Here is a 119,085-nt window from a genome sequence, read left to right as displayed (position 1 = left end):
AGTGGAACAGTCTCTTAAATACAAGGCCAGACTCCTAAGCAGTCAGTTTTTCCACCTTTACTCACATCAATTTACATTGAAAAATGTTGTCTGTTCTCAAGGATTTTATCAACCAGAAGCCAAATTCACAACTCTTAATTCAAATTGCACTGTGTGGGGCATAAATGATGAGCTCACAAAAGTGAGCTTTTGTTATCTCACTCCTAAGTGAAGAAAGCTTCTGTGAGAAAGAATGTTTTCAGTAACTTAACTTCAATAATTTGTTTTGAAACCCAGTTCTCATCATTCTTATTGTGGGAGTAACATAACAGTATCATTATGATGTGTGCTTCTGAAGGAACCACCTATGCAGCACTGCGTTAACTTTGAAAGATTAAATTGAGGCGTGCCAGCCAGAAATGTCCTTGTTTCCAAATCAGCAAATTAGAAAAACTTGGTTAACTACTTCTTTTAGTGACCTTGATTATACAGAGTGGTGGAGTGCAAGATGGCTGAGAAACAGACCTAAGCTGAGCCCTCTAGATGGGAAAGTGGTGGGCATGGGATGGGGAGGCACCGCTATTGTCTCCAGCTAACTAGTAAACTATAAAGAAAACTGTGTCAGACTGATTTTGGCATCTTGCAGCAAGACAACGGTCAATGGTTCTTGTGACAAGAGGAATTCTCCACAGTGAGTTTAGTTTAAGACTGAAACAGGTTGCCTAGCCTTCCTAGACAAAGCCCTGTGCAACTCCCTGTAAGCGGAGTTGGGACTTTCAGATGCCCCTTCTAAACAACGAGTCCGAAATTCTAAATGGACCTGTTGCCACACAAGATTGTAAGACTGATAGCAGCAGGCATCTCATATCCTAATACACCTGCCAGTTTGTTGATAAAGACTGGGAGATGCTGCAGTCGAAGTTGAAGTTCCCTTTGGACATTGCTAATGATACTATTCCACTAATAACACAGCTCTTTAAGGGCACAGGTATGTGCCACTACCAAGTAGATAAAGGAATGACAGCATGAAACAAACTAAAGTAGAAATTTTAAAGAACATACTTGCTCTCATACACTTCTCTCTGTCTGACACCAGTGTCAGGCTATTGCTGCCTTCAGAAGTGCCTTCAGTAGGAAGGTATGAGTACATTGCCACAACACATGCAATGCATGTAGTTCTGGGGGCTTATCAAACAGAAACTGAAACTGTGAAACTGAAACTGTGAAACAGAAGTGAGCAAATGGCTTTTCTGTTTGGTTTCCACCTAGCCCTTCAGCAAAAGTCACTACTTAGCACTATTTCCAGACAGAGGCTGGAAAAAAATGCAGCTTCTATACCCTTACACCTACTAAGGAAGCAATATAAATCAACTTGCCTATCACATAAAGGACTAAAATCCAACTTGTGTCTAAATTTCATGTAACATTTTCTAATGAGGCTTCAAGGTGCCAGAAAAAAAAACCCAACAAAATATTACATTTCATAAAAGTTGTTTGGCCATCTATTTTTTCCTCCTTGAAATAGGTTCTTTTTGGTTCATAAAAGTATCTTTTTCATTAAGATGAATCTCTGTCCCTTTCCTCTATTAAAGATTTCCAACACAACTCAGCACTTACCACTTTAGTAATTCAGAACAGGTGCAATCACTCTTCTCAAAATTACATGTCTCCAAAGCCCAGTAGAACAAGACATTTTTTATCAGCAAAACTCCAACTGCTGTGTTTGGCATTACAATCCATCACATCTTTAACATACACTATTTCCAAGAATATAAGGGGTAGTTTTTTTACAACTGAAAGGAAAATTGTACTCAATTACTTGTCTACTTTTTACTCAAATTGATGCATACAAATTTAGTACCCAGTGACATACTGCAAGAATTAAGCAATGCTACCTTTAATACTAGTGATTGTATTTATACTTTCTGTACAAATACAGAAAGGTATTGCATTATTTGAATCACTTGACAAATACTGATTTTTATTATTAACTGAAAACAAACTGTACATTTCACAGAAGAGATACTGCAATCTGCATTGACCCTTGGTATCATTAAATGATTCATGGCTTTGCTATAGATTCCCTAAATAACTGCAGAAAAATGTAGACTCCATGTGAAAATCAATGTCATGTAATTTTTAAATTATATCTGTCTTCCCACAATACAGGTAGCCCTCCACTTTCACTCCTTATAACTGAGTTTTCAATTTTGAGTTTGCAGCATGGTTTGAGATAGAACCTTGTTAACATTCATGATTAATGATGAGTTATATCTCCACAGTGTTGTATCCCTGATGAGAGATTCACTGGGAAGGTTTCCTTGAAGGGCCTTCCTACAGTGATAAATGAGGGCAACATCCATGGGAACATTCACACTCTTCCCATAAGCACGTAGGACAGAATGGACTGAAGTCTGAATCACCTTTCGTGGATCAACTATCATTTTCCTGGGATTGATTACATCTTTCCTATCAGGCTCTCTGTATACATGCTGTAATATGTTAACACCTGGCACAGTATTCCAAGATGAAATGTTGAACATGCGAGAAGATACAGTTTCTGGGAAGATATGGTTCTCAAAGAGGAAAACACTAGTCCCTGGGTTTTGCTCCTGAAGACTGTTCATCATTGTTTTCCAGTCTGGGTGCTTAAGGGGAAGAATTATTTCATCAGCATCATTAAGGACCACAAACTTGCTCTTTTCCATGTTACGGTATATACAGTCATTTAGAGCCGTGATTTGTCCATAGTAGCCAATGTGTGTCCCGTCTTGCATGTAGCGCCAATCAGAAGAAACCCTGAGGTGTGAGTTTATTGGCCAGGGAATTACCTCAACAGTTCCTTCTTCTATATAAAACTTCAAGACTTTCTCCATCAGATGGCTGCAGTTGTTCTTATAGATCACCACTTTCTGTACTCCAAGAATCTTATACATTTCCATACTCTGTATAAACTGCAAGACATTGTTGTAGTTTCCAAACATGGCAGAAATGCACACGGTGAAGTCAACAGAAAAGGTCTCAGGCTTGCGATTTTTAATTTCAAACCTCGGCAGCTGGTCAATATTTCCATATGGAGACTGATGAATTGATACATGTGTTGGATCACAGTTTTTAGGTTCTAAACAAACTATATCTGTTGCACCGTAAGGGAATCCAAATCTGTCTGAGTGAACATCAATTTTTGCTTTTGATACATATATCTTTCCATTGGCCTGACAGCAGAACCAGCAGTACAGTTGTTTTACATCTTCATGGTGAACAATCCCAATCAGACGAGTGACTTTGCTTTCTCTGTCATCAAAGTATGGGGATATAATAAAAGTTTTGTTACCTTCTAATGCTGTTATTGTGCTAATGGCAATTTTCCCTCTACATCTTCTACCTTCTTGAATTACTTTTGGCTGATGAGAAAGTCTCTGTAACTTCAGATAAGAAACTGCAAGCATTGAAGTTACAGTCATAATGCACACAGCAGCAGCAAAGTAAGATTTTTTCCCAGCACACAACATTTTGAACGTGTCTAAATGTCGATGCAAATTTCGTTGTACTTTATGCTGCCTTATCTGCAGAAAAGAAAAGGCTGTATGAGATAATACTGACCCACAACCATTGCTCAAGAATTTCACAAACAAGATGGGGGTAAGTCTCTATCATAGTGCACTGACTTACTCAGAGAGCCAGCTACTGTGTTTTTATAAAAAACCAGTCAGACAACACGCATGCCTCTATTTGTCAGATGTGTGGAGCAGTTTCTCTACATGGAGGGTTCTGTAGAAGAATATAACAGAGGTCTACATACAGCAATACAATTAGTATTTTTTTTTCAAGAAACCAAATTTTAGAATATCCAATTTAATAACTAGGCAGTAATTCTTAAAGCAAAGCAAAACTTTTCGTTTTTTCCACCTACACAGTATGTATGTAAATTATGTTTAAAAAAAACAAACTCAACCAGACTTCTCACAGACAAGAATTAATCAAGTTCATAATAAATATGCTAATTGGGGATTACACATGATGATCCAGATATAATCACTAATTTATGAACTCCCTCACTTTCAGATCACCACAGATGAGACCATACACACAGAGGAAAGTCAATTCATACAATCCAGCAAAGGCAGGTGAACTCAATACAGGTATAAAACTCAAGTTTGCCACTCTACCCTACGTAACCCTGTACGAGGCAGGAGCTGCAGGAAAGGTCATCTCAATACTTACTAGAGATCTGGGCCTCTTCACACTGGATCAATGCTGTCTCAGCTCCTGGCATGATTTGGGGGTGAGGACTTAAACTCTTGCTGCTGCAGGCACAGGTAGGCAGTCCTGAGTGACTGGATAACTGAAGTCTTCAGCAGCATTTGTGCTAGCAAGTGCTAATGCCTCAGTGGGAGTTTATGGCACTCTCAAGCACTATTTCTGCAAGTGGACCCTAGATAAAAGTTCTCTACAAACTCATCTTTAGGTACTCAGATATGATCCATAAACAGAAAAGTGGCAGCAAGTCTCCTCAAAGGCCTGCTTGTACCACAGAGATTCTTGGGAAAAAAGGTGTCCCAGATTAATTAAATTCATGTCAGATCAGAAAACTGCATTGGTAGAAGAGAGTCTCCCCAAGTGCCAGCAGGAAGTGTGGAGTAAAATGCTGGGAAGGAATGAACTGATGCTATTGCATAAGACGACAAAAATGTTTCTAGCAGGCGAGAAAGAACTGCCTGTGCCCTCAAAATAATGTACCATATTTTCACAATTGCTATTTCATGAAAAAGTGAACTAGGAAGAACCACAGTCCTGAAAATGTCCCATACACCAAGGCTGAAGTGATTTGCAGCAGCCTTTGACAGCTACCAAGAAATTGCTTTTCGGAAGAGAATAGTCATAGGGGCACTGAAAATCTCACTACATCACACCAGGCACTAAGCAGAAAAGAAACAGCAGAAAGCACTGACACTTCTATCTCTGAAATGGAGACAGTATCCCCATAAAGCCTTAAAATTGACAGCAGAACAGCAAATACATACTAAGAATCTGCTATTGCCATACGACTTCCAGCTGGAGATTTGTGACTGAAAACAACTCAAACATTTTAAGTCTTTTTATGATACATTCTGAAGTACACGTATCCCCCAAGCATTCTTATTCCAAGGTTGTTATATATTTTAGTGTTTTTACAAAGAGAATGTCACATTTAACATTCTTCCCCTTGGTTTCATCTATTTATGACTTAAAATATTGATCTATCTTACAGAATAACTATTTTTTAATTAAAGAAATATCAAAACACGTCAACAGCAAATAACAAAATACATGTATTACCTGTTCTTCCTTCTCCTTTTTCTAGCAATAAATAACTAACAAGAAAAAAATATAACTTTTCAATTGCATTTTGAACAGCGAACACGGGAAAGGAAAAAGTACCTTTTACAGTAGATAGCAGAGTGGGGCTCTGTTTAGTCCTCCCTTCATTTTTTTTGCTAAGTTATTTTGCTAAAATAATCTACTAATTGTTTATTTTAAACAGATAAAAGCTTAAATACTTTTAAGGTAAATTGCAGTAATTGTTCAATACAGAACAATACTGTGAGGAGAAAAACTGATACAATACCTAAGATACTTCCTGGCACATTTTATTTCACATAGCTGTTGCTCTTTTAATGTCAGTAACAGCCACACCTACCAGAAAAACAAGTTTTCCTTCTCTTGAGCAAAGTACACACAGTTGTGTTGCAAGAACTTAATGCAAGTTACAAATGAGTATGGAGTTGTTGAAGAAAATCAAACATTTTTCATGGATTTTTTAAGGCTACTTAAGTTTTCCTCTGAAAATTAATCTCACATTTTGATATAAACCCAGTTCACACACATACTTTAAAAAAACTAGAAAAATAGACTATATATATATCTGCATTTCTTGGACAAATATTTTTTTCGTAACATGTTATAAGGCCTAGTTAGAACATGTAGATACAAATTCTGATTAGGAACTGTGACAGTGCTGAAACAACAATGAGTTCTAGAAGCCAAGAAAAAGAGCAAAATCAAGAGCTCAAAGACACATCAGAGCACTGACTCTTAAAGAAAAGAAATATGTAGTTATTTGATGAATGAAATTCATGGTTTCCTCAACACAACTCATTAATTTTGCTCTCCTGAAATAAACAGCACAAATATGCAGTCATAAAATACATGAAATCAGTGTAATTAAGAACATTACATTTATATTTCCTCACTCTAGAAAGGGTAAAATGGCAAGTTTTAACTTTAAAAGTATGCTTTCAGTATATTTAAATGCTCTTCGTTTATAGTAACAATTAATTTAGATTTTGCATTTTTTAATTCCAATTACTATACAAGTAAGCATGACAAATTATGCAGATTTGCTTTAATACTAAATTTACCTAATGGTATCAATGGCTTCTTTGCAGCATTCCACTTAACTGTAAACAGACTTTCTTCCGCCCCACCACCCTGCAGTAGTATTTATTACCTCCTCATCTTCATATTCATTACCTTTTCATTCAACAAAATTGTTGGCTTGGGTTGGACAGGACTTTAAAATATCTAGTCCCAATCCCTTTGCTGTAGGTGAAATCTTTCACTAGATTGAGCTGCCCAAATTCATCATGTTTCTCCTTATTTTGTTGGTCACAGTCCTGCTAAAATTTACTCTAAAACCTTGCATGGGATCAAGAACACACTTAAAAACTTTCATATATTTAAATCATCTTTATTTCCCCATCCTAAACCAAGCAATCACTCATGCTCTAGCCACACTGTACCACTATGCTCACAACACATTTATTAATCTCCCATTACAGGTTCTTCCAATAGCTTGTCTTTTTAGAATTTTGAAATTTTTTTTTTTTTGTATCGCCTTCAAATTGCATGTTGCCATTACCTTTGCTGTCCAACTTCTATTTTCAGACCTTCTTTTCCAACATCTTTCTAAAACCCTCACAACTAGCACTGTCCTTACTGAAAGCTGGTACCAATTGCTAATTTAGTTCAAAAATAATTTCTGAGAAATAATTAATCTCCCTCACATGCTCTATGCATTATGGCCTTCCTTTGTAATTTGTTTTGTTCACATGGCTGACAACTATTTATGCTGCTCATTTCAATATCTTGACAATGTCTACATTGCATTAAGTTTTTCATAACTCTCATCTTATTACTTTATCTTCCAATCTAGGGTAAGGATAGAGGGCAAGTGACAAGAGGTGACTGCAGAGTCTGAGTTGTTAATATGAAGTATTAGCTTTAGCAGTACAAGAACAATAAACAACAATCCGGGGTCCAATTAAAAATCCCCCACCAGAAAAACAGGCTTACAAAACTTACCATTTTTGAAAAAATGTTATTCGCTATCCTTTAGTTTATGATTTTTGTCAAAGGCAAAACCACAGATCACTGTGTTATTAACACAGTGTTAATATTAACAAATATGAACAATAATTTACCATCTTTATCTCAACTGCCTGTTGTTAATCTTTTGATAGCTTACTTTTTTAGAAAGGTTCTTTGACACACCAGGTGTCCTTCCTCTTTTATAAGATCCAAAGTCCGAAGCATATTGTTTGAAGGATTAAACTGAAGGCGGTATTTTTCCACTAATAAAATACTACTCTAAAAAATTAGTATCTATTTTTATTCTAAATACAAAGACACTAAACCAGAACAATATACAGTGTTGCCATGCAACTGTCAATATACAGTTGTTTTACTTATTTTCTGCCATTAGAACCGACAAACCCCACACTTCCTGTATACACTCAGGAACTTCTCCATTATAATCTGCTTACATCCGTAAGCCAAACTCCTCCTATTGTAAACATTTAAACTTTATGTCCTTTGAAAATCAAACAGATTGGGCAAAACAAAAACTGCATGACATTTAAAAGACTGTTATTTCAAATTTTTTCTTTCACACTCTACTTTTTTAGCTGGGGCAGAGTTAATTTTCTTCCTAGTTGCTAGCAGGGTGCTGTGTTTTGTGACCAAAGCAAGTGCCTCAAACACACTGATGTTTAGCTACCACTGAACAGTACTTACGCAGAGTCAAGGCCATCTCTGCTTCTCCTGTGGCTCCTGTCCCAGGAGTTGGATGGCACAAGAAGTTTGCATGGAACACAGCTGGGACTTCTGAACCAACCAACCAAAGGCCTATTCCACACCGTATGATGCCATGCTCCACCATCTAAGCTGGGGGTAGAAGGAGAAAGGGGGAAACACACGACATGACGGCACAGGGCTTCCCGAGTCACTGCTAAACCGGATGAAGTCCTGCTTTCCTGGAAATGGCTAGAAACGTGCCTGCTAAGAGGACACAATGGAGAGATTACACATTCTGTTTTACATGCTGCTTTGCTTTACCCTTTACCCTGTCTTTATCTCAGGGGAAACCCACAGGATTTCCCACGTCTGCCTTTCTGATTCTATCCCCATCCCACTGCAAGGGAAGGGTGAGCCTTGAGCTGCGTGCCCATATTAAGTCACAACACACACTGGAACTATGCTTTGGAGGAGTTTTGTATTCTTCAAATCTAAAGTTAACCTCCACCCTCAGTACGAATTCAGACAGAGACTCAGAAAACCTGGTTTGGACAATTAATAGGTACCTTTAACTTACCGTTAAGCGGTTAACTCCACTAGTGAAAAATAATGCTACAGCTGATCACCATCCTCCTATTTCTTGAGTGGAAATAAAATGCCGAATCTGTCGCGCCTCTCCCGCGAGCGCTGCCAGTCAAAGGGCGCCGAGCAGGCGCCGCTGCCGGACCTGCACCGGGGCGCCGGCAGGTTCACCGCGCTCGCACGGAGCCGGCAGCGCGCCCGCTTCCCGTCCGGCGGGACCGCCCTTCCCCGCGCGGGGCGTGGGCAGAGGCGCCGCGGAGCCCCGTCGCGACAGCCGTGCGGAGGTGGCTCGGCTCTGCCGGAGCCCTCGCGTCTCGTACCTGGCTCCCTCTGCGGTACCGACAGCAGCAACCGCAACACGCCTCTGCGGCCCGGGGCTGGTGGGAGCGCTCCGTCCCCTCACCTCTCGCTCCGGAAGGCGGCGGCGGCTGTGGCCGCGGAGACCCCTCGGCCCCCGCCCCGGCCGTACCTCAAGCAGAGCCCCCGCCCGGCGTGGTCCGGGTGGGGCAGTTCGCCCTTGGGGCGGCTGCTCGTCGCTTCGAACCGCGGTGGCGCCTCCGCGGCTTGCTGTGCACGGCGAGCGGCCCCGCCGGAGCGCGGCTCCAGGGGCCTCGGACGGAGGGACCCCCAGCGGGGCGGGGGCGGCCTTCCCCACCACGCCCCCGGCCTCTCCCGCCGCTCTCCCGGGTTCCCTGAGGCATTGGTGAAGGAGGCCCCATGTAAGACCGCGAACGGGGCAGCGCGGCGGCCCCTGGACGCTAACGCGCGCCAGCTGCGGGGCCGTCGGTCCGTGCCGGCGGCGCATTTTGGCGAGCAGAGCCTGCCCATCCCGGCCGCAGATCCGGACGCCAACGGCTCCGGAGCGCTGATTACTCAGGTCCGCGTGCTGTGCCCCGGGAGGAACGCTCCCACACACCACATCCTGGAAAGGAACGGCATAGACGGCACAAGTGCAAAAGAAGAACATCATCAGTTGGTGCACTCTTCTCGAGGAGGTCTCCGGATTCGACCCCGACGCCTGTCAAATGAACTTGTGTAAAATGGAGAAACACAAAGTAGCCATTATATTTTCAAAATGCACGTCAATTTTTTAAAAGTACAGGGAAATTGATAATTACACAATGATAAAAATCCAGTAGCTTACTGGAGTCCTGTCTGCTTTTAGAAATAGATGTACCAGCTGAATCATTTCTACAATAAAATACAAGGTTGGCATTCCTAGGAGTTCTGTGGTGGGATTTTCTTTTCTAGTGCCAAAGGCCATAAGGCCACAGACCTTTGTTCCAGTTATAGAGATCTCACACATAGAGTGTCTTTATTTCTGGGGAGAACACAGGAATAAAATGCTTATTACAATGAAATGCTTTAAATTTCATTATTACATTTAAAATTGTAGCATACCCAACACAGCTCTCTTTCAGAGCCAAAGCTGTGTATCTCCCAATGGATGTATCCTTGATGAGAGGTATGTCACACCAGTTTCCTGCAAAGACATGTAAATGGTGCTATTAGGCGCTTCCCAACCATCTGCAAATACCTGTAGAAAACAGCAGACTGAGGCCTCAACCACCCTATGTGGACCAAATAATTTTTTCCAATTTGAAAGAATAGCTTTCCTGGATACATTGATCCAGTTCACAACAGGTTCACATCTTTCCTACCAAGGGCTTGAGACCTGGATGAAGCATTCCACGTGGGGTCCCACAAGAGCTGAGTGGAGCGCGGGGCAGAATCACCTCTGTCACCTGCTGCCCACACTGCTTTTGATGCAGCCCAGGACACATGGCCAGGACATGGCCAGCACCCCCAAGTCCTTCTCACCAGAGTTTCTCTTGATCTTTTCATTAGAATTGTGTCAGCCCAAGCCACTCATCAAGCTTGTCCAGACCCCAGTCTTCAGGTGTGGCAACTGTATCACTCAGTTTGGTGTCATCTGCAAACCTGCTGTGTTAAATTTAAAGTGCAAAGAAATTTAAGTTTGTCTCTACTTCTTTGGACTTTCAAAATTCACTTGAAAAAGCTGAAAATTTGGAGGCTTTTTCAATTTTATCCTAGAAAGATTGATTCTGTTGTTTTATACTACTAAATGGCTAGACTCTGTGCTCCATAAAGTCTGTTCAATTATGTTACCATTCATTCACAAATAAAACATGCAATGCTGCCTTTGAGCTAAAACATTCCTTCTGTACCTCTACTATTCTTTTTCAGAGTATTTTATTGTCAACAGCATACATACCCTGCACATTTTTAAACTTACCACCAAATGCTATTACTGTTGTAGTAAACAAACTTTTTTTACATTAAAGTATTTAATTAGCAAAACAATCATTATTATCAATGTAACAAACTGAAAAATGCAGCAACTCGATACAAGACTGAGGTAACAAAATACTTTGCCAAAAACCTAGATTCCAACACCAGAGTTCTTACAGGTGAGACAGTTCACAAGAATTATAGAAAGAATCCTTTACACAAATGGCATGCAGTGGACTGCTGGAAAACACAGCCAAAAATAGTGCAACAGTTTCCACACAAAACAAACCAAAATTTTGAAACTGATTAACATTATAGTGTGACAAATCAGTCTCACTTTGAAAACTAGTTTCTTTGCCTCATTTTAGTGCTATTTGGAAAAACATGCATTTTGGCACTGAATTACATAAAAACTAATTAAATAAATAAATAAAAATAAATAATGGATAATTAAATAATAAAAATTAAAAATTAATTAGATTAATTAAATAACACATTAAATAAAACTAATAATATCACCTACAGTTATTATATCTTCACAATTCTAAAAATGGCAATTATGATATAATGTTTACTTTTACGTAACTATTGTAGTTGTTCTCTTTGATGGAGGAAAACTTGTATGGCTTGTGATTTTTTTTTTGTGGATATGCTGTAACAATCAGTAGTGACAGGCAACCTATTGTATTTCAATAGCAGCTTTCAATTAACCATAGAACTACCTGGTAATAGTAAATGGTACCAAATGGCATCATTACACCTGTAATCAGCAGCTACAACTGTTTAATACTTAAAGACCAATTTAAAATTGGTTTAAGATGTTTTACTAGTATTCTTTCACTGCCATCAATCTGAATTTCTCAATACTCTGCAGCAATTTCACAATTGTGCTATACAGAAAAGATGTTTAATCTCATTGATGACTAATCACAAAAATCCACAGGTGCAGAATAATGCAGACTATATCATAGCCTAACAGTCTGAAGTCATTCACTGCTGAGAGGATGTTACCACATTCAAAAGCTTCTACACCATCTCTAATGGCGTTCGATGCTCTGCCCTTGCAGATAACCATGTTTTTTCTAGTTCCAAGTTAAGTTAGCAAAGAAAGAGAAAAACGATACAAATATATATTTTAATTACCACTCTTTTCACACAGTTCCTCAGTTATCAAACAAATTTTATCAACTTTACATACACTTTCTCATGTCCCAGGATCTAAATGCAATTGTCGTCAGGAACTGTTTTTCTTGAAAACCTGGTATGTATTAGGCTTTCAGGATTGTAACATGAACTCTTAAAAGAACAATAAATTTACTTTTGACCTACATTTAACAATACAGTTGGTTTTTTCTCCTTAAGTTTCAAAATTAAAACATAAAAAATCATGGAAGTCCACAGAATACATACTGCTAATGCCAGGGAGCTTGTTCTAGTAGAGGTTCTGTTCACTTAAACTGACTTTCATGGTGTTCCTGGTTTGTAAGTTAGGGGCTGGCTTGCTAATTTCTCCTCTACGCAATCTTAGGAAAGTCAGAAGAGGTTCTCTGGTGATTGATGAAGTCTGAATAATGATGCTATATGGCAAGAGAGTTTCAAAAAGAAAAAGTGATGAATTTAACAAATGAACAGAAAATGATTCTGATTGCAGGAGTGCCAGGGTACAGCAGGAATACAGCACAGAGAGAGCTCCTTCAGAGAAGACCCAGTTACATTTCTTTTGTTTGTTCGTTTATTCTCTGGATATAGATGTGGAGACTTCTTTGTACTTGCTCCACTGTTAAGACAGTCTTTCCCTGCCACCACGATTTTATAATAGCAGTACCATCGACCAGTACTAATGTCCTGAAGTCACAACACATACTGGAATTAAGTGGAGCCAAGTCATCCACAGAAGGACAGAACAGAAACAATGATATGGAGTCATTCTGAGGAGCCAGGACCATGTGATATAAAACACATGATTACCTGCTTCCCTGTGCTAAGGGATTTGAAATGAACAACCAAACACCAAATTTATAAGCAACTATGCCACTGGTAAAAGAATGAAAGACAAACTTCAACACAACATAAATTTAAACATCCTTAAATCTATTACCAGTGTATTCCTGAGCAAAATAACTGAATGAAAAAGAAAACCAACTGTCCTATGCCAAAACACTTTTTTCCCAAATAGCTCAAATATGAACAGCATATTGTCCAGAGATTTGATAGAAAATTTGAGGCAGCCACATTGCTAAGCAACTCAGTGCACTTAGATTATAAAAATGTTGTTCCACAATTTTCTATTCTAATTGACACTTTGGAGCAAGTTAACACTGTCAATCATTCTGTGCATTAGAAAGAATTGAAACCCAACATGGGCCAAATATTCTTCAGTCACACAAAGCAGCTTAACAATAAAAAGAACCATTTGAAAAAGAACAGGCAGAAGATATAATGCTCGGTTTGCGGCCAAACACCATTTCATGCAGTCTCTGACCACAAATAGTTGAGGGCTCTAGAATCCTGCAGGAGTCAGGATTAATCTTCTGTCCATCTAACTTGTCTGCTTTCACTCAGTGCATGAGACTTTATCTGGTCCTAGGGATAACATTCACTTTCTGCTTTTAAAAGCTGTGTCAAAATCACTTTCAAGTTACATAGGAAAGTGCTGAAATATCTGTGGCTGGCTCATGTCAGGAAAACCATTCTCCTCTTCCTCCTTAGAGAACAATAACCTGTTTCTTCAGTTTGGCACTTGAAGTCACACCAGGTAGGAGAGGAAATTATTCGAATGACATTAGATTAGCAGGTACCTGGAAGAGATTGTAAATTACTCACAGAATCATTACATTAGGGAAAGATCTCTAAGATCATTGAGTCCATCCCAGTATGTTTGCTTTCATTTTCCATGCAACAGTCCCTTCTAAAGAAGAGATGAGGTTATCTTGCTTGAAGCAACTGAGAGTAGAGGTTATATGCTCTTAAGGTAACCAACCAAGCTAGACCTGCACAAAACCTGCTTTGATGGGAATTCTCTAATTTTAAATAATCTTTCTTTCTCCTATTGAAAAATTGGATCAGTGTACAGAATGAGGAATTATGTCTGTCCTGACAGAAATGCGTATGCACACAGATTGAAAGAGCTTTCCTAGTAAGGATTCTCTGGAATATTGGAAAAAGAAATAGGTAGAAATAGTTTTCATAACCTTACCTGAGGCTTGTTGCTTTTGCAGGCATCATCCAGATGTTTATGCCATAATATTGCATGAAACCTTGAACCAGTCTGAAACTTGTAAACATTGCCTACAAAAACAAGAAAATGAAAGACTTAGAATTTGCAGACAGACATGTAGCTTCAAAGGACTCTGATTTCTGTGCAGAAGCCAAAGTCCTGAAGTAAACTCTTACAGTAATTTGCACCTCAAATGCTCAAACGTGATGCTGCTAATATAACAGAGCCCACGTTATATACGTTATATACGTATAAGATGCTGCTAATATAACAGAGCCCACGTGAGGCATCTTCCCCAGCAGTTCTTGGGTGAAGCAAGTATGAGAACGTATGTGGCCTCACAGGCAGAAAGGCTGAATTACAGCCACAGAAAAGACCATGTAGGTCGGTGTGCGGCAAGAAAACAAAGAACACTTAGTAATAAGAGAACAAAGCCCGCTTGGTTAAGAAGAACCAGAACTACTCAGTCAAGGCAGGACAGATGTAACAAAGTTTCTAAAATGTAACAGACAGCAGAACCTCAGTAGTTGGCAGAAAAAAAACTGTTATATAAGCACTGGATTTAAAGAAAAAAGGCTGACGTGAATACTAGGAATGCAATCCCTCATATTATTGGTTAGCAGACGCATGAACAGTTACAGTATTGGCTGTGTGTGATATTCTAATCTGATACTGAAAATATTATAAAGCTATATACACTTTTAATAAATGTTTCTGGTTATACCACAACTGGGGACTGTGCATCATTCATACGCCGCAGGTCAGATCTAATTTAATCCTGGCTTTCTTCTCATCAAGGCTTCTGTAAACTTAGTTTTCTTCAATGTCCTACTGCAAATTGTTTCCTGCAATCAAATATTTTGTGCATTTTAGTTAACACCCAGATGATGCACTTCACAGAGTAGATGGGACTCCATATCCAGCACCAAAGCTGAAAACATGGAAACTGAAGAAAGCCTCAAGAACCTGTAAGCAGCCACTCAAACTGCAAAATAACTCCAGGAGTTTTCTTATCTTTTGAAGTTTTTGAAGTTTAATCAAGGGAAATGAGTTATGGCATTGCAAAATTAATTATTAAAAGGTGATAATTACTTAGCAGACTTATTTTGGTAAATGGTTTAATATTTTAATTGGCCTCAGTGTAAGTCAAGATTTGATACTGACTGATTTTAAGAAAGCTATTCAGAGACTTGGAGATCAGTGTATGGAGATACATGGATGTGCTGCAATCTCATATTAGCTGAGGAATTTCTGTAAAACTTACAGTAACTGTCAAAAGAAAGGAATCTCTGCAGGCAGCACAGAAGCACCACAGCATATTGTAGAAATACGTTCCATTTAATTTGTACCTTCCCTGGAAAATTTTGTATTGAAGAGCTCCCTCTTCAGTATTTATGAGTGCCACTGCAAGTTCTGTAATCTACAAGCTGATTAATAGATATTAATCTACTTCCTGTCACAGAAATGTAATGCAGACATTGTCCATCTTGCAATATCTACCTTTGTCAGGGTTATTTAGCTGGAAAATATCAGGATGCTCTGGGTCATCAGGCAGTGCCACCATCCAGCCTACAATGGAGACTTTTTTCCCAGGTGTAGATTTATACTGGAAAAGACAGACAAATCAGTCATAGCTGAGACTGTAGCAGAGATTAACTTTTGACTGTAGAAATTGTGCAGAAATATGGCTTAGCCTGGAACAGAAAGTACACTTTGGATGCCCTTCCAGATCTAGTTATGAGTACTCAATTTTTGGTTTTAGAATAAATTTAAAACTTACATGTTTTCTTTCAGTGCCTCTTAAAGCTTTTGCTCCGAAGTACAAAAGAGTTGATCCTGAAAGCATGACCCAGTATCTAGTCCACGAGGAGAGCTGAATGAAAAAGGAAAAGAATTAGGAAAAACTCTGCATACCTCTGACATTTCAAAAATTTATTCACAGGCAAGTCCAAGTGCTACCAAAGTTAATTTCAGAAACAAAGAATGGAGATAAAGAGTGTCTCCTGGTGTAAATCAGCCCAGCTACCTAAAGCTTGATGGCTGGCTGTGAATACAATCATTCTTTGTTGGGTATCTCATGGAAGTACCAGTACTGATTGTTTAGAGAAGAACAGTGTGCAGCCTTCTGCTGTACAGATCTTAGGCTTTTGATTTTTTAAAAAAACATTGAGTTGACAACTCTGCAATTCTTCAAATCTTTTAGCTCTGTACTAAATCTTTAGAACTGTACTGGGTTGCATGAGAAATACATCAATCAACTCTACAGAAAACAAATAAATTACCAAATGCATAGGACTAGAACCATGTGAAACCCTTGAATTCAAGTTAACTATGAATTGCCATGGCTTTGGTGCTGTGGGTGGCTGACCTGCAGCCTTTCCATTTTAATGTGATATCTTAAAAGCACCAAAATATATTGTAGAAATATGATCAATTGAATTTGTACCCTCCCATGAAAATTCTGTATTGAAGAACTCCCTCTTCAGTCTTTTATGATTGCCACTGCAAGTTCTGTAATCTACAAGCTGATTAATAGATATTAATCTACTTCCTGTCACAGAAATGTAATGCAGACATTGTCCACCTTGCAGTATCTGCCTTTGTCAGGGTTATTTAGCTGGAAAGTACCAGGATGCTCTGGGTCATCAGGCAGTGGTGAGATTTATTTCTGCCCTCACAACACTGCTTGCTGGTTACACAATTGCTTCACTCCTGCTCTGCTGTCACAGTTAGAAACTTGACTTGCAAACTGCTGTATATCAAATGACACACAAAGGTTGCAACCTTGTTACAGCCTGGTTATAACTTTGATCAGAAAATTACAATTGATAAAACCATTGTTTTGTGTGGTATCAAGCTGCAGGTTCAATATAATTTTGAAAATTAAACCAGCCACTAATGAATTAGGACCATAGGAATAATTACAATTAGAATCACTTACAGTAGGTTTCTTGCCTTCTTTGAGCAGCGTTTTTCTTCTTAAAGGCCCTTCCATGGTAATGACTCCTGTAGAACCACCTGCTGTGCAGCTGCATGCACCTGTTGGGCTGGAGAGACAAAGCATTCCTCTGTTTGAGCAGATGAATAAGGATGATAAGTAAGCAATATAATTTAGCCCTAAATATATCTTATCCTGCACTGCTTTATGTATATTGTATAACTGAAATGTGACTCTAGAATATGTGTTTTCATAATCTAGCTATCAAATAGGAACCAAGATCTTTCAAAAAGGTTTTATTCTGGGGGCTTAGACATGAAAAAATAAAACAGAATAAATACTGAAACCCAAAGTCAAAGTGAAAACAGGCAATTTTCTTTTTTTTATTCTGGTAAATTACAGCAATTACCTGAATTTCTGGAAATTTTTGGCTTACAATTGTACAAGAGCTCTTTTTTACAAGAGCTCCCACAAATGATATTTTAAATTAAATGAAAATATCTTGCCTAATTGGAAAAGAGTTGGGAAAACTATGTTAAAAAAATAAATTAAATAATTATTAATAATTATTAAAAGTAAGTTCAATAATTTATTTACAGAGATTAGAACAGTTTTTCCTTTTCCAGGATGAACATAAAACATACCACATACAACAGTGAGAAAGAGATACAACTGACAGAACCCAAGTGTAAGCAAAGTTAGAAATGCAAGCAGCCATTAATAACACCACAACCCAATGTTGATTGGTAGGTTATCTGCTGCTAACATCTCTTCATTGCCACGTGCTCACAACCCTGATGTTCTTATGTGGACCAACAGGGTTTAGCAGCGCCAACTGAATCATGTCTGATAACGAACACAAGGAAAAGGACGTGTACAATCTACCTCGCAGCTGTGAAAGGAACACATTTATTTATCTGTCCATAAATGAATCTGAACTCATGCTGGGGCCAAGTGACATGCACAACCACGTCTAGGGAAGGACAGCCCTTCCAACTGCCAGGTGCATCTTCTTCCACTGCATGCACCTGCCTGGCCTCTGCTAATGTGCATTCTTGCCAAGTCTCTATTTGACAGAGGCAGTAGAAGGTTTCAGAAAAGGAAGAACGACCACAAGCATTAGATTTACTTGGTGGTGGATAAATGTAATAAACGTATTTTAGGGAATAACTCTTCTTTGTGGATTTAAAAGGCTTTCCACATTTTAATCTTTGTACATTTTATATTTCTAGCTTTTGTATGTTTTTGCAACAGGTCTACCATGGTCATGTTAAGAAAGTATTTTCCAGGAGCAGCTGCAATACCTGAAATACTGTTCCAAAATGTATTTCTTTATGAATTTATAAAGTATGTATTTTTATTTTTGTCTAATCTCTAACTTGTACTCTTACCAGATGTTACTGGCACAAGTAAGGCAGCTGTAATTTATATATTATATCGATACTTCTACAATGGCTGAAGCAAACTAATTTAAACAAAATAAAATCTGACTGGATTTAAACTGCAACTAAATCACAGTATTTGCAGAATACTGATCCAGGGCCCTATTTTCTTAACTGTTTGAACATATGTCTTCATTTGCCAGCATCACAGAATTTGTCAAGTTCAGGCCAGGTATACACAGAAGGAATGATTTTTATCCCTCAAACTAGATAAAATTTTGTGTCACCTCTCTTAGGCCTGCAAATGGATTACCTGCTTCTAGAAAGTCCACTTCTTAGTGACTAGCAACATTGTGAGCACCTACATATGACTTGTGGATGTTCCCTCTCTTACTTGAGGTCCAAGGTCATACCCTTTTACTGAACAAAATCAACACACTACACAGACACGGACAGATATTATGGGTAGCTGTCTGGTAAATCAGGAAACAGATTGTGGGAAAGGGTCAAGAAGGCATCCTTCTAACATCACCACTTGTAATAGGAGTCAAAGACGGCCTTCATGACAAACCTGCTTCCATAAAGGTTTTATAAAACCCTACGTAAAGCCTAGTTTTCTGCAAAACAGAAGCCAGACATCATTAGTTAAATCAATAGCTAAACTGAATTTCATCTGAATGGGCCATAACCCTGCCTTACCATTAACAGGAATTCTTACAAGCAGGAGGGGGAGACTTTGTAAATTGTTATGGTCGTACAAGGATATTTGGACACAAAATACATTACACTAGGAAAGCATAAAGACCCAAATTGAAGTTTAGCACCATACAATGAAAGAAGCAGACCCTGAACTGTACCTGTAGACACAGCTTCGACTCCGAGGAGAATTCCTGATTGGTACCCTCCAGTTAGGTCCCAGCGTGGCATATAAACGACCCCTGTTTGTGAATGCAAATATCTGATAAGGGATATTCTAGTTTGAGACTTCAGCAGTTAAGGTTTGGTAAACATGACAGAGATAGTTCCCAATCTTTTCAGGTCCAATACCTTTACAGTGCTTTATTTCAAAATGTTTGCCATTTTTTTTCCTAACTAATCAATAAATTGATAAAAATAACTATTGATTTAGGGCTTACCTATGTTAGGGATCATTTGTGAATTTCTTAGCTAAGTCTGTAGAGTGCTCAGTGAGTGTACATGAAGACTAACTCACCTTTCAAGCCCTGACGGCAGCTCCTCACTAAATTCTGAGCTTTCACTGCTATCTAGAAAGAGAGTAGTACAGAGAAGGAGTAAGAAAACCACCCATGTGAAAATACAAAGCCAGTGTATGTGGATCACCAGAATACTCTTTTGTATAGTACCGTGGACACCACTTACTCAAATCATGTTTTTAAGAAGTGTTTAGAGTTCATGGTAAAATCTTTAGTTGAAAGAGGCTTACATGAGCCTCTCCATTTATATTATCTCACTCTCAACTTATGTTATTGCTGTGTTTTAATACCATTACTTTAATTTTCATCATGCTTCTACTTCAGAAGCTGAGCACTTCACGTACATAAAATCCAGCTCCTTTGTAAGACAATATTTCTACCACAATATCCATAAGTCAATTGAAGTTATTAGATATGGTATCATGGTTTATTTTCAAGAAGCAAACACACCTCTAATAGATCTATCAGCTGTATGCTGCTGCTAGGAGTTAATAAAATATATATACATATATGATGGTATTCATAACTAAAGTTCCTATCTCTCCTTCAAGCCCATCACCTATCTGTCCCTCCTGTTTTGGCACAGCTGTTTAGCTCACAGTTTTAATTTGCCCAGGACTGATCTTCTAAGCCTCAGTTTTAATACAGTGAGCTGTTCCTCTATTTTCAGAAGTGCAAAGATCATCTCAGTGTCCAACTCTTGGTCAAGAAATGTGCTATCTTTTACAGTCAATTGCTTATTCTAGAAATTGCCCAAGCCTCGTAAAAGGTGGCTTTCTCTTGCTTAGAACACAGATTCTTGATCACTTTTTTGATATTATAATAATTGCTTTATTATAATACCATAATATGTTCATGTTACGTTTCTTTGTAAGTCTTAGAGAGTACAACCAAACAAATCCCCTACCTTCTAAAACATATATTCAAAATTAAAGCTTTCTGTGTGTAAAGGTAGCTTTTAAAATACATATCCACTTTCCCTCTGGTAAAAGCTGACAAACAATTTGTGTCACACACCGAGCATCTACAAAACCAAACTTCATGCCCCTTTACCAAAAGCATCAGCGGATAATCGAGGAAAGCTGATTATCCACTGGTTGACCAGGTAGCAGTTCTGTATCTACTTTCATCCACGAAAACAACCAGTCTTTGCAAGGGAACTAATAACCTTCCTAATTCTCTGCCTTCGGACAGGGAGTGTGCAGCGCCCTGGGGACAGGAGCAGGGTGTCGCTCCCAGGCAGGCGATACCTATGGAGAGGCCGTTGGCAAGGCGCGCGCTGGGCGCGTGGCCGCGCGCGGGGCTGTGGCACTCCAGGACGCTGTCGTCCAGCAGGTGCCGCGGCCGCTCCGTCGGGAAGGTGGCGCTTTTGCTCTCCACGACGCTCAACTGACACATCATACTGGAACATGGAAGAAGAGAAAAACATGAAACCCCTCTTATGTCATCTAACAGCAACCCTTGGCTCACATTATTTCCACTCAGCCTCTGCCTCATCAGCAGGTTATTAAGGAGCAGGCAATTATACGCTACCACGTACTGTACATATGCTCCTTTACTACCAAAATGAGTTTCAGATTTTACTTCTCTTTGTCAGTAACAATTACTAAATTTCTGCAGCTGGGAAGCTGTAAATGTTTTAACTCCTCCGTATAAAACCTGAACATCCTTGGTGGCAGCAAAAGCAGAAACCCAGAAAAAGGAGACACACCAGGAATCCACAGACCAAAGTGGATAAGCAGCTTTCAAGTATTGCCAGTGCCTGGCACTAGCAGAGAATAGAGTCAGCAAAAATAACAAAAGTGTAAAGAGAAAACCTAGAGAATACATAGTAGAGCCTGAAACATTTTTTGCAATACAAGAAATGGAAAAGACAAATACTAGCATGTTCTCTGCTGCTATCTTAAATTTTTGTGACACGTGTAACTGCCTGAGCATGAGACAGCTGAGATTACGCACTTGTTTCCTAAGCTGTGACTCTTCCGGTGCCTTGGTACAGGAGGTGTAGGTAGACTTGCTGCTACTGAGGCATCAGGACATGTGGGTCTCCTGCTGAATTTCATAATTGCTGATATGTCAGACGGACCTAAAAGACAGAGATTATTTAACACCGGACTGATGCAAATTCCAGAAATTTCATTGGCTGGTGTGTACAGGAACTGATTAAAATTAATTTTTACAGATAACCAAAAGGCACAATTTCTGAAGCACTGTTTCTTGCCCATTAGGGTTACACATCCATTTTTGTTATAAATTCATCTCCATAATCTTGAACTCCCTGGAGTAATTTTTAAAATAGTTTTGCTCATACTTTTAACAATGAACTACAAAAACTCTCAGCATCCTTACAACAGCTGGATGTGCCAAAGCATAATATACAGAGCCATAAAGTCGGTTTGTACTTCAGGTGTGAACAGGAACGTTCACACGTGTTTTGAATTTTCTTCACAACTTCATGTTGTGAATAAACTGTAAACAATCTGCTCATACTGACTCACAGCTTGAGCATGTAAGAAAATCCAAGGGCTCTTCATATACCTAATGGACAGACAGATGCATTACTTCTCAAACATCTATGAGCTCTAGAGATGTCTCACTGCAATCATTCTTCCTCTCAATTTACAGAATTTATGAGGCCTCACAGAAAACATGGACAAACTGGTCTTGTTCCAGCTCCTCGATGCTGTTCACAAAAGGCAGGCAGTGACCTTTGCAATACAGTGGAAAACACGGACTGTCATCATCCTCAGTAAATACCAGGCTCTTCTTGGTTTCACAGCAAACAGCTGAGATTTCACTTTTAAACACTTAGTTATGGCATTGGTGCTTGTGATGAAAGTGGGAACAGTGGTCATGAAAGTCTTCATCTGCCCCGTATCTTTCTCCTTGGGACAGTCCAGGTGCTAGCAGAACAGACTTTCCTCTACATTACAAAAATCACTTCTTGGAGGTTCCAGCAACCTCAGCTTAGTCGGCTTCTGGACTCTTACCAAAACCCACTCATTAAGAGGTTGACACAAGAGGAAACTTTGTGATGTGAAAAGCCATGTACAATCATCATCAGAATATTTACAAAAGTGTCTGGCATCAAATAAGTAATAAACTGAAACAGAAAAAAAAACCCCTCAAAACCAATCCAAAACACCAACATTCCACGGCACAGTTTGACAACAGGATGTGAACATGAACTTTTAACAGAAATGGTTCTGAGAGACAAGACTTCCCAGGGAAGTGGTCATGGCACCAAGCCTGTCAGAGTACAAGGTAAAGCTGGTTATATCACAACACTCTTAGTGATATAATTCAGTTTTGTGTAGCCCTGCAAGGAGCAGGAAGTTGGACTCAATGATCCTTACAGGTCTCTCCTTAGTTGAGACATTCTATTTGTTATACAGGCTGCTCTCTCTACCCTGATGCACCCTGAAGGAAGGTATCAACTTCTGCCTTGAACTGAGGATTCATGAGACACAAAAAGAAATAGGAGAAACAGTAATGAGTTTGTCCTCAAAAGGAGGACAAAAAAAAAAAAAAAAGGACAAAAAGTAAGAGGCAAAAAAACCCCAAATAAATGCAAGATGCTTTCCTGCCCATACTCACTCTGCAATATAGATTTATATCAAGTTGTAGGAAACATAGAAATTAATTCCAAGTTATCTGTATTTTTATTTCACCCTAGCCCAGACTCTGGAATTTCACTGTGAACTGGATTGTAACTAGGAAAAATTGCAAAGCGTTTTCCCTAGCAGTAAGGGGAAAGATTTAATCCACAGAGTGTTCTGCACATTTGAGCAAACAGTGCATTATGTTGCTTAATTAATAATGAATTGAGCCGCAAGACAAGCAAAAAGACACAACTTCTTTTAGCAATACAGAGAGGAGGGACAAGTTTGTTAGAGGAACCTTCAGTAGTATTACTCATCAGACCATCAATTTAGTAGGAGAACAAAGACAAAACAGTTTTTAAGCATGTTTTCTGCCTCATTCATATATATCATCAGGACAGCATTTCTGCCTGCCCATCTTTGCTACCAACACACAACTGCAAATTTGTGAAATACAACAGTCATAGCATCAGTCACTGGCATATGCAGCTTCAGAGAAGGTCTTATACCTAATGGCCACGTGCAGTTTAAAAAAATGCACTTTCAGTCATTACTTCATCCAGCGATTCACCTAAAGACACACATCTGGGATGTTGGAGAGGGCCCAGTACAATGTGCTTGCTGCACATACAACTAAAATTTTGATGCATTTGGGCTGTAACACAACACAGGAAGCTTCTTCCCTAAAACCAAAGCAGTTCATCTTCCATTTCTGCCATGGAGTTGAAGCACAAATGAGGACAGAAAAAGTATGATTATGAATGCAATTATGTGTTGCCTAGTTTAATGTAGAAACTGTATGGATTCATAATTCACCATTAGGTCTGAAAAATCTTATCTGCTGCATTAGTAGCAAGAATATACATTTCACTAAAGTCTTTTACCACGGATTTTCATTACAAATTAAAATTTATGCAGAGACAAAACAAATGCCTTCAGAAGTTTCAGAAATTCTTACAAGTTCTTTAGTTTGAAAACTTCCAGTCCTTCGGATGGACTAGGTTCCCAAAAAGGAAGTTTGCTCTACATGCTCTCTTTCTAGTGCCTTTCCATCAGATACTTTTCAACTTGTGAACAGGAAAATACTTAGGATTATTAAGATATTTATTACCTGCTAAGAAGTCTAAAATATATTGGAACTGAAACCCAGGATAAAAACAGTGGCAGCTAAAAAAGAATTTCCCTGAAAATTATGAGCATTTATCAGCAAGAGTTTCATCTGAAACTCAGCATAAACTTCAGAGTTAATATGCCCACTCTGAGGCTTGTCCCTTAATTTGGTTGCAGGATTTGTTCATTTTTATATTGCTACCTGCTGTGTCATTCAGGTGTTTCTGATGCCAGTTCTCAACCTTGATTTACATTAAGTTTTTTTCAAGTGGATGACATTAAGTTCTTTTAAGTTCACTGAATGCTACTGAAGTATTATTTTTAACAAGTTACTGAAACCACAGCCTGTGACATAGCAGAAATCTTAAGGCATAGCCCTGGAGGATTATCAGTATAGTGCAGTGCTTTTTCACATAGACATTGCGCCACATGTAGAAATAACTGTTAAATTTTGTAACACATAATAGTTTAATGGTTAAGTTTCTCACAGGGGAGAATCAGGGACCTGAAAGCAGTTTGATTGACTTTGTTCCAAAGCATTGATATGCAACAAAACAAAAGCATGAGACTGCATCAAAATTACTTTATCAGAAAGAACAGCAAAATAACAAGTCCACTGCTGACACAATCAAGTTATTACAAAATCAAAGCTGGCTGGATTTGACTCCAGGTAGGTTCAAATGTTACTATCAAAACTACAAAGAGTAAGAGATATTATCTAGCAAGAAATAGTAGTTTGAGACTTTTCACTCTATGCTCCCTTTTTTTCTCCCTCTCTTTAGGGAGCATGGACTGAAATTTACTCTAATATGATTGCAACATGAAACTATCTAAAGATTGATCATTATAAAGATGATAATTACTTGACTGAAGCAAGAGCTTTTATTTCCTGGACTGCTTTAGAACAGAAAAAGTTTGATAAACTGCCACCCTCCCCCTGAAACAAATTATGTAGCATGTCTAAAAGGACTCCACATGTCAGATGATAATATAATAACAGGGAATATTATGAATAATATAAAAAAATATTAGGGACTAAAATTTCAGCTGACATAAAAATATTGCCAGGCTTAAGGTGCGACATGTCAAGGGTGACAGTTTGTGGAAATAGGTGTAAGAGTCTTACAACTTAAGACAACAGTCCAGCTTGGCTTCCTTGCTATTATATATGGCAATCACAATTGCTTGCACCAGTCCTGTCAAAGAAGGAAATGGATCTGGGTTGACAGACCACTGCAACAGGCTGCCTAGAGAGAGCTCGTGGAGCTTCCTTCACTGGAGGTATTCCAAAGCCATCTGACACAATCCTGTGCCATGTGCTGTAGGATGACCCTACCTGAGCAGGGAGCCTGGACTAGATGACCCACTGCGGTCTCTTCCAACTATGTTGTGATTCTGTGACTTATTTAAATTCCTAGTTAGGTGTCTTCAGTGAAGATTCTGATGGCAGAAAACAGAATGCTTTGTGGGATCAGATGAAAACAGAAATATCATCTGTGCTGGTATTTTATGGTTGGACTGACCATTTTCAATGCAGTTCTGCATTCTCCTCTTCTCCAAGGAGAGAAGGACATCCATACAGTTTAGCTCTGTTAGCCCTGTGCTAAGGTAATAAGAACCTGAACTTAAACACATTTACATAGTCTGCTCTGCTTTACATATCTGCTCTGCTGCCAAATGTCTATGAAGAAGAATGGTGAAGTTTATAGAGTTCTCCTCAGCTGGCTACACTTAGAAGCAAGAAATCTGGGGTACAGTGAGTGTCAGCATGAGTTACGGGGCATCGAGCAGATGACCTCATTTCTGTAAAGGAGTAAGAGACAAAGAGAGCCCACGTCAAGAAGGATGCCAAGAGGGTAAGCAGTGAGATACTGATGACAACTGCACAGACCAAAGGGATGTTTATGGACATACCAGACTGCTGAGCAATTAGCTGGGGAAGTTATGCCTGATACTGCTGATAACAAAATTCCAATACTTAAATTCATTTGGGATTGAGTTATTTTGCCCCTTTTTTCCAATAAGTGAAGTCATCTGCTACTGCTAAATCTTGTCTTTACTCTTCTGGCTCCACTCCTAGTGCATACTGTTACCATGATTGCTATTCTGTTATTTTGCCTTTCATGGAGACAAAGCACTCTTAGCAGGATTTTCCAGTCAGCTGGCATGAACAAGGGTTAGTTTGGTTTTCATTATTTCTCAGCATCATTTTCAAGATTATGCTGACATGCACAGGAATGATGTATAAAAATATTAAAATGTTATTAAAAATGTGTTTGCATTAGGGAACGTGAGACAACTTCATCAGAGCAAGTCAAATGCTGTTCAGAGATCTGTGGCAAGAACATTTGGAAAAGTTTACACATATCCCAAAGGATCTCACTGTTTTTTCCTTTGCATAATTTTTCCATGAATAATCCTTCAAATGTTATAAATGAATGTTACTTTTGCAATCCTTCAGTAAAACATGTGAACATTTACAGTCTCCAGAGCTTTTAAAAAAAGCAGCAGGGTGAGGGAGTTACAGTCCACAATTTTTCTCCACTAAAAAGCTATCAGTAAACCAGTACTAGAGATCCAAACTAAAAACTGAAAATGTGTTGCCTATTATATGATGAAGAACTGAGTGATTTTTCAGGAAAGTAGAACAGTCTCAACTATTCACTATTTTTTGGTGAGCAGTAAAGAAGTAAAACTTACCAGCTCTGTTTCTAAAAAATAAAGACATTCCAAACTGCAGACTCTCTAGTTAAAATTTTACTGTAAATTTTTACTACTCTGTTTCCATTGTAACCAGTATGTGATAATTAAAACTTTCAAAGAGAAAGACCTAGAAACACACAATGAATTACTTTAGATTAATTTTGTGCACAGAATCAAGAATAACAGAAAAAAACTACACCTAGAATGATGGCTATTGTAAAAGAGCAGTTTTAATTTTCAGAGTATTGCTTTACAATTCAACAGAAGGTTACTAATGCATACAACATGTAAGAGACATTATGTTATGGCTGCTTCTCAGACAAGAGCAAACTAAAAACATGAATCTGAGTTGTTGACTGCACTTCCCTGTGCTCCTCCAAGCTCCCCAAAAGCTGTCACACATACACTCACACACCACACACGTACTCCTGACTGCACAGTAAGCACACTTGAGTGTATTTTCCTTCAAATGCTTCCTGTATAGAAGTGATATTTTCAATTTTAAGTGTCACTTTTATGGAATCACTAATTGTCAGCATTTGTGTTACTTATTCTGTACCAGTGGAATGCGCAAACCCCAGACTTACACTTCAGCAAAAAAGCTGAAGTTTTTGCAGTTGGATCTACAAGGCAGTATATGGGCTTGGGTGACATCAGGATTGGCAAAGAAGACACAGCCATTGTGGGAGCATAGCCGCAGGGAGACTAAAGTTTGGATTTGACCAAATACATTAACCAATCAGTCAAAAGAAAAAAAAACCAAAAAAAAAAACCAAAAAAACCCAACAAGTTTTTACAGAAACTACTTCAGGTGACTGCTGTGAAAAAAAAGTCAAAAACAAAAGACCAAAACCAACCAAACCTCCAAAACAAGGCAGAAAAGCCCTTTGTCCTCTGGCTGGTCTATATTTGTAACATTCCTCAGGATAATAGCTTGGTAGTTAAAATAAGCATCAATGAACTAGGACATTAGACTTGTTTGGTAAGGAAGTCACAGAAAGTAATAGAAAGCGAGGAAGCTAAAAACTGAGCACAATCATTCTCTCCACAGGACATTCATATTTGTTTTGACAGAATATTCTTCTACAATGTTTGTGAAGCTTTGGTATGTTGAGAAAAAACCCACAGTACACTAATTCCAGCTGGATTTAGTGGTTGATAACGTGAATCCACAGATTTGTCTGGTATTGATTTGTTTCAAAAATACTCCAGTGAGTTGTAAAAGTTTCTCAGGAAAGTATCACAGAGGAAGAGAACGTAAACCAAAGAGTAAAAGTTTTCTGGACAGTCTGTAAATTTATGTGAAGAAAACTTAGTTCTTCCATTTCTACCCTAAGTCCTGCGTAAGAAAAGCAGACATGGTGCACATGAAGCAATGACCAAGAATTTGCACAAGGATTAGACAATCCTCATTTCCACAGAATGACTGGCTGCTAAAGCACTTAGCACAAACTATTTATTAGTTGCCAAAGCAACCAGTAAAACAAATGGCAAAACTAAATGTCAAACGCAGTGTTTACATGGAAAATGATAGTGTGGGGGTTTTTTATTATAAAATGCTGTAACTGCAGTAGAGATATCACTAATGTAGTACAGTAAGTTCAGAGGGTTACAAATGTGCAAACATCCCCAGGCTTTCTTCCTTCTGTTTCTAGATTTTCAACTCCTATATATCACATATTCTACATCCAATAATTGACCTCTTCTAATTAATTAAAATATATACTCTAAGTTTATTATGAGTTAGCTCTCAAAGCTGAATGGACTTGGCGATATGGGTTGAATTTTACCCCAGTAACAAAGAAGAGAATATACCTGTTTCAGATTAATTATTCCACATTCCTGGTATGATGGTAACAGAAAACCTCTGGTCTAATTATTTTCCCCTCAAAAATTACACCAAGACCTACTTGGGGGAAAAAACAAAAAGGAAAAAAAAACCAAAAGGAGAGGTGAAGGTCCATCTCTGACTACTGCATAACAAATCCCCCAAAATAAGGGCTACCCACAGCAGAGGCCTGTCTGTTGCTAGAATTTAATGCTAGGTGTTAATTTTAATGAACGGGTTAATTAAAAATCACAGAATTGTTAAGACCAGTCTTTGAGTCACTTAGTATTAGATATAATTTTCTGGATATGGTAATTATTTTACCATTATTTTAACTTTTTATATTGTTTTTCAAGACAGAGCAAATATGCTATATTCCAGAGAATGAGTAACCACTTTGTATGTTCTGCTTAGCACTGCACCCTGAACTTTTCCAAATAACATGATGAGAAAGAGTATGCATAACAGAACATTTCTCTACTGAGCTACACTTGGTGTGCAAATTCTGAGGAATGTCAGTTGCTTAGAAGGGTTACATTTACCATATACTGCATTAAATATTTTCCTTTGTTCTGGGAAAATTTATTGAGTTATACCTTCCAAAACAACCTAACAGCCCTACCATAAGTGACAAGCACCTTTCAGCTAACACTGCAGGAACAGAGATGTCTTTTACAGCTAATTCAACGAGAAACTGTGAACAGTTAGCATGCTATAAGCTCCCCAGCTACATTCTCTCTCTCTCTCTCTCAAACCACAGCAAGGCAGAATGAACAGACTTAAGCTGCTGCCAAGGAAGTTGTGTGAATCACACGGCTCCCAAAAGCATTCAACTGAACTGCTTAAAGCTCCTTCTTAAATTATACTTGCGAGGGACAAGAATCTCTGCAGCATTATGGAAGACATTAAATCTTCCTGTGAAAGCACTATTCACAATTATATATGCATTTGGTAATTAAATGAGACCCTCTTAGCCACTAATATACAAAACATAGCTTGTTGTGAGACAGTCACTTTAATCAGATGCCTGCCTCCTGTTTGAATTTACTGGAAAACTAGTTGGCAAAAGAAGTGGAAAATGGACACATGGTTTTCTCCAGCACTTTGCAAATAGAAATGCTGCAGAACTTAACTGTTTTTATTGAGCCTCACACTCATAAAGATATTTCAAGGGGAAAAAAGAAACCCACAATGTCTCTGGCTACAGTAAACTGTTAATATTTTTTTTGAAAGAGAGAAAACTGGGTAGAAGATAAATTCACAGTGCTGGCAAGTAAAATCCATTTCCGTCATCAATACATGCAATTATATTTTAAAACACAAAGATGACACTATTCCCTGCACTTAATCCAATTATAGGCTTTGGAATTATTACCAATGACATTGAACTTTTTTGTGTCTTAGGAAACACATGCTGATCTCTAAGGAGGCAGCATGTCACAGGCAAAACTCAACTAAAGTTACTGCTATTAGTAATGGAATAACCTTTGTCCTATCGGGACAACTGAACTGATGACTGGCCTTATGGGCTAAGAACTTTTAACTTTAAATCACTATTATCAGACTCCCATGCCTTAAACCATTAACTAGAACATTAAACTACTGCCCAAAGTATTTTGAGATCATCTATTATCATTGTAGCTTACCGCCTGCAAAGGACTTACTTCTGGTATACAATGTCCAAAGTGGAATTAATTTCAAGGTGTAATTTGAATCCAAATAAAATTGAGAGCAATACCTGTAAATGTGCTACTTTTAATTCTCCATGTTCAAATATCTCATTACTAATATTTGAGTATTTTTGTTCAGAATTATCCAAAACTAACATATGGCAATACTCCTATTTATTAATGTTGTGAAATAAACAATAAGTTATTGCCTTCATGCTTAGTTAGATTTCTGTCTGAATTCACGCTAACTAATAAACCTTCTCCAGGAATAAAGTTTTCACTAAAACTTATTTCCAGTAAAATGTACTGGATTCCATTTAGTAGCATTGTTCCAGCCACACAGGTGCAGCTCACTGAAAAATTCCTGTGGGTATTACAAAATGCTGATGGCATTCATTGTCTAACTGGCAGTGAGAATTCTCTAGCTGAGCAAGAAATAAATAGAGCAGTCCACAAAAGGGTCAAGCTTTCGAAGGAAATACTAACAGAATAATAGAGCAATAGGAATGACTCAGCACTTGGTTTCTACTCATCACATTAATTTTCACTCTGAGTAAAGCAACCTTACACAGCACTGAAGGCCACTGCAGATTCAGAAGGGAAAATTCACCCTCTCCTAATACTACCAGATACTATAGGATCACATACTCAATGAAGTAGGTACTACTGAACATTGTCCCAATCATTTTTTGTGGACTCCAGCTGAGCTCACTGCAGTATCATGCTGTATTCCTTGCCTAGATCAGACAAGTTCAAAATTTTCGTTTCCAGCTTAGGAACTGCATTTTTAATTGCCTTCCATTAGAGTTCTAATAAGGTCTCAGCCCTTGATTAAGACTTACAGAGTACTGGTGATGATCATAGGCCATGCTGCTACGACTGAAATTATATTCCATAATCATACAAATGAAGTGCTTCAACATCAAAGTTCAAGAGTTGAGCATGCAGACGTGAGTAATACAAAGTAAAAGCCAGAAAACAAAGAGTTTACTTCTCTGGTTTATATGTGTAAAAGATGTAATCAAATGAGAGGCAATGACTTCGTTTCAAGTCTTTAGTATGAAAAATCAAATCCTCACAAAAGCAGAAGAAAATGAGGAATGATGTGGTGGGTTGACTTTCATGGGCTGTCAGTACTCTCCATCCTTCACAGGACAAGGTGAAGAAAATACGATACAAAACCTTTGTGGGCTGAGATAAAGGCAAATTAGTTTTAAAAAGCAACAACTGTGTACAGAAGCAAAAGAAATCAAAAGGAAAATTTATCATCTACTTCCCACCAGTGGGCAATAAGAAGCTACGGCCTAACCCAAGCATTGTAGCACATGCTTAGGAAGAAAAACCACCTTAATAATAACAGCCTCACTCCCCCCTTTCTCTTAGCTTTTATTGATGAGGGTATCATATAGTACAGAATACCTCTTTGGGCAGCTTAAATCAGCTGTCCTGGCTATTTAAGCTGCCCAACCCCTGTCCTGTACCCTCCCAGCCTCTTGCCCATCCCCAGCCCACTGGCCTTTTTGGCAGGGGGTTGGGTTTGGAGAGATAGCCTTAATGCAGTGGCCACTGCTTAGCAGAAGCCTGGTAACTTCTCAACACCTTTCCAGACACAGATACAGAGAACAACACTGTGATGGCTCCTGTGGGGAAGTTAACTTCCAAATGCATTTCTGTACAAACAAAGTGTTCATTACGAGCTATTTTTGAACTCATAACAAACCAAAATATCCTGTGAACTATTCCTTTATGCAGCAATTAATAATACTGAGCATTAAGCAGGGAAAGGAAAAGCACCTTCCTAAAGAAACTGATGACCAGGTCAAGTGTTTATCTGACTCTGGAAATAGCAATCACAAAACAAGGACAAACAAGAGGTTCCCTAAAAACAACTGGTCATTTGACAGCAGCCAACATGAAGAGCTGGGAGGCAGAGGAAAAACACATGGAATTTTTCTTCATTTTGTATTTAGCATCTTCTTTTTTCTTTCTCTCAGTTACTGTGCCTTTCATTGGTGAGAAAAAAAGACATTTTGAATGCCAATTAATGTCAGATGTGGTCTGGACTCCTTGGGGTTTTTACATTCACACATGGTTTTACATAATGAGACAGAAAATTGGCCATTCAGGTTCAAGAGATTAAAACAGAACAGCTTTTGAGATAATGGCTCATATAGCAGGAAGTACATTTCACATAGCCTGATGTTTGTTTAGTCTGGTCATAGCAATAAACAGCAGATTAGCATTTGTCAACTTATGGATGGTACTCTAGTTTTTCAGATGTTGCTAGAAGCTACTGTTGCTACAAATCTTTTGTCCTCTTGCTGTCCACAATGAAATTGTCTCAAATGTATGTGATCACACAGAGACCTGAAGGAAGAATTTCCTGTGTTATTCACTGCATTGTTGTTTTTTTGGTTTTTTTGGGTTTTTTTTTTTTTTAATTGCAAGAAGGCTCTTTTTTCTTCACTCATTAAATAATGATGAAAATGCAAGCATTGTAAAAAAATCCCATAATCTGACACCTGTTCTAACACTAGCAAACACTCTGTGACGTCCCTTGAACTGGAACTGCTTTTGTACAAGTCAGCAATCTTTCTTGTTGATTCATGCTACTGATGTACCTCTGGGTTTTCCCATACACTACAGTAGAGGATTTCTGTAATTAAAAATATTTCCTTACTCAAATTTTCAAATGATGTTTTATACCTGCAAGATCTTCTTTGGAGGAAACCAGTCGAGGAGAGCTGTTACCTGGCTCAATTCTTAAAGATAATCTGGAAAAACAAGTTTTTAGAGAAATTAACAAAAAAAAAATTCTCAATAAAAGTTGAAAGAAATTGAAGAAGTAATTATTTTGGCAGTGCTAACTAGGAATTTTACTTTCTTGGAAGTGTAGTTATTTATTCTATGATGTAACAAAACAATTATTTTATTGAAGTAAATCACTACCTGTCAGAACCAAGAAAGAAACTCTGAGGGAAGTCTATGAAAGCAGAAAGAGAAATCATTATTTAATTCTCCCTCTCAATTCAAAAATGTAATTCAGTCTTTCGCCTTGGGAAAAAAAAACAAAAAACAAAAAAAAAAAAACAAACTAAAAAAGTTAGTAATTTAGATACAAACCTAACATTTTATTCCCTCTAAACATGAAAGCAAATTTACTGTTACCATGTCAAAATGTGCACACAGAAATAGCTATTTTGTTACCGTGACTTATAGAAAAGAAGCTTAATAGGGCAAAGTGACCAACACTTAATAATAAAAGAAAGTAATTAGAAGAAAGTATTATATGCCACGCTGCCTCACTCCATGTGTTTTATTATGTACTCACTCACTCCTGTGCTCTCAGCACTCCAACAAATCTCAATGTCCCAATGCACATCACTTCTGCCATTTCTCAAGTTTAGGCAATCTTAACTTGACATTCTCGGGTCCTTTGCTCTGTACCAGTCTAACAAAAAGGTATGAAGGACTACAATGTTAAGTAAATTTTAATGGAATAGGCATAAATCCAAAGGAAATAACTGCTGTCATTGCCCAGCAGTGAACACACACAAATGCTGGAAAGTTTCCAGCTGCAGCACCCTGCTGTGCACCCCAAGGAAAGGCTTTCTGACTTCAGATAAAAACATGCAAGAGGGTGGAGGAAGAAACCTATGACAGCATTTCAAAATGCCACGCATGGCTCACCATCACCTTATTACTCTTTATCGGGAATATCTTTCAGTTCCTTCTCTACAGTATTCCAACACTGTCAATTACATTTTAGTGTGAAGTCAGTTAACAAAGCCATGGTCCTTTTCATGTTTTTGAATTTCTATTCTTCTGACAGTACTTTTAACTACCCAAAAGTAATGTATTTCAAGTAGGTAATGAATCATTCCATTCCAGACTACTTTTCTTTCTGTCCACTTGATTTCTGCAACCAGGAAGCAGTAACATAACTCTCCTAGAGTTACAATAATACAAATCAGTGCACGATTCAAATGTTGATCACATGGAAATTTCTTTCAGTATGGAAAAAAGGCGAAACAATTACGTTCTTAATGAAGATTTAAGGCAAGTGCATTCTTACACCTTCTTTAGTGACAAAAGCAAGTGAGATCAACTTCCATGCAACTACTTGCACTACACTATTTCTCTCTCTTTCTGTCTAAAATTATTCTTGTGAGGAAGAAAAGAGGAACATAACAGCAGGAAGAAAAGCCTAACATCTTTATGCTTTTAACAAGGTTTTAGGAAGAGCTATGCTATGATTATACCTCCTAGAAAGCACGCATGCTGTGTGCTGCACTTAGAAATTTACTGACAGAGCAACAAATGAGTCTTCAGTGCTATCAAATGAGATTACATCACTCTCCAATGGTCATCTCCCCAGAATATGTGAAGTTAGATAATGCTGGTTATCTGTTTGGTTGTGTTAAACTGTACTCTGAATCTTAGCCCTTTCTAAGTCTCTGACAGTTTGGATGTCGACTTCCATGATGCCAGAATTCTGCAATGTTTCCAGAAAAACTAGAATGCAATTTATCTATTTTCAACCACCCAAATGAAATTTTGCAATTCCTCTGACATTCCATTTTCCATGGAGCAGCACAAGTTCCACACATGCACACACATGCTCAATGTTTCCCAAAGAGGACTTCTGAGCCAGAATCTGTGGCCCCTGAGAGGCTTAGTGTGATACTTTCAATAGATCAGTGCATACCTTGAGACCTGATGTGCTTGCCACCAACACGCATCATCCATATCCTCACACACCTAACGACATTCTCACAGCTGAATGTTCAATGTCAATCACTAGCATCACTTTAAGTAAAAAACTACCTTGGTTCCAGCATGCCTAACAAACCACTCATAAGGCATAAAGACACTCTGTTTTGTGTTTGCCCCTGCGTATCATCAGAAATTCAGCTCAGAAGTCACTATATTCATCCAATATCACAGTACTGTTAGGATTTATTTTTTGTTTCAGGAAACCTTTTCAAAAAACAAATCTTTGTTTTACCATGGTAAGGAAGCCTAGTTTTAGTGCATGGTCTAAATGTCAACATATGAAATTTCAACATTCCAAATTTATACTGCAAGAGTTCAGCTAAGAGACACATCAGGATAAATCCTAGATATCAGCCTCAGAAACTGTCCACAAGAAACTGAAGCTTCAAAACTGAGGAGTTAGTATTAATAACCTAAGGTCAAACAAAAATTGAAAGTAAAATCTCTAGGAAAAAAAATCAGCATAGGGATTCGCTGAATTAACAAATACCAACCCACCATCGGAAATTAAGACAAAGCTTCTACAGGAACAGGCACAGGAAGAGTATGTGAAGGCTTTGTTCTTGGATTGTAGCAAAATGGCTGAACAATTTCTGGTTTTTTTTAAGCCTGATACTCAAAATATTTTCTGAACATGTTAGGGCAGGTATGCTCTGGAAAGTAAGATGGACGGACTTTTATTTCAACCTAGTTTTAAATAACACTTTGCTACTGGACCATACAGGTCATTTTAGAGTAACCTTCCTAGCAAGCAGGAAAAGAGGAACCTAACATAATGCGGAAAATAAAACAGGAAGTCAGTCTTGAACATAGTTCTTTCTCATGGGAGTCTGCTCTCCAGTACAGGATGGAACTACTGCTAGGACAGTACAGGCACTGTAACTCAATTTTTCTTGTATCAAGCAAGTGAATGAAGACAAAGAATAGTCTTTCACGGAAGTTTAGCTGCTCCATGAGGAGGCTGAACAAAACTTATTAATCTTTGCTGAAACAAGGATGATGTTAGTTGCACCAAAGCAGTGCAGTCCTCAAAGCTGTCCCTTAGGGCATTTCTGACCATTATTTGCGTACCCAACAAGATGGGTCCGGCATATCTGGGACATTCTGGCCTGCCAGTCTAGCGTTTAAACAGGAGGTCCTATGACAGTAGGTCAAGCAATAGTAGGTTGCTGGGACCTTCTGCTGGAAGGACACCGTCCCCAAGTATCCCCCAATATTCTCCTGGAGAGGCTGCAGCCCATGGCTTGGACAAGTGGACTCTTCACTGGGAAACACCTGGTTGGATGACTGGGACCAGAGAGTGGTGGGGAATGGTGCCACATCCAGTTGGGGCCAGTCCTTAATGGGGTTCCCCATGGCTCAGTCTATTTAATATCATTGTTGATGATCTGGACAAGAAGATCGAGTGCACTCTCGGTAAGTTCATGGATGACAGTAAGCTGGGTGGGAGTGTTGATGTGCTGGAGGCATCAATGCTCTGCAGAAGGATCTGGACAGGCTGGATTGATGGGCTGAGATCAGTGATGTGAGGTTCAACAAGATGAAATGCTGGTTCCTGCAATTCAGTTACAACAACCCCATCCATTGCTACAGGACAGGAAAGAGTGGCTGGAGAGTGCTCCAGGAGAAAGGGACCTAGGGATGCTGATCAACAACAGCTGAGCATAAGCTCACGTATGCCCAGGTATAGGGGCAAGAAGGCCAATGGCATCCTGGCCTGTATCAAAAGCACTATGGCCAGCAGGTCTAGAGAAGTGATTGTCCCTCTGTACTGGTGAGGCCAAAACTCGAACACTGGATTCAGCTCTGGGAACCTTACTGCAGGAAAGACATTGAGGCACTGGAGCATGCCCAGAGAAGGGCAGCAAAGCTGGGAAATGACCTAAAGGATAAGGCATTTGAGGAGCAGCTCATGGCCTGGATAAAAAGAGGCACAGGGACTATCTCTGCAATTCCCAGACTGGAGGGTACAGCCAGCCTCTTCTCTCAGGCAACCAGCAACAGGTCAAGAGGGAATAGCCTCAAACTGTGCCAGGGGAGGTTCAGGATGGACATCAGGAACAATTTCTCCACAGAAGGGGTTGTCAAGCACTGGGAAAGGGCTGACCAGGCAGGTAGTGAAATCATCATCCCTGGAACTGTTCAAGAAACAACTGCATGTGGCACTCAGTTTACCTAGTCTAGTTGACAAGGTGGTGATCAGTCAAAGGTTGAACTTGATGATCTTGGAGCTCTTTTCCAACCTTAGTGATTCCATGCTTCTGTGATTCTATTTTGTGTCCTGTGGAAGGGACAGTCAAGCCACAATTACAGCTACGGAACCATATGGCCACTGGATCACAATGAGTCTCAGACTAACAGTGAAGGTTTTCTTCCACCCCACCTTTCACCACAATTCTTGGTGGAAAAGATCCAGAGAATATAGCTGCCTGGGAGGCTTACTGAAGACAAACTGCAACCAAGGTTCACTGCTGCAAGTACTAATTTAAGTACTAACACTTACTATAAGTACTAAGCACCTGGCATTTAATACCATTAGTTCCCATAGGACTGGAACTAACAGAGTACAGCTAGGACTTCTATAGCACCATCATTGCTAGGAATCAGTACAGCCTTTTAATTGCTGATCAATTTCTTTTGAATGTTTTCCCATAGCATCTTGCCTATCTGAACCTAAATTTGAACTGATTTTTCTGTAAGTCATCTTATTACTATATTGGCTAATATGCACTGAAGAACCAAATCACAGGCACAGGTAGCAGCCTGATTGTCCTGTCCTGTCCACACTGATAATAGTGTAATACAAATAACAGTCTTCACACTGGTTTCACTCAAAAAACAACTGTGAGAATACATGGCCTGACCTAACGATGCCAAAAGGTCAGGAAAAAATTTATAGGAATGGCTGCAAGGTATGTCTGGTTAGGAGAGGATGTAGCATTGCGCCACAATGCTACACACTGTTAAAACTGAGCAGCTTCTGCAGAAAACAGTATATGGGCTGACCAAGAAAGATCTGTTATTTTTAGGATATGACATCATTGTCAGGGGTTTTCTGGAGCATTCCTACTTGCTGACAAGTATAAACCTAAAGGAAGCAATTGGACTGGCACAAAAAAAAATTGTAGAGAAAAGCTTTGTTTATATAAAGTGGCTGCCATATTTTCCTTTCCAGTGTAATTGAGGTTCTCATTTGGCAAAACGCGTGCTGGGATTCTGCCAATACGTTTTAGGACAACTATCTAAGCGTCTCTCCCTGACAGCCTGGTACTGAGATAGTTCTGTTCTTCATGCCAAAGGTGACACACACTTCTCTGCAGAGAGGACTAAGGCTGTCCCTGGCTCAAAAACAGCAGTCACTGCAAAGAAAAAGACAGAAGAGATTCTTACCCACTCTAAAAACTTAGTACTCTCTGCATTTTTAAAGCTTAGAGTTTCTTCTGGCAGGGGACCAAAAAATGCTATGAAACTAAAAGGAAACTGAGAGGAAAATGTGAAATCAAACACTCAAAACAAAATCCAAAAACTTCTTACCCAGAGTAAAAGTGGAAGAGGAAGGAAAGTTTTCTTTAGGGGTAGATCTGACAAGTTTTGATGAATTAATTAAATTAATTATTTTTAAAATTACAGTTTTATTCTGATGAAACAAACATGGTAGAAAAAGATCAAAGTTCTCCAATGTATATAAGCTGTAGCAAATTTCCTGTGGTAAGAATCAAATCTTTCCTTCTTTTTAATACCTTTTGTAACTTTAGTCCAGTTTTTCCTTGCCACAGTGAAGGCTGGAAAGAAAACCACTAAACTTGATTGAATTAATCTCACAAATAACTAATTTTTTTTTTTTAAATGATTAAATGAACTTTAAGATATATCAAATACATTCAAGCATTATTAGCAAGATTGCTACTAAAGTTACAATAATATTCAAATTTAAAATGGAATTACTTCAACTTTTTACAAATATCATGTTATGGTATCATATGTTTGTGGAAAACACTTGTTTAATTCATTTTTTCTGAAATAGTACAGGTCATGAAAGCTGTTGTATACATGGTGTTAACACTGTTGCATCATCAGGAAACTCCATCTAAAAATCAAATTGAACAATATGAAGTTTCTTTAATCCAATCCAGGAGTTGTAGTCTCTACTAACTACAGTTCTTCACCTTTACCAATGACTACTTAGTTTAATTTTTCTGTCTTCACAACTTTAATGAAGCACAGAAGCATGTGTGAAATTAGTAAGAATTTACACATTCTGCCATAGCACTCTGGCAGGAATTCCAATTCCATGGAGCAGATACATTTTGCTATGAGAACAATAAACACTTTCTTTTCTTTTTTTTTCCAAATTATTTTCCTAGAGAAAAATCACTATTCTTAGTATCTGTGATCAACCAGACACAAAAGCACAAACATCTCAACTCATCACCAAGCACAAGCTTTTGAAGTGAATGACCCAATGCTCTTTCAGCTTCTTTTTGAAGTGAATGACCCAGTGCCCAGCTTCTTTTGCGGAAGTGTAGCCTAAGCAAGGGGACAAATTTTAGACATTTTATCTCTATTTGAAGTATGCCCTGATAATAGTTTGAGAAGTTCCAAAAGAACACCTTATCTGAATGCTTTTACTTTTAGAACTGCTCTCTCAGGGAAAGCAAAGTTCCACACAAATTCATCACAAGAATTCCTATCAACAGATCTGGTCAAGGTATAGTCCTGCATGCGCTGCGGCTGGAGCCCGAGCTCAGAGGAGCAGCTGGAGTTACCACCAACTGCAGCTCTGTTCAAAATTGAAAATACAAACTGTCTGACTCATGTTATGCTAGAACATGGGTTGCTTTGTCTCTGTTATGATGACACCTGTTCTTCCATCTCAGTAGGAGGCTGCACCTGTATGCCAGCAGCGTCAGCAGGAATTGCAGCAAAATGTAAATGGTTGGTGCAAGTCACTCTTGACATGCATGTGTACATGACTCCACACGGTAATGTAGAGTCTTCTGATTACTGAATATGCTCTTCTCTTTTCACAAACACTAAATGGTAGCCTCCACTTCATTAACTGATCAGGTTTCAACTTAAAATTATTTTATTATTTGTCTCACTACTCCAAATAAGAAGAGGTTCCAGAATTCCATTACTCTGATAGTTACAAACCACATTTCAACATTTAGCTTCTAAAAATTTTCTATGCGTTTTATCCTTGTGATATCATTACAATTTCATTTAAATTTCTTTCTAGCCTCCCCATTTTCTTCCAGCTGTGTTTATACATAGTGATTCTCTTACCTAAACTTCTCCTTTCCCAGGTTAAGGCCCAACCTAGCTCTTTACATCTAGGGTTAGAAGATAGATTTTATTCATCTGATTGCACCGTCATTTACTTAAACCCTCAAGCATGCAAGCATAGATGGCCAGAACTGCACACAATGCTCCATGTAAGCTCTCACCAGCTCCTTCTGAAGCAGTATAAACAACTCTATTTTTTCATAGGAACACTATATTTGATAAGCAGTAGGGATTAATCATTTCATGGCTGTAGCTCACTTGTGACAGCTTTCTACAGATCAACACCATAAACTAATGTTAGAATAATTATATAACATTCTGGGGTTTGTGGCACTATCATTTTAGTCATCAGATTCTTTCTTTGTGATATCCAAACCACGTTCTACTTCAATGAACCCTTCCATCACTGCTTTATTAGCACACGGTCTAAGTACACATAAATTCTGAGACAAAATTCTTAACTGAAGTATTTAACAAAACTGGAAACAAGACTGGTTTTAAGGAAGTTCGTTACCAACTCTGCTCTCTAAAACATATGCTAAAATATTTTATACTAGCATTGTATGACTGAACATATGTTTGTTTTGAATACTTCAAATTCTGCTCACCTAAATATTTGTCAATAGCTAATTGTATAGCATTGCATCTAGCTTGGTTGAGCTATTTAAAACCTTGGTTCCTCAGCCTATGACTTAATTTGCTAGCTGTCTCAGAATTACTGGCCAGGGATTATCACTTCTTTTAACTAGAGTACATTCACATATTGACCAATGTGCTCTGCTTCAAACCTCTGTGTGGGTTAACTCCTCTCCAGGTCTTTTGTAAACATTGTTTTAATACGCTTAAACCATCAAAACTTAAACCCCCAAATCATAAGTATTAACTTATTAAAACTAATAACTTGAAATTGGTATATGTTCTCAATGTATTATTCATAATACTGTAGAGTCAATCCTGGACATCTTGGAGATGACTTTAGTGTTACTGAACAAAATTCTCAGAACACAATCATCATGTAATAGAATAAAGACTAGATATTCATCTACACTAAACTGTTACATTTTACTAGTATATTTCACTTTGTAAATTTGCTTACAGTCAAAGAAAGACAGTCATTCTGAATTTTACTTAGCAGAAACACCCTAAAACATCTTCAGCCAAGAGCTTTTTGCTCAGCTCTTAATAAAACTAATGACTACGTAATCTTTCTGTTACATTTCCCAATGCCTGAAGAAAAGAGCAGTACTTACTTGTAATTGTCATCTTCTACAAACTTCTGAAGTTCTTCAATGTAACGGACAGACTTCAAATACTTTTGCACATGGGGAAGTGTTGTGAGATGATCTGTGGAGTGTTCAAACAAACAAACAAAAACCATTAAGATTTACGTCATCCAAAATTATAATTTTTTCAGGGTTTTTTTTCTGGTTCTTATGATACCTTCATGGAAACAGAATTTGAACCTCCCTAAAAAATAAACTGGGCAGAAATACTACTTTGACTCTAAAAAGGTGTTAAAGACTTGACTGAGCAAAAGTGATGCTTTCAGTTGTTAAAGAAAACACAGATGCATTTCATCATCATGAAACCTGGTGGATTTTATTAGGTGCTATCTCACAGGTGGAAAAAAATGATCTGCTGCAAAACTGCTTGAATTTTTCGTTCATTGTTCTGGGGAAAATCAAAGCTCGTAGCTATAGGTATTAGTGGTTCTCATATGTCCAAGAACTAAAGAGACTTAAAAATTATTAAATAACTAACTAATAATTACAATGCTGAATATCAAGAATGAAAGACACTAAGTTCAGAATGACAGAAAAACCTCTTGACACATGGTGCATGGACAGGAACATGCCTTGTAGTACCTAACTTAAGTTTTGGTAACTGTTTTAAAGGCATCCATTATCCCAGAATATTGTTTCAAGGCTGTATTTTAATTTTTATCTTAATTTCAACAAAGGACTCAAAGTTAATGCATAGCACTGCAGCAAGATACCAAAACTGTAAAAAGGAAAGGCTCAATGAAATAAGGAGGTTTCTTTGTCATCCAAAGTATTCAGAGACAATACGAAACTCGCAATAAGAAAATGACACCTGAATAATCTAGCTGTTCAGAATCATACGTTATTATGCCTAGTTCCTACCTTTAAATACTTTGAAATATCGAAGCTGACAAAAAAGGGCTGCATACTTAAGCATACACAGTTAACATCTCACCTTGTTTTTTTCACAATCTAACAATCCTTTTTCTTTAAGCTCTCCAAAACTTCAGCTTTTAAATTTTCTGAATTTTATTGTTTAGCTGCACTCAAGGCTTTTCAGCTTTTTACAAGTTTAAGCAATGAAAAGTCATGCAAAGCCACCAAGAGTACACTGAGTATTCACTAAGACACCAAAACCAGCACGTTTCTTGATATACAGCTTCACTAGCAGGCTAGAACTGCAGATATTATTTTTAGAGTAAAATTCTGTTACGAAAAAGAAACAACCCCTCGTTTTCCTGACTTCATCCAGGAGCAACATATGTGCAAAACCTTAGCACATTGAACAACTGCAGTGTAGACTGAAATATCTGTATTTCATTTTACCAGGATGCTAACAATAAAATGATAACCAAATGAACACATTCCACACTCTAGACATCGTATCTACTGCAAAGTAAAGGGAAGATATTAAGATAATTCTCTCTGATTGCCTCTGGTGGAAACAGTATATAAGTCACTTGAAAGTAAGTCTTTTGTACCCCATAGGTAACAGTAAACTCTACACAACCTCTGTTATAGCTCTTACAAGTTCATATACATGCTTATTTGCCCAATTTACTGGTAAGACTGAAGCTACACAGAAGTGGAAGCTACATCACTTACTAGTGTTCAACTCTACCAACATTAGCCTCTTGTGTTGTCTCAAAATCTGCTTCCACAATTTCACACTAAAGAAATTTTAGTTAAGACTTGATAGGCATAACAAAATTTACCAACCATAATTGCAGGATACTTGCAGATCAGCTATTATTCGGAGAATATTGTTCATTTGATTGGATCTTTGTTCATTCTCCATTATGCTGTCTGAAGCAGGATATGCAGAATCTATGTAGATTAAATCCAAGAGATAAATTCCTGAAACAAACAAATCAATCAACCAATTGATCTAGTGTTTCAAACAGAAACAGTTGCATAATTTTTAATAAATACAGCAGCCAGAAGCTGTTTATCTGCCCTGTGCTCTGTAAAATTAAGTTTTATGATTTTTGTTTTAATCTTGGCAGTGATGTTTTAAACTCTTCTATATATATGATGTGATAGTAGGCATAGATAAGAATAAGTTCATTTTGCACAGAGGAATGACAAAATTATTCCCTTCAGCAGAAGACTTCAAGACCCGTTTCTCAAAGGAAAGCCTCAGGGCTGCCCCATGCCAAAGCAAACACACAGCACTAGCTTTTCAAACTTTGGCTCACATTTGTGCTACTGTGCACTGAAAAAAACTAGGATGTGAGGCCACCGGGATATTTTCCAGAGAGTGAGCTCATGGGCAGCTTCTTCCACAGGCAAGTATCATTTTCCAGTGATACTCACTTTTCTCCATTGTCCCCAGAAATAATTTTTCAGCTGGATATTGTATGCAGACAACAGTGTTCACTAGTTTATGGTCCCATGGAAGTAACAACACATGCTGAGGAAAAGCACAGCCAAATAATCCAGGACTACATTTATTAATGAAAATCACTCTGTGTAAAGGGGACAAATAATTTTTAAGTTGGTAAAAAACCCCCAAACCTGTAATAGCAAGCTTTTAAACTTCTACCGGAGAATTCAAACAAAGAATACTAATAACAGTTTAAAGACAGGAAAACATGAATATGGCAAAAAAGTGGACTTCAAATGTAGCAGTCAGTGCCACCCAGTTAGCAGATTTTGAGTCCTCCATCCACCAGACAACAATTTCCAAGGCTAAATTTTACTGAAAAAAAAAATTTATGGAGAACTGCAGTGTTCAGCAGGATGCAAACTTAGGTCTGTATACTTGTGTCTTGATTTACAGTTAAGCTTCTCCTATTATTTTCTTTATTCAATACTCAAGTCTTCTGAGAAAGTAGCACTGAGGTAGATAATAAGCATATTTTGGAGTTGATGGGTACTAACAAAGAGATCTCAAGAAAAATACTCCCAAGCCCTCAAAAAATCAGTGGCTATTCAGCTCCACTCAGTTCTGGAGAACCTGAATTGGAGAATGTAAGCTTTAAAATGTTCATGAACAACTACAGTGCGCAGTTTGTTCCTCGTTATGAAAGACTGACATAACATGCTATGAAAGACAAAACACTTTCAGTCGAGTAAACCACATGTACAAATTTATACTAATGAGAAAAGCTGAGCAGGTATTACTTTAAATAGCAGTAACAGAAACAAAGAGAAATCAGTTTTTTAAGGTATTTTCCTGCAAGTTAAAAAGTTTTCTGTTCTGCCACAGATTTCTTTTACCTGAGCAGCACTATTTATTCTTTACAATTCAGAATTTGAGGGGGTTTATGACAATTTGAAGGCATGAGGTGTAATCCAAAACTTACAGCACCTAAAATCGTTTCACAAATATACACTGTTGCAAAACTGATCATAAAAAACATCTGTGCAGATAAAGACAGAAAACCTGCATCATTATCAAATGTGTATTTTTTACTTTTTCAATTTTTTTTTTAATAATGATTATAAAACTATACTGAAAGATAGTAGGGCTAACAAACCAAAAATTAGGTGGTTAAACCACACCACTACTGCATACTTGATGTATACTTTCATGCACAGTGGTCTGTTAAGGGTCTGTGCAATTCTGCAAATGCAAGTAAGCTAGGAAACAGCTGATGTATGATATTTTTGTCAGTCAGACATTCCCTACTTTGCAACAAAAAATAATTAGCTGATAGAGAAATATTTCACACAAACCTGGGGACTTCAATTTATTATTCTGAGGTAACATTTTGATCAAGTACCATAATAAACTATTACAGTTCTTTGGTAAATTGTACTATTACTGTGAAAACCACAAACACATGCTGTAAAAGGAGGTTAAAAAAAAAAAAAAAAAAGTTAAAAGCTTTAATGAACAATTTAGTTCCCTACTTACAATCATGTACACTTCTAAAGATATTCCCAGCCCCTGAATGCACATATGCCGCTGTGTAACACACATGTCTGGGCACAGAGCATTCCTTCAGTACAGGAAGCAGAGTCTGCAAGACATGCAGCAGCTGGCACACGTAACAGAAGAGAACCTATGGGAAGTAATTATTTTCCATTTTTGCTCCTCACAAATTGAATAGTGCCACTGGTTTGACAGGAGGGCCAGAAGAGACAAGGATGTATTTCCAATTTGTAGTCAACTAAATTTATGAAAGCATTTTCCTACATACAGTAGTGTGGTTGTATCACACTAAACAAAGCAGAGGACAGAGGGACAGTAACTTATCAATTAGCTATGTGGTAGAAAGTCCAAACTACTACAGTCAGCAGTTTGTAAAACCAAAGACACCATTGTTAGGAGATTAGCTCATAGGCAAAAAAGCCAACTGTTTTGTGGTATTGCTGGTTTCAAGAAGACTGGATATTTTCCAAGGATTAAGGGCTGGAAAATTTTTCTACAAAACCAAATGTATATACTGGTTAACCCTGGTAGGATTTGGAATACTCTAAAAAAATATGAAGACAAACCTTTGTTAAGGCAACACCATGTGATTTGTAACACACAGAAATGTATTCATCATAAAATGTCTCAAGAGAGACTTTACACATTTATGACATGGTCCCATGGACGGCCGTCAAAGTGATTACAGGATTGGAAAGCTTGCCATATGAAAAAAGGCTAAAGGAATTGGGTTTGTTCACCTTAGAGAAGTGAAGGGGCAGGAAGGGAACCTGACTGCTCCTCCAGTACACACAGAGAAGTCACAGGGAAGATGGAAAATCCACTCTCCAGAGTGATAGCAGCAGGTCAAGAAGTGATGGGGAGCATTCTGTCTGCATATAAGCAAATTTCTTCTCTGCGAATACACTTAAATATTGAAATAGGTTTCCCAGAGGAGGATGGCAATTTCCCTTGCTGGAAATACTCAAGATATGGCTTTACTGGACACTGGGTAACCTAATTTATGGCCCTGCTTTCCACAGAAGGTAGACCAGATAATCTCCAGGGGTCACTTCAAGCCACAACTCTACTGTTCTATGACAAGTTTGAAAAAAATGTGCTGGTCTATTCCTCCATATCTATTACTGAAGGGGAGTTTGGAGTACAGCAGTTACATGGACTAATTTGCTGCAGCAGGAAGGCTCTGTATGTACAAGACATATGGACCCTGATTTTAACTCTGAATAAAGCAAGTACTTCAAGCAATCTCTTTTATCATGTGATATAAGCAAAATTTACCTTATAAAAATGTAGAGCTAGAGAGGGCACTTTTTTTTTGGTTCAATATGTCTCAGCAACATCTACTAACAAAATTAAAATTTGATGTTGATCCCACGGTCTTTCCTGAGTAATCTCACCCTATTCAACCCTGAGAATTAACCATCCCACATTTGTCACAGAGATGAAGCCTAATATAGAAAACCAGATCAATAAGTGCAGCAAAACCCAAGGAACTTTCAAACTAGTTTGTGAAAGAAAATGTTACCAAGAACTCAACTGGAATTACATTCAAGAAGCTGTACTGTGAATCATCTCTGACTGGTGCAAATAATTTTGTTATCCACTGAAACAGGCTAAAAAATTCTGAAGCTGTCTGGAGCTTTCTACCAAAGCTTTCCCCCTAAACAAATCAGATTTTCTCCAGAATACTGTCATTTTTTTTTCCATTTTCCCCCAAAATCCAGCTACTTCCTAATACTTTTCCCATTAATCAGGAAAAATACATTACAGAAGATTAAACACTTTAAGAGTGATGCATTTTAACATTTTTAATCATACGCCATCCTATGTCAGAAAGCAGAATGTGCTTCAAAAAAGACTATAGGAAAAATGCAAAGGTACAATAGCTGTTTTCCAGATGTTGCTTCCTGTCAGCAGCAAGTGGTGGTTAGGGACTTCCTGAGACAGATCTTACATAAACACTTTAGGGTTTAAGTCTGGGTGGTAATTTTTCTTTACAATGTTTTTTCTCTGGATCTATCCATTTTTTTCTTTTTCCTGCTATTCCTACAAAACGACTTTTCCTTTTTTAACTTTTGGGTTTGAAAGGTCTTGTGGCAAATGAATCTGGCAATTGAACTGCACCCTGTCTGGAAAAACAGTGTTTGATTTCTCAAAGTTTACCTTTTTAAGATTGGCATATTCTTATCTCTTTCTGCTTGTCTTGAAATTCTGGTCACTGACTCAAAGTTAATTTCCATGACCAGATGTTTTATAGTATTTTCACTCATTCTCAAAGCCAAGTCTTTCAAACCACTCCTTGCCAACTGTATTACCTTGCTGAAGACAACTGTCAGATTTCACAGCCAGAAATAACTGGATGCTAGTACCTTTCTGCTAGCAGGGTGTTTTATTCTTTAATCATAGACTTTAATACAAGCTCATCACCAAGATTCTCAGGATGAAGGACAAATCAACTATGAAATCTTCTGCAAATCACATCACTCAGCCTAAAGCCTCTTAAAAAAACCAGTGAACTGCACTTCACAGCATTACAAATCCAGGGAAAAAGTACGTCCATTTGGTCCAAGCAGAATGCCCACACAAAGGCAAATCCTGTTTTTTCTCGTCAGTCCTTCCAAAGGAGCAAACAACTGTTGTTATCCAAACAATTCAGTTATGCTACAAACACCTGGCACATGCAAATAAAAGCTTCCTTTATCAAGTTGGCACAACTTCTCTTTTACCCTGTAGACAAAACTGCAACAGGTTGAAGAAATAAGCTTTGTCATATGCTATCTGGAACAACCCATACACAAAAGCTTACAGGTTATTTAGAGAGCTTTTAGGAGACAAAAAAGCACTCAGTACTTAATCAAAAGGTTGATCTGTGTAAAAATATGTTTCTTGTTCAGCAAAGGACAGTCAAAGAAACAGTTTGGCTAATTTTGATTTTTCAAGTATTTTATTTATATCATATAAGAGAACACTGTAAGAGAACACTAATGACTAAAAAATACACCACAAGAGAAGTCTCTAGGCTCCTTCACCGAGTAAAAATTTTAGGTATTTAACTGCATTTATTTAAGTGCCCTAAAATCAATGCACCTAAACTATATGTTAAAGAGCTTAGAAGTAGTTACAGATACTTTATAAATATAGGTCTAAATCAACAACCTTATCCTCAGGAATAGTTTTTTTCAAGAACCTTGGTGCTGCGGGGCATAACTTCAAGTCAGAAACCGGTATTTTCCTACAAAAGCAAAGAATCTAAAACTATTCATTTTTAAATGAGAACTAAATACTCCACCCAAGTAGTAATCTAGCTAGAGAATCACTTACAAGCAGTTAGGAACTGCAGAAACTGATCAGGAAACGACGACAGGAAACAACCACTCTGATATCCTGACAAACACTCATGGCAACCCACTCCCTTCGCTCTTCCTGCTCCTGCTTCCCTCCCTTGAGCAGCTCTGTCTATCCTAGGCTCAAAAAGCACCTTGGGAAGGAAGGAGTGTGAATCATACACATGCTGAAAGAAAGCTTAATGGGAATATTGCTAAATTGGTCAAAAATTAACACAATTATCACTTTCTTGTTCCAGCTTTTTCAGTATAAAACTGGTACATTGGAAAAGCTTTGGGCTGCTTCAACCCCGAGCATCCAGACTATGCTCCCAACTAGCACTGACAGGGCCACTCCAGTCAGTGGTGCTCTCTCTTTAGAATAGAAAGGAATAACCTTCTGAGTTAAAACAGAAAATAATTAACATAACAATAATAAATTGAAGGAATGACAGGCCATACAGGAAAGGTACAAAAAACTTAAAAAGCCTAAAGCATATTGAATAGTGCATTGATAGCATATTGATAGTGTAACATAGTCAGACACGGGGTTTTTTCTGACATTCACTTTTATGATGGAAATAATTTATCATTATAATAACAACTACTTGTTCATGTTTTAACTTGAACAAGTTTTAATATAGTATCTTTAAATCTCTATTTGTCTCTGGTTAACTCAAGTGCCCTCATATTGGTTTCCTCCAATTCTACAAAACCCAAATCTCTTCAAAACTGACTGACAAATTGCGAACAAGCCCATTATTACAATACTATACAGCTTTCTTATGATGTCAATGATATACAGTGACTGAAACGACCATTTGGTTTCCTAAACTGTAATAAAAAAATAACATTTTTATGTTGCAAAGTTTCACTTTTAATTTTGCTAATTTCTTTGCAGGATCCCCAGCCAGTTATAAAGGCAGATTTTAAATTAATTAATTCATTCATTCATTTGACAGGTCTTTTTTAAACCCAGAGCTAACAGCTAATAACCAAAAACATTCTACACACACAAAGTTCCATAACAGCAAATTTTTAGAGGTTCTAGGAAAATTGCAGGAATTCCCATCATTCAAATGAGAAACAGGCTTTAGATTACCAGGACAAGCATGAAGAATCATTCAAAATGCACGGAGGTTCAGCCAAATAATGAATTCTCAATCTGCATTAAAATGCTTTAAGAGCTTGCTTGAATTTGGACAATTTTATTGTCCATTATTTGTGTTTTCGAGCTGCTGCCTGACAAAGACGACCTAGGAAGTACTAAGAGAGGAGCCCCTGAGCGCTGCACTGAGCGTCTGCTGGCTCCGCTGGCGCCCGCCCGAGCGCCTGGGACGCGCATCCATCCCTGCACCCCCGAGCAGCGGCCGAGAGCCGCGGGCAGGAAGTGCCCCCCGCCCCCCGACATTCTGGGGCCGAGTCCCGAGCAGTCAGCCGCCCTCGTGCCGCTAGATCTAACAAAGCGGACCCGCGTTCCTCGCGGCCCCGCCAGCTGCCCCTGAAGCTCGGCATCAGCGTTGTTTCGCGTCTGAAACTCGGCTTCCCCCGAGGCCGGGTCCCGCAGCCGGGGCGGGGAGGGCTCCGCCGGGGTGGCCGAAGCACGAAGCTCCTCCCGGCAGCCCCGCTGCCGCGGCCCGGGGGCGGAGGCAGCTGGCCCGTCCAACCAGCACCCGGCAGCTCGCCGCTGCTTCGCCTTCTCTCCCCCTTTCCCGGCCAGGATAAGCCTGCCACAAAGAGCAGGGGTTCAAATGAGGCAGCTCCGGGCCGCCTGAAGGGACGGCCGGGAGCGCCGAGCGCCCCGCGGGAACGCGCCGCTTCGGACGCGGGGCGCAGCCCAGAACGGTCTTGAACAAGAAAAACGCAGAAGAGGAAAAGAATTGTGCCTCTCGCCCCAGCACGTCCCGTCCGGTCCCAGCACGGCACACGCGGACTGCGGGTCGCCGAGGCGATGTCACCGCGGTCGGGCCGCGGCGGCAGCTGCTGACGGAGCGGCCGAGGAGCGCAGCGAAGGAGCCGAGCAGCCGCGGTAAGGACGGGCAGCGCCGGCGCTGCCGGACGGGCGGCGGGGTCCGTGCGCGCGGCTCCGAGCTCCCGCTGCACGGAGCCGCCCAGCCAACGCAGGCTTACCCGAGCAGGACTGCTCCCTAAGACACGGCGGCAAGCCTGCTTTCTGGCTTCAAAAGCACAAAAAACATCCCCGAGCCCAAACAAAAATCCGCCACATATTAAAATAAAAGTTGTAAAGATAGCTGAGACGTTATGTGCGAGGCAGTGGAAGCCTTGGTATTATTTTCAAGAAAACGATTGTATTTTTTTAAAAAATCTTACTTATTTTTGCACGCAACTTTAATCTTCACACTTAAACTTGCCATCCAAGAATTTTTCTAGGACATAATATTTTCTAAAGGACTATCTGTCTTAAAAATTATGAAACCTCCATTCAGTCTTTTTTACACTTATGTCTGATTAGGGAGACAAAAAACTTTCTGATACTTTAACAGTCCATAACGTAAATATTTAAAGTATTTTAAAAAAACCAAAACCAACTTAATTTAAAAAAAGAAACTAGCATTTATGAGTACATTCATGTAGGCATCAAAGTATTACATGGTCTAACTGCTATTTTTCATGGTTAAAATGAGTCATATTTATTACAATACTGTTCTTTAAAGGCTGTTATGAACAATGTGCATGCACACTTATGAGCACACACAGTATGAGCACTTTCTGGTAGTGATTGGATTAAGTGAAAATAAGGTGAGGCCGCTGTTAAGGGAAGCAACAACAAAAGCAGTGCTTTCTTTCAGTAATTACATTCCACATGTATGACAGAACTTTAGTAAAGCACAAAGAACAATCCGCAAACAACTAAATTTCTTGGTAATCAAGAAGAAAATTTGTATTTCTGGTAACTAAAGTTTTTGCCAAAACTTTAAGTAAGTTACATGGCAACAAAAGATACATAAACTTCTGCAGTTTCTTGCAGCAACTGATAGTATTTCAAAACAAAAGTTCTCCAAGACCTCATGAAGACACTCTTGTTCTTATGTGTTGCTTAATCATCCATTCCCCTCATTTGAAAAAGTATTACCTTTCAAGAAAACTGAACTGTTGCTTGAACTAAAATTTCACTTTTAAGTGGGCAGAAAATCTGACAAGAGAATGTATTCTAACACAAGTATCTTAAAGGAATTAACTGGTTAATGCCAGTGTGGCACTTTTTACAATGGAAGTAAGTAACTAGTGGCAAAACAGCAAAAGTGATTCCCTCCGTAAGTTTGGAGTTAAATTTTTCAATTCAGTTTAGTATCATGTTTTCATAACTAGCACTGCATGCTACTATGTGTCAGCCCTCTCCTATGTATTTACTTTAAAACTTAGAGCCCAACTTTAAAGTTTTTTTTTTTCAATGCATGTGGTCTACATATTACTGTGCTGTATTTTCACTGTGAACTGCTGTTTCCTTTTACAAAACAAAAACAAAAAACCATCACTATATAGGTTTTTCACAGCAATGCTTTTCATCTAAAAGTTAAGACGTGAGTTCATTCTAAAAGAAACCCTGCAGCAGTGGAAGTTCCTCCTCTTAGAAAAGAGCAAACTTCACATTAAGTTTGAAGATTACCTTTGAGAGGTAAAAATTGACAGGATAATTTAACGTAATTCCATGGAAGAAAATATGTGAAGGAGTAAAAACCAGAGCATGAGCTCTAAGACAAGGGACAGGGAGTAGGAAAGCAAATTCAAGCACATTCAAAAAATTCATGCTTGTCTGTCTTATCACAATGGTGTTGTGAAATCCAGATCATATTACTGGCTTGGTGCCTGGAACATGCCAGCTAACTGTAAGTCCACAAACACTGGCTATCAAAGGGTTCTGTAGAAGCAAAAACCCAAGATTTGTTTAAAAAAATGCAAAACCAAGCCTTCTGATGTTTTCATAGCAGGATTTTACATTTTCAACACCCTTGCTTCATTTGCTTTTATAATGCAATAAAAATGTAAAACTGCACTAATATAAAAATAACTTTCATTATCAAAGACAAAAGTATTAAACAGTGAAGGTGTGTTGCTAGCTGTTCATGTTTCTTCTTTAAAATGCAAAGCTATCAAATTAAGTATGAATTCACAATAAAATACAGCAGTTTATCTTCTAGAGAATAAATGCTGTCTTAGCTAACACTATGCCTTTTGTGAACATGCTTTCCTTTATATGCCTCAGTGCCTGAGGACTCTGCACAGGAGATGGCATATCAGAGGTACAGAGGAAAACAGCCCATCATGAGGACTCCTGGCCTCGTTTTATTAAATGTGACCAGCACAAAAACCAGTGATTAACAGTGGTCTAGCATAGTTGAATGAGCTCATTTGTATGTATGGTATCATTTTTTATTCACAGTCAAAACAACCATTTCAGAAAATATGAGTGTTATGCAAAAGGGGTATGTGTTGTCCTTTTTATATATGTGTTTTCACCTATCTGGGCATTATAAAAGGCTTTGATGTGTGAGAGTAATTACAGTGCATTCAGTTCTGGCATGCTGGACCTACATGAACTCTTAACAATCCAGCCTCTAGACTGTAAGCCCTTCCTCAGTCAGAGCAATTGTAGAAATGGAAATAAATGCTAAGTGTTGGACCTTGCCTATCCACTCTTTAATTAAGTGGAAGTCACCTATTACAAAAAAACCCAACCCACACCACAGAAATAAAACCCTGCACAGAAAATGGAGCGAAACAGTAAAAGAAATTAACCCCCACAATCCTGAAATTAACTTCTAAGATATGTAATACTCTGGGAGCCTTTTTAGGGAGGCTGAGTGACAATGATTATTGTAAAAACAACAGTTGTTATCCCAAAGATGCAACTACTTAAATGGAGAATCCTGTTTTAGTTTAACAGCTTCTGATCATTCTGGTTGAGTAAGTCACATAGGAAACGTACTGCATCACCTTGTTTACAATAATTATCATAGCCCAGTAAATTTAATGCCTCCTTAGTTCCTCAGCTGCAGCATACAAGCCACTAAAAATATTTTCTAACTTGTTAAAGTTTGCTGCTGTCTGCTTCATATGAAGCAGCTTCTCACTATCATTTCCACAAACCAAACAGGTACTGTTTTTTATTATCTTTGCAGTAAACTCAACTATACTGAATCCAAATAGCTAAAGTCCCCAGAAATGCACTGGTGGCCTGCCATAAGCAGCCACTGGTCAAACCCTAGAATAGGCTTCCTAGAGAGGGGTCACTCACATGGTCAGGCAGTGGGACCAGATGATTGTTAAGATGACACATTATAATGAGGCTGATGAACTCTGGCCCATTATTTTTTGAGAGACTGTGAAGGCTTCAGGTGTCCACCTTGAATATGAATCTGCATGGAGAACTAAGTTATGGCAATTTCACCAAAGTGCAACTGTTGCAGTATGTCAGTAGACAGCAGCAGCTGATTTAAATCACCATGCATCGTCACTGCCCACCATGCATACATGCAGCTATTTTTCCCCTTTCAAGAACGGACTCTGAAGTGAGATGACTAGGCTGAGTGTAGAGACAGTGTCTCCAGTGAGAGTCACAGTAAATGTTTCAGTTGTAAGTTCTACTAGTCTAGAAAAGTAAGATTTTACTGCCTATAATGTCTGAGTAGTAGAGTTTTTAACTTACAGTTATTAAGGACCAATGTAAAGTAAGTTTTTTCTTTTTTTTTTTTTTTAGCAATGGAGGTTCTTATGGTTCTTGGCAGGCTTTAGATGAACTATCAGCTACAGTTCTGACCATAGAAAGATACAACTACTCCCCATTCTGTCCCCTTTAATCAACAAGAGTTGATGCTGGACCTCATTTGTACATGTAGTTACTATGTACTATTTTGTAAGTTTTAGAAGAGTTGACAATTTGTAAATCCACACTGATTTCCTACTCATTACTGTTAAATTTATTTTAAAACAGATTTTACGAAGTTCTTTGCAGAAGACTATTTGACCAGAACTAGAGGATCATGATGACAACAAGATTCATCTGTTTAATACTAGTAACTGTTGTGGGAGTTACTGCAAGTGAAACACAGGAATCTGAAGGCAATGACAAGGAAAAAGCTCAAGAATTCATTTATATGAATAGATATAAGCGTTCCAGTGACACACAGGACAAATGCACTTACACCTTTATTGTACCTCAGCAGAGAGTGACAGGTGCCATTTGTGTTAATTCTAAGGAGCCTGAAGTTCTGCTTGAAAACAGGGTAAATAAACAAGAATTACAGTTACTTAACAATGAACTTCTTAAACAAAAGAGACAAATAGAAACTCTCCAGCAACTGGTAGAGGTGGATGGTGGAATTGTTAATGAAGTTAAACTCTTAAGAAAAGAGAGCAGAAATATGAATTCTCGTGTCACACAACTCTACATGCAGCTACTACATGAAATTATCCGAAAACGCGATAACGCCTTAGAACTTTCTCAACTTGAAAATAAGATTTTGAACCAAACTGCAGACATGTTGCAGCTTGCAAACAAATACAAAGACTTAGAGCACAAGTATCAACATTTGATGTCAATTGCCAATAATCAGACAATAATAATTGCCCAGCTGGAAGAACATTGTCAAAGAATGCCATCCATAAAGCCACTGCCACAAACTCCACAACCACCAATTAAAGTGTACCAGCCTCCTACTTATAATCGCATTAATAACCAGATATCTACTAATGAGATTCAAAGTGATCAGAACTTAAAGGTTCTGCCACCTACCTTACCAACCATGCCTGCAGTTACTAGTATTCCAACTTCAACTGATAAACCATCTGGTAAGTAATATTACTGATACACTTACATTAGTTTATGCTCATATGCAGAGGGCAACATTTTAATTGTAATATCAAAAATGCAGTCAGAATTTATTTAGCTAGTGAATTTTACATATATGCTGTAGTAGAAACACAGAGAAAAAGCAAAAAAACCCCAAAACTGTGAATGTCTAAGACAGACACAGTAGCCCCACATATTTTTCTCCTGTTACTTTGCTAGGACAAACCCATAATTTATATTACATGTATGAGATACAGGACTTTCAGAAGAATCTTACAATTCAAGTCATTTAAATTTTATTTACCTTTGCTCAAGACTGAACTCCTCCAATTCATGTCACCTGAAGGAGTTTGACACTGTGTAAATATATGAAATTATTACAAGTTTTTTGATCTATCATCTGTTACTCTGTTTGTGTGATTAAAAAAGGAGTATCTGCTCTGTACCTTACATGGGGCACCTGTGCTGTAGACAGGAGCAAAAGGAAGCAAGCGGAGGAATAGTAACAGGATATTATACAGCCCTAATTAAGAGTCTTAGGAGTTCTGCCACAAGCATGATTTGATGATGTGAAATCACATTAGAGATCACCTGATCTACGTGATAACAAAATAACAGGTAAAGAACTCCGTTTCACCTATGGTCCCACATTTGAAAAAAAAAACCCAAACCCAAACCAGTTCAGGTATGTGTTCCATACTACTCTTCACTGTGTGGACAACACATACCTTCTTCAGAAAAAAAGACAGAGAGTCACAGATCTCTAAACTCAGAACTAACTGAAATACAGTGCAGGGGAACTGCACTCAATATATTTCATGGCTATTTGCAAAATATTCCAAAGGACATCAAACTTTTTAGGATTATCCAATAATGTAACTGCCACATGTTAAAAACCAAACCCCTGTATTATTTCTGCATGGAAATAATCACAATGAAAGAAACTTGAGCAAGTAAACACTGAGTCTCTTAAGTCTGTAAGTCTCTAAAACATTTTGCTACAAAGCAGTATTTTCACAGAATTGCCAAAGATAGTGCACCAAAGCCTGCATTGTGGCATAAAAAACCTCTGCCAGAAATATCATGATGCTCATGTACTATGCAAGGAAAAATTCTCAGAAGAAAATCGTGTCTACTACAACTCTTTTGGAGCAATAAACCATGGTGTCTCTAATAATTACATTTTTACTTCAATCTCAAAGTAGGTTCAAGCTTGGAACAGTGTTCCCCTATCTTTCTGGAAGTGAAATACCTTTCCCCTTCATTCCCTTACACTCTTTAAAAACATGTTAATTGGTCCACATGCTCCTTGTGCTTTCAAGTCCTTAAACTGGAGCTGAGGATTCACTATCAAACAGCAGAACAGAAAAGTTACTTCTGGTGCACAGTACTTTTGCGGATCTAGCCTCATGTGTTTTCCTGCTTTTGAAAAGTAAAATGCTGATTCCAAAGTAGTTTGCAACCCTGTAGAACTCCCAGATCTTCACCTGAGGAAGTGCTGGTTATCCAGCAATTTTTCACATTGATCTCCAGAGGTTCCTTTGGCAGTCCATAATTCTCTAAGATAGATTTCACATCTGTTTCTTCTCCCTGGATCATCTCACTTATCAGAAAAAGAAGTTTCATGTTTCTTTTGCACAAATTGATTATAATATTCTCTCATTTTCTCACTTGCAGTTTTTTATTTGTTCAAGCGAGTTTCCAACCACTGAAGTTAAACTAATTAAGCTTTTGTTTCCAGGGTATCCTCCTTCCCCTCTCCTCACATTTCTTTTCAGTCAAGAAACATTTCACACCTTTTCCTCATCCTTCAGAATGTTCTCCATTCATGAACCACATCTCAAACAAAACCCCTCCTTAAAATTAATGCCATACATGATGCTTTAGTCAGATGTCTGGAGAGAACTAGAAAAAGCTCGCAAAAAGACACCCATAAACAACATCCTACAAAACAAACAAAACTCACCACCACAACTGCCCAGCCAGTGGGAAAAATCCACCCATACTTTATCCAGTCCTTTCCATACTATGTGTTGAGTTCTTATCCAAAGCTCCTGGCTGAACTAACCATGTGATCACAGCCAACCTGTGCAATGAAAACAGGAGCAAAATACAAGAAAAATATTCTCTCTTCATCACAGACTTACTACAGTCTTTCTAGTCTCAGTAGCTTCACTATTAACTTTGTCCCCACTGTTTGTTTGTTTTCTGGTTGTGGTTTTTTTGGTAGGTGCCCCATTCCTGGAAGTGTCAAAGACCAGGCTGGATGGGGCTTGGAGCAACCTGGTCTAGTGGAAGATGTCCACTAGATGCCTGGGGAAAGGAGGTGGAATGAAACAAACTTTAAGATCCCTTCCAACCAAGTCTTTCTGTGATTCTGCAACTCCCTAGAGACAGTTTTATCAAAACTACCTACCTTAAAAGTCAGGGTACTCTCACTTTTTCAAGAGAAAATACCCTGGTTAAACTTTTGACAAGTTACTATCTGACAAAAAAGCACTTGTCACAAAAAAGTAGCAGCAAATTCTACTTTGATGTACTTCTAATAGTTCATCTTAAATCACTTTCAGAAAAAAAGAATCATGTGTAGTAGAGCGCTGCTACCATGTGCCATAAAAGAAACTGCAAGATTAGACCAGTGTAAATACTACATTGCATACTGCTATATATATTTTTTACAAAGACAAGGTCAAAGCTGTTTGACTATTTTAGAAGTTCTTCAATAATGACTTTCTTTTTTATTTTTAGTAAGTGCCACTACGTACATATTGTGATAAAATAAACCAGAGCAATTTAAATTATTAGTGCTCATTAACATTTTTTCCCACCTCTCAATGAGCCGTGCAATGGTGCAACAAGAGCACGGCATCTGTATCTTAACTGCCAGAAATCTAAACAGTTAGCCCCAAAAGAAATGGAGAAGGGGCTTATAAGCACAGCTCCAGGTACAGTCTCTGATTATGACTGAGGCAAGAAGAACACAGCATCCACAGAACAAAGACTTGGATTGCCTCTTTGTACACTGACTTGCTGATTAAAATAGTTAAAAAATACCAAAACCTCAGTGTTTTAATCTCCAAAACTGAGATTATTTCTATAAAACTAATTTATTTGCATTTGCTGAGTACCATTAGTAGTGTTTGACAATGAATTATGACAAACCATAGGACTGAAATAATTTAAAACAGAAATTACTTTGATAGCAGTATATGCTTCAGTAAGGCTTGTCAGATCTTCTGACTAGGAGCCTTACTCCTTCAATGGGCAGGGAGAATCAATCCAGGGGCTCTAATCTCAAATCCTGAGGATTGTTGTTGACTTCACTCTGCTGCTGAGGAATCAAAGCAGCTGGGGGAGCATGTCTGCAGAGATTATAAATCATTTATATCTGAATTTATAAATCATTTATTTCTGAATATCTCAGATTCTGTTTTAATGAATCTATCTTACCACTGGAGAAAATTTCTTGAAAAAACAAGAATACAACATACTTTCAAAAAGTGTAAGTTTTTTATGGACTCTCTTGAACTGAAGGAAAAAAATGCATTCTCCTTCTGAAAACAAGGCTGTGTTAACTGCAATTTCTGTGAATTCAAAGTATACTAACAGCCCTCTTATTTATATAAAGTTTCTCTCACAAGCACCTTATGTTAAAAAAATTCCTAATTTCTATGTTATGTTGTAATTTATTAAGATGGCAGCAGTAAGACCTACAGCCAGAATTGAGGTTGTTGCTTCCACTGTTAATGCCCGTGCCAGTGACATTTTTGGGGACCTAAAAAGCTGAATTTCTCAAAGACAGAATCAAGGTCAAACTTACGGTTTTGTTCTCTAAAGGAAATCCTTATTTATCTGTGGAGTCAATTCATATTTAGTTTCTTGAAATATGTAATTGTTGGTAAAAGTACCAGTATGGCTGCGTTTAAAAAAAATTGTTTTCAAAATCTACCTTTACCAGTAACTCATTGTGAAATGTTCCAGAAATAAAGTTACAATAAATGGATCTGTTTGAAAACACCTGGTGGATACTCATCCTTTAATAAGAAGAAAAACAAATATGCTATTCAGTGAAACCAAACTAGTATAAAAAGCTACCAACTGAAATACTGCCCTGCATTAAAGAAATGCTCAGCAGCAGTTTGATGCAGAGCCTTTCTGTTTTGACACAGGGCCCTGGAGAGACTGTCTACAAGCATTAGAAGACGGCCATGACACAAGCTCCATCTATCTTGTAAAACCAGAAAACACAAACCAGCTTATGCAGGTCTGGTGTGACCAACGGCATGACCCGGGTGGCTGGACTGTCATTCAGAGACGGCTGGACGGCTCTGTCAACTTTTTCAGGAACTGGGAGACATACAAGGTTAGGACAAGAGAGCTGATTAATGGTGTTTTCCACCCTCTATAACTTACTGATAAAGTTAATTTAAAGGATGGTTTTAGAGTCCGGCCAAGAGCCTACTTGAACAAGAACTTGCATGTTTACCCTTCCAGAAGAGGAAGTCTCTATAAAATAAGTCACTGCAGTTTTCTACTTAAGAATACACTCAGATTTACCACTAACACAGATGCAGGATATTAACATGCTTCTCTTGCTTCCTTTACAGCAAGGATTTGGTAATATAGATGGAGAATATTGGCTTGGATTAGAAAACATTTATTGGTTAACAAATCAAGGCAACTACAAACTGCTCATAACAATGGAAGACTGGTCAGGTCGAAAAGTATTTGCTGAGTATGCCAGCTTCAGACTGGAGCCAGAGAGTGAGTACTACAAGCTGAGACTGGGACGCTACAACGGCAACGCGGGAGATTCCTTCACTTGGCACAACGGCAAACAGTTCACCACGCTGGACCGGGACCACGACGTATACACAGGTACGAGGTCCCTCTCAGCTGCCTTGCCATTTTTGCCTTTACATCCCCGTCCCCCCCTTTTTTACCTCTTTCTTTTGAAAAAAGAAAAATACTTATGGTATTATACTAATGGTCATGCATTAAAAAAAAAAAAAAAATCCACTTAAAAAGGGATTTGTCAATTAGCACCTTATGAAATACAAACTGCTGTGTCAACCCTTATATACTAACACCAAAATTAAAAGTTTTTACACTATACATGGGTCTGCAAAATATGCTATAAAGTGTTATTTGAGACAGTAACACTCACTGATTTTCAGGCAAGAACAACAAAAAAACCAAAAAGGATTCTATCTGTAGAACCTAACTACTTAGCTGGTTCCTGAAGAAGCCTAAGTTCACTTTGTACCACAGGATATCTATATATTAAACATACAGTTACCAAAAAAAGAGCCCAGAACAACCAACCAACCAATTAAGTTTTGTACTTTGGTTGCTTGCTTTAAGATTTTTCATTTACTTCTCAGCCTGAACTGGAGCTTTCTTTTGCAGGTAACTGTGCTCATTACCAGAAGGGAGGATGGTGGTACAATGCATGTGCTCACTCGAATCTCAATGGAGTCTGGTATCGTGGAGGACACTACCGCAGTCGGTATCAGGATGGGGTTTACTGGGCTGAATTCCGGGGAGGATCGTATTCACTAAAGAAAGTTGTTATGATGATAAGACCTAACCCTAACACATTTCATTGAAATAACTCTTCTCTTGGTTTGCTTTGTTGTTCTAAAATTCACATAAAGCTATGATTTTATTACCTGAAATTATCTTTTCAGAAATGAGGAATGTAAGATACTGTACATTTATTGGCAAGGTCTGAGGGCTTGTATATTATATTTTCAAGAATCATGCCAGGAAAAAGAACTGAAGAAAAGGAACTGTAATAACATTCAGAACACCTCTTGGTCCTATTAGAGCTTGCAGTTTAGATGAAAACCGTAGATAAACTTCCTGGTTTTTATTCCCTGTAAATTAAGTTTGGATGATAAAAATATTGCCACCACATTTAAGTATTTTTGTATGTTATGTATAAATATTCTCAAATACAGGAAATATTACAAACTGTACAGCAAGAGTTTTATTATTGTTATTATAAGCAATCATTTGACACAGGAATCATATCCTTTGAAATATGTAGCTGGTATATGTACATTAGTGTGATGATTATGTACTCTTTGTTAACTACCATGAATAAAGTTAGCACTATATAATTCTGTTTTGAGAGCAGATACTCAAACCATTACTGTCCTGGTAAATCTGGCCTTTTCCCTTCAGTAAATGCATTTAAATAATCTGCTCCTATAAAAACTCACCATTAATATTTTAAAAACATGAATTATTTTTTACCAAAATGAAACAGCTACTTGCATATGGAAATTAATCCAGATTTATAATAGGTATTATGTGCTCTATAGCCAACATGTTATACTACACAACTGTTACAGTATTTTGTACCTGACTTCAGTGATTACCTGCTGTGTAGCCTCTATAATCAGAAACGGCTGGATATAAGTTAAAGGGTCTATCCAACTTTGCAGGCAAATGATGGATACCAATTTATAAGCTATTTAATAGCCTTTAGATAAAAAATTATATAGAGAACTTATCAGTAGCAAAAACTTATTTTAAACATATTTCACAATTATTACTGTCAAATTATTAAACAGATTTACTCATTTATATTTAGAGGTCAGTCACACTTATGAAATACAGACTGGCATAATTCTAATATTCTGAGATAGGTTTCTATAACAGATTGTTAACACACCCATTACAAACAAACTACTACAAAAAATACAAGTTACAGAATGCATCAAAGAGGCAGAGTGAAAGCCTCTATAAGTTCAACATATTTTTTGGTCAGCCTGTATGACACTTGAGTGTTTGTGTGTATGTTTGCATACTTTTCCCTTATTACCTCATCACATCTTTACCACAGTATGATGTGTGATGTAGCATGTGCTGTATATAACTGAAAGTAGGGTTTTTAATATATTAGATTACCCCTGTAATATTGTAACCCTTAATAAAATACTAAATATTATTTTGATATGTTGAGATTTCATCTTGTTGTAGTTCAGATTACTACACAATAGTCTGCCTCTGATTCAAACAAACTTTGATATGCAGCCACTGTTGATGTGTGTGAAGTGTTGAAATATTACAACACAAAAAAAGCAAAACAATTTTCAGATGAAAACAATACAGAATTTCCACACGGGCCAAGCAGGAACAACTTTTTGTAGGTTATATGAAACACCCACATTTTTCAAACCGTATTCAACCTTTATCTTCCATGGGGTTATCTACTGAATTCTGGAAAAGATTTTTATTTCAAATTAGAAATATTAAATGTACCTACTGGCCCGAAAGCCTGGCTGCAGTACTCTAACAATTAGTAGCATTAAGGCTACTTCATGCTTGGCTTGAGGAAAGAACACAGAGAACTTCCAGTATCCATTGTGCAGATCTCAAGAATGAGGCATTCCCTAGAAAAGCTATTACAGTTGCTCTTCTGCAGCTGGAGATATGGCTGGAAATACATCTTTATAGTATACACTCATCATAGGCTTTAAACCCATGTTCAAGCTGACAGTCTTTTGTTAAAATAATCCTATTTCTTAGCCTTTTTGCCTAAAAGGTGAGTCATTTACCTAGATACATTAGCACTTGTCTGTTAGTGAGCTACAGATAAATAATAAGGTAATTGTTCACACTCACCTAAATATGGAATTGTAGGAACCATTTTTAAGCTTCTGATGTACTCTCGTGTCCTTTTATAATTATCTTCCTTAGACAGCAAATAGTCTAACTTCTCAAAGGTGGTCTTGTCTTTCCGATTCAAAAGCTACAGAGAAAAGGGAGATCATAAAATTTTCAAAGACAAATCCACACAAAACTAACAGTCAGTAACTTCTTGAATTGCCCTGAGTAAAGGAGAGCATAGTCTAGTTAAGATTAAATTTAATCATCATCATCCAAAGCATCACAATGTTTGAAAACATGCTACCTGTTTAAAAAAAAGGCCATTTAGTGTAGGTCTTAAGCTATGAAAAAACATGACCATTATTTCTGACTAATTTGTCAGTGACTCTCACATCGCTAAGTTAGTTTTGAGTAACCTCAGCAATATTATATTTTTAGAGAAAAAGTGTGTTATAATACAGTCACCAATATTCTCACAACTTAGCAGAGTTGCTAAAAATCCTCTAAACTTAAAAGGACAAACAGTAATGGAAAATGCTCTAAATAAATGCAAATTGTGCTATTTTAACAGTGCCTTATTAAAAGTATGACTTTTCAGAAAAAAAGCATATGGAAAGTAAATCATTGTGATACTAAATCCATGTTTTCTACTTACTAGACTTATTACAGAAATCTAGAAAAAACATTTCGGAATGCAAAAATCCTAGACACAGGAGGCTGAAAAGTAAACATAAAATACACAACTGTAGCTAAAAGAACACATTTTCTGTTTCATCTGTTTTAAGAAACCCAGCAATATTTTCAAGACAGTCTTAAAAGCCAATTGAGCTGGGAGTGAGTGGAGAATTATGGCACTGTACACTGGCTTCTTGCATGTGTCCTTTCTGACAACAGACAGCTGCTCCATAGCACATTCTTTCATACACCTTTTTCCTCTGGAAAATTCCAGATCTTGTACTGCTTAGCTTTTAAGTTTAGTTGTGGATAAAAAAATAACATAGCAAGGATAGAAATGAATATATCAGAATAATTTTGATGTTTTCTTTTTAGCAGCACTGAGAATTGCTTGAGGCCCTCCCACTGCAATGTATTGTACTTTTGAACTACTGCGCCTACAAAGAGCCTGGCACCTCTTTACGTCTAAGTCAAATTAGTCACATACTTCATTTCACACATGAGCAGTTCTCCCGATTTATTTCCAACTTCATCAAGCTGCTCAAAACATCAGGCACTTACTTTTTTATTAGATTTTAACCTCATTCTGAGCAATTAAATCATAACATAGTTGCAAGCATTTTAAAAGCTTGATACACCTAAGACTTAAGTATAGCCATCTTTACTTATAAGGTCTGAACAGTCAGTGTGATCCATGGTGTGTGGAATACGTAATTGATGAGAATTACCCAAACCTTTGTATAGTTAAGACATAGAGTAGAAATCACCTGTAATTGTGTATACCTCTTTAAAGAAATATTTAAATTTACTCTAAGTTTGGCTAAGAAATTCTACCTTCCAGAGATGGAATTTCTGAAAATAGAGTTATCAATACTTTCAATGTCTAACATAAATAAAAACTGAAATGCATCACACAATAATCAGAAAATTAATGCTTGTAAGTTTGTAAAATGCCTTTCTCCTTCCTTTTAGATAATGTATTAAATTATACACTATGTTTTGGATAAGGGGACACTGATACACGTTCTGTACAAGGGTGTTCTAAGATTACTTATCAACAGAAGTCTTCTTGAGCATACAACCAGTGGCTTCTAGAATACACAGTGAAAAAGGAAATTTACAGGAAAACAGATGCAGCCAAAACTCTACTTTTCACAGAACATGTAACAGACCACTGCATCTGTTACCACAGTACCACAAAAATAAAAACATAGAAGCATATTCCTCCGGAGTTTACAATGTAACAAATTCCAAAGAAGCTCAGAATTCAAACAAGACAGAAGGGACAAGGGTCAAGGCAACACTTACAGCCCAAGTTTTAGTCAGCCTGAAGATAGGTGCGCTTTGCAGTGCTGACACCACAGACATAAGGGAATGAAGATTGTTCAGTTCTAGAAGCTTCTGAAAAAAGGGAATAGCTTTTAGCACATTTGAAAGTTAAGCAGGATTAATTAATATAAAAGTTGCATAAATAAACTATTATTTTTTCATTAATAAAATATAAAGTTTTCATCTATGACTGCAGACAAAATATTATCCCAATTATCACAATGTCATGTGCCAGATTCTTAAGACCACTTTAAAAGCTGCTAATTTTACAAGTATACCCCATCAGTATAATAGGCATTTCAGTTTCAAGAATACAAACAGTACCAGTACTTGATTTATTTGTTATTTACTAAGGCTATTCCTTCAGGAACAGAAAACAGGAAAAAAAGTATTTGATGCATTGTTCTTGAAGTCATGTAATTTTAGAAATCAAATATTTAATCAAGCAAAAACATTACACAAAGATGCTGACAACCCTCTCAGAATTAACACAATTTTTACCTTTGTAATCTGTTTTATAGGAAAAATTTACCTCACTTCAATGTATTTTGAATTTACTCTGTGTGTTGACAATTACTCAAAACACACTGAACACAATACAAAAATTGTTTTGTACTACATGGAAAATATTATTTTAATTACCTACGTGCGTACGCGATTTCACGCATACAAAATTCACACTTGGGACTTTGATCCAAGTGCTGTGTCACTCAGGGTCATATAAAACAGAATGACTGCAGGTCATGAAAGAGATAATTATTTTTAAATTTGTTTGTTTTAAAGTTAAGAGTAAAATGCAGTGCTCAAACTCAATAAAATAACTGAGCTTTAACAGCAGTGCTTTATACCAACAACTACATATTGCAAGCAGGAATAAAAGTCTCACAATAGCTATTTTAGAAGCACGGAATTTATTTTCATAAAAGTTAAGTTAGAAAATGGTGGGAGATAAAAACCACATTTGATGTTGTCAACACACAATTAGCCACCAACAACCCAAACAACTTTTAAACTTGATAGATAGAGGTACAGAATGAGTCCCGCTGAACTGGGTAGGTTCATCTAACCAAGTAGAAAAGAAAAGTTCTCGTTCCTTTCCTTTATCTTAATCATGTAGTACAACATAACACGTGCTAAAACAGAATTGTTACTCTCTGCAATCCAAGAAAGGCTCACAGGAGTAGTGCAGAAACAAGCACAAAGGAATTAAGGTTTTGAATGATAGTGTAAGAAATCTGCACTTACTTTAGCTATTTTCACGAAGTGGCTCAGTATTTCTGCCCTTATTTTTAAGGTCTGTGCTGTTAATATTTCTCGTACAACCCAAAAACTGACCTATAAAGTAAACACATACAACTTTAATTTATTAAAAAAAAATTGACTTTATTAGTCTAGTAGATTAAATATTTGCAAACTCTCACAATGGTCCAGGAAGAAAACAAGATAAGGAAAGAAAAGATTTCTGATCGCATGAATTCTCATCTGTATCACTGCAATTGACCAGAAGCATTACCAGCACAAGAGGTGGAGAAGTGAGACAACACCAAGATAACCGAATGAGCAAGTGAAACCCAGAAAAAAAGAAAAAAAAATTGCTAATGTTGCACCATAGCAAAACAAATCAGGAACTAATAATTGAGGAACAAATGGTCTACAGGAACAACATGAAAATGAGAACAAAGCAATTGAAAACAGGAGTTGCAATTTAAAAATCTTAATTCTCATTTGGAAAAATAGGTTTTAATTCACATGAGTAGTTCTGTTTAACTTTATACTCAAAGACAACTATCAAACAGTACCTGTACATGACAGTAATCAAATTATATACCTGGTTAAACCTCCTAGTAAAGGCAACAATATTTGGAGCGAGGGTGTGTTTTTCTTTCTTATTCCATCCACAGCTGGCTAGTTCCTAGGAAACACATTTAAAAACTGCTTTAAAAAATTGATACGAGTTCTCCTTAACACTAATTCTAAATCACTTTTTTGTTTTTAGAACCACAAGTCTCAATTTCAATCAAAATGTTGTTCAACTTTCCAAATGTACACTACTAATTTTAGACACCTTTATATGAAAAGGCAGAGTCAGCCAAAGAGAATTCTGCCTCTGAAAAGCACTTTGTAATGCTGATAAATGGAGCACACTCTAGAGATCTGTACATGCCTGCGCGAGCAGCAGGAAAAGCACTTCCAGCTCCAAACACATTTTGAATCCCCATCTCCAGCACCTAAAACTTCTGCAGATCAAAATGCCAATTTGCATCTGTCAAATGCATCAAGGACACAGATCCTCCACATGAACAGTCCATGTCTAGTCTTATGATACTAGAAATCATATGTTTATGTGGAAAAAAAAATCTCAGACACTCTACTTAGGACAGCAAAACATACCTTTGTCAGAAAAGTGGAAGAGATCAGTAACCTAAGGATATCAAGCGGTTGCAAGAGGGCTAGTGAGTAACAATGTAAAACTCTGTGTGTGGCAAAATCATCTGACTAGGTTTAAACTCAGACTGAATAGGAAGGTTGATAAAAGAGAGTGATTCAAAATGCCCTTCCTGATTTTTTTATACTGCTACAATATACTCTGTTCAATAATTACACTTCATCTCTTATTTTTTTGGTATGGAAGGATGCTGAGTTTCCTCAATGTGCACACTCACAGAAAACATTCCCATCAAGTGTGCAAAACCCTGAAATTTGTGGAGATTGCAATTTCAGGACTTGGGAAAAAAAATCTAAAGTCACATAGAAATCTAACATGTAAGCATAATTATTTCTGCTGGAGAACAAAGAATTGTTAACTAGACATCCTCTTTCCAAACTCTGCAAAGTAAAATGCAGATGTGTTTTTTAGTAATAGCTGTTGAAAAGCAGGAAAAAGCCTCAGCAAATATGACACTTAAAGGATGTTTGTGTGTTTGAGATAAGATTTAGCAATCAAAACTCTAAAATCTTAGGTATTTCCATCCACGCATAAGGTCATGTTAAAATAATAAAACCTTAAATTTCAACTAGAAAATGTTAACTTTCTTAGTCTAATAACTTACCTAATAGCAAGGGGCAGTTTCATGACAAATACACAAACTATTTCTTGCTTTAAAACCTCGTCCTACAGTTGTCAGAATTTCAGGATAGAAACAGTTGCTTATTTTTGGCAAACAAACTATATTGATGATGCCCATAAAATGAAAATCAGAAAGCACAATTAACAACTAATACTTCATGGTAACTGTTACATATTCAAAGATCTATATTCTAGCAGAAACTGAAAATACAAGAGTTTTCCTTCTGATCACTCCTCAGTGAGTTACATCTATTTGCCAGAGTACAACTTCAGTAAATTTCATTTCCAAAAGGCAAAATGAAGCAATTACAAAGGAGAAGAACAGCAAATCAATTGTTTTGGCATATTTTTTTGCTATAAAATTCTATGGCACAGGTTTCATAGCAACTAAAGTAAATGCAAAATTTGCTTTAAAAATTAACATCTATAGTTTTGCATTTTACTTTTTAGTTCATTCATCTCCTCAGAGTATGACACTACCTCTGCTATTGGCAAAGGTAGTTAGAATAAAAAACTCCATCCGTTTTGTTCTGATATTTGTCTAAACAAAACTTCCTCATGGAAAAGTATCTATGTATCAATTTGTACATATTGAAAATTTTTTGCGAGCAGACTTTTCTATGGGCATTGCTATTTTTTTATTGCATTGTTTGTTTGCCATTTTCTTCCCCACAGGAAAGAAAAGTCTCCCCAACTGCCTGGAGCACATATGTAATTTCAGAAGTATGAAAGTGTTTTCAGCTATAAAACTGTCTTGGTGTTCTTGGGGGGAAAAAAGTAATTATCTGACAGGAAGGACAGACAACAGACAAATTTTTGACTTCCTTCCTATATTTTCTCAAAATAGAAGTCTGCTAATCTCTCTGAACTATTGCAATAAATGATGACTTGTTTTGTTAGTGACCTAATTAGCTGGCTAGAGCTTCCACCAAAAATCTTCTAAACTTGACTGCCCCTACTGATGTTGCCAGAAATTCAGTTCTGCTGACATTATGAGGGAGCATGGGCTGCCCTTTATATAACCATGATATTCCAACCTTAGGACAAGAAGACAACAAACCACAATGGATACATGCTCTTATATTCAAAAACACCTGAAGCAGGAGTCATGTGATTCTTGTACCTTTTGCAGTAAATAAATTTATCATACTTTTATGCAAATTTGTCATGTTCTGACAACTACTTCTATTCTTCATTTCTCAAGTTCTTATTACTGATTTTCAAAGGTCTATGTTAACTTTGACTGCTTTTCTTCAACAGGCCTCGAGTTCCCTTCTGCGTCTTTCTTAAAAGGTTAAAATCTTAAAAGACGATAATACACTAACTTTTAAGGGTTGGGGCTGATTTAATCCCAGCATTTATTATTCTGAATCTTAAAAATGATTGTACGAATTAAGAAGCTTATAAAGCAGCTGATGCAGTCTAAAATTGAGATTATGAGCAGAGGCAGGAGTCAAAAGTCTGGAATCAGATATTTGAAAAACAGCAGCAGAATGGAGAATAGAGAATTTTTACACTTGATGAAGTTATCCTGAAGAAACACTCCACTCAAAGCAAGACAAGAAGACTTCCAGAAATGCATAGTTATCCCCTTTGGCAACAGATGACCAACCAAAGTAACTCATGCTGGATTACAGATTCACAGTACTAACAGGGAATATACCTAGAAAAACATTAATGCAGTGCAAGAAGGTGAGCATTTTTGATCAAAAAAAGCATTCTTTGAATCGTCACATTTCCTCAGGCACTGAATTCCAAAGATGTAAGCAGATGGTTTAAGAAAACCTACCTCAGGCTGTATAGCTTTAAATACTGGCATATCCATCAATGTTATCTGGCTCTGAAATGAAGACAGAATTTCACATCATGTAATATGAAGAGCTAACAATGACGTATTTCTATCTGCCCTTCATTAACTACAAACCACACACATATTCCTCACTAACCAGAACTAACCTATGCTAGGGTAACTTAAAGACTTAAAAAAATGCAAATGACTTTATACAGTAAAACAAATATGCTGTGTCAAGTCAGTACTAAATTATTAAATCCCAAGACAGGATTATTTTATTGAAATTGATAAAGTCAGAAATTTGCTTTTAAAAACACTGGAGGTTTATTTAAAAGCTGGGTTTTTTTAAAGAAAAAATATTTCATGTATTTTTTAGTACTCTGCGACCCTGAGTATTATACAAGCTTAAATGCAAAAACAACATTTATACTTACAGCAAACTCCTCAGGAGTTACTTTCAACACATCAAATACAACTGCATCATAGCTTTTATTGGCATAATCCGAACTTCGCCCTTCCAGAGAATCTGAGCTGCTACTACCCTACAAAGAAAAAATAGTAGACTTATCTGCAGAATGACTAATTTCATCTCAAAATGACTAACTCCATTTTCATGGTATATGACACTGCTCTGAACTCACCAACAATACATGGCTGCTCTAAGTTACAGAGCAACAGGTCAAAAGTGTTATTTAAAAGTAAACAAAATTAGTAGTCATTAACAACAACAATAAAAAAATGTGGCTGTGAACACCAAAAACCATGGAGCGTTCTACAATTACTCTCTTGACATGTTAGTTCCTTTTCTTACAAATGGTGTGGTGTTTAATTAGTAGTGAAAGGGCTTCTGTGAAAGCTGAAACCAGCCAAAACTTCCATTTTGATACAGGAGCTAATAAAACCCAATGAACTGTACCTCTGGAGTGGCGGAGGTGACCATCACACTGGCCATGAGGTCATTCCTTTTATACATGCTCTCCACAAGATGTGGGAAGTTTCAGCTCAGCCAACACTGGTTGAAAACAGAAAACACAAATTCCTGCAAGGCAAATTATTTGTGGAATAAGTCAAATTTATTAAAAAATCCAAAATGCACAAAGAAAATAACCCAGCAATACAATACAAGATATTTCATTTTTCCTACTCTGAGCAAAGGACTTAGGAAACAAGATTATCTTAGGAGATAGATGCTCTTTTCCAGGTTCCACCTGTGAAGGAGTACAATTGAATATTGCTAAAGCCATGCCAAGTCCTTACCCTTATCTCCACTCAACTCAAGAAATGCAGGGGGAAAAAAAGTGTACTATTTGTCATTCATGTTGAATTAAGTTTTATATAAAAGTCCCTCCCAGACAGGACAAAGTCTCCGAAACTGCAGGCTACCACAAACTGCTTACAGAACTAGCAACTCAGCTCAAGCTCTGATTCTTTTTAACTGAGCAAACAGCATGGTTGTGCCATCATTCCCCACAGCACACATGGATGAGCCCATGGCAGGCACTGCCACTGATTCCTGTAAATGGACTCTTTCAGCAAAATCTGTAGTTGTTCATATGTGCAGCAAGGGATACTGCCACATCTCCCTCTGCATCCTTGTGTCCCCTCCCACAACACTGAGTGCACCAACAGAAAGATTCTGAAAAAACAAAACAGCTAAGAATAAAAATAACTTGTTTTACTCTCTCTAGAAAGATGAAGTCTTCACTTCTCATTCCTACAATGACAAACAGTTCTCCCCAGGATCTCGCAGGAAACAAGTCACGAATTTTGCTTCAAATAATGCCAAAATCTTCTCTGCTAAACAAGGCATGAGTCAATTCCTTTTACATTTTCACCTGATAAGGTTAAGTCATTTTGAGCACTAACAAGCTGCTAAGCATTTCTAGGTCTGGAGTTGCTCTTCTTAACAGTCCTTACAATCCTGAAGTGGAAAGTAATTCTGTAGATGTAATTTCTTTAACATGTGGCATTTACATTAAGGCCACAAAAATATTCTTGTGTTCTCCATCCCTGTCTTTCTGAATAGGTTCTCCAGGGCATGAGGAATCAATAACGATGTGAAAGGGGAAAGAAAAATCTCAGATGTGAACTTGTATCATGCCCAAGTTCAGTTTTACACCAAGTTTTAATGTTCATTATATCAAAGTGAGACAAAAATGCTTTAAGAGCTAAACCCAAAAGCACTAATATACTTTCGCCTTTCAACATTCAGCATGTACATAAATCTTGCAAGGCTAGAAACTTTCACTCTAGACAGGATCAAAATAGATTCCCCTTGCCTTAGCCCTTCCCCCAAATGTTCCCAATATAACACAAGCATTAAAAATGCACTGCTTTCTCCTATGTGCAAAGATTTCTCCAAGATTCACATCTATGAAAAAATGCTTCTCTACACACCCACTTGTTTTTCTACCTTTGTGAAAGTCATAGGAAGCAATTATCCTTTTAAGTCAAGTCCACTTGATCATTTGAAGTGTTTCCCCATCTGCAGAAAGCATCACTCTGCATACAAAGTCAGACAGGAGCTAATACTATGCCCATGGTATGAAGAGGCTGTCAGACAACATAGATAAAGATGTTGATACATCTAATTAATAATAATATTAATATTATTATTAAATAATATTCCCCTGTACTTGCCATATTTCACACCAACCAGAATAAAAAGAAATCTCTCAAATCCCAGAAATTATCAAAGGCCCAAAATGTTGGCAACAAAATGTACGAAGTCACTTAAATGACATACAACTTCTTTTCACAGCTTTTGATTCATACAATTTCTTTTAACTTGCTCAGGTTAATCATTAAAATGATGTATTACACAAACAGCACTAAAAATCAAAACTAAGGAAACACCTTATCTGCTTGCACGGGAGGTTCACAGGCACACTGCAGTAGATCTCCTTCATAGGCTGCCAGAAGCAAAGTGGATAAATCAGCATGCAACAGACACCAGAGGTTGTCTGTTCTTCTTTGCCAATTTGACAAACCCATTTAGATATGGAGCGCTCTCTGAAGCAAAACTGAAGACACTGCAAAAACAACTGGAAAAAAAACCCAAAAATACCACCATCAAAACCAAGCACAGAAGCAAACCTTAGAGGCATTATTTTACCGGCATTTGTCTATTCTTGTTATCTATGCCACAGAAGCAACATTCTCTGAAAGCAAAATACAAATTTTATATTGCTGTTAATAATATGCATGTAATGCAGTCAAAGTGCCCATAAGTTCTGTCTCAGTACTAGTTACCCAACTCACAAGAAATTCACTGAGACTCTTAAGCATAGAAAACCACTTCTGGCCAACAAAGTCCACGTGCTCTCATTTCTGAATGCTAGCAGAGCAATCTGAGGAAGTTACTGACTGTTCACATTGCTTTCACCAAATACAAAGATAATCATGTCAGCAACCACTGATGACCGTTGCTCTTATTGATTTTTTTTCACTGAAAGGAAAAATAGTGAGCTATATGTGCTTCTCACCAGTCCTAATTCAGCCATTCCAGACTCTGCAAGTCAACTGGCTTAGCTGATTTCAAAAACCATTTACTTACTACTTTCATTAGTTGATTATGGTTTTCCTAATACCATGCATCATGAACTGAGAGCTGCAACATGCTTTTAAGAAAATATACTTCAGCATTCTACCAAAAGATAAATGTTCTTTCTTAAGCTTAAATTAGCTGGACAACTGGTTCAGTGAGAACAATCAAAGTGCACTAGGGCCCTACCTGGGCACTGATAAACTTGGTAGAACCAACAGAAGTAACCAGCAGAGTTTGCCGTTTTTAAAAAATAAATTTAGAAGGGAAACACAAACCTCAAAAGCACTGAGCAACACTGATGCAAGATCATTTAAGCACCACCTGACAGCATCCTTTCCCAAAAGTACAAACACCATTTCATTTGACACACATGTTGTGTCTTCATTTGTGCCCCATTCAGTAAGTATCACCTCTCAAACTCCGTTTCTCATCCCCTCACGTATGATTCCTACAAAGTGGAGGGGAAAAGAACCATATCTCCTAGAGTAATTATAGAAAATACCCATGTAAACCCCACTTCCTTCAGAAAATAATTATCTGAGCCCTTTTATGACAGCCACTTCATATACAAACACAGATATTAGACCAGACAGTTGAGCTGTGTTAATGGTCATACTGCTTTATATGAAAAATCTCTTAATTTCAAAAAGTCCTTCTGAAGTACTTAAACAATAGACTTGGGTGGATATTTGGACAACATGAAAAATTCTGGAGCACTTGAAAGCCTGGATTTAAATAATTGCCTACCAACAGTTTATTAAGAACAAAGCAATTACACTAGAGAAGATCAGTCATAGAAATGTAATGGCTTTTTAAAGCTCTTCCAGAGCAAACACTTGTGTATTTTCAGTATCCATTTCACCAGGAAGTCCCCAATATATTTCACTGCACTTTAGGCAACAGTACCACCTATAGACAAAATACACTATGAACAATTTAGCAGTTTCATGCATATCCTTTTCTCAGAAACTTCTTACTATATTTAATGATGAATAATTAAAATGCAACAGAAATAAAATGGGGCTGTGGATTGATTCAGCTGACCATAAACTGAGATCACTCAAGTAAATAACTATTCCTCAATAACATGCATTGTCCCTGAGTAAATAGGCTGAAAAAACTTGAATCTTGCATAATTTCCCAAGAGCTGCCAATGGATCAAGTGTAATTCAGGAAAAAGTACATTCAAAGTTAACTTCCCTTCCTAAAATTCTCTCAACTCTCCTCCCTCCACCCCTCCAGTGCATGTACTCAAACGAGTTTGACTGTGAGCAGAGAAGCAGCTGCTGTGACAAGTTCAAGAAACAACTTCAGAATCCAAGTCCTAAACTCTTGGGTTTTATGAATACACAACTGATTTGAATTATATCTAACAGTACATTAAAAACAACACCTAATGCGCAGGTCATGCTTTTATTACATGCTTTACTTGATTTGTCACATGTTACACTAGACTGCCATTGGTCCCTTTGTTGTCACTAAGCTGCCCTACAACAATTAAAATTCCAGCTTTTCAAAGTAACTGTCATCAGGCAACCTGGATACAAAGACATGTGCGGCAGTCACTACACCAAAAAGGTAAGCTAGCATTCTGCAAGTGGAATAAAAATAAGGTTGTCTTATTTTTCAAAATTACAATGAATGCAATGTCTCAGTTTTCTACTATAGGAGCTGTATGCAAAATTTCATAACAAAAGGCTGTCAAAAACTATTTCAAATCTCACACAATCCTCAGCTGCTAAAACCACGAAAGAGTAGGAAACTGACAATGCCAGATGAATGCACAATGCTATTCTTCTGATTACGCCCCATGTCGTTACTGTATCCACTGATTACTGAGCTCACCCTAATGACCATTTATTATATTTACAAATTTACTCTTAAATGTTTTCTTCTCTCCATTCTTCTACCTGCACCATTACTTACTGCACTAGGAAGTAAAGTAATATTATGATCAAAATTACTTGTATAAGCCAAAAAAGTACAATAAAGTGAATTCTCCTAAGACAGTAGACAGATCTCCCTCTGGTTACCTAAATTAAGACAAGAAATACAGTACAGGTTTCTAATCATCAGAAACCATTTGAAGAACTTTGCATAGACTGGAATTTTATCTGTGTCTGGAAACCTTTACATCAAGGTTCCATATCAAGACAGAGCTTCAGTGCTCTCTCCAGCAGAAGTCCTCCTTCAAAAGTCATTACCCTTCAAGCAAATCTGCAAACTTGAATATCTTAGAAGACCAAGATATATGTTTAGGGAAGTTTTATTTTAAGGGAATCTTCCCAAAAGGAAAAAAAATCTTCAGTTACAGGAAAAGAAACATGTACCTGTAAACTACAGTAAAATACTATCACAACTCAAGTTCTCTAAACAGAAGAGAACTGACAGACACTTCTGTAATCTCTGGTTATCAAATATAGGTGAAAACATGAAATACCTGTAACTCTAAATACAATTGCATACTTACGGTGGAATAAGGCAGCTCTGCTCTCAACCCATTTTGCTGCACACCTCCATTAGTTTGTTGCTGGGTCTAGCTCTGGCCTTTCAGCAGTTTTATCTCTTGTTTAAAATCATAACATTCCTGTAAATACCAGGAAACAGGATTATGGTGACATTTATTTTACAACTCGATTCTTTTCAAACTGTGCACTCCTCACCTGAAACACGTGCTCTGTTATATTTATTCTTACCTCTCCCCCACAACTTTCATGGTTAATTCCCCATGCTAGTTTCATTGGTATTTGACAAATTCCCAAACTCAAAAGAACTACATATACATCACAGAGAGAAGAGCAATGTATTGTAAGTTTCATAGCTAAATATACTCCAAATATGTGCTTGTAACTCCCCCTCACTCTGTCAATCAACACAAGGTCCAAGCCAACATGCATTATTTATTGGTTTCACTCACTTTTTTCAAGGTGCTTTATGAATTGTAAATGCTACTCATCCTCACACCATTTTCTTCAAGGCTTACTAAACAAAGCAAAATGGACACAAATCCAAATACAGTAATTCTTTTATCTCTGTATCAGCAAATAAAGCCATAGCTCTTCCAACAAATGTGATCAGCTACAAACCTGAGAAAAATACTGCTTAGGTAACTAATTTTGGTGATATTTACATTAGGCATAGCCCTTCCTTCTTCTCTTCTTTTGCCTTATAGCAACTTCTATAAAACCTAATGTTTAATAAAATTACCCATCAAATGAAAAGAAAATAATCTCAAAGACAGCTTCTTTTACATAGACTGACATGAAAATCTCATTAAAGCCCATGTTGCTTTGATAGAGGTAAAAATCACTGCAGGTCAATTGGTGTTACAACTGTGCCTCTACTACAGTTTTTATTTTCGTTCTACCACTAGGGAACCTCCCCCTTAAAAAAGTCTGTCTTCTAGACTAACTATACACAATTCCTACTGGTGTCAAAGCAAGCTATCTTTTGCTAGAAAAGCAGTATTCTTTTGACACACCCAAAACTCATCCAATAGGTACTCCTTGCATGAGTAAATGATCCTAGTTTATAAAACAATCAAAATGACAAGTTAAAAATGGATTAGTATCTACCTAAGTATTTCAATCAAATTACAGACATTATGCCTGATGTCTGCCCTGCATCAGATGGCATTTTAATAAAGGGCAAACTTTGTACTTACTATGCACCTGAACTTCTGGATGTCTTTGCTTCACTAAAATAAGGCAAATAAACAGAAAAAACTAATAAAATACCTTGGTTTGAAAGTGTTTTGTACTTATTTTTCTAAAAATTCGTGCTACTTCATGCAGGATGGGCAACATACAGAAAACAAACAAGCCAGTGTGTGTAGTTCTGCCTTTACAGCAGCTTCCTGTCCCACTCAGACATGACGGACACCTACCAGGCATGAAAAATATCTAACTATCAACGTTAGACATAAAAGACATATTGCAACATTCATAGATAAGGTTTATGAGGCAAGGAATATTCTTCTGTATTTCAGAGACATCTATGCATTTCAATTTTTTCAATAATTAGCATGACAAGAATACATATGTTCCATTCAGTTGGGTTCAGAACAACAAACTACAGACAAAAGGCATGATGTGCTTCTATAACCAAGAATTTCAACATCCATTCCTCCATCCACTACATGCCAAAGCCCCAGGCTGACATCAGCCTGCAGAAGCTAGACCAAAAACTATCTGAAGCGATCTGAAAACAGGTCTCTTAACAAGACCCGCACGGTTTCATCCACATGATATGCAGACAGTTTTCAAATTTATTCCTAAAGACACAGGAGGACGTAGCCAACCCTAGGCGCTCTCCATCTGCTCCCACACCCGCAGCAAGGCAGCTCCCGCTGTCCGCCCGGACCCGCGCCGGCCCCGCCGGGCCAGCCCCGAGCCCCGCGGGGCCGTGGGGAGCGCGGCGGGCGGCGATGCGGCAGCACCCGCGCCGCCCCCGGGGAGCCGGGAGCCGCCGGCTTCCCGCAAGCGGCGCCTCCGGAGGGCGAGCGCCCGTCTGGGCCTGTCGCCGCAGAGCTCCGCCCGCAACACACGCCGGAGCAGGGGCGGCAGAAGGCTGAGGGACGAGGGGCTTGGCGGCCTGTCCCACCTTTTGTGCCGGACACGAGGGGCTCGTCCGCAGCTCACCTGTTCGGGACGCGACGTCCCCAGCAACGCCCACGACCTCTCTCGGTGAGAGGGAGGCGCCCTCAGCACCGCCGGGGACGAGGCCCGGCCCGGCTGGGGACCGTGGGGCGGGGCCGGGGCGCGCCGACTGACGCGCGTGCCAGCCAACCGGCTCCCCGCGCGGGAGCGCGCACCAATGGGCCCGGGCGGGGCGGGAGCGCGCGAGCGCAGGTGCTGCGGCGCCGTCCTTGGCTGCGCCCGCCCCGCCCGCGCCCCCTGGCGGTCGCAGTGCGGCTGCGCACGTGGCTCCGTGAGGGCGGCGGGAGCGCGGGCTCCGGGCAAGGCGAACCCGGGGTCCCCGAGCGGGGCGAGCCCGGGGTTCCGGACCGGGGCGAACCCGGGGGTCCGGGCAGGGCTTCCGAACAGCCCGAGCGTCCCTCCCGGTGGCGGCTCGGCCCCGAGCAGCGGCTCTGGTCGCTCCCGGAGAAGAGTCGGTGAAGCGCCGGCCGCTCGCGTCGCCTCACCGCAGCATGGGCCGTGCCTCTCCCTTGCCGTGCACCGACGAAACTAAAACTGGGGTCAGGTTCAGGTCCGGGTGATGATGCTGCAGGTCAGTGACCGTGTGTGTTCTTCCGAGGTAATCAAGCAGAGCTTTGTGGGCTTCTTGGTGGTACTTGAAGCAACGAGTCAAAAGGATGGTGCCCCTTTCTCTGATTTACAGCTTCTCTAAAGCAACACTCAGGCACGGTGTGCAGGCATCACTACAGGAAAACACAGGCTCTGTGGAGTGGTAAGGTACATGCAGGATGCCACGCAGCCCATCGGACTGGCCTGCAGGTTTGCACGTTAGAGAACAAAAGCCTAGTGAGGGTACGCAGAGGAAGCTTTGAGATACTGCATGATGCCCTGAATACATTTATAAGGTGTTTTCCAATTTCCTGGTTATCAAAGGTTTTCAGTACCTATCAAACTCAGAGCAGTTTAAACATCTTCAGACATCACAACTAAATGTGTATGAGTGTGCTTTTCAAAGCAGTAAAATTCAATTTGAGAATAAACTGTAAAAATAACTTTAAACATAAATTTGAAATCTGCTTACAAGCCCTGATGCTCACAACACCAATAACTATATCAAAGCCAAAGGCACTTGAAGTAGTTCAGAAGTAGTACACAGAAGACATTCTCCCTACACTTTCCTCCCCATCAGAAAGGCTAAAGAAAATTAATTTCATATGAATCTCCAATAATTTAATTCTTATTTGAGTTTATCCTATTGGTGTACTGCCAAGCAACACACTTTCCTCTAATACGTATAGCATCAGTTCCCACTAGAGCAAAAGTACAGAATTCTCTGACAAAATGTTTTCTTCTCTGTCCTGTATCACTATGCCAGGACATTAAAACAGCGTTCCATGTGTTACAGTCTTTGAGAAATATACATCAGTTGCTGGTGTTTCTACAGGAATTTGGAAAAAAAACTATCTGAAAACCAGTTAACTTCTTATCCAAATGATTATGAGATTCTGAGATTCTGACAGTTACCAAACTGACGCTTAACTGTAAAATGGTGTTGCTGCCTAGATAGGTCTCATGCAGCACAGCAGGACAGCCTCTGAATCCTGGGTATGAACACTGCTCTGCTAATAATGGAATCACCCAGCACCTGCTCCTCTTGAAGGTGTCATAATGAGGACTGGAAACATCTTTTTTTGTTCCTATTTTAGGCTTCTGCTATGTAGAGAGCCTTAAATGACCCCTACATAATATATTTTTAAAAATCAGCCAGCACCCTCTGGTGGAAAAGAATGCATAGACAAGTAATGTTACTTTAGACAATGCCATCAGCCATATATTTCCCTAAATTTTAATGAAATGTTTCTGTCTATAATTCAATTGACTTTTGACATAGTATTCAATTTAAATTTTTCCTAAAACCATGCACAATACAAATGTACTATGCTATTTCATATAGCTCATGAAATGTAGCATCCATGGGATTTGGCTTCATGTTCTCTGCATGATTATTGCAGGAAGTATAAATTCCATATGCCATGTTCATTGGCTATTCTACCTTCCCCTCAACCTGTTTTCAAGAAGTTTGCATTATGAAAAGTTAAGCAATGGGGCCTCTGTCTGCATGTACACAAAGATCAGGTGAACAGAACTGGTCATTTTTAACCTAAACCAATTTTTTTCCTTAGCCATCTTAAAAAACTTTTTCACAAAATCTTTGTCTTCTGTTTTCTGCTTTGCTGAAAGTCGTATTTCATAGCACTTTTTAAACAAGCATCCAGTCTCTGGGTCTGTTTTTCCCTTGATGCTGAATTCAGATGTGCCAGCTACAATGAGAGAAATTCAGGTATTTCAGAACGTTCATAGGATCAAAATGATTTGGATTGGAAGGGACTTAAAAGCTCAGCTCATTCCACCTCTCTGCCCTGGGCAGAGAGACCTTCCACTGCACCAGGTTGCTTCAAGCCTGGTCCAAGCTGGCCTTGGACACTACAGGGATGGGGCAGCCCCAGCTGCTCTGGGCACCCTGTGCCAGGGCCCCGCCGCCCTCCCAGGGAAAAATGCCTGCCCAATGTCCCATCTAACCCTGCCCTCTGGCAGTGGGACTTGGCACTCCAGGCCCTTGTCAAAGTCCCTCTCCAGCTCTCCTGGAGCCCCTTTAGATGCTGGAAGGGCCTCTGAGGTCTCCCCAGAGCCTTCTCTTCTCCAGGTGAGCACGCCCCAGCCCTTCCAGCCTGGCTCCAGAGCAGAGATGCTCCAGGCGCCTGATCGTCTCAGTGGCCTGGATTCCAGTGCAACAGTATGTTTATCCCACTCCTAACAGTCAGGTCTTGTTTACCCCATTCTGCAGTGCTTGAAGTTTCAGACCTTATAAGAAGGGGATTTGAAGGGAGGTTTTTCTGGAATAGGTACTCTGACACCAACAGGGACTCAGGGACTAACCCACTCAACTCCAGCCCCTCCAAATCCCACTGCCAGTCAAGATAACCATGGCCTACAGCTGCACTGGGGCTGCTCCTGTTAAATCCCATGTTGTGGGTGAGGAGGAGTATACCTATGCTTGCTGGGAGCAGCATCACCCCTACTGACGTATGTGGCAGAACATAAAACATAAAAGCTGCTGGAGGAACCAAGCAGGGTGTCCCTCCTCAAGAGACTGGCCTTGGAATGGCATGGATGGGTTGACACCACCTGGCTGGGTTCTTTGTTTTGCTCTGAAAGTTGGATGAGGTTTTGGAGCACACAACTCAAATGATCATCTGTTCTGAACGAAGCAAAACAGAGAAACTTCAAGAGTAATTGTCTCTAAAGACAATTTAGATTGTCTTTTGATTTCTAGTTGGTAGATCAGTATTAAAATGCTTCTTGTAAAACTTCAGTAATAGCACCTAAAATGCAAGCTCCTCAGTAACTGAGTATCTAAATGTAGACACTGACACCACAGATTTGCTCTAGAAGCATTTTAATTTACAAACAGCAATTCCGATTGACTTTATACCATAAAAAAGGCAATTTACAAGCAAGAAACAAATTCATCAGAACAAAATAAAGCAGCACAGAAATATTCATGTCACAAATCTAAAAACAAAGTGAATACAAGAGTAAAATATCATTTGAATAAATATTTTAAAGTTCATGCTGTAAAATAATCCTTAATGGCAAGTTACTCAATCTTACAGCATCAGCTTAGCTAGCTTCATTTACTTCACGTGGCGATGAAGTGCGGAGGTGTGAGGTTCCCGGTTTATATTGCAAGATAATGACACCAAGTCAAGTCATTCAAACTGTTCAATTATTTATCTTGAAAAATAACCATACAAATAAAATTTATTTAAAAATACAAATTTTCAGTCAGAAACAAACACTGTTAAAATCGTGCAAGAGCTCTACCTCTGCCCAGATCTACAAGCAGAGGCTCTCAGGCCGAGTTCAAAGGCTGAATCCCTGGCCTGTGGGAATGGGAGTCAGCAGTTCTGTGTCTGCCATAGCAGGAGTGAGCTACAGGAGCAGGGAGCAAACCTGCTCAGTCGGTGATGCGTGGCTTCACATCCCCTGAAGAAATACAGGAACACACGTCCCAGGCTTACTTATTTGTTTAGCTTTTTTTTTTTTTTAAGTGTAAACTTGCGTGACTTAAGTTAATGCTGCCACAGGGATGTGCAAGTAGTATTAAATCTACAACGTTAAATACAAGTATTCTGGCACTTGATAAAATATATGTAAAATGCACACAGATTATAAAGTTTGAACATTTTGAATGACTTTACTAAACTTCCAATTTGATCACTGAGTATTATGAAATTTACAATTCATGAAATAAAGAGATTCATATAAAGAATTTACATAATTCCCCAAATACTTTCAAATATAAAATTTAATAAATAACCCTGACCAGTCAAAAAGCACCATTCAAGGGTAAAATTCCCTTGGAAAATAGATTAGGTGTTGCATATTTGAGTCCCTTTCAATGGTTTCATGTAAAACCTGTTTAGAAAAATGACAATAAAAGAATCACAGTAAACTAATACAAAAATTAAAATAATATATATATATATATATTTAAAGGTAAAGCTTATTCAATATTTTCCCAGCCCTTGATTTTATTCCTGTTGTTCTTCCCATAATTCAGCCTAAACATATTAAGAGGCCTCATTGTTTTGTCTAAAGTAAACCAAAGGCTTCAGCATAAAACATTAATTTATGCTGGGGAAGACTGCATTAAAACTCTCAATTTAGGCCGACAGTCTCCCCTGCTGACAGTGAACTGACAGTATCCTTTATGCTACAGAAAGATTTCACACTCAAAAAGCAGAGCCAATCTTGAGGCCTTGGTGACCAAACGGAACTTTTAATACACTGTAGGTATTTACAAAGCTATTTTCTAAATGTATTTACAAGTTTAAAAGAAGTAATATGGAAGATAAGTGATAAAGAAAACTAAAAGAATAGTTTTAAACCAGAAACATTAGCAAAGGTATAAAATCCTTTATTTTCACAGTTTGTCAGAATAGGTTAAGCATCTAGAGGAAAGGACACTGTCACTGTTTTCACATTTCCCTAGAATTAAAAAGGTAGATTAAGAAGAGACTCAATTATGAACCAGCCTGTACAATTTCATTACTTATTTTGCTGTCAAATATTTCTTCACATATTCTACTGACTTTTGCATTTACTGTAAATGAAACGCGTAACAGCTCTGTGCTGAGAACTGCACAGACACGAGACTCTGCAGTTCCACCTTTGCTGAAGCCGCGGCCCGGGCTGCTGATGCCAAGTCCATCAGGAGTCCATGTCGTGTGTGTGGCAGTGCCGCTGCTGGCACCCGCCGAGTGACACGGCACGCTGGCAGTGCCGCTGCCCGCAGAGCCCGCACAGCTGGCTATGGCTTGGAGGCAAGAACGGGGAGGGACACACGCTGCTCAACCACGCCTCGTAGAAAAATGCATCATTTCCTGCCCCTTAACAGTCTGTTACAATGAACCTGAACCTGTACAATCAACGTGATGTTGTTTTCTTGTTTGCTTTTGTCTGAGACAATTTTGGATAAGTCACTCTTTGGTAAACTCAAACCATTTTAATACATTTACAAATACAAAGAACTAGATTTAAATAATGCTAAGATTGTGACACAGAGAAATTCAAGAAATATAAATTTGTACCCATATCCTGCTATCCTCAAGTCATCCTTCCAGGGAAAAAGTCACACCGAAGGCACCACAGCACAGGTTCAAGATAAAGGGTTAAGAATAACTGTACATTTCTTGGATTTTGCATGTCTCAAACTTAATTTACCAAAACACACTTTTTGCATTTAATTACTTAAAACAAACACTCAAGGAAAAAACTGTATCAGGAACACCATGTTTTAGGTGGGTAAACATACAGACTACCAGCCTTTAGACACAGACCATCCCTTCCCTTACTAGAAACAAAATTACTTCAAGGAGAGAAACATCTCCCCACCCCCGCCTCTTCATTTAGGCAGTTTTAGGGCAAAGAGGCAGATGATGTACTTAATTTAACAGCAACTGCTCCAATGGAGCAGGTGGGGTTATACTGTAAATCCATATTTGAGAAATTAATTCTTATTGCAGAGTGTCATAATATTAAGAACTCGTGTATTTAATAAAGCCACTGCACAAATATGCCCCAGCTTCACAGAGGCCAAAAAGTTTTAAAAGATATCAAACCCACCTTTTTCTTTTGAATAATTTCGAAATGAGCTTTTATTTTCTAATTTTTGGGAGTTAAACAACACGTTCACAAATGGATTTTCAGTATCAGCTAAACAAACATAAGACCCAAAAATATAAAACCTGTATTCTAAAGAAGTATGTGATTAGTTTAATAATTAATTCTGTTCATCAGGTAGAATGTTAAACAGTAGTGTTTGCCAGCCCATGCTTTTGAGGTCTTTTAAGCCATTTTTTTTGTGGTATGGGATTGGGCCTTTTTTTTTTTTTTTTTTTTTTTTTTTTTTTTTTTTTTTTTTCCCTGTTTGGTTGGGATTTTGGGGGAGTTGGTTTGTGTAGGGGGGCCTTTGTCTGTTTTTGGGGATTTTTTTTCCTTGACCATTATGTTTCACATGTTATATATCATACTGACCTAAATTATGAAGTTAGCACCATATTAAAAACACATATTTGGTGAAACAAAAAAGATTTAGAGTATTTTTAAAGTCGGTAGCTCCTTTATAGAGGAAAAAAACCACTGAAAAAACAGAGAAGCCATAGCAACTCTGTAATACTCACACATGAAATAACATATTGCTCAAAATTCCCATAAAGTATTTGTTTTTCTATACAAAAAAAGTACAAATTCCAAGTGCTGGCATATCACTCGGAGATTTAAGTAGGAAGCCAACGTGCACCTGAAAACAGCTCTCTGTGAAGAGACCTATTAAAATACTGCTTGGAAATACTGTGGTTTAAACTACATCTCTCTCATGTTTTAACCAACCATGAAGAGTGATGAAGTTAAGTTTAATTACCTGGTATGGTTCTACAGTACAAAATGAAGGTAGATTCTGAGGCCAGTAAAAACACATTTTAGACCACAATGCTACTTTTAGGTTTGCTAATATTTTTTTTAATATATAGATATATATATATGTGTGTATATCTATATATATATAGATATATCTATCTCTATATATATAAAAAGGTCAGCACCACAGGTTGTCCAGCTTGCATCCTAGACAACTAACAAAACCTTTCAACAATTTAACCATAGTTTAATAGATTTATGGCATTTGGTTTACATATGTTATAAAGCAAAGCTATTAAAACAAGGTAATTCACTTTGCTCACTTTTGCACACAAAGTAATAGTTTAATAAAATGAAAACCAAACAACATTTCTTTAAAACCAAAACCATCCTCCCAAAGTCCAAAGTTCTAAACTCTAAGCAGAGAGGAGTCCTAACGGTTGATAGAGTGGCATATGGTATTAGCCTTGACACAGAACAGGTAAAGTGAAAGCATTTTATATATATAAAGCAAATTTATATATATAAACAGTCTCACTACCAAAACCAGTCAGTAAGAGTGAACATTGTGACAGGAGAGGAATCACAGCTGCAATATTCTCTCTCCCAACTGCTGTGTAACTCATTACCAGCAACAGGATTTAAGAAATAAAGGAAATTACAGCTTCTTTGAGCATTCACCAGAGCTGCCAATCTTATTCTAATATCTTTCTCCACTGGCATTTGCATCTCACCAGATCAATCAGCAGGGACACTTCACCAGACTCTTCCTAGACTTTCCCCAGTACACTGTCTTTATACTCTGAGCATCTTCAAATATAAAAAAACAAACCCCGAACAATTCAGCCTCCTTCAAAACCAAAGAATACTTCTGAAGTCTTCTCCAGAAACCATTTCTAACTGATTTCCAGAAGGTGAGGAAAATGAAAAGGCTGTTACACTTGTACTGAAGATTACTAAAATAATAAAATACTTTAAAAATACATTAGTAATGTGCTTGTCTGTGTTTCACTTAGATGTATGATTTTAATCAGATGTGTTAGACATTGCATGAATTTCCATACTAGAATCCATGGCTTCAGAAGCTGAAGCATCATTATCTACTTTCTGTTCCACAAACGCTTCTGTTCTGTCTGGAGACTCAACCCTGTTTCTCACTTCTGTAACCCCTGGGTGGTTTTTTCGCAAGTGCTGGTTTAGTGTACCCTGGAAAGGAAAACATTTTCCACAGATCTCACAGCGAAAGGGTTTGTCATCTGTGTGACCACGAATATGATACTCAAGTTGGTCCTTACGGGTATATTTCTTTCCACAAAACTTGCACACAAAAGGAGTTATTCCCATGTGCAATCGCATGTGTCGATCAAGGCTCCCTTTCTGGTTGAAAGACTTGCCACAGTAAATACAAATTAGCCTCTCATTGTACGGATACCAATGACCTCTTGCATTTCTTTCCCGTGGACTGTTTTCATATCCTGGATTACTCACCATGGATTCACTGTCAGCCCCTTGCACCAAGCCCTGGACATCACTATGCAAGTGACCTGCAGGTACTCGTTTTTGGCGTGCACGACCCCCTCTGAAACAGCTCAGCATTGACCTTGAAGGACTTGTATTGCTCATGCTTCCAAAGGTTTCTGACACACCTGTAGCCTGTGACGAGGCATGAGTAAATGAATAAACATGTTGTAAGACAGACCCATAGGAACCAACGTTTACCGCCACCACCTGCTCTCCATCCACCATTTCAGTGTGATATCCATCATCACCAAGGGAAGAGCTATCAGAGCAGCTTGGTCTGTCAGACTTTTCCATTTTAACTTTCACCTCTGCAATCTGACTTTCCCTTACTATCAGGTCTCCTTGCTCATGATCACCTTCAATCTGAATCTCATATTCAGAGATACTCCCACTGCTCCCTCGGTCTGAATGCCCTTCTTCTTGCAGACGACTACGAAGAGTTTTGCCTGGAGTAGTTTCCATCCGAAGATCACTGCCTGCTGTTGACTGTCGCACCTGAGAGCAATAGGGAGGAGATATCTCAATAGGGTTGGCAAAGTAGCTGCTGTCTTTAACGCCGTTACGATTCTCTGAATTTTCTTCGGCACCAACAGTAACAGAATCAACATCACCAACACTGATCTTCGAATGAATACTCTCCAGTATCTGTGTGCACTTGTCAATGACGCACTGCATCTGTAGGAAGCTAGCTGCGGTCAGAAAACTGACAACATCCTTCAGCTGCAAGGACATCCTTCCAGTGTAACAAAAAGAAAGCAACTGTTCAAAAACATTGGGGTTTTTAATAACCGATATAGATAGGCCACTCATGGTGCTCAATGCTGAATGGTCGCGGAAATAGGGAGAACTGGCGGCTAAGACAGCTTTATGGGCGCGGAACGGCTGGCCCTGGATGTGCACGATTATGTCACAGAGCTTCCCCTGCAAGCGGAGCTCGTTTAACTGGCTCAGAACAGTGTTGCTGTACTCCGGCACATCAAACTGAATGAAACTGCTGCTGTCCATTTCTACAGATGTAAAGAGTAATCTGAAAGAAAAAATTGGAAGATTTAAAACAGAGAATGAATGCAGAGTTTTCCATTTCAAAAACAAATGCTTGCAAATGTTTAAGCCACATCAACCCATTGCTCTGTTAAAGGTGCATTACAACAAAACATTTAGCATAAATACTCCATATAATAAAAAGTACGGTCTTAAACCAAAAGACTTGAAAGAAAAATGTTTGAGCCACTCATGGACTTTCAATTTTCTAAAAAATGTCTCTCGTGATTTTAGTTTTCCTTTTTTTTTTAACAAACCATGGTGTGAACTTTGAAGCTCATCTGACACAGCAGATTTCCTAGCTAGAATAATTTGACATTTAAATTCTAACCTAAGTTAAAAGCCATGGGTGCTTAAACAGCAGGAAAGGATATTCAAAGAGGCCTTAAAGAAATGTATAGCACTCCAAACAAAAGCTAAAGAAAAGCACTTTTCACAGATTACTATTGTAAAAAGCACACACACACACTATCGGCCTGAGAACGTTGATCTGCAACATTACCCTACATTTCCAAGACTGAACACTAATCAAGTGCCCAAGAACCCTCAGACTTTTATTGCTATTCTAGTTTTTATTAATGCAGAAGTCTAAAGACATAATATTGCCACCGTACCTGCTTTTCCAATTGAACAAACAGATCTCAACATCATCCATTGACTTCAGATGCAGGAAGCATATCCAGTGTATCACAATATACTAGTGGATTTTTTTTTCTATTATGTTACATGCTGTAATGGGACACAGGAACAATTTAAATCAAATTATGAAAATTCAGGTACTCTAAAAAGAAAAATGACAGGTAGAAATAGGAAAAAAAGCCTAAAAGGAAGCACTGGAGCTCTATCAGCTGACCCTCACTTAAAACTAACATCCACAACCTTCAAAAACAGAACTTCTTTTCAGCAGATGCAAGAAAGCCAGCTTCCTGTCTGGACATTATGTTTGACTTAGAAAAGTGGCAAAAACTCTCACAGAACATTCAAAATCAGACTTGCTAAATATGTTCTCTAACTCACCAGTGTCATTACCCGTTAAATGAGTAAATGGGAATTAATCTGAGTTTTTTTGGCTGAGAGGTATAAGTGAGAAAAAAGACATTTTCTAGGCTCTTACATCTGAGGTGAGAAATAAGGACTGCAAGATGGCTACTTGCAAGTAGTGACATGACTGCAGCAATCCCTTCAGAGATGGCTTTGGCAGGACAGTTCTTTCATTCAGCAAACAAAGCTACAAAACAGTCCAGAGTGAAGAGCTGATGTAAGTCAAAAATCAAACAGCACAACACACAACGTATCCCAGCTGTGGGGCAGTTACATGCTTTTCTGAGCATCCCTGCCTGTTGTGCAGAGAATCACTATCCCAGTCCTGTGCAGAAGACAGGAGTATCAGCAGCTGGATGCATGTCTGTGTCACGAATGAGTGTTTTAAGGTCACTTAAGGAATCACCAGGGAGGAGGGAATGCACCATCACAATCTGTCATTTGTGTCTGACAGGACAGCAAGCTTCCTAGAAACCCAACATAGAAAACCTTTAATTTGTGGGGCTTATTAGCTATGCACAGATGCAACATCAGCCATTTGTGATTAAGCTTCTCTGCTAAATGGAGGAAGAGTTTGTGTTGACTTGAAGTGACATGAATAGACAAGTTACCTGGGTCAGGGACTCTGCACAAGCCAAAAGACCAGCCTTCAAAAAACAGTAATTTGGCATTCTAGCCTAGGATGTACAGAAAGTTTGTCACATATAGACAGTGGAGTTCTTCCTTGTCCTATACTTCCCCCTAAGGGTTCTTACCCAGCAAAATGGAGAATAACTTACTCCTGGAGAAAGTATTAAAATATAAATTGTCACCACTAACACTGGTTCAGAAAGAAGGAATTAAGGATAGGTATCTGAGAAAAAGAACATGGACATTTTATGCCTTATGATAGAGGGGAAAAAATTATGCTCTTTTCATCATAGCATCTCTAGATGAATTCACGGTCCCTGGGACACAGCCACGCATTGAAAATGGACTGTAAACACATACCAGAGAAAGCACAAGAACCTGAAAGTCACCAAGGAGATAGGGATCCACTGTGACCCTTGCCTGGCATGACTGTTAGAACACCCCATTATATCCATATGCATATACATATCTGTAAGTAACTCTACATCCTTGTTCTCAGAGTTGTTTCATCTTTGTTTTGGGAAACAAAGAAGCTTATTTTGCTTAAGATGCTAGGAGCAAACAGCACATCCTGGGAGTGAGGGGACAGGATGATGGACTTAAAGGTCTGTAAGTATGTTCATCAGTGTAGCAGAAAAGCAGTAAAAACCTGCAACAGGGATCAAGGGAACACAGTGCTGCTTTGAGAGCAAGCAAACAGGTCAAGTACACCCTGCCTAAAAGGCAGTGCACAACAAGATTCTATACTCATCTGCTCCTAATAAACAAAGAGAGCAAGCTACAGCATACTCTTGTGAGTTTCTTCCTTTGCAGATACATGCTTCCTGTGACCTTGAAATCATCTGTGGAAAGCTGGGGTTAAATGACAAGAATTTTGAAGTATAGCAGCAGTGGACAGAAGGGAACCCTTCTTCTGATTTCAGCCACAACCTTAAATCTCCAGGTAGAGGAGAAGTGACCAGGTTACCAATGGACACCCCATTCAGGAGCAGGCTGGACAGTGGCAGGGACAGCACTGAGGCAGCAGTAATTTTGGCAGGGTTAGTACCAGAGCATCCCAACTTCCTCATATCAATTTGGGAAAGCAAGACCTGAGGGGAAAAACTGGGCATTACACACATCAGAAAAGCAGGCACCACTTGCCATGTTTTATTGGTGAATAAGAGCCAGAAGAAAAATTATCTTATTTATTCACAAAAGTCCCTTATGTCACTGTCTAGAAAATAAATCCATAGATTATATTCCCATACACAACAAGGTTTTATTTTATTTGTATATAGCATCAAGTTAGCAGCTCCAAAATAAAATTCTAGTAACATTAACCAAAATAATGTTCAGCAGGTACTGCACCATAACAATACTCAATTATTCATCAGTGGTGGCAGAGCAGTAGCACTTTCAAGACAACAGTATTTATGGCTGAAACATTTCTGAAAGGATCTGGGAAGATCACTACAGTTTGAAAAGGCTAATAAGAACTCCCCCAGATTTTTAACAGCTTCCTTCAAGTCGAAACATCTCCCTAACCTCTTCTCTTTTGGGGTCAGGCATATAGCATTAAACTGAAGGAAGAAGGTACTTTAAAATACAAATTAACTTTGGACACATCCACTGTATGCTCTAAAGAAAAAAAAAAATCTCTGCAGTTAACCAGACAGTCATAATGAAACTTATACACATAATATTCCTTACAGAATTAGCACAGGTGAAGAAGAAAAAGAAATCATGTTCAGTCAGAAGTCCCATTTGGTACCTTCCACGGTATCTCAGCATGTGCAGAGGGAACCTGTGTTATTTGGGCTCAGTACAGTCATATAGAACAATAGATCAAAATTATGAGTTTTATTTGCAATATATAAACTTGAGCATTTGGGGGTAGTGAGAACTAAGACAACTTGAGCTGGATTCAATTATTCTTTTGGGTCCCTTCCAACCGAGAATATTCTGTGATTCTGTAAACTCACAGCAGTGTCAGGTACACTCATTGTTAAAAAGTAGTGCATTTTGTCATGCTTTAGCTTTCACCCCTGCCTGGGAGTTAGTGTAAAGTTAGGGCAAAACCCTGCAAAACTTGAGTCTGGGCACCTGTTTACAATTAGATCCTCTCTTAACCTTTCCTCAAAAGTAGGTCAAAGTGTTTAAGGTTTTCATAGCTATTATGTATCCAAGAAACTGGCTGAAGGCATAGGCCAAAACTGCACACCAGGTTCACTAAATCCTAGAAGGGCTCTGTGTTGAGCCTCTCGTCTATTTTGTAGCAGATGATACAGTCACATTCAAAAAAATCATATAAATTCTCTATGCATCTGCAAAGAGAATTACACTTATTCGTCAGGGTTTTATACAGCAAATATAGCCCACAAAATGGCTTTAGTAGTAGTGGATTGCTGCCCTATGGCTTCAAAGAAAAGTGTTCATTGAAGTACCTCTGAACACCAGAGGGATAACATTTCTTATTAGATTTCAAAAGAAATTTCCTTTAAAAATTATGTTCTATGAAAAATGCTTATTTAATTTAAAAAACAAGAATAGATGTTGACAAACCACATTAGGTATTTAACTTTACTGACATCATACAGTAGCAGTGGAGAAGCATCATATAACTATAACACGAAGCTGTGTGTCTGCCAACATAGGATTAGTTTCTGCTTCTAAGTCTGCACCTGTTTAATTTCCTTCACTCACTGAAGTATGATTCACTGTTCCCACAGACAGGTGAATGACACAAATTATACTCATTTTAACTCACTCTAAGGTGTGAGAAAAGATCCCTTGCATTTTCTTAAATTAGCTCAGCAACAAGGAATCCTTGGGAAAAAACCCACATTACAAACCATTACTGCTGTAGCACATCTGACAACAGAAATGCATAGGAGGGTCATAATGAAAGTTAAAACAAATCCAAAACAAAGTACTCCATGACACCAAAAATGCCTCTACCAGGCAACAAGTGATAGGACAAGAGGAAACGGCCTCAACCTGCAGCAAGGGAGGCTCAGGTTGGAAATCGGGAAGAATTTCTTCACTGAAAGGGTTGTTAAGCATGGAAACAGGCTGCCCAGGGAGGTGGTGGAGCCACCATCCCAGGAGGAGTTAAAGAAACGACTGGATGTGGCACTCAGTGCCCTGGTCTGGTGACAATGTGGTGATCAGTTAAAGACTGGACTCGATGATCTTGGAGTTCTCAACTTCCTCCACACATTACTGCTCAGAATACAGAGAAAGGTCAAGAAAATAAACAGGTATTTGTATAAATCAGTGCACTCCTCCCTTGCATTTTGTAGGACTTAGTATCTGCACCATCTGTTTGAGAACTCAGGACATCATCACTGCAAATACCATTCAAGAGAATTTTAACCTAGGAAAGTTACCTTATAAGCTATGATCATGGAAGTTTTTGGGTAAAAGTCTTCATCACTCTTACTCTTTTCAGACTGCATTTGCATCACTCTTCAGATTTACAAAAGCCACACTAATTAACGCTAGCTGTATCAAAGGAAAACTGCCATCAAGTATGTCACAGGCTTGGGGGAGGTCTCCAAGACACTCTTGAAATAATCTTTGAAAACAGGCTAACGACTGATCATAGAACATTTTAACAGTTTATACCTCTCATAACAGTGAAATACTAATTATCCTTTAAAAGTCAATATATAGTGCTCTTGGATGGCCTTAAATAGCATGCCACACAGCACTGCTGCTGCACTGAAACTCCACCCCCAAAGCAGGGGGACCTACCCCACGGATAAAAAACAGAGTTTAATTTTTCAGCCAATTAAAAAACCCAAAACCAAAGGAGGGTAGGAAACCCACATAAACTCCCAAAAACTGTGAAAATTTTAAAGTTCAAAAAATTTCTAATAATACAAGTAGCACTATGCAAACATGTAGAATTGGTTTTTGCATTAATTCTTCACTTCCTCCAAAATGCCCATTGGAGTCAAAGAAGATAGAGGCAGTTTGACTAAATTATCTGTAGGAAAGCACACACAAAAGGTGCATGTGGCATAGTTGGAAAAGAGCCTTGAAAGTTAGTCTGTTTCATGTCTGGTTTGGACTACAATACAAAATCTGTTAGGTGACAACTACACAACAATTTAAAACTTTATTACTTTACCTCCCAAAACTGCAGGAAATGCCCACTTCCTCAGAAACACAAGCCAGTTAATACAGGCTGAACTGCAGTTGCTAGAAAACTTAGCTCGTACGTTCTTGCATCTGTAGGTATCAGAACACTCCAGTGAAAATCATTATTCCTTCTCTGCAGCCAGACAGGCCACGCTGTACCCAAAGTACTGAACAGCTGCAGTGAAGCCACAAGCAGAGCTCCTGCCTGGCAGGGCAGGTCTCTGGCAGTGCAGTGGGACACAACCTCACTAACTGCTGGGGGAGCAAAGCAGCAACCCCTGACACTCAGTTCAGTAAAGCTTTACTAATTCAGACATCTGTCTAACAAAAATTTTAAAGTATTTATTTTTACCTAACCAAGATTCACAACATGATGTACAGAAAATTACTTCAAAGAGTGGATGATTTTAGCATCAAAATAAAATCAATTTATTTAGATGTATGTACATACATGGACATGAATACAGAAGCACATGCCAATACCAGCAACACTGCAAACTCATTCTCAGTGGTCAGCATGGTGCAGCAGAGATATTGTTGGAACTGCATATTTAGGATTTTATAGAAAAAAAAGGACCCTTTTATTTGAGCAAATACCCACAGAAAGCAGATATGAAACTGAAGTCCAAATGACACCTTCGTCCCTTATTCTCTTAACTGTCCTCCTCAAACTGCTTGCCTGTGTGGAAGTGGTTGAAAAGGAAAAAATGAAACACCTACCAATGCATAAAAATAGTTTCACCTAAGAATTAGAAACCTCAACAGAAATAATCTCTAAATCTTGACTCTAAAAATCAAATTGCCATAATAGTTGTTGCAGCTACGCATCTATTTCTGAATGCAAAAAAACAGTTACCAGGAGGCAAACTGGAGATAAGCCAAGATCAAAAGGTGCCTTCCAAATAAAACTATTCTATGTGTCTATGATTCCAGTATCAACAAATGTATTGTGCCAGACAAACAAAACAAAGGGGCATGTTGATGATGCATACACTTCAAAGCAAGATCTTATAAGTAATGATCAAAAGCTTTCATTTTGTGCACAAATTTCACAATATCCCCATTATGTAATGTTAAATAGCCACATTTTCTGAATACCTGACAACTTTGAGATGTCACTACCATTTAAAAAAAATCCAGCTGGTATTTTGAGAGTGAGGATATATACACAGCCGGAACTTTCACAAAGTGGGAAGAGAGCTCTTGAACCTTCTGATAGTACAATTTTATTTACTATCAAGGTAATACTTCATCACTATTGTGCATTTTAATCTGTCCACTTTCATTTTTGTTTTTGGTGGGGTTTTGTTTGTTTGTTTTTTAACAGTAGCCACTTTTCATCAAATTGTTGACTTTTTGGCTCCGATGTTTCTTTACAGTAATGAAGCGACTATGTTCTCTAGATATCAGCAACATTTTTTGCAGTAGATTTACAGTAGCTGCAAAGAGCACCTTTTCGTGGTGTTTTCCCAGCACACTACTTGGGACAGACGGAACTGTTTGGAGCTGTCCCTGGACAGGCAATGAAACACAGGCACATTCTGATCCAGGTGTTGAGTATTCTATAACATGTAAAAGCTGCAGTGCAGCTAATCCTATAGCATTTTGTTTTCCTTTGGAAGCCCGGCTCACCCACATTAATGTTTCTAAGATTGTTCTGGCTTGTTCCAAATTAACTCTCAACTCTGATGTACTCTAAGCCAATTCCAATTCTACATGCTGTGCACACCTGCCGGGATTTGGAAAGACCTTTGCATTACGGAGATTGCGGTTTCACGAGACCTTGCACCTTCCCGGACGGCACAGCAGCAGCTGAAAGGTCCCGCAGCTCCTGGCAACGAACAGCTCCCCGAGTGGGGCCGGGCTGGTTCCGCCCCACTCCGCCGCGCCGAGGATTTTACGCCTCGCTCGGGTCAACAGCAGACCCCGACACGGGCGCGTCCGCCCTCCCTCCCCGCACGCCAGAGCTGCACCAGAGCCACCGACTCGGGTTACGCGACAGCTCCTGCCGAGGCACGGCCGGGCGAAAGCCGCCTCGACGAAGCCGCTGCCGCCGCTCCAGGCAGCCGAACCGAGGCACGGCCCGCCGGGCCGCGGTCGCCGCCCCCGCGGGGCCTGTCAGGCGCCGGGAGCCCTCCCGAGCACGGCCCGTCCCAGCCGGGAGCGCCGCGCCGCCCCGGGCCGCGCGCCCCGCGCACGCCGCTCACCTGGGGCTGTCCGGGGCTCTCACATGGCGGATCCCGGCCGGCCCGGGCCGCTCCCAGCGCCGCTTCCCGCCCGCTCCCACAGCCACTCGCACCCGGAACTGATTCCGCTGGCGGCCGTTCCGCTTCCTGGCGACGCCCCGGCAGCGGGCGGTGCCCCCGGGCCGCTCGGGAGCCCGGGCGCTCCCCCGCCGGCGTCGGGCGCAGCCGCCCCGGCAGCGCGACTCCTCACGAAGGCAGCAGGGTTTGAGCGCTGGCTGCAGCCGGTGCGTACGCGGGCACAGCTCTCCCGAGAGCTCTCGCGGTGTGCAGCTCCAGAAGAGAACCCAGAGCCGTACCCCGACGGGCAGTCGCAGATACAGCGAGGGGGGTTTTGCGGGAGGACATCCCGCACTCCAGCTGTTAACAGCCACCTTTACTGAGTAAGGAATTCAAAAGTTCACCTGTGTTATACTGGCCTTGGCACTCACAAAAATCACTTCAGCAAGCATGTGCTAGCTTTTTTTTTGCGTTATCCTGCATATGCTTGTAGGTCAGGCAGTGCAAGGATTCCTTTATGAACCGGACAGTTCATGTACCGGCTATCACGTACTACTTGAAAACAGCCCGAGTGACTGGTGCCAGTAGGTCCTGCTGGGATATCCACCCGCTCTAACCAGACACCGTTCTGTCTTCTGGAGGTATGTCTTTCTCTCCCTTTAAGATACAGAACGGAATCTTCCTACATTAGGCATTGAATGCTGATCAAATAAAACAGTGGCCTGGGAAGCATCCTGGCCAGGGCACAAATAACAGAGTTAAAGAACACAGAGACAAACTGTATTTGTTTACTCAGATAAAAAGCACTCAACTAATTCTGAACAGGCAAAAAACTTCGGGCTTATTCTTCTGTGTTCAGTAAATGTAACCAAAAGAGAAAATTAATCTTCTTGTACCATATTCCATTTGAATTTGCTGAAGACTGTGTTACATAAACATTGACTTCTCTGGGTACTGACTGAACATACTTTCAGTGAGAATGAGTTCATTTTTTGCTGACATAGTAAGCAGTGGCTGGGACAGTTCCACAAGGACTGAGCAGATGGAGGCTGGACAAAATCAAGTGTTCAGTGTAAGTACCTAAATTTAGTGAAGGAGAGAAAGAAGGAAGGTACCTCATAGGAAGGCAAGAGAAACTTAATCTTTAATACTTTTCACAGCATGGGATTTCCTTCATACTTAGACAAGAAAAAAAAAATCTATGTTATCTGTGCCTACTCCAACTGTACCAAGAGGCCTTTTGGACATGTGGCTGCTGCAACTATGAAGTGAGAGTTCTGGAATTTTCCTATCAGCATGTACATTCTCTGTTGTAACTTCAGAGATCACCATTCTGCAAAAAAAGCAGATACAACAAAACCTGTTTGACAAATTTGAACTAGCATGGAAGCCAATTACCTAAAGCAGCAAAGAAATGGGTCCAATTCCACAAATTCATCAAACTTACTGTGTCATAAAAATCAGGTTTTAGTTTAATGTTATCTTAGACTAGACTGGCATGTTATCATTATTTCAAGAAGACACATTACTAGATACACTTTTTAATATATTTAATAAAGTTATATATCAACAACTCTTGGATTTTTACTTTTGAGCACTTATTTTGGCAAAGTGAAATATTAAATACTAGTACTAGACATGCATTCCTTTCATTCAAGCTTAAGAAAACATTTACAAAGTTGACAGATAACATTTATTAAAACATGTTATAGAAAAAAAGGGGCATGGGACTCTTCTATAAGAAGAAAATATTGAACAGTAACATTAAATTAAAACCATGCTGTACAATTAGGACAGCAATATTTATAGACAAAACTATCCAACCTCTGCAATACAGGCATAACATCTCACAAAATATCAAGATATGCAAATTTACTATTATAAATGACTTGTTTAGAATAAAAACTTATAGCTCATTAAGGAAGATTCACTTGACTTGCATAAACAGTTACATTTCTGAAAGAAATATGGAATCCCATGAATTAAAAAAAAAAAAAGGAGCAGCAATCGACAGACACAGGCTTCAAGCAAAAATCAGAACTTGCAATTTAATCACATTAAAAATATACCATCTTCTCTTCCAGCATCTTCCCCTAGGCCACTGACAGTTTACAGCTAATAGCTAAAGAAGCCAAGCTACCCAATGAAGCATTTAAAAGACAAAAAAACCCCAACTTTCCTTTGTTGCTTTGAGAAGGGTCCCAATTCTATTATAGCAAAACACTCAATGTACTGCTGTGGGCTCTCATAATTCAGAGACAGGTCATCTTGCTGGTACCCAGGCAAAAGTATTGAGATTACAAATCCTGATATGCCTCCTTTCTTTCATGATCAATAACACTGGAATGCTCAATACATCAGCCTTTGATCATCTGCCGTGCTTATGAGACAGGATGGTTTCTCAGCCTTAGACACACCTCAGATGAAAAAGCTGTAACCAAAAACTGTACTGACAATATCTTCTAGGGTCTATCTGCTCACCCATAAAAGTGACAAGGAAACTTTAAAAAATGAGACAACAAAAAAGCACCCCGCAAACCAACACTGGTGTGTGAAACAGGAACCTTCTCCCTCAAAAGGGTCCAATATACACCTAAGCAAATTTTAACCCTGCTAACAGTTGAATTTTCAGAATGGCAGTTACACAGATTCCATGGTAATTAACATCATAGTTACAAAATGGAATGAAAAGGAACTTAGCTGTAGTACCATTAAGTCTTCCAACCACTGCTAGGACAATGAATGGCTTCAAAGCAGCAGGAAAGTCTGAAAGCCACCTGGGTATACAATGTGGCTGGTTTTCAGAAGACACTCACTTTACTACAGCCAACAGCCACATCATCAAAGGTAATGAAGCATATGGGAAGATTAATGAAATTCATCATATACATATGCAGTCCTATTATATATATACATATATATATATATGGATTGCTTCCCTCCTCCCCACAAGTAAGAAATAATTTTTCATACCTTGAACAAGACCCCTCCATTAGCAAAGATCAGAAGCTTGACAGAAGCTGCATCTGTGTGTCTTGGCTTGCTATGTTCAACTGCACTGGCCACCAGTGGCAGGGACTGCAGGGGTGACGTGTGGCTAGAGTTTGCAGGCTGCCCTGCACTAGTCAAAAGAAGTTCAGTGTGCACAAAAAATGGATGTGAACAATCCACTGTAAGCCAAAATCTCAACCAGAGGTGCACATAATGCTTCTGCTTAAATATACTTAAGGAAAAGTGGCAGCTGCTAGCAAGAGGTGCATGGAGACACATGGAGAAGATACTCCTGGATACAGGTGAAGAAACTGAAGAGCTGCTCTTGGGAAAACACCTGAAGAAGTCACTGAGAACATGTATAGACACAGTCACAGAAGGACACGCTCCCTGCCTGAGAAGATTCACTTCTAAGATGACTTTGGCCTACAGTTAAGCCCTGCTAGAGCAGGTACACCTCTGAAATAACTGAGTTCCACACAAGTACCAAGCTGGAACAGACACGCACATCCCTGAAGGGACTGAGGCCCAGTGTCACCATGAACAGTGACACTGACCAGGCCAAAGCACCAGAGGACGCCCACTAAGAAACGAAAAGCATCAGACAAGGAAGTGTGCATATGACCTCAACCTCCTCTGTGACCTGTCACCTTGCTAAAGGAAATGGCAGGAACTGAGTACAACTCTTGGTGAAAGCAAGGAAAACTGAGAATACAAAGGCAGGGAGAAGAGACTTAAGCTGAGCCTGAGGAAGATGGTTTAAGTGATATTTTATCTTCCCCCCCAGTACCTGAACTGGTGATTAGAAGTTTGACAAAGGGCAATAAACTGAGTTCAAGAAAAATACCACAAGACAACTGTTTCACCTGTGACATGCAAAAGTAAGGATTTTAGACATGTATCTCAAGCTGTCCTTAAATCATCAGTCCTCTCAACCTGATCTCATGACAATCAGACGAGTATTTTCCTGCAATCAATTGGTTTCATGTAAATTAACAGCAGAAAGCCAAGTGCTACAAAAATCAGTGGAGCAACATTTGCTGGACTTTCAAGACAATGCCATAATATGGAGTAAAACAGCAAGAGGCAAATACTAAAAAGTTACTATTCATGCTAAGTCATTAAAAAAGGACATGGTTCTATAATTTGATCTACTGAACCTGTTATAAAATCTTTAAAGTGTCTCTCGCAGTACATTTGATTTTAAAGCTTTATTTCAAAGTAATCTAACTGCAAATAGACGTAACATTAAACCTTGAAATATCCCATATAAAAGTCATTCCAAGCTGGTAAAAGAAACAGTTTTGCTGGCAGCTCTGTAGGATGGTCTGAGTCCAACTTTTTTTTTTTTTTTTCAACCACAGTTTTCAGACTGGTGTTTCTGTCCAGCCTTTTTTATGGTTCAATGGGAAGAGGCACCCTTAACCTTTTTATGCAAAACTAAAGCAACAATTGGAAAGGGGCTGAGAACCAATGTAATATACAAGATCATTCTTGAAATGAGTATGAGAATAAACACCCTGGACAAGTTCAAGGCCAGGCTGGATGGGGCTCTGAGCAACCTGGCCTAGCTGAAGGTGTCCATGCTTATGGCAGAAGGGTTGGAAGTAGAGGACCTTCAAAGTCTCCTTCCAACCCAAACCAGCCTATGATTCTAATGCCTTCCTTCAAATGTGATGATGGTACTTACAGAAATGACACCATGTATGTGCTAAGGCCTTGGAGAATGGAAAAATAGGGCCACCGAGTGCGAGAACCCTTTCCTCTACCCTCGTGTAAACAGGCAAGCATTAGAGTATTTTTTAGTATTAAAAAGGACAGTGTTAGCAGTGTGTAAACAAACCATAGAGGGAATATAATTTCTAAGTTTAAAAAACATACTTATAAAGTATTATGGTTTGGTTTTTTTGTTGTTTTTGTTTTTGGAGGAGTTTTTTTTGTTTGTTTTTTTTGTGGGGTTTTTTTTTTGGTTTTGTTTTGTTTAAATACAAAGTGCTATACATTAAGCAGGTTACAGTGTTAGTGAGCAAAATCCCTGTTTCGGTACCTTGATCACAAAGGTTAAACATGGCCACCATGTTATTTGTAGAGTTCAATTAAGTGCTAAGAACAGGAACTCTGTGGTGCTGATCGTTCATGCCCATTGCCAGCAATGGGTTCATTGTCCTTGGGAACATCTGTTTTAACAAAATTCCATATGAAAAAATATTTGAAGCATTAGAAGATTAATAATTAAGAGCCTCTTAAAAAATCATGTTTTTAAGTAGAATGCCAGTAAAGAAATTACAGTAATTACAGCTCGCTGAGTAGAAAACCCTCAGCTTGCAGCAGACATTCATGATACAGTTCAGTTGTATCTTAAGACAATTTTAACAGGGAGTTCAAAAAAGAATCTGAAGTGTAATAATCTTTGTGTGGTTTTGCTTCACCATACAGGGTCATCTGTTCAGTACATTATCCTGCACACAGCAGTACCTAACATAGAAATTTGGGTCAGATAGGCTTAGGTCTTTAATGCAGGTTCACTTTTTCCCCATGTGGACAGCACTGTACTTGGTTATCACCTCTTTCTATTATTTTCTATGTATGTTCTTTCCTTGTCATATTTCAGCAAGCTACAAAGAAGCTTTTGCTTACTAAGAAGCAATTGCTTTTGCATTGGACTGCATTAAGCTTTCAACTCCAAAATCCTGTTGTCACCTTTACAAGTGATGCCTTTACTCAATCTGCAGAGCTGGCAGCATCCTTTAGAACTATACACACTCCTCCATCTATCTCCATGAATGAGAGCCCCCCACACAGATCCTCATCTTAACACAGAAAAGTGTCACTTTCCCAGCAAAAATACCAGCCTCAGCCCTAAGCATGGTACCGTGTTCTGCAGTACCATTAGAAGATCCCAAATCACATACTTCCTACTATTTTCCACAAGCAACTTCAAGGAAACAAACAACTCTGCTTGTGGTCACCAGTCACAGTAGTTCAGTACCAAGAATCAGTATTATATACTATTCAAATAGTAAAGAATTAAAAGTATAAATACCTATCAGTGACTATGTAATTTTCCTAAAGCAGGTTTCTAAAACTAGATAGCAGTTCTCAAAGAAGTTTTTGTACCAATAACAAGTCAGTTCATGAATCCAGAGTTTGGTACTTGCTACTGTACTAAGCCACAAAAATTTGAACAGAAATTTACACTTTAAATATTTGATTATTTTGACTAAGTTCCAAATGTTACATTTTACTTTTAGTTGGTGTCTTATTTTTTAATAAGACATATTTATTACACACACTTCTAGAAGCTCTCACAACATAGTAATTAAAATCTAATGAAGTCAAGAGTCATACAGCATTAGACCCTATAACAGCAAGTATACTTAATATATACTGAAGTTTATATAGTGAAAACTCTAAGTGCGTTACAGACTCTAAACACAAATCAACACAAAATTAGACATCTGTTTTACTGAAGATATATTTTTAAAAAAGAAGATGGATAACGGAAAACCAAACCACCTTTATCACTGCCTCTCATTAAGCAATACAACGAAGACTACTGAATGATGCACACTACCTAATGATGCTTCACCTTGAAGTGGAATTATCTTTTTTTTTTTCTTCATTTAAATGTGAATCATATAAGCCAGTTTGGTCATCTTAGTTTTCTTTTCCTTAAGGAGTACTACCTGAATTTCTCGTCCATCTAAATATTTTCAGGATTTTTGTCAGTTTAGAGCTGAGTTTTACTGTGAATTTAGATGACTTGGAAATACCAGACAGCTTCTAAATACTGCTGTGATTACAACCAATCTCAAACCTCATTTTGCAGGCACCTTTCATATTAACCACATGCACTTCCCACAATAAACACCTGGAGTAATACTGCAGGAAGCAAAATACATTTGATCTGTTTATACCAGCGTACTCATTAAAACTTTTCTTTTGAGAACATACAATAGCAAGTACCAGACATTATTTGCATAATTAGTTTATTTTTCTTACTCTACTAAACAAATGTAAGCACTAATGTCTTAGTTCATCTCAGTAGTACTCTGCTCAGCTTTAGAAGCCTGATAGGACTTGGTACAAGAGGTCACGTGCCGATGAAAACTGTCCCGCCACATAAATCTTTTCCCACAGATGTTACACTCATACGGTTTTATGCCCGTGTGAATTTTCATATGGCCTACAAGATGGTGTTTCATTTTGAATTTCTTACCACAGACACCACAGCCATAAGGTCGAAGACCAAGGTGCATACTCATATGCCGATCTCTCTGACTTTTGTGTGTAAAGCTTTTTCCACACTGACAAGGATAGAGCTTATCGGCGTGGGAGAATCCAGTGAGAGACGTTTCTTCTTTAATCCCAGCAGCCATATCAATGCTTTCACCATAGCCTGCTGCCATCATAAGATCCTGTCTGTGAGCACTTAAATTTCCATCTGCCCTTTCACCGGAAAATTCTTCCATAGACGAGCCATAGAAGTCAACTTGTTCATCATAATTGCTTTCATCTGCCTGTTCATCAAATTCTGCTTCCATCTTTTTGTCACCTATGTGAAAATCTTCAACACCTGAAGACTGGATAGAGTGATCTGCCTGGATGGTATTCATGGATTCAGAAACTTGGTGTTCATCGTAAGGGTTATCAACGCCTTCACACTCTTGTTCAAACCTTTCTGGTTTCACATGGATCCACCGCTTGTGAGACATGATACTGGGTTTGCTATACATGGGTCTGCTATACTGGTACTCTGCACTATCACTAGTTCCCTCTTCCCCGTCCTGACTGGTCATTCCAGTGCTAAGTCTGTCGTGTTCTGTTGAAGAATTACTGGGAAGGTACTCGTGTTCTGTCAGCTGACATGACAGTTCATCTTTAGAGCTCTCTTCTTCATTTTCACCATCCCTTAGTTCCTGCACTTTGTGGAATTCTGTCTGTCCTCCAGAGCCAAGTTCAAACGTTTCAACAAGGCCATTGTAGCTACTACTGCTTGGGGACTGATGGTCACTGCCATGATTCATCTTCTGACACAGAACTGTTGGGTTTCCCTCGAGCACTTCTGTGCACTTATCCACTACATGCCACATCTGAAGGAAACTTGCTGCTGTCAGATAACTAACAATTTCTGGTGCAGGCATTACCAGCCGGCCTGTATAGGTAGACAGGAGAATGTTTTCAAATACTCTGGGATTCATCACATCAGGCAGGACTATTCGCCTGCTGTTTTTCAGGAGAACCTGATCACAGAAGTAAGGTGAACTAGCTGCAAGAACAGCTTTATGGGCTCTGAAGAGATGGCCCTGAACCACAATGGACACATCACATAATTGTCCTTGCTGGCGCTGCTGGTTTAACTTCTGCAGAATGGTGCTAGAAAAATCTGGAAATTCCACTCGAAAGGAGCTTGACCCAGACTCCATTTCATTACAAATTTAGTGTTGTGCTGCAAGAAAAAAAAAATAAAAAAAGAAAAAAAGAAAAAAAAAGAAATAAAATTAGAAATTCTGCTTGGTCAAGTACTGACCTTTCCATGTTCTTCTACTTTTCTTAACAGACTCACATGGAACTCAACCTTTTGCCACCGTTGTATTTCTCTCAAGCCACCTCATTTCTCTCTTCTGACAGCTGCATTAAGGCCATAAATTGCTATGCCAGCATATTTTGTTGTGTTTCTTCTCTTCAAGAGGGCTCATCAACTACAGCAGGAGCTACAAACAGCAAGCTATCCAGTTGGGATAGACCAAGCATTTCAAACATGAGTTTAGGCTGATGAAACCATTATTTCATGGAATTATACAGTAGAGTTCTAACTCCAGGATGTCCCACAGTTTGTACCAGCATACAAAAGATTTTATATTTCAAATGCCAACAAAATCAACTCATTTATCCCCCAACAAACACTGATTTTACTCATGAAATATTTCACTTAAGCTCAATTTTTCAAAAGCAACTGTATCAACTGGCAGGATGACACTGGAAGCACAGGCAGAACCCCACTAAGAGTAAGGCTCATGATCCTTCTCATGTATTCCCCTATTGTTTCACTAACTGAAAGGTGGAACAGCCACAGCTTGTACAGTTTTTAATTCCAAGCTTATTGAGATATTTGGGTTAGTGCTAGGATTGTAATGTTCATACAGAATTTAAAGGGTCAATCAAGAAATTGATACCTTTGCTGCACAGAACTTTTCTTGCTTGTTCCTCATGTATTTGTAACAACATAGCAATTACATGACAAAATCTCAGCTAAGAGCTCCCAGATTTTCACATCTGTATTCTCACATAATCCAGATATTTTACCACAAGATTAACAGCCCGTTTAGCAGTAATACAACTTTATCAAATGCATACGTGAAGTCTTAAATTGAATCTGAGATAAATTTGCATGTTACTGTAATTAGAAACGGCAGAAATTTAAATGCCACTATGAAAACCCAACATTAACTGCTTGAGTAAGTTAAACCTGTGCAATTTTTCTATTTGATCGTGTGTAAATTGAGTGCTATGGGATTCCTGAAGAGCCATGGAGCAGCAAGTGGTTTCCGTGTCAAGTTCCATGAAGTTGCCACCCACGTAACTGCAGAAGACCACCTTTACATTTACTGTCTTCAGCACTCCTCAGGTTCTTTGCCTCAAAGCACCAACCTCTTCAGAACTGAATCAGCTGCCAATACTTTTCTGGTGAGCAAGGGAATACTGCGCCTGCCAGTCAATTGTTAATTTTTCTTACCACTTTGCTTAAAACAATTTGACATAATTATTTAAGTATTTCAAGTTGTCTTATACCTTGTGAATATTACATCCATTTTTTGAAGCAATCAGATTTTCTTATACAGATGCAGTTCCTTACCTCCCTTCAGAATATTCTCAGATTTAAGATTCTATTTTTCAACATTTGCCTACAAAAAAAAATAAGCCTTCAGAAGATGTTCAACTGAAGTTTAAATACAGATGCCTGTAGAATTTATATACAATTCCTGATAATCTAAACTGCCATCTTTCAGCAGGGAGCCAGCATGTGACCACAAAAACATTTCCAGATGACAGCAGACTTTTCTGTATTCTCAGTTGTCATGCAGACAAAATGTAAGTAAAATATTTTCAATTAGCAAAGCCATACAAGTCAAGCAAAGCGGTTTTCCAAAGGGGTATCACTCCCTCCTTCTACAACCTACTTTGTTTTGCACTTTTACTCCAAACTCATGAAGAATAAAGTCTTTCTACTTCAATTACTAATAATTAAAAAAGCCAATCTCCATGCTGGAGCGTTGAGTAGAACATGCAAGCGCCATTTAAGCTGCTTTACAACACCACTAGCTCCAGTAAGCGCTGGCAGGGAGCTCTCCCCCTGGCCCGCGGCACCGGGCGGGCCGCAGCGCCTCCCGCGGGCCCGCCACAATCGCGGCGCCTCTCTCATAGCGGGACGCCGTCGGTGCGGCCCCGGCCCGGCCCTGCCCGCGCCCACCCCGGCCCGCACCGGAAGCGGCTGCCCCCCTTCCTGCAGGCACTTCCGCGTCCCGGTCACGTGACGCTCGCCCGGCCCTTCCGCTCCCCACCCGCGGGGACTGTGACCCGGGGCGGCGCGGCGCCCCCTGCTGGCTCCGCTCGGGAGCGGATGGGTCGGGGCGGAGCGCTCAGTAGGAAAGCTCGCACCCCAAAACCCCTGGGCGAGCTGTCCCGTGCGGCCCCCCCTGCCCCTTTGCAGCTGCTCCCCGGGGCAGTACTGTCAGCGCTGCCGGGAACACCGCCAGGAGGGGACCGCCGGACCGTACAACTGAAGCCCGCGGCCCGCGTGTTCCGCACTGATGGCTGCTGTGCTGGGGCGCGGGGCCTGTCCCACGGCCGAGCCGTTCCAACGGGCACACGACCAACACAGCCGTGTGGGAGCCCTGGCACCGCTCGGTGCCGCCCCGCTGCGGCCCGCAGGGGGCGCCGCTCCCCTCCCCGGGCCCCGAAACCGCCCCTTTCTGCGGGAAAATGCCCCGAATAAACTGATAAAAAATGAGTATTAATTATGCTTAAGCTTTAATATTTTTAGATAAAACGGGCGACAATATCTCAGTTTTTAAATGCATCACAAAGACTTCAGCTGGGCCGGCCCTGCCGGTTGGTGGGCAGCCGTCGGTGCAGCCCGGGCTGGCTCCGTGTGGGGCGGCGGCGGCCTCGGCAGAGCTCCAAGCGGCGGCCTCGGCAGAGCTCCGAGCCGCGGCCTCGGCAGAGCTCCGAGCGGCGGCCTCGGCAGAGCTCCGAGCCGCGGCCTCGGCAGAGCTCCGAGCGGCGGCCTCGGCAGAGCTCCGAGCCGCGGCCTCGGCAGAGCTCCGAGCCGCGGCCTCGGCAGAGCTCCGAACGGCGGCCTCGGCAGAGCTCCGAGCGGCACCGCGAGGTTCTGCTCTGGTTCTGCTCCGAGCAGCACCACGAGGTTCTGCTCTGTTCTGCTCCGAGCCGCAGCACGGGGTTCTGCTCAGGTTCTGCTCCAAGCCGCAGCACGAGGTTCTGCTCTGGTTCTGCTCTGGTTCTGCTCTGGTTCTGCTCTGGTTCTGCTCTGGTTCTGCTCTGGTTCTGCTCTGGTTCTGCTCTGGTTCTGCTCTGAGCAGCACGGGGTTCTGCTCAGGTTCTGCTCTGGTTCTGCTCTGGTTCTGTGGCCCGGCTCTCAGCTCGTGCCCCTGGAGATCTCACCTAGTGAACGCCATGGGAGTTCCTGTGGCTGAAGTGGAGCAGGAGAAAGTGCGGAACCCCTGGGGTAGGAGGGAGAGCGAGCTGTTCGTGGGAGCTGAAGTTCTCCTGGACAGAGGCCATCCCCACTTTAGCAAATACTATATGTGAACTGAATTTGGTCTCTTGCCTATCAATTCTGATAGTGCACATCCACGTATTAAGTACATATCCTTCCTACATGAATAGGACTGGAATCCTAATAAAAACTGTAATACACAAAAGAGAAAAGAGAAGGATGATGTTTAACATAACACAATTATATAGTTTTCTCTTATAGGCATTATGAGAATACATGACTTTTGCTATCTTTTTCTTCTTTCCAGCATTTTCTTCAGGAAAAAAGAAATCGTGTTTTTAAAGGTAAAATCTGCCACAGTACCAGTTATAATTAAACATGAGTGTGGCATGAAAAGCACTTTGGATTTCCTTCATGTGATCAGTTCTGCAGTCTTCATGTGATAACACTGCCTGCAGGGTCAAGGCTAGTTTGTTAAATCACAATTTATGTTTCACAAAGAAAGCAAATGGAAACAGCATTAACTAATGTTTGTATGTTTTACCTTTTCCTGAGGTTATGGAAGTTTGGGTCAAATTCATGAATGATCATTCAGCTAAGCTTAGAGACTATATTTTTCTCCCTTGGATGCTTTTCTTATTATAGAATGTAACTTCTCTGTACTCCCTGCTGTGATTAATTTAAATAATTTCTTTTTAAGGCAGTGGGTTTCATACCTTTTCTGTTATAGCAAGAAATGCAGTTTTCGAAAGGGAATTTTTTCTTGCCATTTGGTAGGCTGACACAAGTGTCTCTCCAAAGCATACTTGTTTGGATTTTGAAATGGAGATAGTCTGCATCAGCTTGTCTTTGTAAACAAAAGGTCTCTGTAACTCTTGCATGACAAGATTCTACAATTTTATGAGGACAACAGCACTTTAGCTTCACTCTGATGGTGAAAAAATGTCTTTAGGTCTGTTGCATAATGTTGATGTATTCTGGAAGTTTGTATTCTTGGTACATCTAGTAAGATGCCACTGGTTATTCTTTGCTGTATGAGTCAGACTTTAATTACCAAACACTCAGAAGGGCAAACTGGTACTTGTGGATTCTGTGTAGTTACATAGAAAAGTTTTCTTCTCCAGAAAACTTGATGCCACAGCCCCTGTTCATCCTCTTGCAGATTTTCAGTGCCGGACAACTTGTCTCAAAGACAAATAGGGAGGGTATTTTTTTCTTTAATCAGCTTCTTCAGATTTTTAAAATTTCTTTCTCTAAGTGAGAAGAAAAAATTGATACAGCTGTAATTATGTAGGGTAGGTCATTTGTATGTTATTAGTTTTGGTTTTACATTTGTATAAAATTTTATATTTCAACAGACAGACACTGTCACTAAATGCATTGTAGCACTACAGCTCAGAAATAAAACAATCTATTAATCTCACCATTATATTATTGAAGAATTAAAAAATCAGTGAGCATTGATGGAAGTCTAGGAAATAATTATGTGTGTATCAAACATTTATTGTTTGCTCATAAAAAATGGAATGCCACAATGATAAGACAGATACACTTTAAAATGTAACAAAAAGAATTGTAAAATTTTATAGCACTCATCAAGAACAGGAAAGTATCCAGTTCCACAACACCTTTAAATTTTAAACAGACACACATTGCAAAATCCCTTGAGCAAAGCTTAAATAATACATTATAAAAATATAAATTTCACTCTGCTTCTCCCCAAAAAGGGATGGCTGTGTGCTGAGAAGACCATCCTGTGCTGAAAATAGACCCCAACATTGATGCGTGCAGAAAACAAACCAACCAAACAAACCTCCATTTATGATCCAGCTATAGACTTGTTTTTATTGTACTTATAAAATATACATAGCCTTTTATTGAATTGCCTGCTGTCGAAATCTGCAAGAATTTTATTGCTTTTTACTGTCCTGGAGAGGAATAAAGCAGCAGCCTCTGTGTAATTTCATAAGAAGCAAGGACACTAAATCTAATTTTGCTGGATATAGGCTCAATCATAAAAAAACCATGCAAGGACCAAAATTTAGAATTTTGGAGTGTGGAGAATCTGTATGTTTCTCCTCACACAGACCCCATTACAGTGCTCTATATTGTAAGCTTTGCATTTATTTATCTCTCATGATGGGTGCATGAGTCTGTCCCAGTATTACATCAGTCTGCATACTTTAAAGCAGGATCTCCTTTCTTTCACACTGAAATGGGGTGGAGTAGACTCTGCAATACAGTGGGAATAAGGTGGGCTTGGCTGTTGAACAAAATGCTTCCCTTTATCTTTTATCACCTTTCCTCTGAACTTTTTGAGGGATCAAAGCATGACATGCCCAGACTGTCTCCAGAGAAGCCACTATCCTTGAACCTGAAAGTTGGGATGTAATTTTTAAGTAAAATGTGTAGCTTAGGAACTTCTCAACGAGATTCACAGTATGCTTCTGTTGGCTGTGTTTCCAGTCTTGGGATCCACTGTGTCTTTCTCAAATTTCCCAGATACCTGAGAGAATGTTGGACCAATATATGCCTAGTTTTTATCACATACTTGCAGGGGTGAAATAAAACTCTTGAAAAATTATTTGACCTCTTATTTGCCAAATACTGGTGTGGAGCAACAAGGTCAGTTTAACAGTTCAAGAAAAAAGTAGAAAGAAAAAGTACTTTTCTATTATAAGTTTAGTAGTTTTACGTGAGGAAAGGACATGCAGGAGCTGGTACTGCCGGGCATGGCCCATCTGCTCTTGCTCTGGAGGGTCCCAAAGCACTTCACACTTCAAAGTTCTGATGCAGCTTTGACCTAAGTCCTTGAAACTTTGATCACTGGGAACTGAAGATGTTCAGAATCAAGCTGTTAAATTAATAACATTCCAGGACAGACAGTCAAGAAGAAATAGTAATCCTACTGAAAGTTTTGAATGCAAAGTGATAGGAAAGGAGAAAATTTACAGAAGAAGCAGTATTGCACACAGATGGCTGAGAAAAAAAAATAAAAATCATCTTCTCAGCACAGGACATATGAGTAAGGGACTTTCTGTTGCTACCAGAGCACTACAGCATCTCAGTCACAATAAAGCATGGAATGGCCTGGAAGCAGGATTTTCTTTTACCACAACATGGAAAAGCCCCTCAGTCATAAGATGACCTGCTTGTGAGTCATAAACTTGTTCCTATCTCAAATGTTGAAAATCTTTACTGATCTTTTAATCCAAATTTTGTTTGTAAAGGCCATTGAAGTTTAAATTAATTATGTTTTCATGTAAAAATAGTGAATTTCATCCCAGGGAGAAACCTGCAGAAAGCTCTCAGGGGAAGCAGTTGTGCTTCATTTGAGTAAACAGAATAAACACTCCTTAGGATGAATTTGAGTATCATCACAAAATTCTGTAAAAGGAAGTTAGTGCCTGTATGGGAAAATTCATTGAGAAAAGTCTATAAAGCAGAAAAGCCTTTTAGCTCAGCTTTAATAGAGCAGCCAGGGGGAGGATGCATCTCTGGTGCTGAGGTGGTGGCTTTGGCCAGCGTGTGGCTGCCCTGGCCACCCCTGGAGATGCACGGAGCCCGTTCCAGGCAGGAGCAGAGCCAGCTCTGAGAGCCCTTGGGACAGGCAGGCTGAGCTGCTGGGCATGTGGGCTGTCCTATCCCTGCTCAAGGCCCTGCATGGAAAGTGCAGATGTGGCTGGAAGCACTTCAAAAATTACTACTAAATTGTGGTGGTTGTTATAGAGGTTTTCTGAGAGGTAAAAAGGAAGGTTTGTGTCACACGTCTCAAAAAGTGTGCCTTATTCTCAGATATTTCTTTACACAATGTGTTTGCATTCCATCTGAATTTCTTTTGGTCCTGTTTTTTTTGAACTGCACAGGCACTTATGAGGAGATATCTCTCTGGAAGCACCTTGGGCAAAATAAAGGTAAAAATTATTTGGTGTCATGTACTATATCTTGGTATTTTCAAGAAGCAGCTTGATGCCAATGACTGCAAGTAGACACATATTTTGGAATAAACTGACACCAGACTCCTGCAGGAATCATTTGTTATCAGATGCTGGCTCTTTAAAGCTCTTAGGTATTGGATACCTGCAAAAATTCAATTCATTCTTTCTTGTGAAGCAATCTGATTCTAAGTGTTTTACTGTCTAAGTTCTGTCACAAGGCCAGGAAGGAGACATAGGGCTCTGTGTATGTACTGGTGCTGTCTGTTCTTTCAGCAGCCTCAATGAAAAAGGAACTCAAATGGAGCTTGAACGTGTAGTTACAGAGGAAAAAAAGCCATGTTAACCTTTCCTCAGATGTACAGGCATGGGAGTTATCCAAAAATGAGGGGCTACAGCTTTGAGCATGTCACTGGTAGAGGGTCAAAAAGGGTCAGCCCTGCAAAAATTGACTCTGTGAGTGGATCCTCTGAACCTCCTGCTATACTCCTAGAAGCATATCTACTGCCTTTAAAATCGGTCTGTTTGGAGATTGGTGGTGGTGTCAGTCTTGCTTTTGTGAGGCTACAACTCTACTGCACGTAAAGAGTTGTTGTTGACATGTGGCCAAGTCTCAGGCAGGACAGCACACGGCCAGGGCTTTCTGCTGTGACTCAGCTGATTAACTCCATAGATCACCCTTGCTGTGCAGGAATCAATGGCTGTGGTTAAAGGTCTCTTAAAAGGTTTTTCCAGTAATGAGTTTGTAACAAAGCTGCCACCAAATAGTTTAGTGCCATGTGATTTCTCCTTTATTGATTTCAATAAAAAGGCTAATTTGGAGATATGCTGGATTGTCATTACTGGGTGGAGGGTGGTTAATATAACTAATGGCACTGCTATGGCACAATGGAGACATCGACCCTGACACACACAGAGAGAACAGAGGGAGTTTAGCAGGCAAAGAAAGATGTTCCAAGAGCATATCCTGGGCTTGACAAGACATGGCAGCTGCCCAGCTGCGTGCTGGTGGAAGCGCATGTGAAAAGCGCAGCCAGATCAGCCAGGTTCTCACCTGTTCTAGAAAACCAGCACCTGTGTCCAGGCCTTGTTGGTGTCCTGCCAGCCCACGGCCATGAGAGCCACCGAGGCTCTCAAGGGACAAGGCCACCCGGGCTGAGCAGGGCAGGGCACAGAGCCAGCCTGGCCCGCCAGGCCCAGCCCGGCGCGGAGCGCAGCGTGGCCATGCCCGTGGTGGAGCCAGCTCTGCCAAAAGGGGACCCTCAGGTGTTGTGGACGTGGCACTGGCCTGCCCCAGACCCTGGCTTGACCAGGCTGAACCTCCAGAACCACAGTGGCACCCAGACCAAAGCTGCTCCCCTCTGTGTTTGCAGGGTCAAGCAATCTCTGTGCAGGGAGCTGCCTAATCCTCGGAGCCAGGAGATCATGGAAGGCCCCTGAGCACAGCCAGGGAGGTTTCTTTGCCTTTGCATGCTGCTAGAATTCACAGAGATTATTTCTTCTGGGCTCATGTTTCCTTGGGCTTAGATCCTAATCTGTGGATCCTAATCACTGCATCATCTCATAAGTGTTAGGATTATAAATTCTGATGCATTTCAGAGTGCCAGGACTATGCTCAGAAGAAGGCTGCTGTCAGAAGTTGATGCAAGATTTGTCACAATAGTTTAAGAACATAGAACTTGCCTAGAAAAAAAAATACTTCAATGTCAGACTCTGAAGTACATGGCTCTGAGCCATTTGAGATTGTGCCCATAGCTTTTTAAAGAATTCTGGCTTTGGAAATATTAGCTTAAGTAGTTCTGAGCAATACTTCAGGAAAGTATTATATTGGTTTTAGCTACTATAAGTCCAGCATTAGTAACAAAACTCCAGTTAAACACTTGATGAAAAAAAACCATTCTCAAAAAACTGGATCTGTTTAAAAGCAGTATCCACTTTGGTTATATTAAAAGTTCCCTTATTTCAAAAGAAAAGGATTAAACAGATTTTAAAAAACCCACCAAACTAAACATTGCTTGACAATGAAGAAAGCCTACTTAGCTGTCATCTCTTCTAAACACTGACCTCCATTCAGTGCAACATAATGGGAGCCTGCAGCTGCCTGTGTTTTGCTGGTTTGCATCTTCTCTCAGTGTCACGGTGGAAGGTGAGTTAGTCCCAGCACTAGCTGCTCGAGCACCAGACCCTAGCACAATGCAGCCAGTGGAAGAACTCACACTCATTTCCACAGGGATGGAACTAAGCCTGTTCTCATTTCCTTTCCAGACTTGAGGCAGAGAACGCAGCCGAGGGAGAGGTCAGTGAAACATCATATCCACTCTCTGTCCTCCATCAACTCTGGATCTTCCTCCTTCTTCTCCCATACCTCCCAGTCCTTCCTCTCTCAGGGAAGTGCTGGCAACTGCTGAGACTCTGTGGTACTAAAGGTAACTTGGTAGTCTTGTTTCCAAGCAGGAGTGCATCCAGTCGCTCTGCCTGTTTCAACTTGCTACGACCACAAACGAACTCCCACAACGTTATAATGTGTTTGCTGCCTGTTTAGCTTTTGCATGTTGTCTACTCAAGGCAAAGTTAACTGCTTGGAAACCGGTGTGTGTATGACAGGTGCGTGTGCCCATCTGTGCACGCACGAGGCCGCAGACGTGTGCAGGGTGTGTGCAGGCGAGCACGGGGGTCCCTTCTCGTTCCTCCTCCTTTTGCTTTCACGAGTGGACACATCACACAGATGCCTATCTCTGCCTTCTGTGATCTGATAGGGGAGTTCTTCAGTTTTCATCTCTGCTTATAAATTAAATTGGTCAAATCACTGCCTTAAGATAGAAAAACACAACAGGAGCTTCTCAGCTGAATGATTTTTAGCACAATATGAAGAAAAAAAAATAGGTTCTGGCTTCTCTTTCAAATAAGTGCTGTGCTCTGCAGAGCAAAGATCAAGCCAAAGTTCACCTTATCAGCTGCTGTACCTCACCTGGGGCTCTGTTATTGATAGGTCTGTCATCCTCCCTAATATTGGAGGGGTAATAGCAGCCGATGATTAGGCCACTCTCAAGCTATTAACTACATTTCTTATCCCTTTTATAAGAGCTTCTTAGTCAGCTGGGAAACAAAGGCTGCCTTCAACGAACAAGAGCCCAAATTGTGGGTCTGCATCCTGCAACCTGAAAGACACAACTGTTGCACTTAGAGGAGCCTCCGACGACAGCGAGGGGGTGGATGTCAAAGGTTACCCCGTGGTGTTATCTGAAATGAGCGGGCTCTGGCTGCCTCTTGTGCTGACAGAAGCTTGCAGAGAAATTACAGAAAATTGCCTGTTTTGTCAACATTTTCTCGTGAGGTTTAGAAAAAAAAAGGACTCTAGTTTCAGCAAGTCAAAGGGGCTCAGTCAGCCTAGGAGTGACTGACAAACACCCTATTATTCATCTATGTAAAAAAGTGATATTTTATATCATTTCTTTGAGTGATTGTTAAGTGACTGGATAGTGACACTGACATGCAAGCTAATCCCAGTAATATTTCCAGTTATTGTTTGAAGGCAGACTTACATATTTGTCAGCACTGACAGTAGGTATATTCAAAAAGAAGTGCTGATGAAAAACCAGTGCCTAGTGCAATCCCAAAGCACTGGGAGGACCTGTACCCTCAGATCTCAGGGCAGAGTGCACAGGCAATGAGCAGGACTGTGGTAGGAAAGGCAGTCATGTAGCCCCTTTAACAAGTCATTCACCTCAGGTAAAACCACAGAGTAGGACTCTATAGTTCTATCTAGTAGTGCAGTAGGACTTCTGCCACACTGTAGCTAGAAAATGTTTTACTGTCTGGCTCTTGTTTTAGCCATACAACAGATTTTTTTTTCTGTACAGACTGTTACTGAATTGGAAATGTTTTTACAGGAACGAAACATCCAGTAATCTTGAAAAAAAGTGTCTTTATTAAGTCTTGCTTAGGGATGGTGGATGGAGGCAATGAAAGAATCAGATCTGTAACTCTCCTTGCTTTCTCACAGAACATGGAGGAGTGAGAACATATTCTAGCAAGGAGAACAGATGATTAGAGAGGGCAAATTCTGCAGACAATGTGCAGCCTTTAGTCAAAGAAAAGTAGTTCATAAAAACTGGACAAACTTACTACAAACTGTAAGAATTACATTACTGAAATCTAAGCTCTAGGGCTACTCTCTCATTCTTAAAATGATACAATGCAAATATCAGTGAGTCCATAGGCAGGCAAATTGAACAAAAAGTGTTCAATTTTACTGTAAATAACTTGGTTTTGTTGAGAGAAGAGATGAAAAAGAGAGAATGTAATAATGAGAAATCAAAAAAGTCCACAGAAAATCACACTCACATTTATCCTTGCTCATAATGTAAGAGCAAATGCAGCTGAGGACAGGAAAGGCTCTTCTACCTGGTCATCCTGTGGAATCCACAGGATGCTCTAGCAGGTGCTTATCAGATTTTAAACTGCAAAAGAAATAACATTCATGGTTCCTTTCACCTTTAGAGTGCTTAAAAAGTGTTGCTTCTGATGAAACAAGCATTAATTGTGTGTTGATGAAGAAACTGGCCCTGTGAAGGAAAGCTGGATGAGATAATGGAATGTCCAACTGCCAAAATCTTACAGAGAAGATTCGGCCTCGCCTTGCCTCTCCCCTCCAATTTGAATTTCTCTATTCAGTTCTCTCTCATATGCTGTATTTCAGATGTGAGGAATGCCTGTATACCAAGAAGCTTGTCTGGTGCTCCTGTATTAGGTGACATAATAAAAGATATCTGTTACTCTGTAATTCTTGGTCTTGCTTCCACTATTCTGTCCAGAGATGTTCTCACCCTTCTTACCACTCTATGAACATTTTTTCAGCCATCCCATTGACGGAGTAGAAGAGGGTTTTCCACTGGCATTTCCTCATGTATTACAGCTGTGACTGCACGTCAGTGTGGCACAGAAGGAAAGGTGAAATTAGATGGTATTTGAGGGCTGTCTCCAGAAATTAAGTTATAAACAGACCAGTATTTATATACTCAGATTAAATAAGACAAAATGCTTGGACACTTTATCACAGTTAATGTAATTACTGTGTATCAGCAGAACCAGCGCCTCTCCCTCTCTGCACTCAGTGCATTGCAAATACAAACCAAAATAGTTTGCTTTCCATTTTCCCCCATGAGAAAATGCCAACATGTTTTACCTGGTGTTTGTGCCTGGTTTGCTCTCAGTACCTGGGTACAGAGGGAGCAGGGCTGCTGCTGGGACAGCCAGGGAGCACGTGGAGGGGCAGAGCAGGTAGTGGCCACCTCTGCCAGCCACGTGTTTCAGCTGGGGTTGTCACATTAAACCACAAAGCTCAAAGAACATTTTACATCCTCATAATTTCAAAAACGGTTTCTGTATTTAATGCTTCTCTCACTGCAGTCTTGCCAGGTACATGTGTATATGAAGAGTTAAATAAAAAGGTGGCAGAAATTGTGTAAAATCTTTGTCTACATTGGTTAGTCATTGTCTACAATTTGCAGGGACTTCTTATTCATTCATATTGAGATATTGCATTAAAAATGTATAGCTTTCAATTCTCTTTAAAACCAGGGAATTTGTTGGAAGAACATTGGCTGTTTAAGCACCACATTCAAAGGGAACTGCTATTATGTCCCATTTGTAACAGTGGTGATGTGTATATGACAAGATGTCAAGAATATGCTCAGAAATGTGATACTCTACATGAAACCTCTGAGTTAATTTTATTCGGGGACTGTGCCACTCACCTTGTGACCTCTGTAGTAACATTCTTGGCTCGTTCAGAGTACCAGATGTCAGTTTACTATTAACCATTTGGCTTCTAAGTGTAGCAAGGCAGCTCTCAGCCCATGCGTTCTTGAGAGAGGACAAGCAGGAGAAAGTTTCAACAAAGCATAATAATTTAATATTTTAATGGTGTGGGAGCCAGAGTTTTGCTGTGAGCCCAGAGCAGCTGTCAGAGACACAGGTCTTGGATGCCACTGCTGTAGTACTGTATTAATATTGCCAGTACTATATTAATACTGCCAATGTTTGGTGATAAAACTGAAACCAGAGATTTTTACTATCTCATGTACAATTAGTATTTAATAAGGATATCTGATTGCCTCCTCTCATAAAGTTCTAATCACAGAGTTTCTTGTGTTACAGGATTAGTACGGCAAATCTTAAATCTTCTCCCTCAGGTAACCTGTATGTTAGTATTTTCTTTCACATTTGTTTGCTGCGTGACACATTTTGGGTGCTGGGATAGTAAAGAATAAAATTGGCAGATTATTAAAAATAATCTAGTGGTGATGCAGTATGCCACTATGTAGTAGTATGTTGTCCATTAATCTTTGTTCATCTTTGCAGAGGATGTTTTAGTCATTAAAATACATCTCTCACCAAAGTCTGCAGTTTAAAATTCTGCAGAGTAAGAGTTCTCACATATCTGGACTTTTACCACTTGTCCTCAGAGCTGTTTCCACCACATCAAGGGGTTCACATGTGCCTTTGCAAAAGTGCTCTTCTATTATTGTTTTACATTACAAAGCCTGGATATTGTAAGAATAAACTCAGATGGTGACCTCGTCTGGGTGTGATCAGTTCTTGCAATAATTTTTAATAATTTGAGAAGTTATGTTGCATTAAAAAGAAGGGCTAGGACTGAAATAATATTCATATAATAATAATTCATAGTCATATAATAAAAATATTAAATGGAATAATAATGCATGCATTCTGTCTAAGATTCAAAACCCTGACCACAGATTGCAGCCAAAGGACCCAGCATAAATGTGATAATATTTCCTCAACTTGTTTTTGCCTTCTGGCCTCAAAAAAACCAAAAAAACAAAACAACAGGATGGCCACTTGGCATTTTGGAAAAGAGGAGAACACACATGTCCTGAAGTGCTTCTCTCAGCTCCCAGCCACTGAAAGTCTCCTGTTTCCAAACAGGTTGCACCAGTCTTTTCTGCAGTGGGTTTTTCATGGTTTTCCAGGAATCCCTTTCCCTCAGGTGGCTGGACAAAGAGGGCTTGCCCACATGGGACACGAGAGTTTTTATGGTGCTGCACTTTCACAATCCCATTTGAAGCAGCAGAATCTTTAGAACTCTTTGCAGTCTTACTACATACAACACCAATGTCCCAATTAGACAAAGGTGTGACAAATTTTGTGTAACAAGAAAGACCAAACCATTATCTTCTGAAACCATGGAAGTTCAGGATTCACCATGCTACTTGCTGGCAATGTTCTGTGATGTGTTGGTATAATTCTCTTTTCTCCCTTAGCTCATACTTTCCA

At 39.2% G+C, this 119,085-nt stretch overlaps 7 protein-coding genes across 16 annotated transcripts; 2 read left to right on the top strand and 5 right to left on the bottom strand.

Annotated features, from left to right (window-relative positions):
* Positions 1-748: 748 nt before the first annotated feature.
* LOC121336845 lies at positions 749-9,664 on the bottom strand. The gene is made up of 3 exons (XM_041406370.1): positions 8,937-9,664; positions 8,035-8,298; positions 749-3,273 (listed from the first exon to the last, which is right to left on the bottom strand). Exons 1-3 carry the CDS (start codon positions 9,584-9,586, stop codon positions 2,184-2,186), a joined length of 2,004 nt encoding a protein of 667 aa, XP_041262304.1. The 5' UTR covers positions 9,587-9,664; the 3' UTR covers positions 749-2,183.
* A 108-nt stretch (positions 9,665-9,772) lies between these two features.
* Positions 9,773-78,657, bottom strand: RALGPS1 (Ral GEF with PH domain and SH3 binding motif 1). Of its 7 annotated transcripts, none has more exons than XM_041406373.1 (23): positions 78,542-78,657; positions 76,372-76,488; positions 73,211-73,398; positions 72,768-72,907; positions 71,271-71,393; positions 70,789-70,896; positions 70,352-70,402; positions 67,324-67,407; positions 66,741-66,830; positions 65,475-65,567; positions 63,507-63,633; positions 43,577-43,714; positions 41,846-41,939; positions 33,240-33,307; positions 21,580-21,706; positions 20,871-21,022; positions 19,620-19,671; positions 19,264-19,344; positions 17,028-17,133; positions 15,867-15,959; positions 15,587-15,692; positions 14,066-14,157; positions 9,780-13,667 (listed from the first exon to the last, which is right to left on the bottom strand). In XM_041406373.1, exons 5-23 carry the CDS (start codon positions 71,325-71,327, stop codon positions 13,638-13,640), a joined length of 1,749 nt encoding a protein of 582 aa, XP_041262307.1. In that variant the 5' UTR covers positions 71,328-71,393; positions 72,768-72,907; positions 73,211-73,398; positions 76,372-76,488; positions 78,542-78,657; the 3' UTR covers positions 9,780-13,637. The 7 variants fall into 7 exon arrangements, 6 of the variants coding, with proteins under 6 accessions (XP_041262308.1, XP_041262307.1, XP_041262309.1 ...); XR_005952825.1 differs by lacking the exon at positions 72,768-72,907 and adding an exon at positions 14,811-14,931 and having other exon boundaries at positions 13,629-13,667; XM_041406374.1 differs by lacking the exon at positions 72,768-72,907 and having other exon boundaries at positions 9,773-13,667; positions 65,475-65,564.
* Positions 50,645-62,829, top strand: ANGPTL2 (angiopoietin like 2). Its single transcript, XM_041406381.1, has 5 exons — positions 50,645-51,089; positions 55,014-55,870; positions 60,041-60,234; positions 60,479-60,749; positions 61,281-62,829. The coding sequence occupies exons 2-5, from the start codon at positions 55,063-55,065 to the stop codon at positions 61,478-61,480; spliced, it is 1,473 nt and encodes a 490-aa protein (XP_041262315.1). The 5' UTR covers positions 50,645-51,089; positions 55,014-55,062; the 3' UTR covers positions 61,481-62,829.
* A 3,321-nt stretch (positions 78,658-81,978) lies between the features above and the next one.
* ZBTB34 (zinc finger and BTB domain containing 34) lies at positions 81,979-96,198 on the bottom strand. 2 transcript variants are annotated; one of them, XM_041407012.1, is made up of 3 exons: positions 96,088-96,191; positions 88,696-88,810; positions 81,979-88,067 (listed from the first exon to the last, which is right to left on the bottom strand). In XM_041407012.1, exons 2-3 carry the CDS (start codon positions 88,734-88,736, stop codon positions 86,546-86,548), a joined length of 1,563 nt encoding a protein of 520 aa, XP_041262946.1. In that variant the 5' UTR covers positions 88,737-88,810; positions 96,088-96,191; the 3' UTR covers positions 81,979-86,545. The 2 variants fall into 2 exon arrangements, with proteins under 2 accessions (XP_041262946.1, XP_041262947.1); XM_041407013.1 differs by lacking the exon at positions 88,696-88,810 and having other exon boundaries at positions 96,088-96,198.
* LOC121337138 (translation initiation factor IF-2-like) lies at positions 96,111-106,480 on the top strand. Its single transcript, XM_041407017.1, has 2 exons — positions 96,111-96,764; positions 106,125-106,480. Exon 1 carries the CDS (start codon positions 96,111-96,113, stop codon positions 96,504-96,506), a length of 396 nt encoding a protein of 131 aa, XP_041262951.1. The 3' UTR covers positions 96,507-96,764; positions 106,125-106,480.
* Positions 97,661-106,125, bottom strand: ZBTB43 (zinc finger and BTB domain containing 43). 3 transcript variants are annotated; one of them, XM_041407014.1, is made up of 3 exons: positions 105,971-106,125; positions 104,681-104,842; positions 97,661-104,563 (listed from the first exon to the last, which is right to left on the bottom strand). In XM_041407014.1, the coding sequence occupies exon 3, from the start codon at positions 104,538-104,540 to the stop codon at positions 103,146-103,148; it is 1,395 nt and encodes a 464-aa protein (XP_041262948.1). In that variant the 5' UTR covers positions 104,541-104,563; positions 104,681-104,842; positions 105,971-106,125; the 3' UTR covers positions 97,661-103,145. The 3 variants fall into 3 exon arrangements, with proteins under 3 accessions (XP_041262948.1, XP_041262950.1, XP_041262949.1); XM_041407016.1 differs by having other exon boundaries at positions 104,693-104,842; XM_041407015.1 differs by lacking the exon at positions 104,681-104,842.
* A 725-nt stretch (positions 106,481-107,205) lies between the features above and the next one.
* LOC121337012 (octapeptide-repeat protein T2-like) lies at positions 107,206-107,810 on the bottom strand. The gene is made up of 2 exons (XM_041406754.1): positions 107,797-107,810; positions 107,206-107,701 (listed from the first exon to the last, which is right to left on the bottom strand). Exons 1-2 carry the CDS (start codon positions 107,808-107,810, stop codon positions 107,206-107,208), a joined length of 510 nt encoding a protein of 169 aa, XP_041262688.1.
* Positions 107,811-119,085: the final 11,275 nt, after the last annotated feature.

Source organism: Onychostruthus taczanowskii, unplaced genomic scaffold (genome assembly GCF_017590055.1).
Source record: "Onychostruthus taczanowskii isolate IOZ18803 unplaced genomic scaffold, ASM1759005v1 scaffold25, whole genome shotgun sequence".
NCBI lineage: Eukaryota > Metazoa > Chordata > Aves > Passeriformes > Passeridae > Onychostruthus > Onychostruthus taczanowskii.
This window is presented reverse-complemented; position numbering and strand designations above follow the sequence as displayed.

Coding starts and splice junctions, on each gene's coding strand:
- LOC121336845 (XM_041406370.1), bottom strand. CDS start 9,586: ATGATGTTCTTCTTTTGCACTTGTGCCGTCTATGCCGTTCCTTTCCAG. Junction 8,299..8,936: donor GGTACCGCAGAGGGAGCCAG/GTACGAGACGCG, acceptor GTGTCCTCTTAG/CAGGCACGTTTCTAGCCATT. Junction 3,274..8,034: donor AGAGATGGCCTTGACTCTGC/GTAAGTACTGTT, acceptor CTTTGATGACAG/AGAAAGCAAAGTCACTCGTC.
- ANGPTL2 (XM_041406381.1), top strand. CDS start 55,063: ATGATGACAACAAGATTCATCTGTTTAATACTAGTAACTGTTGTGGGA. Junction 55,871..60,040: donor TTCAACTGATAAACCATCTG/GTAAGTAATATT, acceptor GTTTTGACACAG/GGCCCTGGAGAGACTGTCTA. Junction 60,750..61,280: donor GGACCACGACGTATACACAG/GTACGAGGTCCC, acceptor TTTCTTTTGCAG/GTAACTGTGCTCATTACCAG.
- RALGPS1 (XM_041406373.1), bottom strand. CDS start 71,327: ATGTATAAAAGGAATGACCTCATGGCCAGTGTGATGGTCACCTCCGCC. Junction 66,831..67,323: donor TTACTAGGAGGTTTAACCAG/GTATATAATTTG, acceptor TTTACTTTATAG/GTCAGTTTTTGGGTTGTACG. Junction 17,134..19,263: donor AGTCGAAGCTGTGTCTACAG/GTACAGTTCAGG, acceptor TTGTCTCTCCAG/CCCAACAGGTGCATGCAGCT.
- ZBTB34 (XM_041407012.1), bottom strand. CDS start 88,736: ATGGATGATGTTGAGATCTGTTTGTTCAATTGGAAAAGCAG. Junction 88,068..88,695: donor TTGTTCAATTGGAAAAGCAG/GTACGGTGGCAA, acceptor TTTTTCTTTCAG/ATTACTCTTTACATCTGTAG.
- LOC121337138 (XM_041407017.1), top strand. CDS start 96,111: ATGGCGGATCCCGGCCGGCCCGGGCCGCTCCCAGCGCCGCTTCCCGCC.
- ZBTB43 (XM_041407014.1), bottom strand. CDS start 104,540: ATGGAGTCTGGGTCAAGCTCCTTTCGAGTGGAATTTCCAGATTTTTCT.